Here is a 144,179-nt window from a genome sequence, read left to right as displayed (position 1 = left end):
TCAGATAATATAAGATAACATGAAAAAAAACCCAGACCCATCTATCGCAGTGCTAGCTTGTTAGCGGTCATAACACACCCGGAAGTGACACTGTTGCTCAGGTAATAGATATCGTATGTTACGAAAAAAAAAAAAAAAAAAGGTTCTACCTTATGCTAAAATCAAGACAATATTTCAACTTTAATAAACCATTGACACACTTTTGATAGCTTTTAATTTTATTATGAAAATGTTACACTTTTCGTCAGAGATAATTTATCCTACCCCTACTATTTAAAGCCACTAGACTTCCAACCAAGTCTTGTGACTTGCGGCTATATATTATCTTGGTGCCGCGTGGAGCTAGAATTATTGCTTTTATGTTAGATATTAGAAAATTGAGTAAAACAATTAAAAAACATAACGCGCTAAATAATTTATAGCAATTGACGCAATAATTTGACACTCTTTTAAAGTAGTTTGCAATTAAATTCCCTAGTCTCACTTTTTATGTCCAATACACAACACATTTAGTATAATTACAGTAAGTGTACATCACATTACAATACACTGCAAGTACGTATAATACTGCACACGTCGCCACTAAATTGGGGCCATAGGCTGATTTTTTTTTAATTTTGACCCACCCGTAAAATGTTCACACATTTCTTTTTAGGTAAAACAATGTGTATAGTTTTTAAAATAAACTTAAATTTAACGTGATGCATGTTTTGTACTGAAATTAATTCATGTAAAGGACATACTTTTTGCACTTATTTTTTTGTGCAAAATACAATCATTAAAACCTTCCTAACTCGTCTCCAACCGGAAGTAGCTGGGATTTTATTTGTATGTATTTGTTAAAATCATATTATTCATTAGTTGACATTTTACACACGCTTCGTCACACACAAATACAGTGTTCCCTTGATTATTGCACTTCCGCAAAGTAGAAACACTATTAATTAATAAATTATATGCATTTAACATACTCCACACAGCTTTTACACACACTCATAACCACTTCCCATGGTTTTGAAACACTCAACCTATAGGATTTTAACATGAAACTTCAATGAGTACTCAAATCTCAACGTAGTCATACTTTAAAATATGCAACTCACTGAGACAGTGAGCATTGAAGTCATTTGTATTTAACTTTCTATTCTATTAGTAATGCAAGATTTTATTTAGTTTTATTTATTTATAATTTATTTACTGTATATTATTTATTTTTTATTTTTTCTATTTATCTTTATATGTCTGACTTGTATTTTATTCTTTATCTCTACTCATGGTTATTTCTATTATACAAGTTTTATTATTTTTATTTTTCCAACGTCCCTCAGAGGAGCCATCTGCCTCAGGATAGGTTATCAGCCGTGCTTGTGGGGGCACTTTTGTGTCAGTGTCCTGGTGGCCATGGTCTGATGACCTCCTGATGCAGATGACTCCTGTGATAGTGTTTACTCACATGTCTCCTCTGTACTCAGCCATGCAATCATTTGTCCATGTAATTGCATATGTGTGTATGTTGTGTGTGTGTGTGTTTGTGTTTTATCTGTGTCCTTACGTACGTTTGTGATAATGGGGGATATGAATCACCGGGGTATTGTTTTTAAGTTTGTAAAGCACTTTGCATTGCATTTCTTTATAAATAAAGTTTGATTGATTGATTGATAAACTGTGAACCATACAGCAACTTCAACATTCTTTACAAAACATTGACTGTTGATCTAATCCTACACAATCACAATCTGTAAAAGTATTTACATTAATTTATTTTTAGGTAAAATATTAATTTTATGACTGGATTGGGCTAAAAAATGGCCAGTGTTACTTTTGTCAGTAACTTCTGTGCCGTGAAATATTAGTAACCGACTACATTTGCGTCTTAACAATGCATTGTCCTCCACAAAAAGCAAGGTGTAGCAACAAGAAGCTGATCTGATTGGAAAATAATGGAATTAAATTTCCACGCAGAGCAAGTAGAAAGAGCTTTTCCACTGCACACCTCCCTCCCCCTTGCACAACATAAATAATTATGCACGGGTGACTAATTTGAAGACAGTGCATGCAAAGTATACAAATCCCCCTTTCTTCTCCCTGCTCCAGGCTTGCTGGGAAACAACACATAACCACAAAACAAAGGCAACATCAAGCTCATAAAATTAACATAGCAAATGACCTGAAGAAGAGGCTCGATAAATATTCCGATCTTATCATCTCTAAATACTGCGAGCCGACTTGAGAGCAGCCAATGAAAACGGCCTCGTTAATCTTCCATACCCTCAGATAAACTTTTTACAGGAAACCATCTTTCCAGCAACCCCACAGGGGTCGGGACAAGGGCGCCTTCTCCTCAAGTTGATAGATATATTTTTTTTGGGGGGGGTGGGGGGCCGGAGATCTACGACTTTTGTTCAGAGAGCTCCACACTGACCTTGGACTGAAAAACTCAATTTAGCTGTCTCCTCTCGTTTTGCATATCCTCCCTATTTGTGAAGTAGAAAGTACTGTCTGAGAGGCACCGTTTTAAAGCTGCGTCTCCGTTTAGTCAGATCTACAAACGGGGGTGTGTGGTTTGTGTTCGTAGTTGGTGTCACGTCCCGAACACATTTTCTTCCCCACCCGATTTTCAAAGGCATTTACGCAAAAGAGGGGTTTGTACAAGGCTGAGTTGTCTTCCGACAGAGCAAAACAGTCATTGTCGAGAGGTGAGGACACACGATCAATCAGCCTTACTTTCAACTGCTTGCCACATGTGTCATGTCTCTTTTGGCCTGTCGTTCTTACAGTACGTGCTGCAGGTAGATAAGGCACATAATCCGCCTTGTTTGATTTAGCAGAAAAAGGGTGCTTCTCTTCATCCGGGAATACATATTTTACTGGAGTTCCTCCTTCAGCATCTCTCTTCAGGCATAAACCGTTTCTCCATCTAAGGGCCTGATTTACTAAGATCCAAGTACTTTGCGCAAAAAAAGTATGTGAAGTCTATAGTTTATATGAAAACAACCCCCCCCCCACCCCCCCCGTTGCAAGTCTTGTGTTTTCTGTGTCGTAACGTGTATACATGCTTATTGTGGCTACTGTTTTTTTTCCTGTCCCTAGACTGAGCCTCCTCCCATAGGAGCCTAGTTGTCACGACCAGAATTGGACTCTGAACCCAGGCGCAGGATATCAAAAGCAGTTCTTTATTTTGACAAGGGATCCAAAACACGGGAGAAACAAAACAGGCTATAAAAACAGATTTACCCTGACCACTACATTTACAAAATTATTAACAAACACAAAACGCTCCAGCTACGGAGGGAAAAAGGTTCTAAGAAATGAAACTACTAAATACAACAAAAGGCTCTTCAACGGAGGCGATACTAGGAAGCTAATCTTACCTGAAAACGTTACAAACCAAAAACTCTCTCGAGGATCTAAAAGGTAACACGAAAGCGTGGCTATGGCTGTGGGCAAAACTTTGACAAAGAAACACTGGAGGTATGCACATGGAGATACAAAACACTCTGGCACAGGACAGAAAGAAGACCAGACATTTAAGCATGGGGGAACAGGTGAAATCAATCAGGACAAACGATGACACACAAGGAAGGGCAAGTGATCTGAAATGAGAAGGATAGTTAGCTTTTCAAAATAAAACAGGAAGTGACGAGACAACATGAAACCAGACAAAACCCAGACAAGGCTTCACCCAGGTGTGACACTAGTCTGGGATCAAATTATTGTTTTACACATCACCCCCGCCCCCATGTCCACCTTTGCCCACCTTTTTAGGGGGCGCCGTAAGTGGCGACCCATCAGCGTTCCTGTTTGGTCACCCCGTACAATGCATGTCTGCTCTTGAACGGGTTTGTTGTACTTCTGCAATGACAATAAAGTATTTTTCTTTCCCTTCTATGAGTAGGCGTGTTGCGTGTGATCTACTAAGACTGCATGTACATATGAAAAGTGGTGCAATACCGCCTTATTTAAATTATGATTTTGCGTGTACCATATGGGGCGTCACGACGGAGACACTCATTTACTGCGTTTTGCTATGTTTTCAAACACGCAGCAGACACGTACCACTTTTTAAGGGCATTTTAGAAGCAGTCGTGCAGTGTGTCTACATGAGCTGCATTTTCATTGCAGTTTTTCACAAAATAAAATTTAGACAAAGTCAGGCATGTGATTTTTCCGTCTATGGTCGGAAATCTGTCTTTTTTATTTCTGTAAAAATATTTAAAAATATGTTTTCCGTTTTTCTTCGTTTTTTCCGACCTCCAATGTGTGTTAAAATCTTGATACGTCTCTTTGCCATACCTGCCAACAACTACGGTTTTCCTCTAATGAGTACGGTTATTGATAATCCAGTGGTAAAAACTACGGTTTTCCATTGAAAATGATGAACTTGAAAATCAAAGCTACGTAGCGAAACAACTCCACGGGCAGGGGACAACATATACGGGAAACATCAATGATGATTGGTTGGTTTACGTATAAGAACATCCATGATTGGTTGGCTGGTTTACTATGATGAGTCACGATTGGTTCAGATTAGGGCAAAACATTACGGACATGCCAATCAGAGGCAAGATAGGGCAAGTCATCGAACCAGAATGGGAAATCACAACAAACATCCCAAATGATGAAGAGAGAGTCAGAGAAGAGAAGAGGGAATATTCAAGCGGGAGATTTATATATTTAAAAAAGCGAGTGGTAGATGGCAGAGGGATTATCTTCTTTAGATTTTTCTTTTAGCGACGTAGACGACGTCCAGGCAAACCCCCAATGCGTCTACTTGGCCACAATTGGACAATTGTATGTGTCTGGATAAAACATTAATTTGAGTTGTTTACCATGCAAGCCCAAATCAAAACTGCTCTCGACATGGAAGACGTGAAATACACGTTTAAAAACACGCATGATTGTGGCAGACATGTGATGACTTTTGCTACAGTATAGCCTGTCTAAATACTACATTTCAGTTTCATTAGTGTTTTACAACAAGACAGTAGCTGACATTTTGTTCATTATTTCTACTCTTTATATTTTGACTTTGAAGAGTTGAATCATTTTGAAACATAAACAACATGACTGCAATATATTTGTTATTTCATGCTATAAATCACAAATGGCTATTCAGATAAAGGAAGTTAGCTTATAGAATAAATATTGTTTGAAGTCTTTATGGTTTTTGCATTTGGAGCAGTTAGAAGTGGAGAGGGAGTCGAAGAGACAAAAATTGGCTTGTCACCCCACCAGGGCCCCTAAACCCCCGGCTTATTTTCAGTCTTTTTCATTAAGTTCAAATCACATCCCTGCAAAGTACATTTGCGACTTGTAGGTGTTTCCATTAAAGGGTGTTTTGCGTTATGAGTCGTCAAATCTCGTCCCGTGAGACTAATGGACGTTTTGGGATTCCATGGTTTTTGGCGCAGTGATTACAATTGCAGCCACTGATGTTGCCGTGGTTGTCATTCGAAAACGAAGGCAGCGGGTGATCGCTCTAAGGCAACGTCCTTACGTATGGCAGTGGCTACGAATACAGGATTTTTGGAAGAGAATTGTGAACAAGGAATTTACAGACAAAATGTGGATTCAAGGGCCCCCTCGACATTGTTCGGGTCTCTCCGAGCCTGCGGGTTGGCCTCTATTGCCGGGAAGGGACCTGCAACCTGCTCCCCCCGGCCGACCGATTGGAAGCAAGAACAAGACAACCCGTCTGCTCTCATTGTCCTGCATCGACACCCCATTGGTGTCGGTGTTTAGGTGCCTTGTAAATGTGAAAAAAGTGTTTCCATCATGCTTTTTGCTACACACTTGAATATCAAAACGTGTTTCCAGTGCCTCAGACTAGAAGTCTTTGCAGAGAGTGGTGAGGACGGCGGAAAAGATCATCAGGACTCCTCTTCCTCCTATCCAGGAGATCGCAAAAAGCCGCTGCCTGACCAGTGCTCAGAAAATCTGCAGAGACTCCTTCCACCCTCACCAAGGACTGTTTTCACTGCTGGACTCTGGAAAGAGGTTCCGCAGCCTCCATAGCAGCTGTAACAGCTTCCTGAACTCAGGCCTTAAGACTCTTGAACGCACGTGGATGCATATGCAAAAGTGCAACATATTTATCTGTACAGTAATCTATTTATTTTTATCTGCACCTTATTGCTCTTTTATCCTGCACTACAACGAGCTAATGCAACAAAATGTCGTTCTTATCTGTACTGTAAAGTTCAAATTTTTTAATGAAAATAAAAGGAAGTCTAAGTCTAAGGTTTTCTGCATTTCTAGGGATAAGGGAAACGTAGCTGTTCACACCACTTTATATTTTTATATATATTTTATTTTTTTATTTTTTTACTGCTGAAGGTGCATTAAAAGGAGGCTGCATTATTGTGCTCAGGACGGAGGTAATGCTTACTTCAAGAAGTTTTTTACATGTAGGATGTATATTAGTAGTATATATTCTATGTAAAAAAAGGAACGTCAATGAAGAAATATTAAAAGACACCAAAACGCATCATTTTTTAAATTAGCCCCTTAAGTATTACAGCCGCTATAAAATTATAAAAGGACGTTGTTGAATAGACAACATGTCTATTATTTGTATTTTTGGACATTTAAATATGTTGAAATGTGTACTAAGGACGGAGGATTTTCTGTGAGCACTCCTCTCTCAAAGCCGTGTGTGGAACTGTGTCAGTTTGTATGTCCTTTTTAAACTTGCTCAATAAAACCCAAAATAGTGTTCCCAAAACGGTGATGAGTGTTGATAAATCGCGTGCCGAATCATATATTTGCAATTTCTCCTCCTTTTGATAATCGGAATATATTTAGCATTTTGATGAAGACAGAGAAGCAGAACGGATTGCACACCTCAATCTGCTCACTTAACAGACACATTCCACTTTGCACACATTTTTAGCAAATCAGCTTTGCGTGTGCTATCGAGTTTGCACATGTTGTAGTACACCAAACCTTTAGCAAATCAGGCCCTGAGAGGGTATATTTCCAATTTGTTGGCCTTGACAGAGATGTGCACTCTCTAAGTCAGTGTTTCCGAGACTTTTTCAATACTCATTATAAATTAAACTTCTACCCGGGACCTAACCTCACTAAAAAGTCTCATGCACTCTATTAGGAAGACATCAACCTGAAAAGTGTTTTGCCAAGAGTTTGGTGCCCTGCGTCATGATCAATAAAATAGCTAGTTTTTCTCTAAAAATCAGCAACCTAATTAAAATTGACCTGTTACCCATGTTGGGACTCGGCCCTAAGTTTGGTAAACAAGATGAACGTAAGTGTCTCGAGGCTTTGTCGCTTTAAAAAAACTAAAAAAAAGCATCCTTTATTCACTGGAGTCTCCAGCTCAGAGGTCCTCAATTACATTTGTCCAAAGGCCAGAATGTTTCTCAGCAGACAGCGTGAGGGCCCAATTGTGGCGGTGAATTGTTTCAAAGAAAAAGGCTAATTAAAATGTTATACTTATATTTAAAGTAGTGCTGTCATAAATAACAAGTTGTAGAAGGTAAGGTTGTATTTTTGCCACATTCCCGTGAGAATCCTGCATGTGACTGAAGCATTATGGAGTAGGACTATGCAGGACTAGATGCAGTGTGCTCAAACAACCAACAGGTAGCATCTGTGAGCAGATGATAATGTATGTATATATAATTTGTTTCGCTTTTGGATTTATCAGGTCGGTAATGCATTTTTCAAGCATACTTCACTCACGCTTTAAGTGAGGGATGAGGCAAAACCTAACCCAGACCCTCTCTAACTCTTGTGATTAGTCACAAAAAAAAATATTGCATTCATTTATTGCATTCCATCCATCCATTTTCTACCGCTTATTCCCTTTGGGGTCGCGGGGGGCGCTGGAGCCTATCTCAGCTACAATCGGGCGGAAGGCGGGGTACACCCTGGACAAGTCGCCACCTCATCGCAGGGCCTATATGCAGTTTAATCACACAATTTATTTTGACTGTTTATGCTCTGGTTACCTGAAAGGTGGCACCGGTTGATACACGGTCAGTGATCAGGTCATTGTATACGTAAATTCAAAGGTGAGTGAGGTACGGTGGCCTGGAAGAGCAAAACACAAATTACAATTCCAGAAAACACAGAAACGAAAGCCAAAACAACTTACAATTTCAGAAAACTAATTAACAAAAAAAAACTACCGGTAAACACTTCACAATTTCTAAAAACAAAAGACAAAGCAGTTTTTAATTTCAGAAAACGCAAAATATCAATCAATCAATCAATCTTTATTTATATAGCCCTAAATCACAAGTGTCTCAAAGGGCTGCACAAGCCACAACGACATCCTCGGTACAAAGCCCACATACGGGCAAGGAAAAACTCACCCCAGTGGGACGTCGATGTGAATGACTATGAGAAACCTTGGAGAGGACCGCATATGTGGGTAACCCCCCCCCTCTAGGGGAGACCGAAAGCAATGGATGTCGAGTGGGTCTGACATAATATTGTGAGAGTCCAGTCCATAGTGGATCCAACATAATAGTAAGAGTCCAGTCCATAGTGGGGCCAGCAGGACACCATCCCGAGCGGAGACGGGTCAGCAGCGTAGAGATGTTCCCAGCCGATGCACAGGCGAGCGGTCCACCCCGGGTCCCGACTCTGGACAGCCAGCACTTCATCCATGGCCACCGGACCTGTGGCCCCCCCCCCCTCAAGAAAAGGGGAGCAGAGGAGAAAAGAAAAGAAACGGCAGATCAACTGGTCTAACAGGGGGGCTATTTAAAGGCTAGAGTATACAAATGAGTTTTAGGATGGGACTTAAATGCTTCTACTGAGGTAGCATCTCTAATTGTTACCGGGAGGGCATTCCATAGTACTGGAGCCCCAATAGAAAACGCTCTATAGCCCGCAGACTTTTTTTGGGCTCTGGGAATCACTAATAAGCCGGAGTTCTTTGAACGCAGATTTCTTGCCGGGACATATGGTACAATGCAATCGACAAGATAGGACGGAGCTAGACCGTGTAGTATTTTATACGTAAGTAGTAAAACCTTAAAGTCACTTCTTAAGTGCACAGGAAGCCAGTGCAGGTGAGCCAGTATAGGCGTAATATGATCAAACTTTCTTGTTCTTGTCAAAAGTTTAGCAGCCGCATTTTGTACCAACTGTAATTTTTTTTTTAATGCTAGACATAGGGAGACCCGAAAATAATACGTTACAGTAGTCGAGACGAGACGTAACGAACGCATGAATAATGATCTCAGCGTCGCTAGTGGATAAAATAGAACGAATTTTAGCGATATTACGGAGATGAAAGAAGGCCGTTTTAGTAACACTCTTAATGTGTGATTCAAAGGAGAGAGTTGGGTCGAAGATAATACCCAGATTCTTTACTGATTCGCCTTGTGTAATTGTTTGGTTGTCAAATGTTAAGGTGGTATTTTTAAATAAATGTCGGTGTTTAGCAGGACCGATAATCAGCATTTCCGTTTTCTTGGCGTTGAGTTGCAAGAAGTTAGCAGACATCTATTGTTTAATTTCATTAAGACACGCCTCCAGCTGACTACAATCCGGCGTGTTGGTCAGCTTTAGGGGCATGTAGAGTTGGGTGTCATCAGCATAGCAATGAAAGCTAACACCGTATTTGCGTATGATGTCGCCTAGCGGCAGCATGTAAATACTAAAGAGTGCAGGGCCAAGAACCGAACCCTGAGGAACTCCGCACGTTACCTTAACATAGTCCGAGGTCACATTATTATGGGAGACGCATTGCATCCTGTCAGTAAGATAAGAGTTAAACCACGACAAAGCTAAGTCTGACATACCAATACGTGTTTTGATACGCTCTAATAAAATATTATGATCGACGGTATCGAAAGCAGCGCTAAGATCAAGAAGCAGCAACATAGATGACGCATCAGAATCCATCGTTAGCAGTAGATCATTAGTCATTTTTGCGAGGGCTGTCTCCGTAGAGTGATTTGCCCTGAAACCGGATTGAAAAGGTTCACAGAGATTGTTAGACACTAAGTGTTCATTTAGCTGCTGTGCGACAATTTTTTCGAGGATTTTCGAAATAAAGGGAAGGTGGGACACCGGTCGGTAGTTTACCATGATATATACAAAAATACAAAACACTTTTCAATTTCAGAAAATACAAAAACAAAATACAAAACACTTTTCAATTTCACAAAATACAAAAACAAAATACAAAACAACTTACAATTTCATAAACCGTAAAGGGAATGTCCCAAAATTACAGCATCCAAGTCAGTCGGTCCGTGTACCTTCCGTTCATTCTATTTCCAATTCCAAATCAAAAAACTAAATTAGCGCTGTTTTTTTATTTTTATTTATATACGGCAGATTTTAAAACAAACCAAAAAAGGGTTGATTTTCATTCAAATATTGCCATAAAATTGGATTTTTTGCTGTTTTCCTTTTATGGATTTACATTTTTCCAGATCAACACAAACATCGTTCATACAAATGCGTGGTTATCTGTGTGATGACAACATGAACCGGACGCAGTATTTTGGCTTTTCCTTTGCGTTTAGCATGTTTTTAGCATAACGGTTCAGCAGGAGTCCTATTGTCGTTTAAAAAAAAGGGTCATTAAATTGTTGTCCAACTTTTGTTTCAGAAATGAAAATAAAAAAATGACCAGAAATGTGTTTTATGATTTGCATTTAGAAATTGGAAATAGAATGAACGAAAGGTATACGGACCTCAGCCAGTCATTGTGTTCACATCCACAGAGCCCGAATAAGGAAGTGACTTAGCTGTCAATCTCTAATTTTGGGACATTCCCTTTCCGGTTGATGAAATTGTAAAATTGTTTTGTCTTTTGTTTTTGTGTTTTCTGAAATTGCAAAGTGTTTTGTCTTTTGTATTTGTGTTTTTTGAAATTGAGAAGTGTTTTTTTTTCGGTTTTTTTTCTGAAATTTTAAACTGTTTTGTATTTTGTTAATTTGTTTTCTGAAATTGAAATTTGTTTCATTTAATGTTTAAGTGTTTTGAACTTCCAGGTCACCATAGTGAGGAGATTCCGACTAGCGCACTCGCTAGTGAATTCCACCTCAAAGTAACCCCCAACGGTAGTTTAGATAAAACTGTCACCAAGTTTTGAGCAAATAAAGAACGTGCATATAAGTAAAACATTTAAAAAAAATGTTTCATTGTGACATTTTGACAATATAACTGCATTTTTGGCTAAATTTGGGATTTATTATGTTAATTTAAAATTTGAAAGCAAACAATAACCTGTGATTAAAGGGGCTGTTTGCAACATTTGCACAGATGCCTTGACGGCGCTAACTTTCCGAAGTTTTTTAAGCGGTATATCCCGCCTTCTAACGACTTTTATGACGTAACGACATAACGTAAGTTAGTAACACGTTCGGTCCGGGTGTTGTTTGTTAGCAATAGTGATTTGAATAGTTTGCTGTAATTGAAAGTATATACAACAACAACATGTCTGCAAATTGTTTGTTACTTCTCTTTGTGTATGTGTGAGCGCTAGCGATTATGGGAAAAATAATAATTACGATTATTTTGATTGATATTGTCATCATTATTTATTAATTTGAAATAATCCGCCCACCACCAAAACCTAATTTGAATTTTTTTTTTAAATACCTATATATATATATATTAGTAATTAATAAACCACAAATAATAATAATTATAGTAGCAATAACAATGACCTTAAAAACAATAGCAAAAAAAATTAAAACAATACAATTTAGTTTTTCTTTTTCATTTGTTTTTAATTCTTTTTTTTTTTTTTTAACCATTAACACTTATTTTTGTCAGGCTTGTGACTGACAGTTTGGTTATATTTTGGTTTTTCCTTTGTGTTTGTTTTATTTCCTGCACGTCTCCGTGAGCGCTTTTTCCCTCACCTGTCCCTGATTAGCAGTATGGCACACCTGGTGGCAATTGCCAATCAGGCTACTATATATACCTGCCTCGCCCTCCAGTCAGGGCTGGAGTATTGTATGCTGTATGCTGTGGACAGTTTGCTGTATCCTGTCTGCTGATTGCTGTTTGCAACTTGCGGTATCCTAGTTCCTCGTTTCCTGTTTGCTGGTTCCTGTTCACTGTTTCCAGTTTGCCTGTTCTTGGTTCCTGGTTTGTGTTTTTTCTGCATTTTTTGGACATTAAAAGTCATGTTTTCCTGCAACAAGACTGCCATCTCTGCATATTGGGGTTCGTCACCACCACTTCCTGACAGAATACTCCAGCGAATTACGAACACCGCGGCGATTTCTATGGCGGAGAGGCTTGACAGGATTCTGCCGCTGTTGGCGGAATCGAGAACTTCTGCCTTTTTTCAAGCTCCCTCCCACCCATCCCTGTCATCTGTGGGCCTATGTGGGGTCGTCTTGGATCCGTCCCTTGAGGGGGGGCTCCTCTGGCTCCGCCCAGATTGGCAGACGAGCCGCCCGCTCCTCTGACTCCGACAAGGTTGGCAGACGATCCGCCTGCTCCTCTGGCTCTGCCCACGCCGACGACCACATCTTCCTCGTCTCTGGCTCCGCCCAAGCCGACGGCATCGTCTTTCTCGTCTCTGGCTCCGCCCACGCTGACGACATCGTCTTCCTCGTCTCTGGCTCTGCCCACGCCGACGACATCGTCTTCCTCATCTATGGCTCCGCCAACGCCAACGACATCGTCTTCCTCGTCTCCGACGGGCCGTCCCACGGCTTTGCCAGCGTCTCCAGCGTCATCGCCTCCGCCACTACCAGCTGGCCTGACGCACGGGCAGCCATCAGGCGCCGGCATGCGGACCTCTCGACGGCCACGGAAGTGGTCGTTCCATGAGCGACCGCCTCGCCAATTGCGGCGGCATTCAACTCGCCGTCGCCACCTGACTCTTCCCCGCTGGTGACCCTCGGCCTGGTGGCCCACCGCCTTGTCCTCCCTCCGCCCTCCAGTGACTTTGGACTTTTTTGTTTTTTCTAGAACGTCTGGTATCCGTTATCGGAAGGGGGGCTACTGTTAGACTTGTCACTGACAGTTTGGTTATGTTTTAGTTTTTCCTCTGTGTTTTATTTCCTGCACGTTTCCCTAACCTGTACCTGATTGGCACACCTGGTGGCAATTGCCAATCAGGCCACTATTTATACCTTCCTCGCCTTCCAGTCAGTGCTGGAGTATTGTTTGCTGTGAGCTGTTCCTGTTTGCTGGTTCCTGATAGCTATTTGCAGTTTGCTGTCTCCTAGCTCCTTGTTTCTTGGTTTCCTGTTAGCCGTATCCTGTTAGCTGTTTCCAGTTTGCCTGTTTCCTGGTTCCTGATTCCTGTTTTCCTGCATTTTCTTTTGAACATTAAATAATGTTTTCCTGCATCCAGCCTGCCGTCTCTGCACCTTGGAGTTCGTCACCAAAACTTCCTGACAATTTTACCACTATAGGGTACATGCTTTTTGTGTAAAATAAAAAATAATGAATTAAATGCAAAAATATTCTGCAGAGTGAAAAGGTGCCGGACTTCTCTGGGTCAGTCTGCATTCTCAGTGAAGGCCTCACATCTGTGGAACTCTATGTCACTGGAGTTAAAGTCACAGTCGGACATTAAACTTTTCTCCAACAAAACTGAAAAAGTGGTTTAAGGAAAAACAGACATGTGAGCACTAGAACTGGGTGTAGTATGGACAAATTGGGCCAATTAATATTTTTAATGTATTTTTATGTTGTACTTGTCTTAATCCTTTTGTATGTGTTTTCACCTTACTTTACTTTTTTTTAAAAGCCTAACCAGGGAGCAGGGTTACGAATTAGCCTGTGGCTATAAGCTTTATGTACTTTGACATCGGTTACATATGGGTGGGAATGTTTAATTGTACTGTCCCCTGTAATATAAATAAATAAATACAATGCATTATTTAATTAAAATGTTTTGGTGCAATACATCTTTGGACAATTTTGACCAGTATTTTAGGTCAAAACATAATTATTGTGCAAATATTTCAATAATTGCGTTTATACATTATGCTTGTGTGAAGTACTTTCTTGAAACCTTAATTTTGTTAGCGCTGTCAAACTGGATGTGGCGCACCGCGCTATTATTCTGATGGGGGGGGGGGTGCTTTGCTGTTGTTCTCAGCATGACGAGGAGAGAGCGCCTCTCAAGTTGCGACCTTTGTACATTGATGTTACAGCGAAGATGTCGTTCACAACAACACAAGCAGATGAGGGTGTCTGGAATGTTCTTGTTAGCTTCCTAGTTTAGTCGCGGTTTCAAGTGGCCGTCTCCAAATTCACATTGTTTATCAGGATGAGTGTATCGGGGATAAATGAGCGCTGCCGGACACATTATTTTCCCAAACAAATGTTTCTTATTCTCACAATGACAACATTTCGCTTACATTTATGTCAATTTCCCTGATATTATTTTGCGTCAATCAAACGGGTCAATCCCGTTTGATTGGCCAATTATGTGACTCCGTCCGCGGTTACGTGAACGCGTCAATCATGCCTAACTTTTTGTTGAGTTGAGTGATTATTGATTAGGCATACTAGCGCTGTATCAAATAAAAAGTAGTAACCATGGTGACGTCCCAAACTTCTCGTAGACATGCTCTTTTCTCACTCAGTGTCTCCTCATCTGTTTCACCGTCACAAGCTCCGGCATTTGCCCATTAATCGTTTTTTATTTTTTCTTAATATATATATTTTTTCATAATTGTGAAAAGCCATAATCAAAATCGAAATAAAAATTTGATTAATTATCCAGCCCGAGTGTGCACACTCCCTGCGCGTACGTGTTGACGAGACAGTGTGAGCGACAGCCTTAAACATTTTTTTTTTTCCGAATATTTCATCACTTAAACTTATATATAGACAGTTTTAAAACAAATGTGTTCTGTTAAATGGCATCATGTTATAATTGGAAATAATTTATTTTTGAACATTTGCTAATCGACATTGGTGGTCACGTGTTGCATCTAAGAATCAATGTATCGGCACACCCTTAAGATTTGATGATAAATAATTTCCCAACATTATTTTCGTAATCGAGTAATCTTCGATTTTATGGCATCCCTTATCTTTCATAGCACTTTAGAGCATTCATGCTCATTTTAGAGAAGAGTCCAAATATATTTTTTTCTGCATTCCATAACTTGTGTTCTTGTTCTGTTTTTTTTCCAATTAATCAATCCAACACAATAATACATAATAATACCATAATAATACAATTCCAATTCCAAAACCAACATTCAGAATAGCAATCAACAGAACAATTGAGAGGACACACAAACATGACACTAAACAATCCAAATGTAGTCAAACCAAAATAAATAACATCGACAACAGTATCAATATTAATAAGAATTCCAACATAGCAGTGATTAGAAATCCATGTATTCTCTGGATGCTGTGGGGCTGTCTTGGTTGACAAGACTCTGCAGCATCGCGTGGACTTCGGGGGTAGTGCCTTTGGATTGGCAGACCGGGGTGGTGGTTCCTCTCTTTAAAAAGGGGAACCGGAGGGTGTGTTCTAACTATCGTGGGATCACACTCCTCAGCCTTCCCGGTAAGGTCTATTCAGGTGTACTGGAGAGGAGGCTACGCCGGATAGTCGAACCTCGGATTCAGGAGGAACAGTGTGGTTTTCGTCCTGGTCGTGGAACTGTGGACCAGCTCTATACTCTCGGCAGGGTCCTTGAGGGTGCATGGGAGTTTGCCCAACCAGTCTACATGTGCTTTGTAGACTTGGAGAAGGCATTCGACCGTGTCCCTTGGGAAGTCCTGTGGGGAGTGCTCAGAGAATATGGGGTTTCGGACTGTCTGATTGTGGCGGTCCGCTCCCTGTATGATCAGTGTCAGAGCTTGGTTCGCATTGCCGGCAGTAAGTCGGACACGTTTCCGGTGAAGGTTGGACTCCGCCAAGGCTGCCCTTTGTCACCGATTCTGTTCATAACTTTTATGGACAGAATTTCTAGGCGCAGTCAAGGCGTTGAGGGTATTCGGTTTGGTGGCTGCAGGATTAGGTCTCTGCTTTTTGCAGATGATGTGGTCCTGATGGCTTCATCTAGCCAGGATCTTCAGCTCTCACTGGATCGGTTCACAGCTGAGTGTGAAGCGACTGGGATGAGAATCAGCACCTCCAAGTCCGAGTCCATGGTTCTCGCCCTGGAAAAGGGTGGAGTGCCATCTCCGGGTTGGGGAGGAGATCTTGCCCCAAGTGGAGGAGTTCAAGTACCTCGGAGTCTTGTTCACGAGTGAGGGAAGAGTGGATCGTGAGATCGACAGGCGGATCGGTGCCGCGTCTTCAGTAATGCGGACGCTGTATCGATCCGTTGTGGTGAAGAAGGAGCTAAGCCGGAAGGCAAAGCTCTCAATTTACCGGTCGATCTACGTTCCCATCCTCACCTATGGTCATGAGCTTTGGGTTATGACCGAAAGGACAAGATCACGGGTACAAGCGGCCGAAATGAGTTTCCTCCGCCGGGTGGCGGGGCTCTCCCTTAGAGATAGGGTGAGAAGTTCTGTCATCCGGGGAGAGCTCAAAGTAAAGCCGCTGCTCCTCCACATCGAGAGGAGCCAGATGAGGTGGTTCGGGCATCTAGTCAGGATGCCACCCAAGCGCCTCCCTAGGGAGTTGTTTAGGGCACGTCCGACCGGTAGGAGGCCACGAGGAAGACCCAGGACACGTTGGGAAGACTATGTCTCCCGGCTGGCCTGGGAACGCCTCTGGATCCCCCGGGAGGAGCTGGACGAAGTGGCTGGGGAGAGGGAAGTCTGGGCTTCCCTGCTTAGGCTGCTTCCCCCGCGACCCGACCTCGGATAAGCGGAAGAAGATGGATGGATGGAAGATGGCATGTATTCTAAAGGTATTATTTTTTTCTAATAAATACACATAACAAACATTAAAATTACATTATTAAACATTGAAAAAAAACAAAAAAACAGAACTCTGCTGTTTGCCACCACACTGATCACCACCACTTTCATGTACGCTCTGCTGAAATATTTTACTCTACATTTTAATGGCAAACATTTTTGACAATTTTATCCAGTACATTATAAGCATGCAATGATTATTTGGTACAGTAGAAATGTAATAGAATATGTTAATACACGGGTCTTAAGCCAAAAGGATTCAGTGTAAATGTAATGAAATTAAACAATGGATGTCCGCTAACTTCTTGCAACTCAACGCCAAGAAAACGGAAATGCTGATTATCGGTCCTGCTAAACACCGACATTTATTTAATAATACCACCTTAACATTTGACAACCAAACAATTACACAAGGCGAATCAGTAAAGAATCTGGCTATTATCTTCGACCCAACTCTCTCCTTTGAATCACACATTAAGAGTGTTACTAAAACGGCCTTCTTCCATCTCCGTAATATCGCTAAAATCCGTTCTATTTTATCCACTAGCGACGCTGAGATCATTATTCATGCGTTCGTTACGTCTCGTCTCGACTACTGTAACGTATTATTTTCGTGTCTCCCTATGTCTAGCATTAAAAAATTACAGTTGGTACAAAATGCGGCTGCCTTACTTTTGACAAGAACAAGAAAGTTTGATCATATTACGCCTATACTGGCTCACCTGCACTGGCTTCCTGTGCACTTAAGATGTGACTTTAAGGTTTTACTACTTACATATAAAATACTACACGGTCTAGCTCCGTCCTATCTTGTCGATTGCATTGTACCATATGTCCCGGCAAGAAATCTGCGTTCAAAGAACTCCGGCTTATTAGTGATTCCCAGAGCCCAAAAAAAGTCTGCGGGCTATAGAGCGTTTTCTATTGGGGCTCCAGTACTATGGAATGCCCTCCCGGTAACAATTAGAGATGTTACCTCAGTAGAAGCATTTAAGTCCCATCTTAAAACTCATTTGTATACTCTAGCCTTTAAATAGCCCCCCTGTTAGACCAGTTGATCTGCCGTTTCTTTTCTTTTCTCCTCTGCTCCCCTTTTCCTTGAGGGGGGGGGGGGCACAGGTCCGGTGGCCATGGATGAAGTGCTGGCTGTCCAGAGTCGGAACCCGGGGTGGACCGCTCGCCTGTGCATCGGCTGGGAACATCTCTGCGCTGCTGACCCGTCTCCGCTCGGGATGGTGTCCTGCTGGCCCCACTATGGACTGGACTCTTACTATTATGCTGGATCCACTATGGACTGGACTCTCACAATATTATGTCAGACCCACTCGACATCCATTGCTTTCGGTCTCCCCTAGAGGGGGGGGGGTTACCCACATATGCGGTCCTCTCCAAGGTTTCTCATAGTCATTCACATCGACGTCCCACTGGGGTGAGTTTTTCCTTGCCCTTATGTGGGCTTTGTACCGAGGATGTCGTTGTGGCTTGTGCAGCCCTTTGAGACACTTGTGATTTAGGGCTATATAAATAAAGATTGATTGATTGATTGAAATGTGATATCATGCATAGTGTCTTTTAACGATAACCTGTTTTATGTTTCAAGAGCATGCAGACACTCACTTTCTACATGTTGTGGGCACACGCACATACAGATCGTGTCCTTCCTGTCCACATCCAGCAGATATGATTTAGACTGACATTGGCTCCAGACTTCCTCACACAACTCTGACGAGAGCAGGTTGACTTTGTCTCATTCTGACCCAGGGTGACCTTCTGGTCCTTTTAAAGACGGAGCCTCATTAGGAAAGAAACTGTCATGTTGCACTGTGCGGGTTTGTGCAGCCGGGAAATAGACCCCAAGTTAAAAACAACCTGCAGGGTCACAATCACGAATCATCTTTAGTTCAAGATTACAACTCGTTCATTGACTTGTTCATTTATCTCACTGGTACCAGATCTGGCTCGCGACATCATTTTATCTGGCCCGCGAACACCTGGAAATGACGTGTCAATAAAGTACTTATATTTTTTCACTAAATGTAATTGATTTTTTTTCATTTTGAAGGGAAAAAATATATGTACTGCTTGAAATTGCATACTTTTTAAACTTTAATAGTATCCAATATTGCAACAAATATTACAGTATATTATCATATGTTCCAAACATGTTTTTGTTGAAATAAAAATAAATAAAAAAATACTTAACTTTACAGCAAACTACCCATCAAATTAATAAAAATTACAATACATGTTACGTTGTTCTTTACAGCATATTACTGTAAATTGAAAAAAAACAACTACTTTTTTAAAATTGTGTTGACTGAGTTGCCAGTTTTTGACTGTTTTTAACGGTGTATTACTGTAAATGGAAAGACGGTCCATTTTTTTTAATGGTAGAAAAACTGGCAGCTAAGTTGCCAGAGTAAAAAAATAACTTTTACTGTTTTTCCATTAACAATATAATGTTGTAAAAAACAATGTAAATTTAACAGTAAAATTCTGGCAACTAAGCTGCCAGCTTTTTGTGTAAACCCTCCGCCCCCCCAAAAAAACAGTGGTACAGTTTTTCCTTTTACTGTAAATGTTATAAAAAACCTGTATTTTACAGTAACATTTTGTAAATGTAAAGTTTTTACTGTAAAATCGACAGTCTACTTAAAACAATTTATACAATTAATAATGAAATCGAAGACCTCTATGAAGAATACAGACGAAGGACCCAGATTTACGTCGCCCGGACGCGGGTCAACGGGGCCCCCCTCTGGAGCCAGGCCCGGAGGTGGGGCACGATGGCGAGCGCCTGGTGGCCGGGCCTGTCCCCATACGGCCCGGCCGGGCACAGCCCGAAGAGGCAATGTGGGTCCCCCCTCCAATGGGCTCACCACCCATGGCAGGGGCCATAGAGGTCGGGTGCAATGTGAGCTGGGCGGAAGCCGAAGGCAGGGCACTTGGCAGTCAGATCCTCGGCCACATAAGCCAGTGGAACCAGTTCTCTTAAGAGGGGCTGGACTCTCTTCCACTCTGGCGTTGCCAGCAGTGAGAGGCGACGGGCTGGGGTGGCAATTCTTGTTTCTCCCCCGGCTCAAAGCCTGCACGTTGGAGTTCAACCCAGTGGACGAGAGGGTAGCTTCCCTCCGCCTTCGGGTGGGGGACGGGTCCTGACTGTTGTTTGCGCTTACGCGCCAAACGGCAGCTCAGAGTATCCACCTTTTTTGGATTCACTCGAGGGAGTACTGGAGAGTGCTCCCCCGGGTGATTCCCTTGTTCTACTGGGGGACTTCAACGCTCATAGGCGTGATTGGGAAGAATGGCCACCTGGATCTGAACTCGAGTGGTGTTTTGTTATTGGACTTTTGTGCTCGTCACAGATTGTCCATAACAAACACCATGTTCAAACATAAGGGTGTCCATATGTGCACTTGGCACCAGGACACCCTAGACCGCAGTTCCATGATCGACTTATTAGTTGTGTCATGGGATTTGCGGTCTCATGTTTTGGACATTCGGGTGAAGAGAGGGGCGGAGCTTTCTACCGATCACCACCTGGTGGTGAGTTGACTGCGATGGTGGGGGAGGATGACGGACAGACTTGGCAGGCCCAAACGCATTGTGAGGGTTTGCTGGGAACGCCTGGCAGAGTCTCCTGTCAGAGAGAGTTTCAATTCCCGCCTCCGGAAGAACTTTGAACTTGTCATGAGGGAGGCGCTGGACATTGAGTCCGAGTGGACGATGTTCCGTACCTCTATTTTCGAGGCGGCCGATTGGAGCTGTGGTCGCAAGGTAGTTGGTGCCCGTCGTGGTGGTAATTCCTAGAACCTGCTGGTGGACACCAGCGGTGAGGAATGCCATCAAGCTGAAGAAAGAGTCCTATCGGGCTCTTTTGGCTCATAGGACTCCGAAGGCAGCAGACAGGTACCGACAGGCCAAACGGTGTGCGACTTCAGCGGTCACAGAGGCAAAAACTCGGACATGGGAGGAGTTCGGGGAAGCCATGGAAAACGACTTCCAGATGGCTTCGAAGCAATTCTGGACCACCATCCGCCGCCTCAGGAAGGGGAAGCAGTGCAATGTCAACACCGTGTATGGTGGTGATGGTGTTCTGCTGACCTCGACTGCGGATGTTGTGGATCGGTGGAGGGAATACTTCGAAGACCTCCTCAATCCCACCAACACGTCTTCCTATGAGGAAGCAGTGCCTGGGGAATCTGTGGTGGGCTCTCCTATTTATGGACTGAGGTTGCTGAGGTAGTTAAAAAGCTCCTCGGTGGCAAGGCCCCGGGGGTGGATGAGTTCCGCCCGAAGTTCCTTAAGGCTCTGGATGCTGTGGGGCTGTCTTGGTTGACAAGACTTTGCAACATCGCATGGCCATCAAGGGCGGTACCTCTGGATTGGCAGACCGGGGTGGTGGTTCCTCTCTTTAAGAAGGGGAACCGGAGGGTGTGTTCCAACTATCGTGGGATCACACTCCTCGGCCTTCCTGGTAAGGTATATTCAGGTGTACTGGAGAGGAGGCTATGCCGGATAGTCGAATCTCGGATTCAGGAGGAACTGTGTGGTTTTCGTCCTGGTCGTGGAACTGTGGACCAACTCTATACTCTCGGCATGGGAGTTTGCCCAACCAGTCTACATGTGCTTTGTGGACTTGGAGAAGGCATTCGACCGTGTACCCCGGGAAGTCCTGTGGGGATTGCTCAGACAGTATCGGGTAACGGACTGTCTGATTGTGGCGGTCCGCCCCCTGTATGATCAGTGTCAGAGCTTGGTCGGCAGTAAGTCAGACTCCACCAAGGCTGCCCTTTGTCACCGATTCTGTCCATAACTTTTATGGACAGAATTTCTAGGCAAAGTCAGGGCGTTGAGGGTATCTGGTTTGGTGGCTGCAGGATTAGGTATCTGCTTTTTGCAGATGATGCGGTCCTGATGGTTTCATCTGGCCAAGATCTTCAGCTCTCACTGGATTGGTTTGCAGCCGAGTGTGAAGCGACTGGGATGGGAATCAGCACCTCCAAGTCCGAGTCCATGGTTCTCGCCCGGAAAAAGGGTGGAGTGCCATCTCCGGGTTGGGGAGGAGATCTTGCCCCAAGTGGAGGAGTTCAAGTACCTCGGAGTCTTGTTCACGAGTGAGGGAAGAGTGGATTGTGAGATGACAGGCGGATCGGTGCGGCGTCTTCAGTAATGCGGACGCTGTATCGATCCGTTGTGGTGAAGAAGGAGCTGAGCCGGAAGGCAAAGCTCTCAATATACCGGTCGATCTACGTTTCCATCCTCACCTATGGTCATGAGCTTTGGCTTATGACCGAAAGGACAAGATCACGGGTACAAGCGGCCGAAATGAGCTTCCTCCGCCGGGCGGCGAGGCTCTCCCTTAGAGATAGGGTGAGAAGCTCTGTCATCCGGGAGGAGCTCAAAGTAAAGCCGCTGCTCTTCCACATCGAGAGGAGCCAGATGAGGTGGTTCGGGCATCTGGTCAGGATGCCACCCGAACGCCTCTCGAGGGAGGTGTTTCGGGCATGTCCGACCGGTAGGAGGCCACGGGGAAGAACCAGGACACGTTGGGAAGACTATCTCTCCTGGCTGGCCTGGGAACGCCTCAGGATCCCCCGGGAGGAGCTGGACAAAGTGGCTGGGGAGAGGGAAGTCTGGGCTTCACTGCTTAGGCTGCTGCTCCCACGACCCGACCTCGGATAAGCGGAAGAAGGTGGATGGATGGATGGAATAATGAAATCCGGAGGCAGATTCATACATTATTCACTGTCACAAGTGGCCCTCTGATGGCAGCCATAATTGCTATGTGGCCCTCAATGAAAACCAGTTTGACATCCATGATGTATATTTATTTTCAGGTATTATTTATTCCTATTTTTTCCACAAAATAGCCCGAATTTGCATAAGGGTTTGATAATATCATCTTGATGAAGAATAGATGTTCACTTTTTGACGCTGAATACAACAACACTGAAGTCACCTTACATGTCTAGGTCTTTCCAGAAGTGTATGTAATTATTACATACATGTCGGGCTGCATTGCTTTTCGATGAAATTTTCGTAAGTTGTACGTCATAATCATCAAAATTATATCTCAAGAACGCTTGAAATATTTTGAGTTGCACGTTATGAGCCTATTTCATAAATCAGTTTCACTGTGTAAATCTAATTGCTGGGATAAACGAACCCTTGTTTCCAATGTTTTGAGTTTCGTTTGTATATAAATAGTTTCTGCAAGAAAGATAGATTTTTTTTTTGTAAAAAAAAAGCATGTTAAAAGTGTGATTTTAATGTTGATGATAAAAAAAAAAGACTGAAAGGTTATGGCAAGCAGAATTTGTTTTATTTATTTAAGCAATTTCCCCCAAAATACGCATTTAGGCAATAATTTGTTTTTATCCGATCGAATAATCGAACAAACTAATATATGGATTACTAAAACAATTGCTAACTGTTGCCATACTTGGCAGGTATTTGAGTGTATTTGTCACAGTAGTAATCCGCATTCCATTATCCTACCGTACAGGCCCGGCCCTAACCAATCTGGCGCCCTAGGCAAGATTTTAGGTGCCCCCCCCTTCCCTGGGCACCTGACAGTTTTGGCCGTTTTGACATCTTGTGTTGATTTTTTGATGTGGTGACGTCCAAAAAGAGTCATGATACGGGAAGGGAGGGGGCGCACCGTGCGGGGGGTGGAGGGGGGGGCGTAATGTTGTAACAAATAATATTTCTATTAAATAGGCTTTACTTTGCATTTTAATGAACGTGGGATTATTTTTTGTATTTAGAAATAATAGTAACAACTTTTTATTATTATTATTTTTTTCTCCAACATTTGTGGCACTGGCGTGGCGCCCCCTGATGGACGGCGCCCTTAGCATTTGCCTATACGGCCTATGCCACGGGCCGGCCCTGCTACCGTATATTGGATTTATGTGTTGAAGCAGGGGTGTCCACATTTTTTCCACTGAAGGCCGCACACTGAAAAGGTTCATTTTCAAAACCATTTACAATTATAGATGTTTTTTTTTTTTCACTTTCAAGGCTTCCCTCAAATTTGGTCCCGGGAACTCGGAAGGGTCTCAGTCATAAAAATGTTATATATTATTATTTTTAAATATTATTCAATCTTTAGATTAAACGTAATTTTTTTGAGCATGACAAAAATCCCACCAAAATTATTGGCGATACAAAAGGGTCCCACTTAAAAAGGTGTTAAAAATAAGTCACACATACTTTCAACACTTACATCTCGAGCTCAACTTCAGATCTATTCGTCGATTGTAAGTTTTTGTTAATTTTGTATGGTTTTTTTCTGCATATTTTGTGCCCTTTCTGTTAAAGACAACTATTTTTTCTATATGGCAAACACACAAAATATGCAATATTTTGACCGAAAAATATCTCAAAAAAGAAACATTTGATATGAAGTAATTGGAGCCTTAAATATGTCAATATTTTACAACAACATTCATTTTGATTCATTATTATTTTTTGAGCAATGACAGCCTGCTTAGCAGTTTTGTTCAATTCAGTTCAGTTCAGTTCAGTTTCAGTTTATTTGGAACATGCATATGATACAATGTAATTCATCACACATTTCCAGTTGTTTCATTACAGCATGTCCAAAAAGGAGTAGGAAGGAGAAGAGCTTATTTAATCCTACCCCTTTTTATACCATAGCAATTGTATCCAATGTCCTTGTTCTCTGTAACGGAACAGTTAACAAATAAATAATAAATAAATACAATTGTAATATACAATAGTAAGCAAACACATATTTAATAAATAAATAATCTTTCTCTAAATAATAAAAAAAAAAAAAGGTTCAAGATGTTCATCATAATTATTGTTCTGTGTACTTTGTGAACACTTGTAGTTTGAACAGTCTCTTAAACTGAATCATATTGGTGCTTTCTTTAATTTTTGTGGTTAATCCATTCCCTAATTTAATTCCACATACAGATATGCAAGGTTTTAAGTGTTGTACGAGCATACACATGTTTTGAATTCGATTTTTCTGTAAGGTTGTATTTCTCCTCTTTTGTTAAGAAGAATTGTTGTACTTTCTTGGCTAGAAGTTTATAGTTTGCTTTATACATAATTGTAGTTGTTTGCAAATGCACCAATTTGTTGCGTTTCAATATTTGTGATTTAATAAATTAAGGGTTTGTATGTTCTCTATATTCAACATTATGTATTATTCTAATTGATATTTTTTGTAACACAGTTAGTTAATGAAGTGCACATTTGTAGTTGCTTCCCATATTTTGACACAATAACTCAGATATGGTAACACGAGCGAGCAGTGAAGAATATGAAGTGATTTTTGGTCCAGAACATGTTTTGCCTTATTCATTATTGATGTGTTTTTTGCTACTTTATGTTGTATATATTTTTTATATGCGATTTCAGATTCATTTTATCATCTATTATTACTACAATGCAATAATGCCCACTGGAGAAAAACCCTTTTCCTGTTCAATCTGTGTAATAAAATGTGTTATTAGAGCAGTGGTTCTCAAACTTTTTTTGTCATCCCCCACTTTGGACAAGGGGGAGTTTTCAAGCCCCACCTGCCCCCATCGCCCCAACAGAGCGCTAATGCCAAGCTTTAACATTTTCAAATTTATTGAACATCAAGTTGTATACATTCGAACTCAATAACATAAAATAACATTAAGTTCAATAATAAATAAAATAACTGTGCAGCTGTGGTATAACTTGCATCAAGTTCAATAATAAATAAAATAACTTCCATCAAGTTCAATAATAAATAAAACAAAAGTGTTATAACTTGCATCAAGTTCAATAATAAATCAAAAAAAGTGTTATAACTTGCATCACGTTCAATAATAAATAAAAAAAACTGTTATAACTTGCATCAAGTTCAATAATAAATCAAAAAAAGTGTTATAACTTGCATCACATTCAATAATAAATCAAAAAAGTGTTATAACTTGCATCAAGTTCAATAATAAATCAAAAAAAGTGTTATAACTTGCATCAAGTTCAATAATAAATCAAAAAGTGTTATAACTTGCATCACGTTCAATAATAAATCAAAAAAAGTGTTATAACTTGCATCAAGTTCAATAATAAATCAAATAAAAGTGTTATAACTTGCATCAAGTTCAATAATAAATAAAAAAAAGTGTTATAACTTGCATCACGTTCAATAATAAATCAAAAAAAGTGTTATAACTTGCATCAAGTTCAATAATAAATCAAATAACTTGCATCAAGTTCAAAAATAAATCAAAAAAAGTGTTATAACTTGCATCAAGTTCAATAATAAATAAAACAAAAGTGTTATAACTTGCATCAAGTTCAATAATAAAAAAAAAGTGTTATAACTTGCATCAAGTTCAATAATAAATCAAATAAAAGTGTTATAACTTGCATCAAGTTCAATAATAAATCCAATAACTTGCATCAAGTTCAATGATAAATCAAAAAAAGTGTTATAACTTGCATCAAGTTCAATAATAAATCAAAAAAAGTGTTATAACTTGCATCAAGTTCAATAATAAATAAAACAAAAGTGTTGTAACTTGCATCAAGTTCAATAATAAATCAAAAAAAGGGTTATAACTTGCATCAAGTTCAATAACAAATCAAATAACTTGCATCAAGTTCAATAATAAATACAATAAAAGTGCCACTTTGCAATCCTTGCAAAAAAAAAAAAGGAGGAGCTATGCATTTGGCAAGACAGGGCAAGTGACAGCACTTTTCCCCGGGAGAGCCACCTTGCTTCACTGTGAAACAGCACGGCTGTATGATCAGCTCCCATTTCCTCACACAGTGCAGAGAACAGTCGCGCTTTCAGCGGTCGTGTTTTGATCAAATTTACCGCGCTCACAACATCTGTTAAAACCTCATTGAGTTCGGGGCTGAGCTGCCTTGACGCGAGTGCTTCCCGGTGAATGACACAGTGCGTGCCCGTCAGATTTTTGTTTCTCTGCAGGCGCTGGCTCTGGCTCGACGACCTTTGAGGTGTGAGTCACAAATGTATATATTTGTGTAATTGTGATCCACACATTAGCCTGCTACCCATCCGCTCGGAAGTTTGTTCCGCTTAGCCCCGCCCCCATTTGTTACTGTTGCTATGTCTGTCAAACTTTCGCTCCTACCGAGAAATATAAAGCCTACAGTAAAAATAAGTACCGGTAATTTCCATTTATTTATATAGCGGATTTCACAGACAGAATCACAAAGTGATTTACAGTGTGTATAGAAAATGAAAGCATAGTAAAAAAAATAATCTAAGAATATAATAATTTAAAACATTTTTTAAAGTCAATTTCCTCCCGTTCCTCGCGCCCCACCTGTCATGTCTCTATTCCCCACCAGTGGGGCGCGCCCCACACTTTGAGAAACGCTGTATTAGAGTCAACATTCCAACTTGTTCTTGTTACATTTCACACGTTTAATCCACTTTTTTTATGTGTTTTTTTAATTCATTAAAGCATTACAGCGCACATAGAACACAGTGCAATAAGCCAGTTGTCATTCATGCACTGTAATTTATTCATTCAGCTTGTTTAAGTCTTTATTTGTGTTGTGTGCTAATTAGGGCGAAATGACCAAATCCTCCCATACATTTCCTAGCGGCACTAAATATACATTATTAATTATCCATCATTTGTCTCTCGCTGTATTGTGCATGAGCCACTATCAGTAACAACTGAAGAATGCCCCATGCTACATCGTGGTTACGATGTGCAGTATTTAAAGTTACCTGTTAATAGTCGTACCCATAGGCGGCGATCTACATTTCTGCCAGTGAGTGCTCGGTATGTGGGTGTAGTAGTGTTGTGCCAATACCAATATGGTGGTACCTTTACCGGTACCAAAACTATTTCGGTACGTTTTGGTACTTTTCTAAATAAAGGGCACCACAAAAAAATGCATTATTGGCTTTATTTTAACAAAAAAATCTTAGGGTACATTAAACATATGTTTCTTATTACAAGTTTGTCCTTAAATAAAATAGTGAACATACGGGACAACTTGTCTTGTAGTATTAAGTAAACAAACAAATACCCCTAATTAGTCTGCTGACGTATGCAAGTATCATTTTCCATTCTATTATTTTGTCAACATTATGAGGGACAAACTGTAAAAATGGATTATTAATCTACTTGTTCATTTACTGTTAATATCTGCTTATTTTCTGTTTCAACATGTTCTATCTACACTTCTGTTAAAATGTAATAATCACTTATTATTCTGTTGTTTGATACTTTACATTAGTTTTGGATGATACCACACATTTGGGTATCAATCCGATACCAAGTAGTTACAGGATCATACATTGGTCATATTCAAAGTCCTCATGTGTCCAGGGACGTATATACTGACTGCCCGAATGCAGCTGAGATAGGCTCCAGCAACCCCCGCGACCCCAAAAAAGGGACGAGCGGTAGGAAATGGATGTATGGATAAACATAATATACATTTTTTTTAAATGAAAGAAGATTTTGTGATGTTAAAAAATATTGATGTAATCATAGTAGCATCGACTAGATACGCTATTGTACTTGGTATCATCACAGTGGTTGTTAGGTGTAGATCCACCAATGGCGTTTGTTCATATTGTAGCGTCCTGGAAGAGTTGGTGCTGCAGGGAATTCAAATATTCTTCCAAAATGTGTTTGTCGTTGTTATTTAGTATGGTTTCACTATATGGCACATGTTTATGACAGTGTTAGCATTGTTCATACTGCCACCCTTAGTGTGACATGTATGGCTTGTTGAGTAATTATGCACTTCATTCACTCATGTGCAGTTTGTTCAAAGTTAAGATGATTATGTCCCTATGTCTAGCATTAAAAAATTACAGTTGGTACAAAATGCGGCTGCTAGACTTTTGACAAGAACAAGAAAGTTTGATCATATTACGCCTATACTGGCTCACCTGCACTGGCTTCCTGTGCACTTAAGATGTGACTTTAAGGTTTTACTACTTACGTATAAAATACTACACGGTCTAGCTCCGTCCTATCTTGTCGATTGCATTGTACCATATGTCCCGGCAAGAAATCTGCGTTCAAAGAACTCCGGCTTATTAGTGATTCCCAGAGCCCAAAAAAAGTCTGCGGGCTATAGAGCGTTTTCTATTCGGGCTCCAGTACTATGGAATGCCCTCCCGGTAACAATTAGAGATGCTACCTCAGTAGAAGCATTTAAGTCCCATCTTAAAACTCATTTGTATACTCTAGCCTTTAAATAGCCCCCCTGTTAGACCAGTTGATCTGCCGTTTCTTTTCTTTTCTCCTCTGCTCCCCTTTTCCTTGAGGGGGGGGGGCACAGGTCCGGTGGCCATGGATGAAGTGCTGGCTGTCCAGAGTCGGGACCCGGGGTGGACCGCTCGCCTGTGCATCGGCAGGGAACATCTCTGCGCTGCTGACCCGTCTCCGCTCGGGATGGTGTCCTGCTGGCCCCACTATGGACTGGACTCTTACTATTATGTTGGATCCACTATGGACTGGACTCTCTCAATATTATGTCAGACCCACTCGACACCCATTGCTTTCGGTCTCCCCTAGAGGGGGGGGGGTTACCCACATATGCGGTCCTCTCCAAGGTTTCTCATAGTCATTCACATCGACGTCCCACTGGGGTGAGTTTTTCCTTGCCCGTATGTGGGCTTTGTACCGAGGATGTCGTTGTGGCTTGTGCAGCCCTTTGAGACACTTGTGATTTAGGGCTATATAAATAAAGATTGATTGATTGATTGATTGATGTCATTGGTTTATTTCAGGGCACAATTAAATTTTGGTTAGGCTTCGTTAATTATAGTCTTTATGATTTGTGACTTTTTTATTATGTAAAACGAGAGAAAGATTGATGCATCAAAAAGTATTTTAAAGATTGAATGTTGCTATCAATGCCACGTGGATGCTCGGCATTGTCCGTGTTCGGCGCCTATGGTCGTACCACAAGCATTAGTAGTGAGTTTATATCATTCAGCCATGCTGACCTTCGAGGCTCACACGCAAATCGAGGCAGTTCCCTGCTGAGTCGAGGGAACAACAATGAGTTTTGTATTCTTTCACTGTAAAAGTCACATATTTGTCAACAGTTCAACTCTCAGCAATGCATGCAGTGTGTCAATTGTTTCGCCTTTATGTCACACATAACAGTGCAGCACTGAATTCCTGTCAATAATGATCGCGTCTCTTTCTGCCTCCCACATCAATGGCAGACCAGCCGACAGGTAGACAGCATGCGGAATACCGTTAGTTCTCTCAGTATAATAGGTTCCCAAGGGGTACAGCCCGGGACTGTAGTACTGCTCTCCCCTCAGCAGCAAACTTTGAGGAGACAATGAAAGACAAGAAGAATTGAACACAGGACTCGATATAGATCAGTACGAACTTGGCAATTTGGTTAATTTTTAAATACATTAATTGTGTTATTGTTTTATTGCTGATACCTTGCTTCTTTCAGTACAGGGCAGTTGTAGAAGTCTTGGAGGACACATTCCAAACGATAACATAACTCTTCTCTTGCTGAAAGTTAACTTCAGCCTTTGTTCATTACAATGTTTATCCTCCTTTTCTGCCAGACAGATAAATAGCTACCGAAACGTACATTCCGAGGTCATGAACTGACTTTGGGAGGTGCATTCGAGGCTGTAACAACACCTTTCATCTTGTGGTCTCTGCTCCCTCCTGAATGTCCACTAAAAATGTGATCACATGACTGAGTTAGGAGCTGTAAAAAAATGTGTTTGCATAATTTGAACTGATAAGGTAGAACACAGGCTGGTTGGGTTCCAAATTCCAAACAATAACTCAATGAATGAATATTTCATGGTGGCGCTTTTCGGATGTTGGCGTGACCTCAGGATGCAGAGACGGTAGGCGAAGTGGAGGCATGGGGTCATTTAATTAGGTACTAGGCAGTAGTGGCATACAGGATACATTGAACCAATGTCGAAAGGTAGGCAACACTGGTAGATAAACCCTTTTGATTGGCATTTAGGGCCAGGTGAACCTCCTAACTGCCAATCAGAAACAGAGGAGCAGAATAACTCTCAGAAGCAGAGAGAAAGTGAACAAAGCAAAACCGGAAGCAGGACAGAAATGAGAGTGCTTGAGAAGAAGAAACACTAAACAAAGGACAACAAACAACAACAACAAAACTGGACCGCAGATCGTGACAAATTCAGTGTCAAAGCTGTTTGTATATCATAGATCTTGTAATAACTGTACATAACTCTAAATTGAAAAGTAAACTATTTTCTTATCACATTGAAGCAGACAATGGTGCTAACTCCTGTCACAGTTTAATAACACCGTAGTTGTTACGTGTGTACAGGGGAAGAAGACGGCACAGACAGGGGGGGACGTCGTATAAACTGTATTTATTAATATATATATATATACACCATATATATAAATAATCAGTGTTGGGACTAACGCGTTACAAAGTAACGCGTTACTGTAACGCCGTTTGTTTCGGCGGTAACTAGTAATCTAACGCGTTATTTTTTATATTCAGTAACTCAGTTACCGTTACTACATAATGCGTTACTGCGTTATTTTACGTTACTTTTTATGTAGTATAAAGTGTGTTTTATCGGAGCGCTGCTGTGTCATCGTTCTGATTCTTCTTGTGTCACAAGCCGGAGAAGAGAGACATGCGCTCTGTGTCTGTCTGGGTGTGAGTGTGGGTGTGAGTGTGAGGAGAGAGGAGAGGGGGGGGGGGGGGGGGGGGGGGGGGGGCATGTCTGATCATGGCGGAGCCAGAAGTCGAGTTTGCTAACATGGAGATATTTTCACTACTTTTCTTTTGTCGAGCACAAAGAAAATAACATTTTAGTTAAATGTAAATTGTGCTTTGGATCAAAGATCCCATGTACTGCCCAAAACAGCAATTCAAATCTGCTCAAACAAGCTACATAAGCAACATGCTTCGACGAAGCTAGTAAAGAGAGATAGAGACTCCAATGACACTTCACCTCCACCACCACCGTTTAAGGATTAACTCTGCCTCTGCTCATCATTCAGCACTGAAGGTACACGCTCTCTGTCAATCAATGTTCCCTCTAATTGTTCATGTGTGTGAGCAAACGCAAAAAGTCCCTGAGCATTGAGTGGAGCCCATGTGAGCAACTTTAGACGTGCACACTGTGGCTACACCAGCAGCACACCTGTCCCAAACCTGACCATTTTCTACCGCTTGTCCCTTTCGGGGTCGCTGGAGCCTATCTCAGCTGCATTTGGGCGGAAGGCTGGGTACACCCTGGACAAGTCCCCACCCATCACAGGGCCAACACAGATAGACAGACAACATTCTCTTATTATTATAATCAAATGACAGCAGTCATTTCCATTTCTAATATAAGTGTTTAGGCCCACTTACAATGACAATAACAACAAATATTGTTTTTCATGAACTGTGTACTTGTATTGTTTGTCTGGGTGGAGGTCCTGCTTTCGAAATAGTTTGTACCCCTTTCAGACATTGCATTTAGTTCCCATTAAAACATTCACATGTTGCACAATGAGATGTAAGCAGGGGATCATGTGTACATTCCTGCAACTTCCTGTTTGTAAAAAATATATTTTTATTAGTATGTATTTAATATACTAACAGCATTTAATGATTCATATTTATAAATTAAGATTCCTAATAAATGACACTAGAATAAGGACACATTTGATTGGTAAATCATAGAGTAACGACTTGGAATTATACTTTATGTGTGGTGTTGGAGTTGTCTGACTTTTTGTGTGGCTGTAAACGCATCACTGGCTAAGTGCCATATGTGCATGTGTTGGCGCAAGTGAGAAAGAGCGAGCGGCTGCTGTTGATATAACAGCAGAGGTGGGACCAAGTCATTGTTTTGCAAGTCACAAGTAAGTCTCAAGTCTTTCCCTCAAGTCCGAGTGAAGTCCCGAGTCAAGACAGGCAAGCCCCGAGTCAAGTCCAAAGTCAAGACTGGAAAGTCTCAAGTCAAGTCCTAAGTCCTGCATTTTGAGTTCCGAGTCCTTTCAAGTCCTTTTAACCACAGACTAATATATTAACACAGATTGTGTATGCTTTTCAAACGCTGTATTTATTTATTAAAACAAGTGCATTTTAAATTGCAGGAAAGAAAATTGTGCTGACATTGCACTTTATAATAGCACTATTAACCAGTCATTTTAAACATTAACTCATTCCTTTACAGAACAAACACATTGAAAAATAAAGTGCAAATGTACTTATTTGTACAAAAGTGTTAACATTGAAAAAACATGACATATACGTGAACATAACAAAAAAGTTGTACTTTTTATATGTCAGGGCCCTATGCTGCATTGCATTTGCAAAAGACCAAATTAGCCAAGAGTCTGTCAGTCATTTGTGCACGATGGGGGCGTAGTATGATGCCACCATGGCTGAAAACTCGCTCCACTGGAGCACTGGAGGCAGGCACTGCCAAGACTCTCATGGCCACTCGGAACAGTAAAGGAAGAGTCTTCATGTTCAATGCCCAGAACAAAAGGGGGGAGAGAGTTGTTTTGGGTTGGTGCACTACTTGTAAGTGTATCTTGTGTTTTTTATGTTGATTTAATTAAAAAAAGAAAAAAAAAATATTTCTTGTGCGGCCCGATACCAATCGATCCACGGACCAGTACCGGGCCGCGGCCTGGTGGTTGGGGACCACTGAGGTAAACAACCAACAGTATGTCAGAAAGCTAGCTAAAACGGTACACATTCATAATATAGTATACATTTTAACTGACCTTTATTTTACTATTTTTGTCTTTTTTTAGGTGGCTAAAATACGCTGTGCTGCTGACCGCCGTCTAACGTTACGTGTGATATATTGACTAACGTAACCCTGCTTAAAAAAAATCACTGAACAAAAAGTATGAATAAGGTAGTGAACTGCAACAGATTCCCGTGTTTGCAATAACGTTATAACGTTAGCAGTGAGTTTACAGCCTCACTGATTTAACTACACAGCAAATAAAAGTCACGTTACTTAGCCAATAAACGTTATCTTACATTCAAAACTTACCGTTCTTTGTGCAACTTCAAATGCCGGACGAAGTTGGAAGTTGTTGCCTCTCCATCAGTAATTTTCGAACCGCATGTGTTGCACACTGCAAACCGTTTTGTGTTGACCACCTCGTAATTTTTATACCCAAACAAAGTTATTTTAGGTATCATTTTTTCTTCACTGGCGTGTGGTTTGGACATGTCTTCTTCGTTGGTTGTCCTGCAATTTGATTGGATGAATGCTGTGTGATGAAAACAAAGTAGATCTAATTTGATTGGCTGTTGTACTGAGACCACACCAGCTGACACATGCAACGCTGATAGACAAGTACACAATGAAAAATACGGAGCGCTTCCGAATAACTTTTTCATCTTTGGGTTTTGGGGAAAGTAGCAAGTCATGTCAAGTCATGTCAATTCAAAAGGCTCAAGTCCAAGTGAAGTCACAAGTCATTGATGTTAAAGTCTAAGTCGAGTTGCAAGTCTTTTTACATTTTGTCAAGTCGAGTCTAAAGTCATCAAATTCATGACTCGAGTCTGACTCGAGTCCAAGTCATGTGACTCGAGTCCACACCTCTGTATAACAGTGATGTGTCTATGGCCGACAATAAAGAGTTTTGCTCAGTAAAGTCATGGATGGAATTCATGTCCTCAAAGCGTCTCGACAGACGTTACAATATTTGAACAATGATGACGAAAACGGTTTTCTCTGTCGTGTCCATGTCGTATCAAATATTGTTATGCGCTTATTTTTTTATTTGATTTTGTGCGTGGCATAGATTTGCCGTGCGCAGATGACGCTTGAGCAGTGCACAATTGCACAGGCGCGCACCTTAAAGGGAACGTTGCTGTCAATTCTCTTATATACTCTTTCATTCTAGACTTCTAGAGTGTTTGATTACCACATCACTCAAATGTATAGACTATAAAGTTCACAAACATAAAGAGGGATCCTAGTGAGCCAGGCCAATCTTTCCTTATCTCTAAACTAAAACTGGGGAAATGTGTAGAGTGTTCTGGGCTTCAGACATTATTTTGTGTCAGAATTTCTTGAGGAAAAAATGCCTGGTTAGGCTTTGTGTATGTAGTGTGTGTCTTTCTTGCTTTACAGCTATGCTGTTATTATGCTGTTTGTTACTTATGTATGTTATGTTGCAGCTATTTAAAATAGTTTTGTCAATTTGTTCAAATTGGCCTTTGTAACATATCTTTGTCTTTGTGTGTTGTATGTAGACCACATTGCTTAGCAGAGTTCAGTGATACAAATGTATGTCAAGTTGATCAACAGATTGTATTATTCTCCAGTGCAATAACAGTACTGAAATGAAGGCTAAAAGGGCATTAATGGGAGCTTTAAAAAAAAAAGAAGAAAAAAAGAAGTAACTAAATAGTTACTTTTCACAGTAACACATTACTTTTTGGTGTAAGTAACTGAGTTACTTTTGAAATTAAGTAACTAGTAACTGTAACTAGTTACTGGTTTTCAGTAACTAAGCCAACACTGTAAATAATGCACAAGAGAAATGGAGTGTGACTAAATCCAAGAGTGTGTATGGTGTGCGACTATGTGTGGGAATTAACTGAGTGTTCTCGGGAGTGTTGAGCACAAGGCGGTAGTCTAAGAGGGGAAAGCTGGCTTGGATGTCCGTGAGCCGGCAGGAAGTCGGGGGCTATAGCGAGGAGTCGAAGGTCCGAGATCCAAGAGAGACACAGTTTGTGACGCGGAAACGGAGGTCTGTGTACTGAACAGGTAGCTACGTTCTGGCGCGGGATAGCAGGTTGTGCAGGCTTATAAAGACAGGAGAGCTCATCAACGACAGGTGTGTAGGATGCTGATTGATTGCAGCCGCCGGCTGCAGCAGGAGATGAGCGCCCGTGAGCGTGTCCCGAGGCACGCTCAGCAAAGCTCATTGAGGAATGTGCAGCGGCATGCGCTTGCGCCGTGACAGTGTCACTGTTTTGAATGATTATTTAATGTTGTATCTCTTTCTTGTTCTCCTAACCCTCATCATCGAGGCCGATCCTTTTCATACAATAAATGTGGCAAAAAAGCCACACAAAGAAAATGCGAAATACAGTGGTATTGGTACCCTAATTTAGTATTTTGAGATACGAGCTGTCGCTTGGCATGTTGTCTTTCTTTAAGTTACGAGCATGAATTTAAGTTACCCGCATCCCCACCGCCGATACTAATTGTCCACAGCCCGAGATCAACACAAACCTCTCCTCGAACCACAGGAACTGAGAATGTGATTGCGAAGGAGAGGGCCGAGAAGACAAAGCGAATGACGCCCACCAAATCAGATAAGCAAACCTTTAAAAATGTGTCCTACTGTGCAGCAAACTCGGCAAAGCAGCCTGACTGCAGCACCGTCAATCTGCACCACCTCAAGCACAATTTAGCCTCGGTACCAAAGGAAGATCCACATTAACCATGAACATATATGAACAAGCTGCGGAATGCTGTTCGTTTTTTTCTCCTGACTCTAAAGTTAAAGTTAAAGTACCAATGATTGTCACACACACACTAGGTGTGGTGAAATGTGTCCTCTGCATTTGACCCATCCCCTTAATCACCTCCTGGGAGGTGAGGGGAGCAGTGGGCAGCAGCGGTGCCGTGCCTGGGAATCATTTTTGTTGATTTAACCCCCAACTCCAACCCTTGATGCTGACTCGACAAGGGTTTGAACTCACAACCTACCGATCTCAGGGCGGACACTCTAACCACTAGGCCACTGACACAAATTGGTCTATCAAGCGTTAGCCTTGCTGTCAACTTTCACCTTTCCGGTCTGTCGCTCAAAGACAGCCGTGTGCAAAATAATTGTTATACAATGGAAAGTGCCACCTGGTAGTGGCTAGTGGTATGTGGGCTCCATCTGGTGGCTCGCTAAATCACTTGATTAAAGTACAGTGTTTTATTTTCCTATATTCAAACACAATGTAACTTTTTAAACTGCGTGTAATGTTACAGTGGCCAAACATATTAAATGTACTTGTTAAATAAAACCACTGCCTTGATCTTTTATGAATACTTGGGCCTACTACACTACTGTATTTTAACGTTGGTCATTGTGGTGGTATTTGCCGAAAAAGGTTTGAGAACCACTGTTCTACAATATTATAACATATCATAAAACTACTGTAGTTGTTAGTAATACATTCTATTGTAGTTTTACAAACAATATTTCTTGTTCAAAAGTAGTTGTTTTTTTTTAATTCTTAAAACACCATTTTTTGGGGTGTTTTGGGTGGGTAGAGCATGGAGTAAACAGGTTTTTCTTCATTAAAAGGGTGGCACTGATAGTTACGGGCTCGGTTATAGAACCAGGTTGAGGTACTATTGTTAATGTACATTTTTTGATCAACTGATGGTGGAAGATGTCAAAATTGTACAACTTTTTGCCCTTCAAATATAGGGGTGTTACTGTTTTCTGTGCTATGTGAGTAACTTATCAGCTGCACAGTGGAGCTTTTTGTTCCAGTATGAAAAGTAAAAAGGGAATTATTTTTGTTCCTCTTTTCGTAACAGTTAGGAAAGCAAACATTCAGCAAGATATCAATTGTTTGTTTTATCGGTGTAACTACATTGACATTTTACTGCACGTCCCACACTCATAGAACCTGACATTGGTTGTTGTTGTTTTCCATGATGTGCATCTACACTTGTACATGCGGTACAGACCCAGCAGGCACAAGACATTGATACAACGTTGATTATACATATGTTTTTTTTAAACTGACTTCTAAAACAATATTGCAAAATGGTTGTATTTGTAAATTTAGACAACGTTGATGTTTAACTGTGGATCCACCTTGTTGGTTGGAGAAATGACCAACGTCACAACCTGACATTGAATAAATGTCGTCAAAAAGCATGCTGTTTCAACGTTGTATTTGTGTTGTAGAATATTGGTTGAAAGGCCCCAAGGGTGGATGAAATCCAGGCTCTGGATGCTGTGGGGCTGTCTTGGAGGACAAGACTCTGCAATATTGGGCGGGTGGTACCTCTGGATTGGCAGACCGGTGGTTCCTCTCTTTAAGAAGGGGAACCGGAGGGTGTGTTCTAACTATCGCGGGATCACACTCTTCAGCCTTTCTGGTAAGGTCTATTCAGGTGTACTGGAGAGGAGGCTACACCGGATAGTCGAACCTCGGATTCAGGAGGAACAGTGTGGTTTCCGTCCTGGTCGTGGATCTGTGGACCAGCTCAATACTCTTGGCAGGGTCCTTGAGGGTGCATGGGAATTTGCCCAACCAGCTTTGTGGACTTGGAGAAGGCATTCGACCATGTTCCCCGGGACGTATGAGGTATCGGACTGTCTGATTGTGGCGGTCCGCTCCCTGTACGATCAGTGTCAGAGCTTGGTCCGCATTGCCGGCAGTACGTTGGACATGTTTCCAGTGAGGGTTGGACTCCGCCAAGGCTGTCCTTTGTCACCAATTTTGTTCATAACTTTTTTGGACAGCATTTCTATGCACAGTCAGGGCGTTGAGGGGATCCAGTTTGGTGGATGCAGGATTAGGTTTCTGCTTTTTGCAGATGATGTGGTCCTGATGGCTTCATCTGCCCAGGATCTTCAGCTCTCACTGGATCGGTTCGCAGCCGAGTGTGAAGCCACTGGAATGACAATCAGCACCTCCAAGTCCAAGCCCATGGTTCTCGCCCGGAAAAGGGTGGAGTGCCATCTGCGGGTTGAGGAAGAGATCTTGCCCCATGTGGATGAGTTATAGTACCTCGCGAGTGAGGGAAGAGTGATCGACAGGTGGATCGGTGAAGAAGGAGCTGAGCCGAAAGGCAAAGCTCTCAATTTACCGGTCAATCTACGTTCCCATCCTCACCTATGGTCCTGAGTTTTGGGTTATGACTGAAAGGACAAGATGACGGGTACAGGCGGCCGAAATGAGTTTCCTCTGCTGGGTGGCAGGGCTCTCCCTTAGAGATAGGGAGAGAAGCTCTGTCATCCGGGGTGAGCTCAAAGTTAAGCCGCTGCTCCTCTACATCGAGATGAGCCAGATGAGGTGGTTCGGGCATCTGGCAGGATGCAAGTCCTGCTGAGCGGACGCAGGAGAGAAAGACAGTTTGCTGGAAAGCAAAATACTTTGCACTATTATATGAAAACAAAACAGTGTTATACCCGGAATTTCTGGCTCTCCTGGCAGTGTGTGGTGGTCTGAAGAACCCACTAGAGGGCAACCTCTAAAGGCACATACAACCGGTAGGAAACCACGGGACATGTGGGAAGACTATGTCTCCTGGCTGGCCTGGGAACCCCTCGGGATCCCCCGGGAGAAGCCGGACAAAGTGGCTGTGGAGAGGGAAGTCTGGGCTTTTCTGCTTAGGCTGCTACCCCCACGACCCAACCTCGGATAAGCGGAAGAAGATGAATGGATGGATGGAATATTGGTTGGGAAAATTACCAAAATTCAATGGTCAAATCAACGTCAGAACCCAACATTGATTAAACGTCGTCAAAAAGCATGTTGTTTTAACGTTATGTTTGAGTTGCTCAACGTCAGGACCTAATTCAACACGTTCTCAACGTTGTTTTAATATCTTAATATCTGGGCACCCTTTTATTTAACTCTTCCACAATATTGCTATTAGTCACCACTGAGCGGAGGGTGTACTTGAGGAGAGAAGCAATGATATTTGGAGTAATGGGACTCACCACAGGTGTAACCTACCTCCGGCTTGTAATAAATGATGTCCAGCTCCTTAAAGACAATTCTATTACTTCCCCAGTCGTGTCCAATATGTCTCTGTCAGGGAAATGGATATGCACACATGTTAGCAAATCAGTAACCGAGGCCCTATCAATAGTGGTTGATCTGGAGATTTATGCCACTGCTTTGTGCACACGGACACGTTTGCAGGATCTATGTGTAACATGCACCTCCGTTAAAAAGCCTTGAAAGGTTTCTAAGGATGGATCAAGTTGCTGACCATTTAAAAACAAGAACAATGTTTTTTTTATGCTATTTTTAGCATGGTTGGCCTGTGATGGACCACTGGGATTAGAGCGTGATTTCTATAGGACTCAGCATATGTTGTGAATGTCTCCAATTTCTCACAGAAGTAGCAACGTAGACATATTTCCCCTCCATTTTTCCCCTGCTTGTTGTTTACTCGCAAGAGAAACACATGGTTTTAATTTTTCTCGTATTATCCCAAGTTCTATGTTTATTTTCTTTTGCTCTCTTCTTTTTTTTGTTGTCATTTTCGACTTCCCTGTGAGCATGAAACTAAAGTCATTCCAAACCAAGGCGGGTGTCGGTCCCAGCAGGGGTGAGGGGATCAGAACCTCCCTTGGTGTCACATGTGGGGCTGGTTAAATCAGGAGCAGACGATCCTAAACGTGTACATCCGACTCATACTTTTATATATAAATGAAGGGCCTCTGAGTAATGGCGTCATTTTGTAACTTCATATGAACAATTGCATACTTAGAATATTGGAGCGGGTTGTATATATGAAGAAAAAAACAAAATACACCAGGGAAATAACCCAGCGATGTGCTAATGATGTCATGATGTTATCAGCCACTTCATTAGGTCCACTTGTACAATCTAATAACGATCCCATACGACGGCCCTGCCATTAAATGTGGCCTTTCAAGTGATGATAATGTTCACTGTTGATGGATGATGCTGTGTAGGAGGTGTGGATTTAACTGCAAATATGATTATTGATGTTGTGGTTTGCAGGGCCGTTGCTGTGGACTGTTCTAAATGTTGTTTATTTACATACTGTAAAGGAGCACAATAATACAAATTACCACCAACCATTACCATGTTGTTCACTCAGAGATCAATCAGTGTCCTCAAACGGAAAACGAATCTACTTTGTAAAAACTTGGAAGGTTGATCCTAATGCAATGGGAACTGTACTATTTTTGGAATGTTGCATATCGTTCACAATCATGAAGAGAGACAAGTTTTATTTTTGCATTCTAACATTTAAAAATCAACTCGTTCTAGGTGGCTAGCAATGCAGCATGTACGCTACATGCCACATACAGAAGTATTCTGATGATAGGGCTGTTGTGGCATGTGTGAAAGGAGGGGGTGAAACCGAGTACAGGGTCCTGGTGGTTGCTTTCTCAGACTGGAGCGGGAGAAATGGTCTAATCCTTAACTTGTCCAAGACCAAGGAGATGATCATTGACTTTCGAAGAAGTTCCTCCCAGCAGCCGGTCAAAACGGGTCATTGAAGTGGTTCAGTCGTACAAGTACCTGGGCGTCTACCTGAACCACAAACTGCACTGATCAACACAGACAAATGCTGTGAAGAAAACCCAAAACCAGTGAAGTTGGCACGTTGTATAAATCGTAAATAAAAAAAGAATCTGGATAAATCACTGCACGTAAGCGGCAATGGCCATGACCTTCAATCCCTCAGGCGGTACTGCATCAAAGAGCGACATCAGTGTGTAAAGGATATCACCACATGGGCTCAGGAACACTTCAGAAAACCACTGTCAGTAACTACAGTTGGTCGCTACATCTGTAAGTGCAAGTTAAAACTCTATGCAAAGCCAAAGCCATTTATCAACAACACCCAGACACGTTGCCGCCTTCGCTGGGCCCGAGCTCATCTAAGATGGACTGATGCAAAATTGGTTTCCTCAGTTCCCAAACGTTTACTGAGTGTTGTTAAAAGGAAAGGCCATGTAACACAGTGGTAAAAATGCACCTGTGCCAACTTTTTTGCAATGTGTTGCTGCCATTAAATTCTAAGTTAATGATTATTTGCAAAAAATATATATATATATACGTTTCTCAGTTCGAACATTAAATATCTTGTCTTTTCAGTGTATTTAATTGAATATAAGTTAAAAAGGATTTGCAAATCATTGTATTCTGTTTTTTTTTAACGATTTACCTAACGTGCCAACTTCACTGGTTTTGGGTTTTGTACGAGAAAAGTCAGAGCAGACTCTTCTTCTTGAGATAGTTGAGGTCTTTTGATGTGAGCAGTCTGATGTTATGCATATTTTATCAGTCTGTTGTAGCAAGTGCCAGTTTCTATGGAGTCGTGTGTTTGGGGTGGGAGAGAGACCGTAACCGTTTGGACAGGCTGATCAGGAAATGTGTCTCTGTGGGAGCTGTGCTTGAGAGAAGGATTAGGGCTCTCATGCAGGGCATCCTGAGTAACCCCAGACATCCTTTGCATGACACTATAGGAGTAACCGTAGCAACAGGCTCCTCTCATTACACTGCAGAAAGGAACAGTTTAGGGATTATTTGTTCCTTCGGCCATAAGACTGTACAACAGTTATATCTGAACTATACATGTACATTTGATTACTGTTGTCAGAAGTAAGTATTTATTATTGTTATTGGAATAAGTGAATATGTTTTTATGCTACTCGACACCTGAATTTCCCTTATGGGGTATCAATACAGTATTTATATATATATATATATATATATATATATATATATCTAGCAATCAATACTATTTCTCAATCATTTTAAAAATCCATTCACAAACCGTCAACTATACTTCATTTACGTTCCGTCACCTGCATAATAACCAAGCTTTAGCGACATTGTTTTTGTAAGAGCGAACACTGAGGAACTATTTTTCTAGCGTTGTAACACATTGGCGTGCTACGGTATTAGCTGTAAAAGCTAACTACGGCAATACATAACCCAGCTTCTACGTCAACAAGACACGTTTGAGCTTGTAATGCACAACACAATGCAATAAGAGACCAATCTATACTGACTGAAAAACATGAACAATCATATTACAGTATTTGTATTAGCCCATAAGTCATGTTTTGTTTGTACACATCTAGCCAGAGAGCATATAAACAATTGTGCGTTTGGTCCAGCTGGCCTAGGACATTTTTGTTTCTGATTTATTTGGGTAAGCACTCCATTGTGGCTTTGCTATTAAAAATAAAGTTCATCCATCACCCCTTTGTTATGTTTGTTTGATATACAGTATTGTATAGTGCTTTATATTGTGTTCAAAGTGTACAAACATTTACTAAAATATGGACTTTTGTCAAGGCTTAAACACATTATTTATATATACATTGTTTATTTTTGTGAACATTGCCTCAATATACAAACTTTTCCATTAACAAACCAAACAAGTTTGTCATTCAAGGTTCCACTGTAATCAAACTATTAGTATGCATGTTTTCTATTTTGTAAATCCCGTCTTCTGTACTGTTTAAGCAGCACTAGGTTTTTTAAAGTACTGATTTAGTACTGGTATCAGTTCAAATGTAAACAATGTTGTTTTCCAATACTTTTATTTTAACTTATGCCATAGTGTTTTGCAGTGATTTTAATTTGTTTACACTTGTGTGATGTGAAGCATTATGACTTGTTTTTGCATCTTACTTTTACCAGTGAATAAGAACGTTAAAATGTTGCTTCAAACATTTCTTACATTAAGACGATGGTTCTACCCAGGAACAGAATATTAAAAAAAAATACTGTGTATATATTTTTATTCCTAAATACACAGAACTACACAAAATGGAATATATACTTAAAAAAATAAAGCTATAATAACATATCCTCTACTCAACATTTAATTTTGTACCTACTACAGTCTATCTTTCTTGTGCTGGTGTTTGAATGTGTGATGCAATCGACATTTCAAAGACTCCTCATTAACAGTCCACTTATGTCTTGACACAGGAACATTTGCTTTGTGACAAAACACCTCAACCTATCACGATTAGAACCACACGTCGTCGTCTTGAGCCGTGACAAAGTGACACTTCAAACGGTCAGCCTGGACTAACACCCTTGTTAGAATAATACAATCCATGTTTCTATTAGATAAGGTCAGTCCAGATATGAGTCCGGTTCAACTGAGGCTGTGATGTGTGTTTATCCTGCCAGTTAACACGCCACCTCCAGAACTAAGTCTTTTCTCTTCCCCTCTCTATTTCCCCTAATTTGTTTGTGGACTTTTACAATTCTCGTCATTTCCACCTTCAACCATCCTCTTGAACCTTGACCTCCCCAGTTTATCGTCCGGTCCTGCCGGCCGGCCCGTACAGGCTGGGTGGCCGAGCCGGTGACGCATGGAGGGAGGGAAAGCTTTGCAGACTCTTTGGGATTTGTTTACAATATAGTGGAAGCTTTTAGACGGGAGATTAAAGTTGGTAACGGTGCTGAAGTGCTTTTTCCCATCGTCTCTGGAATCCTTCATGTGACCCTTCTCCTGTCACTCTAACAGATGTTTGGCTTTGGGGAAATGTAAACGGTGTCTACATTTAGATTTGCTTTATTAAATGATTTAGTACAATTAGAAATTGCTGAGGTCAGCCATCTGGTTACATTGTAAACACAACACATGAGTTGACCAACATGCGGTACAGCAGGGCTATTCTACCGGCGGCCCAGGGGCCCAATGTGGCCCGGGAATGACACCATACTAGGGCTGTACGGTATACTGGTACTAAAAAAGTACTGCGGTACTACTGAATTGAAAACGATACTTAGAAAAATGTATTTATTCTACACTAAAGTTAACCAGGGTAAGTCCCACCTAACCTTATCCTTGTTCACACACACATAATGGTCGTTTAAGACCCCCTCACACCCCTCCATCCGCCGGCGTACCTCGACCTAGTACGCAAGTGCGGAAAATGAGCATAGTCACCTCCAGTGTTGCTTTGTGTGCATGTTCTTAAATTAAATTCAACTTAAATTTAACTGGAATCCAGTGTGCTTTGGGGCCCTATTGTAGTGAATCACACCTGAGACATCATAATATAACATCTTTAATGGACATGTGAAAGTAAACAATGTAAAAAATAACATTTTACATCAATCAATCAATGGATCTAGATATCTGGTCAGGACACTCCTCACTTTTTGGCCTTAACCTTCATTTTCCATTCCTTTTTGGTGACTTTATGTACCCTGGACCTAGACGTTGAGTCCGCGACATACAAGGTTGACAATAACTGATACAGTCTGCTTTGCCAGTCCAAATGCATTCAATATTTTCCGTAGTCTTCCCTCGACGGCGCTGCCTTTTTTTAATCACATCCACCGGAGCCCGTATTCTCGTTGTCTCTCCTTTGACAAATGGACAAAGTTTTTCGGTATGTAGAATCATAGCTGACCTCGACATTGGAAAGTTTTCTTGCCGTCTGAGAAGTGTTGTATCCCAAATAGCTGCAATCGCTTTCTCTTAAGGTATTCATGTGTGATTTCCACAAGCGTCTGTACAGATGGAAAGAGAAACACGGGCATGTCTGGATGACTCGCCTCCATATTTCCAGTGGTTAGCTCCGAATTACAAAACCGCTTTATTATGAAGCTGGCTATGGCGCGTTCTTTCTGACATCACTTCCTGTGTGGGACGCAGTCTTTCTAGCGTCACTTCCTCTCCGAACTCGGTTTGTAAACAACAGATGAGTCCATACAAAGCTGAGAGCCGGAGATTCAAGAAATACACGGCGCACTTACCCGTGTAAAAAATTATCCAAGGAGGGGAACCTTAAACGATGCTGTAGTGTGGCTGATACGGTGCTTAGGCTAAATAATTATTTGTTTATGGAGTTATCCGGCTTAATGGAGACAGGGTCTAAGAGTGCTCCTGTTGTATAGAGGAAACTTTAGCAGTGTAGACACATTGCTAGCAAACATAGAAAACTGGGGTCCAAACTTGTGATTTACAAACCCCGTTTCCATATGAGTTGGGAAATTGTGTTACATGTAAATACAAACGGAATACAATGATTTGAAAATCATTGTCAACCCATATTCAGTTGAATATGCCTCAAAGACCACATATTTGATGTTCAAACTGATAAACATTTTTTTTTTTGCAAATAATCATTAACTTTAGAATTTGATGACAGCAACACGTGACAAAGAAGTTGGGAAAGGTGGCAATAAATACTGATAAAGTTGAGGAATGCTCATCAAACACTTATTTGGAACATCCCACAGGTGAACAGGCAAATTGGGAACAGGTGGGTGCCATGATTGGGTATAAAAGTAGATTCCATGAAATACTCAGTCATTCACAAACAAGGATGGGGTGAGGGTCACCACTTTGTCAACAAATGCGTGAGCAAATTGTTGAACAGTTTAAGAAAAACCTTTCTCAAGCAGCTATTGCAAGGAATTTAGGGATTTCACCATCTACGGTCCGCAATATCATCAAAGGGTTCAGAGAATCTGGAGAAATCACTGCACGTAAGCAGCTAAGCCCGTGACCTTCGATCCCTCAGGCTGTACTGCATCAACAAGCGACATCAGTGTGTAAAGGATATCACCACATGGGCTCAGGAACACTTCAGAAACCCGCTGTCAGTAACTACAGTTGGTCGCTACATCTGTAAGTGCAAGTTAAAACTCTCCTATGCAAGGCAAAAAACGTTTATCAACAACACCCAGAAACGCTGTCGGCTTCGCTGGGCCTGAGCTCATTTAAGATGGACTGATACAAAGTGGAAAAGTGTTCTGTGGTCTGACGAGTCCACATTTCAAATTGTTTGTGGAAACTGTGGACGCCGTGTCCTCCGGACCAAAGAGGAAAAGAAGTATCCGGATTGTTATAGGTGCAAAGTTGAAAAGTCAGCATGTGTGATGGTATGGGGGTGTATTAGTGCCCAAGGCATGGGTAACTTACACATCTGTGAAGGCACCATTAATACTGAAAGGTACATACAGGTTTTGGAGCAACATATGTTGCCATCCAAGCAACGTTACCATGGACGCCCCTGCTTATTTCAGCAAGACAATGCCAAGCCACGTGTTACATCAACGTGGCTTCATAGTAAAAGAGTGCGGGTACTAGACTGGCCTGCCTGTAGTCCAGACCTGTCTCCCATTGAAAATGTGTGGCACATTATGAAACCTAAAATACCACAACGGAGACCCCCGGACTGTTGAACACAGCTGTACATCAAGCAAGAATGGGAAAATGTGTCTCCTCAGTTCCCAAACGTTTACTGAGTGTTAAAAGGAAAGGCCATGTAACACAGTGTTGAACATGCCCTTTCCCAACTACTTTGGCACGTATTGCAGCCATGAAATTCTAAGTTAATTATTATTTGCAAAAAAAAAATACAGTTTATGAGTTTGAACATCAAATATCTTGTCTTTGTAGTGCATTCAATTGAATATGGGTTGAAAAGGATTTGCAAATCATTGTATTCCGTTTATATTTACATCTAACACAATTTCCCAACTCATATGGAAACAGGGTTTGTACATAAATGAGGCGTTGCTCAAGGGACTCCTATAAGTACTCTCCTTTTTGAGATTTTGTTTTTTCCTTTGGTCATGTGATTTGTGTAACTAAGGTGTTGCTGTAGATTCTTAACTTCAGATGCAGCCAGTAATCATTTGTCCAATGTCTTTAGTTGTACTAGTCGTGTTCCTCAGGCCCTCTATTTCGCATTAATTGGGCTATTCAACTGGTAGCTTGTGGTTTCCGTTAAAAAAAAAGTTGTGATACAAACATTTTTGCAGCAAATTCTTAGAAACACTAGAGTTCTGTCATAAAGATGATCTTTGACTAGTTTTTTGCAGAAGGTCCTTAAAAACAGAGCGCTTTGGATGGCTACCTAATCCGGTACTTTTTTGGCACCGACCGTATTCAATCAATCAATCAATCAATGTTTATTTATATAGCCCTAAATCACAAGTGTCTCAAAGGGCTGCACAAGTCACAACGACATCCTCGGTACAAAGCCCACATAAGGGCAAGGAAAAACTCACCCCAGTGGGACGTCGATGTGAATGACTATGAGAAACCTTGGAGAGGACCGCATATGTGGGTAACCCCCCCCTCTAGGGGAGACCGAAAGCAATGGATGTCGAGTGGGTCTGACATAATATTGTGAGAGTCCAGTCCATAGTGGATCCAACATAATAGTAAGAGTCCAGTCCATAGTGGGGCCAGGTATTCCCCTGGTCCTACCGGGCGCTGATTCACGTACAATCAAACAGTGCCATGTTTTGAAACCTGGGCTGCCTGTGACGTCACACAAGGAATGTACGGTATATCGGTACTAACAAAGTAATGTGGTTCTAATTAATTATAAACAATACTATCCCAGCAGGCACAAGACATTAAAACAACGTTGAGAACTTGATGAATTAGGTCCTGGCGTCGAGCAACTCAAACATAGCGTTGAAACAACATCCTTTTTGATGACATTTAATCAATGTTGACGTTGATTTGACCATTGAAATTTGGTCATTTCCCAACCAATATTTTACAACACAAATACAACTTTGAAACCACATGCTTTTTGACAACGTTTATTCAATGTCAGGTTGTGACGCTGATTGGACCATTGAAATTTGGTCATTTCCCAACCAACATAATGGATCCAACGTTGGACATCAACATTATGTTATCTCATTTTACAAATATCAAATCAAATCAAATCAACTTTATTTATAGAGCACATTTAAAATTTACCACAGGGGTAGCCAAAGTGCTGTACAATGAACAGGTTAAAAGATAAAACGAGTACCGAGCAAACACAACACAACACAAACAGAACACGATAAAAAAATAAATAATTAAAATAGAATTAATAAAAACATAAAAACAGGATCACAGCAGGTGTATTATGGGGCGCCATTGCAGGATGGATATCACTCAGTGTTAAAAGCCATGGAATAAAAGTATGTTTTTAAGAGAGATTTAAAAATGGGGAAGAGAGGAGGCTTGTCTAACACTCAGGGGTAGGTCGTTCCAGAGCTTGGGAGCAGCAACGGCGAAAGCTCTGTCACCTCTAAGCTTCAGCCTTGTGTCAGGGACCGTCAACAGCAGCTGATCGGCTGATCTTAAGGATCGGGTGGGGCAGTAAGGCTGAAGGAGGTCGGAGAGATAGGTTGGCGCGAGGTTGTTTAGACATTTAAAAACAAATAAAAGGAGTTTAAAATGTATTCGGTAACGCACAGGGAGCCAGTGAAGGGACGCTAAAATAGGGGTGATGTGCTCACGTCTGCGGGTCTGTGTTAGCAGACGAGCAGCAGAGTTCTGCACGAGCTGCAGGCGGGCGAGGGAGGCCTGGCTAATGCCAACATACAAGGCATTGCAGTAGTCAAGACGAGTCGAGATAAAAGCGTGGATTAATTTCTCAAGATCATGTCTTGATAGAAGCGGTTTCACTTTCGCTATTTGGCGTAATTGATAAAAGCTTTTTTGAACGACGCTGCTGATTTGTTTTTCGAATTTAAAATCTGAGTCAAACTTTACCCCCAGGTTTGTGACACAGTCGCTGAGATACGGGGTCAGAGTGCCGAGGTCAACGTTGGGGGAGGGAGAGCGACTTGGACCGAACAACATAACTTCTGTTTTATCTTCATTTAGGCTCAGGAAGTTAGCTGAAAGCCAGACTTTGATGTCGTGCAGGCAGTCAATAAGACGTTGAACCGTGTTATTTTGTGCCATGGGAAAATAAATCTGGCAATCATCGGCATAAAAATGAAATGCAATACTGTACTTCCTAAAAATAGAACCAAGGGGGAGAAGGTAAAGCGCAAATAAAATTGGGGCAAGGATTGAGCCCTGGGGGACCCCATGTGGTAAAGGAGCTGTGGACGACATAAAACTGTCTACTTTTACACAAAAACTCCTGTCGGTTAGGTACGACCGGAACCAGTTGAGGGCGGCGCCCTTAATGCCCACACAGTTCTCAAGACGAGTGATTAAGGTGGCGTGGTCGACGGTGTGGAACGCAGCAGACAGATCTAAAAGCACCAGGACAACATATTTACCAGAATCAGTGGACAGGAGGATATCGTTCAAAACTTTTAGAAGCGCTGACTCTGTGCTGTGGAGGGCTTTAAAACCGGACTGGAACAGCTCAGTGATACCATTATCCTCTAAGAAGGGCAACAACTGACTGTAGACAACCTTCTCTAATATTTTGGAAATGTATGGAAGATTAGAGATAGGTCTGAAGTTAGAGAGGAGAGAGGGGTCGAGGCTGGGTTTTTTAAGTAGAGGTCGTACCACTGCATGTTTAAACTCTACTGGAACTATTCCAGAAGAGAGGCTACTATTGATAATGTTAAGGACACTTGATCCAATAGTAGCAAGTACCTCCTTAAACAGGCGAGGTGGGAGGGCATCTGCAGGAGAACCAGAGGGCTTCATATGACTAACTGTGTCACTTAAAAAAGAAAAGGACACCGGCTCAAACTGATGGAAAACAGAAGAGAAATGCAGAGGAACAGAAGGGTCATATGAAGGCTGAGATAGACTGGCTCTAGTTGACACAATTTTGTCAGTGAAAAAATGGAGACAATTTTCACAGAATTCAAAAGAAGCATCAAAACCAGCAGATTTGGGAGCATCAATGACAGTGTTAATAGTTTTAAACAGAACTCTGGGGTTGTTACAGTTAGAAGATATAATCTGAGATAGATATATATTCATTTCTGCTTTTACAGTCATCTGAAAGGAAAACAGGCTTTCTTTAAAAATGGCAAAGGACACATGCAGCCTGTCTTTTTTCCAAATACAACTATTTTGCCAAGTTGTTTCAAAGTCAGTTTTAAAGGAAATGTATGTATAATCAACGTTGTATCAATGTCTTGTGCCTGCTGGGATACTGCTATTTGAAAAATACCGGTACTTTTTTTTCTTTTCTCATTTGCATGCTGACGAACGGCGGTGAAGTTCCTGGGCCGAGGGGCATGTAAAGTGTGTCAACACGCACACACAGAGCGCATACAAGCAGAAACAGTGTGTAGAGGTAAAATGTCAAGAAAGCGGCAAATCTACTAGATAATAAAGATGGTGCGTAAAGCGTAATATGGAGGTATTATGGCTTCAAAACTCACGAGAAAGGTGACACTGCAAGCGCTGCTTTAAAACATGCCTCGCCAAAAGTGGCAATTAGTCTTATCACCTGTGCTTAAAATTTAGGGAAGCATTTAAATAACAAACATTCAGACCTGTACAAGAGGTTTAAACAGCGATACACAGCTAATTGGCTTGTTGCCAAATTATAGCGGAGTCAAGACCGCCCACGCAGCGCAAACTAATGCAAGTGAAATGACTGAATTTGTAACAAATTTGTGTGTTTCATCTTTAACAAATATTTTACCTGCTACATGTCTTATCTGTGTAGTTTCAGCCACAGTATTTTTTTTAGTATTTACTAATGATTGTATTATTCTTAAATCCAGACCAAAATAAGCAACCATAAATCATGAAGGATTTAATACAACATCAATAAAGCTTTCTATTATTTTCTAACCCAATCCAAAATAATGGTAGACCACGGTATATGTAATATGGAAACTTGTAAATTGTTCTTTGAGTGCAAAAATAAAAAAAAACAATGTGTTTAATGCATTTTAATCTAAATTCCAATCTTTTAAAATTGTTCATTAAGTGCAATAAGAAACATATGTTTAATGTATCATAAGATTTTCTGTTCCTTTAAGCCAATATGAATTTGTTTGTGATCTCCTTTATTTTGAAAAGTGTCAAAGTGTCTATACACATTTTGATACCTGTTCCAAAATATTGGTATCCGGACAACCTTACGTCATACCCGGTTGTCAACTTCGCACTTCAGCACTTGCCGATCACTCCAGCAGCACTGAGAGCACACTCAGCCAAACTACCTCTAGGTAACGTGGCAATTTTCAATAACAACAAAGAAATTGACTCAAAAAACACTAAGTTAAGTGAGGCTGCACTTTTCCAAAAATGCGCTAGCTTGATGCTATTTAATAATGTCTTTGCTGTTGATATGCGACTGATTAGCATTAGTGATTTTACATGGTGATTTCAACACCTTCTAATTTGGTAATGGAAACTAGAACTAAGATGCCATTTCAATTAAACAGCCAGTGTGTAATAAAAACACTTTTTAGGGCGCAACAAAACAAACAAAAAAATATACTATATACTATATACAGGTAAAAGCCAGTAAATTAGAATATTTTGAAAAACTTGATTTATTTCAGTAATTGCATTCAAAAGGTGTAACTTGTACATTATATTTAGTCATTGCACACAGACTGATGCATTCAAATGTTTATTTCATTCAATTTTGATGATTTGAAGTGGCAACAAATGAAAATCCAAAATTCCGTGTGTCACAAAATTAGAATATTACTTAAGGCTAATACAAAAAAGGGATTTTTAGAAATGTTGGCCAACTGAAAAGTATGAAAATGAAAAATATGAGCATGTACAATACTCAATACTTGGTTGGAGCTCCTTTTGCCTCAATTACTGCGTTAATGCGGCGTGGCATGGAGTCGATGAGTTTCTGGCACTGCTCAGGTGTTATGAGAGCCCAGGTTGCTCTGATAGTGGCCTTCAACTCTTCTGCGTTTTTGGGTCTGGCATTCTGCATCTTCCTTTTCACAATACCCCACAGATTTTCTATGGGGCTAAGGTCAGGGGAGTTGGCGGGCCAATTTAGAACAGAAATACCATGGTCCGTAAACCAGGCACGGGTAGATTTTGCGCTGTGTGCAGGCGCCAAGTCCTGTTGGAACTTGAAATCTCCATCTCCATAGAGCAGGTCAGCAGCAGGAAGCATGAAGTGCTCTAAAACTTGCTGGTAGACGGCTGCGTTGACCCTGGATCTCAGGAAACAGACTGGACCGACACCAGCAGATGACATGGCACCCCAAATCATCACCCAACCATGCAAATTTTGCATTTCCTTTGGAAATCGAGGTCCCAGAGTCTGGAGGAAGACAGGAGAGGCACAGGATCCACGTTGCCTGAAGTCTAGTGTAAAGTTTCCACCATCAGTGATGGTTTGGGGTGCCATGTCATCTGCTGGTGTCGTTCCACTCTGTTTCCTGAGATCCAGGGTCAACGCAGCCGTCTACCAGCAAGTTTTAGAGCACTTCATGCTTCCTGCTGCTGACCTGCTCTATGGAGATGGAGATTTCAAGTTCCAACAGGACTTGGCGCCTGCACACAGCGCAAAATCTACCCGTGCCTGGTTTACGGACCATGGTATTTCTGTTCTAAATTGGCCCGCCAACTCCCCTGACCTTAGCCCCATAGAAAATCTGTGGGGTATTGTGAAAAGGAAGATGCAGAATGCCAGACCCAAAAACGCAGAAGAGTTGAAGGCCACTATCAGAGCAACCTGGGCTCTCATAACACCTGAGCAGTGCCAGAAACTCATCGACTCCATGCCACGCCGCATTAACGCAGTAATTGAGGCAAAAGGAGCTCCAACCAAGTATTGAGTATTGTACATGCTCATATTTTTCATTTTCATACTTTTCAGTTGGCCAACATTTCTAAAAATCCCTTTTTTGTATTAGCCTTAAGTAATATTCTAATTTTGTGACACACGGAATTTTGGATTTTCATTTGTTGCCACTTCAAATCATCAAAATTAAATGAAATAAACATTTGAATGCATCAGTCTGTGTGCAATGAATAAATATAATGTACAAGTTACACCTTTTGAATGCAATTACTCAAATAAATCAAGTTTTTCAAAATATTCTAATTTACTGGCTTTTACTTGTATATACTATATATACTATTACTAAATAATCAGCTAAATAATCACCTCATGTTTAAATGTTGCAATAAAATCAGATTTTACTATCAAAAACAAGTGATTTATAAGCACACACAAAAGTACTGAACATTGATACCGTTGAGTACCGGTATTGAATCGGTACTGTATCAGTTCAAATGTAAATAATACCCATCCCTACAGAGCGCTCCTGCAACTGACAAAATAAATAGATGCTGGTTTTCCGAAAAATACGAAAAAAGACCAATAGTGTAGGGAGACGTCCGGCCCCTCGGTCCTAAGCTTTCTGAAAAAGTGGCCACCAAAACAATTTAGTTGAATATTCCTGGTGGACAGCAACTAAGGAGCTATTTCACGTACAAATCAAGTCCTCTACCTATGACCCTGTGTTTATCTGTGTAAACTGCTCCACTTTAATCCCTTTAGTGTTGAATTAATCCACTGTTGGTTATACTCTGATTGGTATAACCTCTCATATAAACTGCCTATATCTGTGTTAGCTCAGCCCATGTTTTTTTTTTTTTTTAAACCTGCGGCCCTGCCACCCAAAGAGGCCGGCATGGAGGGAGGAAGGGGTCGACATCAAATGTGATGGATGCCTTTCCGCAGAAAAGCAGTACGGAATGTCCTTGAGTTTAATCAAAACTATTTGTTTTTTTGGGCGGCTCGACTGTCTTGTCTCGTACGCATGTCCGACGAGGGCTTGACATTAATAACATCATAAATCAGGCCAAGTGATGTTAGTTTTTTTAGTCATGCTCAGGGCTGCTGCAAATATGGTCATACCTTTAGGTTTTGTATGACTAAAACCATATTTGAATACATAATTATTGTGTATACAGTTAGACGTTTTTGAACACTTCATTCATGGCAATGAGGAATAATGTCCAAACTGATACTTCAAATTACAACCACAAACTTAAAACTTTTAAATGGTAAATGGGTTATACTTGTAAAGCGTTTTTCTACCTTTAAGGTACTAAAAGCGCTTTGACCATTTTTCCATATTCACCCATTCACACACACATTCACACACTGATGGCGGGAGCTGCCATGCAAGGCCCTCACCACGACCCATCAGGAGCAGGGGTGACACACCGGACGTGACGAGGTTGGTAGAAGGTGGGGATCAAACCAGAAACCTTTAGGTTGCCGGCACGGCCACTCTCTTAACAGCGCCGCGCCGTCCCCGTTTACTGTCAATCTTGCTGTCAGGTCCACAAATAGTTGGACAGTGACATTTTTGTAATTCTTATCCCTTAATAATGGATTAGAAATACATAAATCATTTGATGATTTTAATCTACATATGCAGGAGGTAAGGCTGTATTTTGGCCTCATTCCTGTGAGAATCCTGCATATGACTGAGGCATTAAGAAGTGGGACTATCCAGAAGTAGCTGCAGTGTTTTCAAGCAACCATTAAGTAGCATCTGTGAGCAGATAATACTGTATCATCTCTTTCTCTTTCAGACTTATCAGGTCTTATCAGGCCGGTAGTGCATTCTTCACTCACGCTTTAAGTAAGGGATGAGGCAAAAATACAACCTTACCTTCTGTGACACACTTCCTTGTGGTCTAGATAATATGTACTGGATATTATTTTGTATACATTTTGTGTAAATGTTGCACCACAGTCACATTTATAACCTACACACTGAGTATGTCTGGCAGATGTTCGTTTGTGCAGGTGTACCAAGATTGCAAATGAAACCACGCCTCACTCTCCCCAAAAGTGTCATAATTTATCATTTGAAAATGTACACTCCATCCATCCATCCATCTTCTTCCGCTTATCCGAGGTCGGGTCGCGGGGGCAGCAGCCTAAGCAGGGAAGCCCAGACTTCCCTCTCCCCAGCCAGGTCGTCCAGCTCCTCCCGGGGGATCCCGAGGCGTTCCCAGGCCAGCCGGGAGACATAGTCTTCCCAACGTGTCCTGGGTCTTCCTCGTGGCCTCCTACCGGTCGGACATGCCCTAAACACCTCCTTAGGGAGGCGCTCGGGTGGCATCCTGACCAGATGCCCGAACCACCTCATCTGGCTCCTCTCGATGTGGAGGAGCAGCGGCTTTACTTTGAGCTCCCCCCGGATGACAGAGCTTCTCACCCTATCTCTAAGGGAGAGCCCCGCCACCCGGCGGAGGAAACTCATTTCGGCCGCTTGTACCCGTGATCTTGTCCTTTCGGTCATAACCCAAAGCTCATGACCATAGGTGAGGATGGGAACGTAGATCGACCGGTAAATTGAGAGCTTTGCCTTCCGGCTCAGCTCCTTCTTCACCACAACGGATCGATACAGCGTCCGCATTACTGAAGACGCCGCACCGATCCGCCTGTCGATCTCACGATCCACTCTTCCCTCACTCGTGAACAAGACTCCAAGGTACTTGAACTCCTCCACTTGGGGCAAGATCTCCTCCCCAACCCGGAGATGGCACTCCACCCTTTTCCGGGCGAGAACCATGGACTCGGACTTGGAGGTGCTGATTCTCATCCCAGTCGCTTCACACTCAGCTGCGAACCGATCCAGTGAGAGCTGAAGATCCTGGCCAGATGAAGCCATCAGGACCAAATCATCTGCAAAAAGCAGAGACCTAATCCTGCAGCCACCAAACCGGATCCCCTCAACGCCTTGACTGCGCCTAGAAATTCTGTCCATAAAAGTTATGAACAGAATCGGTGACAAAGGGCAGCCTTGGCGGAGTCCAACCCTCACCGGAAACGTGTCCAACTTACTGCCGGCAATGCGAACCAAGCTCTGACACTGATCATACAGGGAGCGGACCGCCACAATCAGACAGTCCGAAACCCCATACTCTCTGAGCACTCCCCACAGGACTTCCCGAGGGACACGGTCGAATGCCTTCTCCAAGTCCACAAAGCACATGTAGACTGGTTGGGCAAACTCCCATGCACCCTCAAGGACCCTGCCGAGAGTATAGAGCTGGTCCACAGTTCCACGACCAGGACGAAAACCACACTGTTCCTCCTGAATCCGAGGTTCGACTATCCGGCGTAGCCTCCTCTCCAGTACACCTGAATAGACCTTACCGGGAAGGCTGAGGAGTGTGATCCCACGATAGTTAGAACACACCCTCCGGTTCCCCGGAGGGTGTGTTAAAAATGTACACTCTTAGATCTATATTATTATATATATGATAACTGGGCCCTGCGATGAGGTGGCGACTTGTCCAGGGTGTACCCCGCCTTCCGCCCGATTGTAGCTGAGATAGGCTCCAGCGCCCCCCGCGACCCCAAAGGGAATAAGCGGTAGAAAATGGATGGATGGATATCATAACTGAAATTGTTAATTGTACAGGCAGAGCACAACATAATCATAATTGTATTATAATGGGGACTTTTTTGTCCCCAATATACTACACTGCTATAACGTTTGTAAGGCTTAAAATCTAAAAGAAAACATGGCTGTTATGTTTATTTAGGACGAAAGTTAAGTGAGAGATTAAAAAAAAAAAAAAGTGGCACTATTTCCTTTTTTTTTTTATTAAAGTCATGTGTACCTGCGCTACGCCTGCCATCTCGACATCTTGGGGTTCAACACAAACAGAACCTGACAGTTTCCATGCACTAAATTAGTCTGATTTCTCAAATAGTTAGTTTTTTTGTATTTTCACACCTCCATGTGAAGTCAAAGTGTCCATGCACTTTCTCTAATGCGACTATTGGTCATAAGCCATGTGCCTCCCGTACACTAAGGGGGCGCTCTTTCCTTTTAGCACGGTTAAATCGATTCCTTTTCCGGTTGACCTAAGACGTAACCCGAGCCATTTCCGGATGCTTATAACTTGTTATAACTGATGCCCGCTGTAATATTGGCAACGATTACAAACATTATGTCTCTAATGCAGTGGTTCTTCTTCTTCAAGAAAGTTTGATCATATTACGCCTATACTGGCTCACCTGCACTGGCTTCCTGTGCACTTAAGAAGTGACTTTAAGGTTTTACTACTTACGTATAAAATACTACACGGTCTAGCTCCGTCCTATCTTGCCGATTGCATTGTACCATATGTCCCGGCAAGAAATCTGCGTTCAAAGAACTCCGGCTTATTAGTGATTCCCAGAGCCCAAAAAAAGTCTGCGGGCTATAGAGCGTTTTCTATTGGGGCTCCAGTACTATGGAATGCCCTCCCGGTAACAATTAGAGATGCTACCTCAGTAGAAGCATTTAAGTCCCATCTTAAAACTCATTTGTATACTCTAGCCTTTAAATAGCCCCCCTGTTAGACCAGTTGATCTGCCGTTTCTTTTCTTTTCTCCTCTGCTCCCCTTTTCCTTGAGGGGGGGGGGCACAGTTCCGGTGGCCATGGATGAAGTGCTGGCTGTCCAGAGTCGGGACCCGGGGTGGACCGCTCGCCTGTGCATCGGCTGGGAACATCTCTACGCTGCTGACCCGTCTCCGCTCGGGATGGTGTCCTGCTGGCCCCACTATGGACTGGACTCTTACTCTTATGTTGGATCCACTATGGACTGGACTCTCACAATATTATGTCAGACCCACTCGACATCCATTGCTTTCGGTCTCCCCTAGAGGGGGGGGGTTATCCACATATGCGGTCCTCTCCAAGGTTTCTTATAGTCATTCACATCGACGTCCCACTGGGGTGAGTTTTTCCTTGCCCGTATGTGGGCTTTGTACCGAGGATGTCGTTGTGGCTTGTGCAGCCCTTTGAGACACTTGTGATTTAGGGCTATATAAATAAAGATTGATTGATTGATTGATTCTTAACCTGGGTTTGATCTAACCCAAGAGGTTCAGTGAGTTGGCCTCAGGGGTTCGGCGGAGTCTCCGCCACGGAGGTAAAGACACATCTGACTTATCATGTAAATAAAAACTTCTCCCTATTGGCGTATTATGGATACCCCCAAACAATGTTCCCTCTAATTTTCCATCTGATTTGCAGGTTGTTTGATTGATCGATTGAAACTTTTACGAGAAGATTGCAAAGGAAGAGGATACATTATATGAAACAGTACAGTTTACACAGTACAGTACATATTCCGTACAATTGACCACTAAATGGTAACACCCAAATAAGTTTTCCAACTTGTTTAAGTCGGAGTCCACGTCAAACAATTCATGGTCATGTGTGTAAGGTGTGTAACTTGTTGTGAGTTCATGCACTGTGTTGGTTTTGTTCTTTGAACAAGGTGATGTTCATGCACGGTTCATTTTGTGCACCAGTAAAAAAACATACCCGTATGACTTTTTCTTGAATTTGAAAAAAAAACCATTTTATTTTTCACTAAAGAAGGGTTCGGTGAATGTGCATATGAAACTGGTGGGGTTCGGTACCTCCAACAAGGTTAAGAACCACTGCTCTAATGGCTATGTTGATGTTAGATAGCCGACAGTATGAAGAAATGATCTTAGATTGCACTACAAACATGACGCTATTACCAAGAATGTATCGAGCAGATGCAGGTCCGATGCAATGAAAGACCGGTGGAAATTTTTTTCCGAAGGAATTTTCAAAAGAAAATCATTGAAACTAAACTTGTGAATGTCTTAAAATTCATCCAAAAGACTCTTTAATATACCTGCTTCATTATCTTTCATCTCATTCGTATTTTGTTCGAATGTCCGAATTAAGATGGCATTTAACATTTTCTTATTCACCTTCTTAAATAAATCTTTGTTTCTTCATCGATGCACTTCAAAAAGTTTTGTTTGTTTATTTTGTGAAACAAATGAACAGTCTCCTCTTCATGATAATTGTTGCTATGCTTTTTATTGATTGGTATCTGCTTCCGGGTTGTATCCCCCTTGAGAGATCGGGTTTCCAATCGTCTAATCCAGGTGCGTTAGTCCGACTCTTCAAAAACCGAACATGATCAGATTAAGGTATTTCCAAATAGAGTTCAACTATTTGAAAAATCAGACTAATTTAGTGTATGGACTAGGATTGTACGGTATACGGGTACTAGTATAGTACCGCGATACTAATGAATCATACCGCCTCTAAAAAGTACCGGTGCCCCACCCCCATCACACCCCCCCCACATGGACACATGAGGACCTAAATTATGATCCATATGTGATCCTGTAACTACTTGGTATCGGTTTGATACCCAAATTTGTGTTATCATCCAAAACTAATGTAAAGTATCAAACACCAGAAGAATAAGTGATTATTACATTTTAACAGAAGTGTAGATAGAACATGTTAAAAGAGAATGTAAACAGATATTAACAGTAAATGAACAAGTAGATTAATAATTAGTGTTCTACCACTTGTCCTTAATAATATTGACAAAATAATAGAATGATAAATGACACAATACGTTACTGCATGTCAGCAGACTAATTAGGAGCCCTTGTTGGTTTACTTACTACAAAAAAAAAAGTTGTCTCGTATGTTCACTATTTTATTTAAGGACAAAATTGCAATAAGAAACATATGTTTTAATGTACCGTAAGATTTTTTGTTAAAATAAAGCCAATAATGCCATTTTTTGTGGTACCCTTTATTTAGAAAAGTATCAAAATACATTTTAGTACCTACGACTGACCCATTTTTGTCCCAAAGTTTGGTAAACCCTGTCTGAGGATGATGACTTATTACTTTGCCACAGCCAAGAAAACCAAAGCAAGGCCGCTTTTAATGCAGATAGAAGTCGAGACAGGAGTTACATGGCCATTTGTTTCCCCCCTGCATCTTTCGCTAAGAGAATGACAGACAAATCCGCCTTACGTTGCCTTGCTGTTGAAATGCTCTTTCTTCAACAGCCATGTTGGTAACATTTGTACATCTTCAGCATCAAAGACTTGAGCCAAATACAACTGATAAGCAGCTCTCTGCGGATGTGCGAACGCCGCGAGTCTTTGCCGCACATCCCTCACGACGATAGTGCGCTCCCACAAACTGTCTCCTCTGAGCCCGCCATCTAAACAAATTGGACGTGAGTGATTTGACACAGGCTGGGAGATAACAGTGCATCGGCGTATATACGCTATGAATAGAAAGACCTTGAATCCAAGGCCAAGACAACACTGCTTGCCCAGCCGCATGTTTGGATAGCAAGGAAAACGGGGCTGACAGATGTGACGTGTTTGAAAGGGTCAGTTTGTGTAATTCCATCTCAAATAGCTCGGATTTTGGAGAAGGTTCTTCTTTGGCCTTAGTATACGCAAATATCCCAAAGTTGATACTCTTGTGAAATCGAATACGGCTGAAAATGTTTTGCTTCTGTCAACTGACTTTGATAAGATGGGAACTGCAAAAACATGCATTAGCATTTGTGTATTTTAGAACGTCATGTGTTTTTCCACTTCAATTTTAAGTCAATTTTACCATTGATATAATAAAAATACTGTAGTCGCCATCTTTTGTCAATGGCCAAAGTCGTTACTTTTTCCCTACACGTTGTACCCTTCGGCTTACAAACTGGTGTGGCTAATTTGTGGATTTTTCTTATCTAACGGCCATAATTGTTATGTTTACAGACGGAGTTGACGGCACAGAACCACAAGGGTGAAATATTGCTCTATGTATTTATTATATATATATATATATATATATATACATAAATATGAGACTTCGCCTCAGACTACGACTCAATCACAGGCAACGAAAGAAACATCATCATCCACGCAAAAAACTCCATTCTCATCCACAACAGTACACCATGGCAAAAAAAGAACAATGCAACATTTGACGTCACTATGGGAAGTTTTGACGGAGCAGAAACGTGTGAACTCGTTGGGAGTTTCCTCCTCTCCCAGCTCGCTAGCCTCAATCTGAACCTTGGTATTTACCGTGATGACGGACTGGCAGTGTGTCGCGCCTCGCCAAGGAGCAGCGAGAATACCAAGAAGCGCATATGCCAAATTTTCAAAGAGAACGGCCTACGGATCACGATTGAAGCTAACAAGCAAACCGTCAACTTCCTTGACGTCACTTTCAACCTGAGAAATAACAGCTACCAACCATTCACGAAACCCAACACAACACTCCAATACGTGCACCATGACAGCAACCACCCACCCACCACCACGAAAAGAATACCTACCGGAATCAATAAAAGGCTATCGATGCTGTCATCTAGCAAAGCTGAATTTGACCAAGCAACCCCCCCGTACCAAAAAGCCCTTGATGAAAGCGGATACAATTTCACCCTCACCTATGAACCCACGCCAGGAAACCAGCCAAAAAAGAACAGAAAACGGAACGACATCATCTGGTACAACCCCCCATACAGCAAAAACGTCTCAACGAACATTGGACACAAATTCCTCAATCTGATTGACAAACACTTTCCCAAAGACAACATCCTAAGAAAAGTATTCAACAAGAACAGCATTAAATTGAGCTACAGCTGCATGAACAATATACGACAAATCATCTCAAACCACAACAAAACAATTGCAAATGAGCCGTCGGCCCTCAGACAGAGCGACTCCAAAACCAACAAAGGATGTAATTGTCGAAAGAAACCTGATTGCCCCCTCAACGGGGGGTGCTTACAAACATCAGTTGTCTACCAATCTAAGGTAATACGCAAGGACATTAACACATCCGACACATATGTAGGATTAACCGAGGGAGAATTCAAAACCAGATGGAACAATCACAAGGCTTCTTTCAGGAACAAAAACCTGCGAAATACCACAGAACTCAGCAAACACATTTGGGACCTCAAAGACAATAATGTTGAATATTCAATAACATGGCAAATTCTTGCATCCAGTACACCTTACAATAGTGGTAATAAAAGATGCAACCTATGCTTGAAAGAGAAACTGTTTATTATTTACCGTCCAGACCTGTCATCCCTCAACAAGCGCAGCGAAATTGTAACAACATGCCGCCATAGACGGAAACACCTCCTAGGTAACACATGAGCCAATCACCACGCCCCTAGGCCAGCCTGTACCCACCCACTCTGTGCCCTATATAAACCATGGTATGCGAATGCTCCCATTAAAATCTCCTGACGATTGAGGGTACCCCCCCTCATGAAACAGGCCTGTAGAGATGAAATAGTCTTGTGATTTTTTTCCCACACATACATATATATATATATATATATATATATATATATATATATTTATATATATATATAAGTAACTATATATAATAACAAACAATACTAAGAATATAAACTAAACAAGAGAATGGAGTGTGACTAAATTCAAGAGTGTGTATGGTGTGAGACTATGTGTAGAATTAACTGTTGTGTTTTACCATGAGTGTTGAGTGAGGAAGCGAACTAGACCAAAGGGGCTAGGCAGAAGAAGGTCCGTGAGACAGGCAGGTAGTTCGGGGGGTATAGCGAGGCGTATACAGGCCTGTGTCCAGAGCGGGGGTCGAGGATCGAGGGAGGCAGTCGGAATCCAGAGGAAGTCCAGGGAAAGTGAGGCGCACAGCTCACTTCCAAGGCGACGGAGGATACTGCGGGAACGACACAGGAAAAACGCACAATGAAACTCGGACGGGAAAAACACAGAGGGAGAGCAAGGTTGCATAGAGCATGACGTGGCTTGCGGTACTCCAACAGCTGATTTCGTTCTGGCCCCCGATAGCAGGTTGAGCAGACTTTTGAAGGCAGTCCTCTGATGATAAGCTTCAGGTGCGCTGATTGCCGGTGAATGATTGCAGCTGCCGGCTGCAGAAGGGCGAACACGCGCCAAGCGTTCCTGGAAGTGTGCGTTTGTGGGCGTGTGACGAGGTGCGCTCTTGGAGACGCAACGAGCAGACCGCACAGATGAGGACGCATTGGAATGCGCCTTGGTCGTGACAATAATGTTTTGTATTCTATAAATAGTTTTCATAAAACACAGATAGAGACACTCAAAAGGTGTAATATTGTTTGTGCTATGGCACCGTCTTATGGACAAAGTAACTCCTACAGGTGCTGCAGGTTAAACGTCTACACCAGAGGTGTCAAAGTCGTTTTCACTGAGGGCCAAATCGCAGTTGGCCCCAGAGGGCCGCTTCTAACAGTGAATACTATTATTACACAATTGTTTTATGCATTTTATTAGTAGATTTTTTTTAAACTAAAATGTTAAAAAAATATGGTAAATTGCAATAATTTCATCTCAAAATGTAGTGTATATTACTGTAAATGGAAACATAGTACTGCTGTTTTTATGGTAAAAAAAAAAAGGCAGCTCAGTTGCCAGAATTTTACTGTAAAATTTACAATTGTTTTTTTTTACTGTAAATAAAAAAAAAACTGCTATTTTACAGTAAACTTTTGGCACCTGAGCTGGCAGTTTGTTTGTTTTTTACCGCAAATCAACAACTGTAGATTTTTATTACTGTAAATGCCAAAACGGCACCACCGTTAATTACAGTAAAAAAGTAATTTTTTTTTCATTTAGAGAAAAATGCTGTAAAAACCACAGTAAATTTCACCATGAAATCTATTGCTACTTTTACATTGCACAATTTGATGGATAACTTGCTTTGAAATCATTATTATTAGTATTTATTTCTATTTAGAAAATGGTTTAAATGTTTTGATAATATATTTTTGCATAATTTGACAATATTTACGTTAACATAATTTGCGATTGTGTGATGCCTTCACAATGTGGAATATATATGTTTTTTTTGTCAATCACTTTTTATTTATAGCCGTTTTCCATCCATGTTAGTGGAAAGACAGAAATGAAGAGCGTAACTAATGTGTAGTGAAGTAGTTGCCCGTAGGTCCCTTTTTAGGTGTGGGTATTTCCTCCCCCTCCCCTCAGAGGAAACTTGGGAAGCTTCAAGGATTGTTCGTGTCTTCACTCTTCTTAAACATTGCCTGTGTTTTCCAGGGGCTAGACTATGAAAACAACCTTTTGTCTACTGAACTCACATGCCTGTGAGACCTGTAGCAATTACATGGAGTACATATATTTTTTTTCTCCCAAAATAGAAATAAATAATACATTTACTAAGAAAAGTTACAGTACATTATTGATCCATATTATTTCCAGGCTTTCGAGGGCCAAATAAAATGAAGTTGCGGGCCACATCTGGCCCCTGGGCCTTGAGTTTGATACCTGTGGTCAACACTCTACAGTATATTCTTCTATTTAGCGCCTTGAACCGGAAGTAAAAGTGCCGTTCCGTCTACTAGTCGTCCATAGCGTTACTACTCAAATGCTTTCTTTATTCATCGCTCTAAGCAAAGTTTGTAAGTTTTACAATGTAACTAAAACAATTCATACCTACTAAACCCTTACAGGTTTGATAGTAGTGTTAGTATGCATATTTGTACGTGCTATCTTAATACTGTTAAGCTACCGTCGTCAGCTTTAGGTAATAGGCTAACACGTGTACAGGTGTCTGTGTTAGTGTTATTAACTTAGAATGGCTTTCTTTTTCGTATTGTTTCAATTTCACAAATTTATCAGTAAATTCACCAAAACATTACCATAGAATTATTATTATTATCTGTTTAACTGATTGGAGAGCTAGCTTCTACTGCTAGTGGGTCCATGACAATGACTTCTGTTTTGTTTTGATCCACCGTTTTACTGCCATATTACAGAAACAATTAAGGTTTGCATATATTAATTTACAAAATCTGTCTGTGTAAATAACTAATTTCACAACGCATACCTCTGCGGCTTATACTCCAGTGCAGCTACTATATGGAACAATATGTTTTACTTAAACAATTTAGTGGGTGTGACTCTAAAGGTCCGGAAAATACAGTCGTTTTTCAGAATAATTCCCAATAAGTGTGTTTATATAGTAGGGTTATTCAACAAAAAATTTTGAGGGACCACAATTCCAGAAAGCTAAGGATTGGGGGGCTGGACATCTCTCTTTACTTGTATTCTTATTTTAAAAACCAGCATCTTCTGCAGTTGAACTGTGTTCTAGTCTACTTATTTTGTCAGATTTGCACATTTTAGAAAAAATGCAAAAATACAGTACAAGCATCTATTGCTGTGGATGATGGTCTATATGAGGTTAAAATGTCAATGCAAGATCTACCATTGTCTTTACACTGATCTATGCTCCTCCAAAAATGTTAGATTTGTAAGATTTGAAATAGGGTTGTACGGTATACTGGTACTAGTATAGTATTGCGGTACCAATTAATCAAAAACGGTACTATACTCTGTTTAAAAAGTACCGGTTCGCCATATTTTTTTTTACGTCTTGACATTGCTGGTTTTACGAGCAGAGGAGCATGTTCGGCAGCGCGCACACATGGAGTACTTACAAGCAGACACAGTGTGTAGACAGAAAAGGAAGAATGGACAATAAAGGTAAAGCTATAACACTGAAACGCCCACAGGAAGAGGTGCTTTAAGACATGTCTAGCTAGTTAGTAGCTAGCGTCCATCCGCAGTCCGCAGTGTTTTAGCTACTTCTAAATCACTAATCCTCGCCTCCATGACGACAAATAAAGTGAGTTTCTCACAGCAGGACGAGGAATAGCTAAACATGTTTCACTACACACCGTAGGAGGATACAATAGCTCACCTGACATCTACTGTAATGATACCAAGTACAAGAGTGTTTCTAGTCGATACTGCTATGATTACATCTATATTTTTTATTGTCACATAATCGTTTCTCTTTTCTTTTTTTTTTTAATTCATATTATATTCATAAACTCAATAAATCCGTCCCTGGACACTTGAGAACTTAAATGATGAGCATGTATGACCCTGTAACTACCTGGTATCAAATTGATACCAAATTGTGTGGTATAATCCAAAGCTAATGTAAAGTATCAAACAACAGAATAATAAGTGATTATTACATTTTAGATAGAACATGTTAAAAGAGAAAATAAGCAGATATTAACAGTAAATGAACACGTAGATTAATAATCAATGTTTACAGCTTGTCCTTTATAATGTTGACAAAATAGTAGAATGATAAATGACACAATATGGTACTGCATATGTCAGCAGACCAATTAGGAGCCTTTGTTTCAATCTTTATCAATCAATCTTTATTTATATAGCCCTAAATCACAAGTGTCTCAAAGGGCTGCACAAGCCACAACGACATCCTCGGTACAAAGCCCACATACGGGCAAGGAAAAACTCACCCCAGTGGGACGTCGATGTGAATGACTATGAGAAACCTTGGAGAGGACCGCATATGTGGGTAACCCCCCCCCCTCTAGGGGAGACCGAAAGCAATGGATGTCGAGTGGGTCTGACATAATATTGTGAGAGTCCAGTCCATAGTGGATCCAACATAATAGTAAGAGTCCAGTCCATAGTGGGGCCAGCAGGACACCATCCCGAGCGGAGACGGGTCAGCAGCGCAGAGATGTTCCCTGCCGATGCACAGGCGAGCGGTCCACCCCGGGTCCCGACTCTGGACAGCCAGCACTTCATCCATGGCCACCGGACCTGTGCACCCCCACCCCTCAAGGAAAAGGGGAGCAGAGGAGAAAAGAAAAGAAACGGCAGATCAACTGGTCTAACAGGGGGGCTATTTAAAGGCTAGAGTATACAAATGAGTTTTAAGATGGGACTTAAATGCTTCTACTGAGGTAGCATCTCTAATTGTTACCGGGAGGGCATTCCATAGTACTGGAGCCCGAATAGAAAACGCTCTATAGCCCGCAGACTTTTTTTGGGCTCTGGGAATCACTAATAAGCCGGAGTTCTTTGAACGCAGATTTCTTGCCGGGACATATGGTACAATGCAATCGACGTTTGCTTACTTACTATTAAAAGACAAGTTGTCTTGTATGTTCACTATTTTATTTAAGGCCAAAACTGTTCTTCGATTGCAATAAGAAACACACGGTTTATTTAATGTACCCTAAGAGTTTTTGTTCAAATAAAGCCAATAATGGCATTTTTTTGTGATATTGGTATAGAGACAACCCTAATTTGAAGTGAACTTTGGGGGCTAGCACTGATATGTAGGTTTGAAATATACTGATTAAAAATGTTATCATTGCTACTTGTGATCGTTTCTTTGATAAAAACAAGTTACATGTGTAAACTGAATAATGTAACAACAGTCCAGTCTTTAAAACAACTCTTTAAAAGTATTGTTTCCTCAAGATCCACAAGAGCCGTCTCTCGTGTTGACTTCTCCACCTGAAAACGCCGACAAAGAGAGGAGATAATTGGAAAGATGTACACTTTTCTTGTTGCATGTTAAAGTGATGCCTGTCACAGTCCATGCAAGACCAAGGCTGCACATAGATCACAATCACACGCGCTGTTTGCTCGCATCTCACATTGCCCACAGAAAGCTATCTAGACAGAGGCTGCCAAAAAAGGAGTGTGTATTTCTAATCCCTGGATGGCTCATGGGCGCAACAAATCTTATCTATCTACATGCTGTCAAAAAAATGTCACTGCCATATCAAATGGAGGAGACGATACCCAAAGACGAGGTGCTGCAGGCTGGAGTAAGGGTGCACTACGTTTTGCGCGCGCACACAAGAAGGCGCCTAGACGAATGCACTGGAGAGACACGGAGCTGTTGTCAGTTGATAAACAAATGACAGACGAATGACGTGTTGGAACACCTCCACCGGGGATGATCGCCTTGCAAGATTGTTGCTAGCGGCGTCCCTCATGGGGCGGGGTGGGGGGTGAGAGAGTTGAGGGAGAGCAAGGCCTCTGTGTCATTTTACACAAACACACCTCAGCCAAATACACCATCTGATTGCTTTCGCCGGCAACTATATCCGATCTAATCGCTCTGTCAATCTCCATTGCAGGGTGTGAAACCGCGGTGGATATAAGATGGCGGAGAGGTAGAATGGGAAAGAGGTGGAGAAAAACAAAACAACTACCCCAGTATGCCTATGGCACAGGTCATTTATTGGGGGGACAACATTAAGAACTGAATTGTGTTCAATGTTTGTTTTTTCCAATAACATAAAATTCACTTTCAAAAATACAAATACAATAAAAAATAAGTCCTTTCCCAGAAGACTCTGTGGTTTTTGGATATGCTGAGTTTATCTCGAAAATCCTCGAAAAAATTGTCGCACAGCAGCTAAATGAACACTTGGTGTCTAACAATCTCTGTGAACCTTTTCAATCCGGTTTCAGGGCAAATCACTCTACGGAGACAGCCCTCGCAAAAATGACTAATGATCTACTGCTAACGATGGATTCTGATGCGTCATCTATGTTGCTGCTTCTTGATCTTAGCGCTGTTTTCGATACCGTCGATCATAATATTTTATTAGAGCGTATCAAAACACGTATTGGTATGTCAGACTTAGCCTTGTCGTGGTTTAACTCTTATCTTACTGACAGGATGCAGTGCGTCTCCCATAACAATGTGACCTCGGACTATGTTAAGGTAACGTGCGGAGTCCCCCAAGGTTCGGTTCTTGGCCCTGCACTCTTTAGTATTTACATGCTGCCGCTAGGCGACATCATACGCAAATACGGTGTTAGCTTTCATTGCTATGCTGATGACACCCAACTCTACATGCCCCTAAAGCTGACCAACACGCCGGATTGTAGTGAGCTGGAGGCGTGTCTTAATGAAATTAAACAATGGATGTCCGCTAACTTCTTGCAACTCAACACTAAGAAAACGGAAATGCTGATTATCGGTCCTGCTAAACACCGACATTTATTTGATAATACCACCTTAACATTTGACAACCAAACAATTACACAAAGCGACTCAGTAAAGAATCTGGGTATTATCTTCGACCCAACTCTCTCCTTTGAGTCACACATTAAGAGTGTTACTAAAACGGCCTTCTTTCATCTCCGTAATATCGCTAAAATTCGTTCCATTTTGTCCACTAGCGACGCTGAGATCATTATTCATGCGTTCGTTACGTCTCGTCTCGATTACTGTAACGTATTATTTCCGGGTCTCCCTATGTCTAGCATTAAAAGATTACAGTTGGTACAAAATGCGGCTGCTAGACTTTTGACAAGAACAAGAAAGTTTGATCATATTACGCCTATACTGGCTCACCTGCACTGGCTTCCTGTGCACTTAAGAAGTGACTTTAAGGTTTTACTACTTACGTATAAAATACTACACGGTCTAGCTCCGTCCTATCTTGTCGATTGCATTGTACCATATGTCCCGGCAAGAAATCTGCGTTCAAAGAACTCCGGCTTATTAGTGATTCCCAGAGCCCAAAAAAAGTCTGCGGGCTGTAGAGCGTTTTCTATTCGGGCTCCAGCACTATGGAATGCCCTCCCGGTAACAATTAGAGATGCTACCCCAGTAGAAACATTTAAGTCCCATCTCAAAACTCATTTGTATACTCTAGCCTTTGAATAGCCCCCCTTTTTTTAGACCAGTTGATCTGCCGTTTCTTTTCTTTTCTCCTCTGCTCCCCCCTATCCCTTGTGGAGGGGAAGACACACAGATCCGGTGGCCATGGATGGGGTGCTGGCTGTCCGGGGTCGGGACCCGGGGTGGACCGCTCGCCTGTATATTGGTTGGGAACATCTCTGCGCTGCTGACCCGTCTCCGCTCGGGATGGTTTCCTGCTGACCCCACTGTGGACTGGACTCTTACTGTTATGCTGGATCCACTATGGACTGGACTCTCACAATATTATGTTAGACCCACTCGACATCCATTGCATTCGGTCTCCCTAGAGGGGGGGGGTTACCCACATATGCGGTCCTCTCCAAGGTTTCTCATAGTCATTCACATCGACGTCCCACTGGGGTGAGTTTTTCCTTGCCCTTATGTGGGCTATACCGAGGATGTCGTTGTGGCTTGTGCAGCCCTTTGAGACACTTGTGATTTAGGGCTATATAAATAAACATTGATTGATTGATTGATTGATTGAAAGTTAAGTTAAAGTCCCAACAATAGTCACACACATACCAGGTGTGGTGGAATTACCCTCTGCATTTGACACATCACCCTTGTTCCACCCCCTGGGAGGTGATGGGAGCAGTGAGCAGCAGCGGTGGCCGCGCCCGGGCATCATTTTGGTTATTTAACCCCCAATTCCAACCCTTGATGCTGAGTGCCAAGCAGGGAGGCAATGGGTCCCATTGTTATAGTCTTTTTTTTTTTTTTTTTAATTATTAAATCAACATAAAAAACACAAGATACACTTACAGTCAGTGCACCAACCCCAAAACCCTCCCTCCACCCACATTTACACTCATTCTTACTCATTCACACTCATTCACACAAAAGGGTTGTTTCCTTCTGTTATTAATATTCTGGTTCCTACAATATACAGTACATCAATGCAGTCTGCAAAGGATACAGTCCGTGAAGTTAACTTTAACTTTAACTTAAACACATATGATTGTGTGTGCTGCGGGTCCACTAATAGTACTAACCTTTAACAGTTCATTTTACTAATTATCATTAATTACAATTTTATGTGTAACTGTTTTTATTTTATTTTAGTTTTTTTTTGTTCAAGAGAATGTGTTTTTTTGTTTTTTACAAATAAAGGACATTATCTTCACCAGACCAGGTTGTCAATGAAATTAGATTTTTTTAAAGAGTTCTTAAAACCTGGTCCAGTCCAGATTATGTCCAGGTCGGGCTCAGCAACACACACCTTCAATAATGTACACTCAAATTAGGGAACACAATAACAGATTGCATATAATCTATAAACAAATACAATTTGAGAACGTCCCATCTATTTTTATTAGAGATGTCCGATAATATCGGCCTGCCGATAAATGCGTTAAAATGTAATATCGGAAATTATCGGTATCATTTTTTTAATTATCTGTATCGTTTTTTTTTATTTTTTATTTTTTATTTTTTTATTAAATCAACATAAAAAACACAAGATACACTTACAATTAGTGCACCAACCCAAAAAAAACTCCCTCCCCCATTTACACCCATTCACACTCATTCACACAAAAGGGTTGTTTCTTTCTGTTGTTAATATTCTGGTTCCTACATTATATATCAATATAGATCAATACAGTCTGCAAGGGATACAGTCCGTAAGCACACACGATTGTGCGTGCTGCTGGTCCACTAATAGTACTAACCTTTAACAGTTATTTTTACTAATTTTCATTAATTACTAGTTTCAATGTAACTGTTTTTATATTGTTTTACTTTCTTTTTTAGTCAAGAAAATGTTTTTAATTTATTATCTTATTTTTATTTTTTTTTATTTTTTTAAAAGTACCTTATCTTCACTATACCTGGTTGTTCAAATTAGGCATGATAATGTGTTAATTCCACGACTGTATATATCGGTTGATATCGGTATCGGTTGATATCGGTATCGGTAATTAAAGAGTTGGACAATATCGGAATATCGGATATCGGCAAAAAGCCATTGTCGGACATCCCTAATTTGTATGTTTTTTGGCATCATTTTCGGTTTCAAACATATAACTTTCTAAAGTTAAAAAGTGCTGAATACATGTTTTAAAGAAAGTAATAATAAGTGAATGTCTACTTTTGGCCTTAAAAATAAACCTTTTACCGAGTACTTTAATTAAATTGACTGAATCATGACTGTCAATGAACTCTCCTAAATTAACAGAAACCACATCAAGCTTCATAAACAAACCAATCCTTAAACACATTTTTTCAACTTCCACCCAAAAGGAATACACAATACCAAAACAAATGCAGGGGGGATTCAGACTCCTGACAACAAAACCGACAATCATCTGATTCTGTCATATTCCATAGTTTTAACATTTTTCCCGTGGGTAAGAAGTTATAAATGATTTTAATTTGAAAATAATGATTTTGCACTTTGACAGTAGTTTTGTAGATTAATTTTTATAGTCTTTGGTATAACTCGGCCAGGGTTTGAACTCACGACCTTCTAGTCTCAGGGCGGACTCGCTAACCACAAGGCCACTGAGCATGTCTAAGCAAGAAATGCTATGATTAGTCACAAAAATGCCTCACAATCCCTTTTAATTTTTAAATAACTTTATTTTAACTATCCATTAATTTACGAATAAATATGATTTGAGTAACTATTTATAGGAGCAATAGTTTTATGTTGAATGTAATGGAAAACTGTGCTTTTTTGGAATTTTACCCAACATCCACAACACGTGTATGCCCTTTTTTTGGGCATACTATCCTTGCATCCATTTTCTAAATGGTAAAAAACTGCTGCACCCAAGAGTTGATACTCATATGTGGATTGTTTGCTTTTGTGTTTTAACGTTTTTAACGTTATTGAGAGATTTTTGGAGAGACAACCCCGAACACTATATTTTGTCCAGATGTTTGTTTTTGTTTTCCATCAACATGAAATTAAATTACAAAAATGAAATACAAAATATGTAATTTCCCAGAAGACTCAGTGGTTTGTGGATATGCTAAGCAAGAATGGCTATGGTTGGTCAAAACAATGCTCCATTTTGCCTCACAATTACATTTAATATATAAATAACTTTATTTGAACTATCCATTAGTTTAAAAATAGATATGACTAGTAGTAATAGTTTTGTGTTCAATGTACCGTATTTTCCGCACTATAAGGCGCACCGGATTATTAGCCGCACCTTCTATGAATTACATATTTCATAATTTTGTCCACCAATAAGCCGCCCCGGACTATAAGCCGCGCCTACGCTGCGCTAAAGTGAATGTCAAAAAAACGCTGCGCTAAAGTGAATGTCAAAAAAACAGTCAGATAGTTCAGTCAAACTTTAATAATATATTGAAAACCAGCGTTCTAACAACTCTGTCCCAAAATGTACGCAAATGTGCAATCACAAACATAGTAAAATTCAAAATGGTGTAGAGCAATAAATAGCAACATAATGTTGCTCGAACGTTAATGTCACAACACACAAAATAAACATAGCGCTCACCTTCTGAAGTTATTCTTCATTCGTAAATCCTTCGAATTCTTCGTCTTCGGTGTCCGAATTGAAAAGTTGCGCAAGCGTGGGATCCAAAAATGGCCGGCTCCGCCTCGTCGAAGTCATCGGATTCAGTGTCGCTGTTGTTGTGCAGCAGTTCTGTGAATCCTGCCTTCCGGAAAGCTCGGACCACAGTTGTGACCGAAACTATCTGCCCAGGCATTTACGATCCACTGGCAGATGTTGGCGTATGTCGACCGGCGCTATCTGCCCGTCTTAGTGAGGGTGTGTTCGCCTTCGGAGCTGTGTGAAAAAAGCCACCCGGCCTCTTTGCGTAAACTTCCCTTAACCACTCGCTCATCTTTTCTTCATCCATCCATCCCTTCGAGTTAGCTTTTATGATGACGCCGGCTGGAAAGGTCTCTTTTGGCAAGGTCTTCCTTTTGAATATCACCATGGGTGGAAGTTAGCATGGCAAGCTAGAACCACAGTGAAGGATGACTTCTCATTCCCTGTGGTGCGAATATTCACCGTACGTGCTCCCGTTCCACAGTGCGGTTCACAGGAATATCAGTTGCTGTGAAATACGGTAGTAATCCGTGTGCGGATGGAGAGATTGCGTCTTTTTATGAACCGGATCCTTGTCGCGTAGTAGGAGCCATTTTGTGGTCTTTACAGATGTAAACAGGAAATGAAACGTACGGTGATATCCGCGCGTTTTTTCTTCTTCTTCCGGGGGCGGGTGAAGCGCTTCCTGTTCTATGGGGGCGGGTGCTTTCCTTGGCGGTTGCTTGCGTAGAAGAAGAAGCGCTTCCTGTTCTACCGGGAAAAAAGATGGCGGCTGTTTACCGAAGTTGCGAGACCGAAACTTTATGAAAATGAATCGTAATAAAGCGCACCGGGTTATAAGGCGCACTGTCAGCTTTTGAGAAAAATTGTGGTTTTTAGGTGCGCCTTATAGTGCGGAAAATACGGTATATAAGGAAAACTGTTCCATTTTGAAATGTTACCCATCTTTCACAATCCTTATGTGAGACAACAACACATGATTTTCCCTTTTCGGTGCATTTTAAATAGTAAAAAAACTGCCCGTAAGAGGCGGTTATTAATACAGGTAATTGGGATATGATTTATTTCGCCAATAAAGCCCTCTGAAAAACATCTAAAAACCTCCAACACGTATAATATACATGCTGTTAGTATGTATGTAATGTAGAAACAAATATTTATGATAACAGGTATTATTTACATTATTTTGTTTATTTCTAACAATACCATTACTTCCGTCAACAACAGCAAAGACAGCATTTCCTGTGTTTGTTACCACTAATGGCAGACTTTGTGAGAACCTTAACGCTTGAAGCTTTATTGCTAAACATTTCAAATAATCAATCAATCAATCAATCAATCTTTATTTATATAGCCCTAAATCACAAGTGTCTCAAAGGGCTGCACAAGCCACAACGACATCCTCGGTACAAAGCCCACATACGGGCAAGGAAAAACTCACCCCAGTGGGACGTCGATGTGAATGACTATGAGAAACCTTGGAGAGGACCGCATATGTGGGTAACCCCCCCCCTCTAGGGTAGACCGAAAGCAATGGATGTCGAGTGGGTCTGACATAATATTGTGAGAGTCCAGTCCATAGTGGATCCAACATAATAGTAAGAGTCCAGTCCATAGTGGGGCCAGCAGGACACCATCCCGAGCGGAGACGGGTCAGCAGCGTAGATATGTTCCCAGCCGATGCACAGGCGAGCGGTCCACCCCGGGTCCCGACTCTGGACAGCCAGCACTTCATCCATGGCCACCGGACCTGTGCCCCCCCCCCCCCTTCAAGGAAAAGGGGAGCAGAGGAGAAAAGAAAAGAAACGGCAGATCAACTGGTCTAACAGGGGGGCTATTTAAAGGCTAGAGTATACAAATGAGTTTTAAGATGGGACTTAAATGCTTCTACTGAGGTAGACAATAAGAACATAAAACAGTGACATTCTATGTCCACTCTCACTGGGATGCCAACTGAAGGGATGGTTGTATCTTTCAGCACTTGTGCTTTTTTTTTTTTTGATCTACTAAATTCAGAATATTTCCTTACGCCTCAGATAAAAAAAAAATAGAAAAAATGCTTCTTAACAATGTTGTCGGGACGTTTTTATAATTTGCAGAGTTGTCAAATGTCTTTAAAAAGTTATGACGGTGTGTTTTATATTAACAGTGTTTTACTTATGTTTACATATGTATGGCAGTTAAAAACGTAAAAAAAAGTGTGCTCAAAATCTGTGCAACAATGTACAGAAACACCCTGGATGAAAACCAACGCTTTCCATCCAACCTGATGGAGCATAAGTGCAGCTGCAAACAGGAATGGGCAAAGATAGGTGTGCCAGTATAGAGCAAAAGCTGTGAAAAATGTTGTACATGTGATTGTTTTAGTTGTTTAATTTTAATACATTTGCAAAATTATTACAAATACAATTATTATTATGGGGTATTGTGTGTAGAATTTTGAGGACACAAACTAATGTATTCCATTGTGCAATAAGGCTGTAACATGGCAACATGTGGGGAAATTAAGCTTTCCGGATGCACTGTAAGCTAGCTAGCCCTCTGAGAACACGACGCAACTAAAATAAGTTCATCTGTGTTAACGCTTTATAACAATATCACTAATACTTGGATAACGTTCAGGTCACGAGATGTAAATGGAGTATTGTCTGTTATGATCCGCTGCCCGGATCATATTTTTGTTTTTGTTTTCAAGTCACTTGTGTTTTTCAGCACCTCTTGAGTTTGTTTCTGTTGCCATGACGGCAAATTATAGTCACCTGCCTCTGGTTAGTGTCCCGGACGCGCACCTGTTGCCCGGGCACTAATCAGAGGGCTATTTAGTTTACGCGCTGGCCTCATTCGGTCTGTTGGTTTTGTTTGCTCCTACGCAACAAGTTACGCTCCTAGTTTCGCTCATAGTTTACATTTTTGATATTAGCATCTTTGCTACCCTCTTGTTTTCCGTGCCGTGGTGCATCGCGCAGCATTTTGTTCTGCAATCAGAATAAATCATTTATTCTCACCTGCAAGCCGCTTCCTGACATCCCTCTGCATCTTGAAAAGACGACCTCCGGCATCACAATGCCTCGTAAGCGTAACATTGTCGGCGGTTTTTGGATGTTTTTAGAGGGCTTTATGGGCAGAACAGAGTACTGCCTATAGCTGCAATGTTAGCCACCCCTTACTTGCCATATTTTACAACTAAGAATGCATTAAAAAGGAAAAACATATGTTCTCTTCTTACATAGGGATTGTGAATGATAGGCAAAATTAAAAAACAAAAGTGCAGTTCTCCTCAAAGTACAACACACGGGTCAAATTAAATTAAAGTTTAAATGGTTTCACGTTAATAAAAAATATTGTTTTTTTTTTTTACAGGGAAATAAAATTCTGCTCAGGGCTTCATTTTTGCCTGATTACACTTCTCACTTGACCTCAAAGCTGCAGCAAAACAAGTGACACTAAACCGTGAAATACACACAATATGTTGATTATTTATTAATGCATAAGTGTATTATTGGATACATGAATATGGTGATGTGTGCGTTGTGTAGGTTTTCAAGTATAATTTAGTAGAATACACATTTGTGTGTTCCCTTTGCGTACCGGGTAGTTGTTTCGTATCAGAAGAAAAAACAGTAGTTGTTGTATATATTGTGTATAGTAAATGTACAAATTATTACAATCCAAAATCCAAAGTGGTTTATGTCGTGTCATTCCTTTCCTGTGTGTTTGTGGGCAAACTAAGGACCCTGCTGGTGGACACATTGAAATGTGTGCTTTCGCCTCTATTTTAATTCAATCAAGCCCCTCCCACTGCCGTAGCCTCTTTATTCCAATTCGATTAGCGGACTCAAGCCATCAAGATTTCCTCGACAAAATGAATGCGTGTATTAATCCCAGCAATTTCCATTTAAAATGTAAGGGCATCGACTTGATTAATAAGGGCTGATGCTGAATAATTACCCGGCAAACACAAGGAGGGTTATAGGAAAACCACAGCTGGGCCTGCCCCCAAATGGCCTCTGGGAAACCAAAGAAGAAGGAGGGGGGGGGCTGAGTCAAAGTAAAGCAATGGCAATGACTGAGGTGATGAATCTCTTAGCTGGCCCCTCATGCAATTAACAAGCGGCGCTTCTATTAATTTGGTTCCCCCAGAGTGTTGACTGGTCAGATGTCTCAGGGTCATGGGTCAGGGGTCGAGAGCAGAGGTCAAGCCAACAAGAATGAGAGCAGAGGGAAGAAAAATATTCTGGTTAAATGGATTTACGATCTACATTTGTTACTTACTTTTATAACATTATTTGTTTTCATTGACATGAGAAGACGTGTCTGCACAGATGTGTAGTAGGAAGGGGATTCATTTGGCGCTATTTGGCGTGGTTTACCTGATACACGAAACGTGACACATTAGGGTTTTGCACTATCAATCAATCAATCAATCAATTCCTTTATTGTCATTGTCATAATAACACTTAAGTCATACATGAACAACGAGATTTTGTTTGAGCTTTGTCCAGCGGCATAGAAACCCATTCATTCTCATTGAGAATATGGAACATCACACACGGCGCTCAAAAATCTGCCAACATGTTTTAGTGCGACTTTGGTCAGCTACGAAGCCGCACCGCTTGATGGATTGTCGGCACATTATGGCTACCATAGTCAGACGCACTCTGCTTCAACATACGGGTATTATTATGGTGTATGTATTAGGACCCCAAAAGAGCACACATTTGTAGACATATTATCTTCCGCTGTGTTTCGCAATATTATGGAAACCCAACTTTTCCTACCTACTGATGCCTGCTGATGTGTATTTGGGATCTGCATAAATCCCGAAAATGTGCACGCGTCCGCCATTAGAGTCCACGTCAATAAGCTCCTTCTTTTCCTCTATCCTTTTGTTGTGGGGCAATCATCCTTGGCCATTGCTATTTGTAATACAAGGTAGCGTACAGTTCATCCTTATATCTGTCGGTAGACTCGCTATGGAAGGACAAAAAACTACCGATACAACAAAGATGGTTGGGAGAAGACGCTGTCTAAGTAGAGCCACGTAAATAAGACGGCGCATCCCGAAGAGACGGTCAGAAAGTGGCTTGAAGATGGTCTGTAAAACATAATCTACGCAACATTTTGACCAAAGAACCACTATTACATGTTATGTACACCACAAGTCAGTGTTTTACATGTAGAAAAAAAAAATCATAATATGACTCCTTTAATGTGCCTTATGGTCTGAAAAATACAGTAATCACCCACCTTCCTCTCACACGAGTTTTACCCAGGAATAGGGCAATACGAATCCCTTCCTTACTGTATCGGCATGATGTTGAATATGTAATTGTGAAGGATAAGTTGTTGCTTGCAGTATTGGAGCACTCAATAATGATCAATTGTCTATAGGTACCGTATTTTCCGCACTATAAGGCGCACCGGATTATTAGCCGCACCTTCAATGAATGGCATATTTCATAACTTTGTCCACCAATAAGCCGCCCCGGACTATAAGCCGCGCCTACGCTGCGCTAAAGGGAATGTCAAAAAAACAGTCAGATAGGTCAGTCAAACTTTAATAATATATTAAAAACCAGCGTTCTAACAACTCTGTTCACTCCCAAAATGTACGCAAATGTGCAATCACAAACATAGTAAAATTCAAAATAGTGCAGAGCAATAGCAACATAATGTTGCTCGAACGTTAATGTCACAACACACAAAATAAACATAGCGCTCACTTTCTGAAGTTATTCTTCATTCGTAAATCCTTCGTCTTCGGTGTCCGAAGTGAAAAGTTGGGCAAATTTACGATCCACTGGCAGATGTTGGCGTCGTCTGGCGCTGCCTCCTCGTCTTAGTGAAGGTGTGTTCGCCTTCTGTCATCCATTGTTCCCACGCAGTTAGCAGTCTAGCTTCGAATGCCCTGTTGACACCAATATCTAGCGGCTGGAGGTCTTTTGTCAATCCACCCGGAATGACGGCGAGTATTGAATTAAGCGCGTAAGCGTGTCTCTCAATGTGCTGTTATGAGCTAGCAAATATAACAACTACACTACCCAGCATGCAACGATAGTTACGAGCATGCGCGGTAGCCCTGAGAAGCGTTGTTGTATGCTGGGAGTTAGAATGTGGTTATGAGCACGCTGTGAGTAAACGTTGAGAACTCAGTTAACACGCCTCGTCTGCATTATTTATAATTAGACAGACAACACACTTAATAGGAGCCATTTTGGGGTCTTTACATAAACACACAAATGGAAATGAAACGTCACATATCCCAGCATGCACCGCGCGCTTCTTCGTCATCCACTGTTCCCACGCAGTTAGCAGTCTAGCTTCGAATGCCCTGTTAACACCAATATCTAGCGGCTGGAGGTCTTTTGTCAATCCACCCGGAATGACGGCGAGTATTGAATTAAGCGCGTAAGCGTGTCTCTCAATGTGATGTTATGAGCTAGCAAATATAACAACTACACTACCCAGCATGCAACGATAGTTACGAGCATGCGCGGTAGCCCTGAGAAGCGTTGTATGCTGGCAGTTAGCACGCTGTGAGTAAACGTTGAGAACTCAGTTAACACGCCTCGTCTGCATTATTTATAATTAGACAGACAACACACTTAATAGGAGCCATTTTGGGGTCTTTACATAAACACACAAATGGAAATGAAACGTCACATATCCCAGCATGCACCGCGCGCTTCTTCTACGGGGAAAAAAGATGGCGGCTGTTTACCGTAGTTGCGAGACCTAAACTTTATGAAAATGAATCTTAATATTTATCCATATATAAAGCGCACCGGGTTATAAGGCGCACTGTCAGCTTTTGAGAAAATTTGTGGTTTTTAGGTGTGCCTTATAGTGCGGAAAATACGGTAGGTTGGGCGTCACATCAATTTCACACACACTGCTGTTTTCCCCTGCAGTTCTGGGTGGTGTGGAATATTTTATTCTTCCCGATTGATCAGGGTTCATGTATTCTCGCAGAACACGCATGTATACCTCTCTGTGTTACTTTGTCGTTATTTACGAGCATTCAATGTCAAAAATGACCATAACAGATTTGGACTTTTACCACTTTACAGTGCCCCAAGGCCTATGTGGGTTTTTCCCCCCTTGTCTGTCCAAGTTTTAAGCAGGATTAATCAAAAGGTGATTACATTTTTACAGTTCTGGCATCTGGAATGTGGTCTTTTTGTGTCTTTTACGTGGTAAAATGATACATTCCCTCACACTTATGTTTAAAAATGCTCATAACTCAAAGCCACTATTCATTAATAACTCTTAATGACAGACTGACTGACCTCACTCTGGATACTCTCAAGCTAGGCAAAGAGCACTTCAAAAGAGGTCTGGCGGCCTCAAGGTTAATGCTGTTTCAAATAAAGAAGAGAGAAGCTGTTAAAATTAACACTGTGCCAAAGCAGCTCTGTTTCCCTTTAGACCAGTAGAACACACTTTATCCTTTTATGTATTTGAGAGAAAGCATTCCCATATGTTTTCAAACATGGTGGAAACGCTCCAGGGACACACTGTCATCGTGGCCTCCTGTACACCTTCAAAATGCCCCTTTGTTTAAGTGGCAGCGGAGGCGGAAATTAAGCCTGACACTATTTTGATTTTAAAAAACACCATCCGGACTCGCCCTGCCTGAACGATTATCATATTTTTTTTAACGTTTTGCATGCATGGAAACTGAAAACCGCGAGACTTAGCGGCTAGTTTTACTCCGTTGCCTTCCTCCTGTTACACTATACGCTCAATTTTGTTGTCACTTCCTTTAATTCACCATGAGTGTGTCTTTCTTATGCTCCGGCTCTCACTTAATGACACCATAGAGCTGTGGTCCCCAAACTACGGCCCGCAGGCTGGATACAGCCCACCAGTGTCCAAAATCCGGCCCGCGGGAAGTCCCAAGTTAAAAAAAAAAAAAAAAAGTTGTATTATTTTGTATTATTATTTTTTCAAATCTGTCCTTTTTAATGCATTTTCTACCGCTTGTTACTATCGGTGTCTACTAGCCGCTCAGGCAAATCATATTGTCTAAAAATGAATATTCCAATATTCTTTACAAGTGTATGTCAACTTTTGATCGCGATTGTATATATATATATATATATATATATATATATATATATATATATGTATATATATGTATGTGTGGGAAAAAATCACAAGACTATTTCATCTCTACAGGCCTGTTTCATGAGGGGGGGTACCCTCAATCGTCAGGAGATTTTAATGGGAGCATTCGCATACCATGGTTTATATAGGGCACTGAGTGGGTGGGTACAGGCTGGCCTAGGGGCGTGGTGATTGGTTCATGTGTTACCTAGGAGGTGTTTCCGTCTATGGCGGCATGTTGTTACAATTTCGCTGCGCTTGTTGAGGGATGACAGGTCTGGACGGTAGATAATAAACAGTTTCTCTTTCAAGCATAGGTTGCATCTTTTATTACCACTATTGTAAGGTGTGCTGGATGCAAGAATTTGCCATGTTATTGAATATTCAACATTATTGTCTTTGAGGTCCCAAATGTGTTTGCTGAGTTCTGTGGTATTTCGCAGGTTTTTGTTCCTGAAAGAAGCCTTGTGGTTGTTCCATCTGGTTTTGAATTCACCCTCGGTTAATCCTACATATGTGTCGGATGTGTTAATGTCCTTGCGTATTACCTTAGATTGGTAGACAACTGATGTTTGTAAGCATCCCCCGTTGAGGGGGCAATCAGGTTTCTTTCGACAGTTACATGCTTTGTTGGTTTGAAACACCTCCTAGGTAACACATGAACCAATCACCACGCCCCTAGGCCAGCCTGTACCCACCCACTCTGTGCCCTATATAAACCATGGTATGCGAATGCTCCCATTAAAATCTCCTGACGATTGAGGGTACCCCCCTCATGAAACAGGCCTGTAGAGATGAAATAGTCTTGTGATTTTTTTCCCCACACATACATATATTGCGCTCTACTACGGTATCGAGCACTATTTTTTGGATAACCTTATTAAGACATATATATATATATATATATATATATATATATATATATATATATATATATATATATATATATATATATATATAAAAGGAAAATTTGCAATTTTTTGTAAACAAAAGAAACATCCCATTTATGTTGGATGTTTATAATTTTATGACATGAACAGATGAGCACAGTGAAACCTCAATATACAAACTTATTTTGGTTCTTTAACAGGGTTCATAAAGAGAAAAAGTTTATACAATGAAGCACACTTCTCCATAAGAAACAACATAAATATGAATGATGGATTCCAGCCTCGTAAAAAGTCCATATTTCAGTAAAAATGTGTACACTTTGAACACGATATAAAGCGCTATATAGTACTGTTGTGAGTTTGCGCACTATGTTGGTTTTGTTCTTTGAACAAGGTGATGTTCATGCACGGTTTATTTTGTGCACCAGTAAGAAAACATGGTAACACTTTAGTATGGGGAACATATTCACCATTAATTAGTTGCTTATTAACATGCAAATTAGTAACATATTGGCTCTTAACTAGTCATTATTAAGTACTTATTAATGCCTTATTCGGCATGGCCTTAGTATAACCCTAACCCTCTAACCCTGGCCCTAACCCTCTAACCCTAATCCTAACCAAATAACTCTAAATTAAGTCTTTGTTACTTAGAATATGTTCCCCTAGTGTCCACAAAACTCTAAATTAAGTATTTGTTTCTTAGAATATGTTCCCCATACAAAAGTGTTACCAAAAACATATAACTTTGTCTTGAATTTGAAAAAAAAAACATTTTATTTTTCACTAAAGAAGGGTTCGGTGAATGCGTATATGAAACTGGTGGGGTTCAGTACCTCCAACAAGGTTAAGAACCACTGTATTACTGTATATCAAACAAACATAACAAGAAGATGATCTATCAACTTTCTGTTTAATAAAAAAGTCAAAACAACACTAGCTGGATTGTCCACCTCGTATACAGCCACCCTGCAGACACACACACACGCACACTCACAAGCCCTGTGAGGTGCCCATTGTTTTTAATCACAAAGCTCCTTAACTTTAACAGCCTGACAGTAGGATGGCTCGTTTGCATCTCAAAAGTTGTTTTTCTCACTACGATAGGGCGGAACCATCCTTGCCTGGGCACACCTTCTTGTTGTTGGAGTATATATATTTGGGGTTTTGTTACCAGCCGTGAGACCAGGTCTGACCATTCTAGGTCTAAGACTAGAGCTAGAGCATCAACTGATGAAGCCCACTTGGATGAGAGGCGAAACGTCTTCTAAGACAAACCAAACAGTCCAGTTGCGATCAATTGAATGCCCTGAGATGACAATGACCAAGGATGAACGATAATGCCCATGGACAAATTAAATTATTATTACCGTAGCCATACCAGGTTGCTACAATTATTACAAAAAATATATACAATCCCTTTCACCTCGTGGAACGTGGACCCTGACTTAAACAAGTTGAAAAACTTATTCGGGTGTTACCATTTAGTGGTCAATTGTACGGAATATATACTGTACTGTGCAATCTACTTATAAAAGTTTCAATCAATCAATCAATCGTTGGTTAATCTTTTTAGCGTGTTGCGGAAGGGAGTGGCAGGGGGACAGAGGCAGTGTCCACAACGCTGTGGATTTTATATTTCAAACCGCACATTGCTTGTCCATTGGTTTCTTTGGACTCATATTGAACTAGCAAAACTACAAAAATGCTGTGAAAAGGCTAAAAACACTTCAAAGCACACAAAGTAGCAACTCGAGCAATAGCTAACTGAATGAATATTTATGGTCCCTATTTTAAATAAATAAACTCTGAAATCTGAACTCTAAATGAGCATTGGAGATTGAGCAGCCCGCCCACAATGGATGTGCTGCCTTGCATAGAATGGCTGCGCTGTGAGACACAATGGGTGGATAAAACGTTCCTACACTGAGACAAGATTCGTACAGTTAAGTATATTCGTATTTGGTCGGTGGTTTGCAAATCGAAAAGTTTGTATAATGAGGGGTTCGAAAATTGAGATTCCACTGTAATTTAAAGATTCAAGATTCAAGATGCTTTATTATTGTCCATTCTTTAACATGTACAAGACACATAAGAACTGAAATTACATTTCCGGCACAGTCCCACGAAGAGCAGACATACATTACAAGGGGGACAAGACGGGACCGCCAACGGATCAGCCACTTATGGCGCTCCTTAAAAAAGGTGGGAAAAAGGTGACATTGGGAAAGGGGGAAGAGTAAAAAAGCAGCACTATGTAACTTTTCAACCTTAATAAATATTTTCATAACTTGATACATGGTCTAACACTAGTTGAATGACACCTCTGTCATGGCCCTATTGGGTCTGTATTGCTCTCACTGGCACTTGCCGACTTTCAGGAGGGTGGCAGGAACCCTGACACACAAAAAGCTACAAATGTGCTGACTTGCTTCACGGCATACGTCACTCCCCCTTTACTCCATGCGTTAATAAGACAGAAGTCGATGCGAATGCCTGCGTGCCGCCAGAAAACTAAATAAAGAAGAAGAAGAATGCCTATGTGCAGTTAGCTGCAAAACAACCAAGGAAACAAAAAGTTGTGTCTGAGGAGACAAAAATAGGGAAAAAATGAGGCTACCCGGATAAAAGGACAGTCAAGGATCAACAATGACCTGGCTTCTACTTACTGGTGTGAACTTGATGAGGAGGGATGTTGGGTCAATGCTGCCTTGGCTCTGCTAAACTAGTAAGTGACTTTCGATGCCTAAATCAAAAAAATGTATGTTAATTTTGGCTATCAGAAATTTGCATGGTAGCAATAAATAGCCACCAGCTTGAAAGTTCACAGTTCCACACTACTTCCTTCAAAAAAAAACTGTGCCGCCGGTCTTTCTTTGCTTCTGACCTGCATCCGTTGCGATACATTCTTAGTAGTAGCGTCATGTTTGTACATACTTGCCAACCTTGAGACCTCCGAATTCGGGAGATTGGGGGCCGTGGGGGATTGAGGTGGGCGGGGTTGGGGGGGGTGGGGTTTGGTGGTAGCGGGGGTGTATATTGTAGCCCGGAAGAGTTAGGGCTGCAAGGTATTCTGGGTATTTGTTCTGTTGTGTTTATGTTGTGTTACGGTGCGGATGTTCTCCCAAAATGTGTTTGTCATTCTTGTTAGGTGTGGGTTCACAGTGTGGCGCATATTTGTAGCGGTGTTAAAGTTGTTTATATGGCCACTCTCAGTGTGACCTGTATGGTTGTTGATCAAGTATGTCTTGCAGTCACTTACGGGTGTCTGCATAAGCCGCATACAACATGTGACTGGGCCGGCGCGCTGTTTGTATGGTGGAAAACCGGACGCATCGGCAGGTTGTAGAGGACGCTAAAGGCAGTGCCATCACGGCACGCCCTTAATATTGTTGTCCGGGTGAAAATCGGGAGAAATTCGGGAAAATGGTTGCCCCGGGAGATTTTTGGGAGGGGCACTGAAATTCGGGAGTCTCCCGGAAAAATCGGGAGGGTTAATTGGCAAGTATGTGTTTGTAGCACAATCCAAGATAATTTTTGAAAGTGTCTGCTATTCAACATCAGCACAGCCATTAGTGATGCAATATTTGTGCCAATATTACAGTCAGTTTGACGCTATATGTGCTAGTCCTCATGGGAAATGTCAATCAATCAATCAATCAATCTTTATTTATATAGCCCTAAATCACAAGTGTCTCAAAGGGCTGCACAAGCCACAACGACATCCTCGGTACAAAGCCCACATACGGGCAAGGAAAAACTCACCCCAGTGGGACGTCGATGTGAATGACTATGAGAAACCTTGGAGAGGACCGCATATGTGGGTAACCCCCCCCCCTCTAGGGGAGACCGAAAGCAATGGATGTCGAGTGGGTCTGACATAATATTGTGAGAGTCCAGTCCATAGTGGATCCAACATAATAGTAAGAGTCCAGTCCATAGTGGGGCCAGCAGGACACCATCCCGAGCGGAGACGGGTCAGCAGCGTAGAGATGTTCCCAGCCGATGCACAGGCGAGCGGTCCACCCAGGGGCCCGAATCTGGACAGCCAGCACTTCATCCATGGCCACCGGATCTGTGTGTCTCCCCTTCCACAAGGAAAAGGGGAGCAGAGGAGAAAAGAAAAGAAACGGCAGATCAACTGGTCTAACAGGGGGGTCTATTTAAAGGCTAGAGTATACAAATGAGTTTTAAGATGGGACTTAAATGCTTCTACTGAGGTAGCATCTCTAATTGTTACCGGGAGGGCATTCCATAGTACTGGAGCCCCAATAGAAAACGCTCTATAGCCCGCAGACTTTTTTTGGGCTCTGGGAATCACTAATAAGCCGGAGTTCTTTGAACGCAGATTTCTTGCCGGGACATATGGTACAATGCAATCGACAAGATAGGACGGAGCTAGACCGTGTAGTATTTTATACGTAAGTAGTAAAACCTTAAAGTCACATCTTAAGTGCACAGGAAGCCAGTGCAGGTGAGCCAGTATAGGCGTAATATGATCAAACTTTCTTGTTCTTGTCAAAAGTCTAGCAGCCGCATTTTGTACCAACTGTAATTTTTTAATGCTAGACATAGGGAGACCCGAAAATAATACGTTACAGTAGTCGAGACGAGACGTAACGAACGCATGAATAATGATCTCAGCGTCGCTAGTGGATAAAATAGAACAAATTTTAGCGATATTACGGAGATGAAAGAAGGCCGTTTTAGTAACACTCTTAATGTGTGATTCAAAGGAGAGAGTTGGGTGGAAGATAATACCCAGATTCTTTACTGATTCGCCTTGTGTAATTGTTTGGTTGTCAAATGTTAAGGTGGTATTATTAAATAAATGTCGGTGTTTAGCAGGACCGATAATCAGCATTTCCGTTTTCTTGGCGTTGAGTTGCAAGAAGTTAGCGGACATCCATTGTTTAATTTCATTAAGACACGCCTCCAGCTGACTACAATCCGGCACAAATGTGTGCTTCTTCTGGCAAAACGCTACCGCTTTGGTCCACTGGCGCCGCCGAAATCAACCCAAACTGAAAGTTTCTAAGTGGGGCTTTAACCATTTTATAAATCAAATCATAACTAATACCTTCAAAAATCAGAAATTCAATCTACAAAATACTGTCATAATTATTGCAGCAATACAGAACACAAGGAATGTACAAAACACGGCTATGTTTGATCCTTATATACCCTCCCTGAAAATTGCATCAGAATTGGTTACATTTGTGCAAATTTAGGGAGTCCCTTGACTGGAAGTCTCACTGTATTTATCTGAGCATAAATGAACAACACTGCAGTCTTGGCAATTCTAAGTCATGACTTTATTTTCCACCCATCCATTTACTATACTCCTTGGGTTGCATGTGGACATGGGACAGATGTATCCCTCCCTTAATTATTACCACAACAAGATGATTCAATGAGTTTGTTTTTCTTTGTATTTTTGGGGAGTGAGAACCACACTTTGACTTAATTAATAGTTCTCTACCTAGCTCACTGAAAAGTGTCCCCTCAGAGAGTAGCAGCGCAGTGAAGACTGATGAACACTAATGTAGGGGAAGGGGGGGCAAAAACATATGCTCATGCTTCCTACAATATAGGCAAACGTTTCTGTTTGTGTGCTTCCACAGATGAACGATTTGTACAGTTTGTATTTTGTTCCAGCTGTACTTGTCCCCATCTGCCAGCCAACAGGATGGAATCATAGCATGAGGATGAATTGTTATATGTACACAACCCAAAACCAGTGAAGTTGGCACGTTGTGTAAATGGTAAATAAAAACAGAATACAATGATTTGCAAATAATTTTCAACCTATATTCAATTGAATAGACTGCAAAGACCAGATACTTAACGTTCGAAATGGTAAACTTTGTTATTTTTTGAAGATATTTGCTCATTTGTAATTTGATGCCTGCAACATGTTTAAAAAAAGCTGGCAAAAGTAGCCAAAAAAGACTGAGAAAGTTACAAAAATGCTCATCAAACTCTTATTTGGAACATCCCACAGGTGAACAGGCTAATTGGGAACAGGTGGGTGACGTGATTAGGTATAAAAGCAGCTTCCATGAAATGCTCAGTCATTCACAAACAAGGATGGGGCGAGGGTCACCACTTTGTCAACAAATGCATGAGCAAATTGTCCAACAGTTTAAGAACAACATTTCTCAACCAGCTAATGCAAGGAATTTAGGAATTTCACCATCTACGGTCCGTAATATCATCAACAGGTTCAGAGAACAACATTGAATGCCCGTGACCTTTGATCCCTCAGGCGGTACTGCATCAACAACCGACATTAGTGTGTAAAGGATATCACCACATGGGCTCAAGAACACTAAACACTGTCAGTAACTACAGTTTGTCGCTACATCTGTAAGTGCAACTTAAAACTCTACTATGCAAAGCCAAAGCCATTTATCAACAACACCCAGAAACGCTTTGCTGGGCCCGAGCTCTTCTAAGATTGACTGATGCAAAGAGGAAAAGTGTTCTGTGGTCAGACGAGTACACATTTCAAAATGTTTTTGGAAACTGTGGTCGTCGTGTCCTCCCGACCAAAGCGGAAAATTACCATCTGGACTGTTATAGGCACAAAGTTCAAAAGCCAGCATCTGTGATGGTATGGGGGTGTTTTAGTGCCCACGGCATGGGTAACTTACACATCTGTGAAGGCACCATTAATGCTGAAAGGTACATACAGGTTTTAAAACAACATATGTTGCCATCCAAGCAACGTCTTTTTCATGGACACCCCTGCTTATTTCAGTAAGACAATGCCAAGCCACATTCTGCACGTGTTACAACAGCGTGGCTTCATAGTAAAAGAGTGAAAATCTGTGCCGCATTATATAGCGTAAAATACGACAACGGAGTCGGTTGAACAAATTAAGCAAGAATGGGAAAGAATTCCACCTGAAAAGCTTCAAAAATTGGTCTCCTCAGTTCCCAAATGTTTACCGAGTGTTGTTAAAAGGAAAGGCCATGTAACACAGTGGTAAAAATGTCCCTGGGCCAACTATTTTGCAATGTGTTGCTGCCATTAAATTTTAAGTTAATGATAAATTGCAAAAATAAAAAGTTTCTCAGATTGAACATTAAATATATTGTCTTTGAATATAGGTTGAAAAAGATTTGCAAATCATTGTATTCTGTTTTTATGTACCATTTACACAACATGCCAACTTCACTGGTTTTAGGTTTTGTATGAATGTAGCATTTGATACACTTGCACCATCTAGTGATATGAACTGCCATGCAAAAGTTGTATAACAAATAGCAAAGAAAGAATCATTTGAATAAGTAAGATAATACAGAAGAGTCATTACAGCGCATACCTCCGGTGCATACTAAGGCTAAACACTTGGTCCCAATGCAAGTTGACTGGTACCTCAAACTGCCAACAAACAGCAATCAATCAATCAATCAATCAATCAATGTTTATTTATATAGCCCTAAATCACAAGTGTCACAAAGGGCTGCACAAGCCACAACGACATCCTCGGTACAGAGCCCACATAAGGGCAAGGAAAAACTCACCCCAGTGGGACGTCGATGTGACCTATCTCTAATCTTCCATACATTTCCAAAATATTAGAGAAGGTTGTCTACAGTCAGTTGCTGCCCTTCTTAGAGGATAATGGTATCACTGAGCTGTTCCAGTCCGGTTTTAAAGCCCTCCACAGCACAGAGTCAGCGCTTCTAAAAGTTTTGAACGATATCCTCCTGTCCACTGATTCTGGTAAATATGTTGTCCTGGTGCTTTTAGATCTGTCTGCTGCGTTCGACACCGTCGACCACGCCACCTTAATCGCTCGTCTTGAGAACTGTGTGGGCATTAAGGGCGCCGCCCTCAACTGGTTCCGGTCGTACCTAACCGACAGGAGTTTTTGTGTAAAAGTAGACAGTTTTATGTCGTCCACAGCTCCTTTACCACATGGGGTCCCCCAGGGCTCAATCCTTGCCCCAATTTTATTTGCGCTTTACCTTCTCCCCCTTGGTTCTATTTTTAGGAAGTACAGTATTGCATTTCATTTTTATGCCGATGATTGCCAGATTTATTTTCCCATGGCACAAAATAACACGGTTCAACGTCTTATTGACTGCCTGCACGACATCAAAGTCTGGCTTTCAGCTAACTTCCTGAGCCTAAATTAAGATAAAACAGAAGTTATGTTGTTCGGTCCAAGTCGCTCTCCCTCCCCCAACGTTGACCTCGGCACTCTGACCCCGTATCTCAGCGACTCTGTCACAAACCTGGGGGTAAAGTTTGACTCAGATTTTAAATTCGAAAAACAAATCAGCAGCGTCGTTCAAAAAAGCTTTTATCAATTACGCCAAATAGCGAAAGTGAAACCGCTTCTATCAAGACATGATCTTGAGAAATTAATCCACGCTTTTATCTCGACTCGTCTTGATTATTGTAACGCCCTGTATGTTGGCATTAGCCAGGCCTCCCTCGCCCGCCTGCAGCTCGTGCAGAACTCTGCTGCTCGTCTGCTAACACAGACACGCAGACGTGAGCACATCACCCCTATTTTAGCGTCCCTTCACTGGCTCCCTGTGCGTTACCGAATACATTTTAAACTCCTTTTATTTGTTTTTAAATGTCTAAACAACCTCGCGCCAACCTATCTCTCCGACCTCCTTCAGCCTTACTGCCCCACCCGATCCTTAAGATCAGCCGATCAGCTGCTGTTGACGGTCCCTGACACAAGGCTGAAGCTTAGAGGTGACAGAGCTTTCGCCGTTGCTGCTCCCAAGCTCTGGAACGACCTACCCCTGAGTGTTAGACAAGCCTCCTCTCTTCCTGTTTTTAAATCTCTCTTAAAAACATACTTTTATTCCATGGCTTTTAACACTGAGTGATATCCATCCTGCAATGGCGCCCCATAATACACCTGCTGTGATCCTGTTTTTATGTTTTTATGTTTTTATTAATTCTATTTTAATTATTTATTTTTTATCATGTTCTGTTTGTGTTGTGTTGTGTTTGCTCGGTACTCGTTTTATCTTTTAACCTGCTCATTGTACAGCACTTTGGCTACCCCTGTGGTAAATTTTAAATGTGCTCTATAAATAAAGTTGATTTGATTTGATTTGATTTGAATGACTATGAGAAACCTTGGAGAGGACCGCATTTGTGCCCCGCCCCCCTCTAGGGGAAATAATCAAAACAATCCCCATAGCTGGACTTTTCTGCAAGAACATAAACACGATACATATCACATAAACTAACTATAGTGTGCCGTAATAACCAGTGTTATGCATCTTACTTAGTAATACATACAATATGCTGGTGAAGCTAATCGACCAAAGCATTTATGGTGACATCATGGAAGTGGACTGTGTACTGATCATCTCGTTACAGGATATAAATGTCAGTGGAGGAAATACAAACTATTTAGCCCCATTTACATTGCATCCTTATGTATGTATTATTTAGTAGCTCAAAGATCAGATCAAGGGCCAAGTGGCGCTAAAGAGCCTAGGGACTTGCGTGTAAAGGGGCTGCAAATGGAATTGGGGTGGAGGCAGGGATGAGAGCAATAAGAGGAATTAGGATAGACTAGCAAGTCTCAATTTGCCTCCGTCTTTTTGAAGGCCAACAGAGTCCTAAGCCTGGCTCAAGGGGCTTATGCAGATTCAGTGACCTTTTTCCCTGGGACCAGATTTTACACCTAAATCACTGTTAAAGCGATGCTCACCCTTGAGGTGGGTGCAACCAAAAAGTCAATAGTAGCACCGAGCCTGGGCTGCATGCAAAACGATGTGTAATGGACACGTACTACAAAGAGTCTTTGTGCCCAGCGATGACATTGGAACAAAAAGGTGGGTGCGCCAGGGTAGGGGGTGCAACGATTCCTCGGAAAAAAATCGACAATGAAAATTGTCGCTGATAAATTCATTTGGTGACGTCGTCACTTGCGTTTTTCATGTTTGAGTTAATCCTGAAGGGAAATAAAGATGTCTACTGCCAATAGGGCCAGTGTATGTTTTAGTAATTGAACTTTATTTTCACAAATGGAAATTGAAAAACAAAAAAAAACCGACTGGTTTATTTAAAATGTGTTAAAAATGCAGAAAAGAAAATGAAAGAAGAAGGCATTCTTCTTTTTTTGGTGTTGAAAATGCGTTACAAAATATAAAAATTGGTTTGATTTTCATTTTATATTTAATACAACAAAAATGAAAATCCCCAGTTATCAGAAAAACAGACCAAAACAGATGTTTTTTTTTTTCATTTGCACACACTGCACATTTTATTTTCAAAGTAAAAGCAGGGATAATTACTACTGTACCCGTGTGCCTGTTAGTTTCAGACATGGCACAATGAGGACTGACATCTACAGAAATCTCCACACACATGTAATACGAAGTGAAAAACAAAACAAAACGGATGTGTTTTCATATTCCAACACCGGAACCGGAAGTAGCGCTTTTAAAGACGGAACTGCGGACTGTAAGAGAATCTGTACTATGGTACATGATCAGATCTCTTTTAGCCTCCACTTTCTATGGTAATTTTGGTAATTTAACTTTATTTTCATAAATGGAAATTGTAAAACAAAACAAAAAAATGACTGGTTTATTTGAATGTTGTTTAAAAATGCAGAAAATAAAATGAAACAAAAAATCATTCATCTTTTTTGGTGTAACTAAATACAAAAAATGGTTTGATTTTCATTTTATATTTAATATAAGAAAAATGAAAATCCCCAGTTAACAGAAAAACAGACCAAAACAGATGTTGTTTTTTTTTCATTTGCAGACACTTCAAGTTTTATTTTCATAGTAAAAGCGGGGATAACTACTATGTTACCCGTGTGCCTGTGGCTTTGGCTAAAATGTATTTGGAGGCTTACACATAAATTAGTTTCAGACATGGTAGAATGGGGACTGCCATCTACAGAAATCTCCATGCACAGGTTAATAGAAAGTGATAAACAGATCAAAACTAATGGGTTTTCATATTCCAACATTTGAACCGGAAGTAGCACATTTAAAGACGGAACCGCAGACTGTAAGAGAATCTGTACTATGGTATGTGATCAGATCCTTTTTAGCCTCCACTTTTGTATGTGTGTATTGATGTAGACGCCTGTACATGTCAGTCCATGCTGTGCCATGTCTAAAATAATTTCTGTGTAGGACTCCAAATACATTTCAGCCAGACTAAAGCTACAGCTACAGCTACTGTAGTGTCCGATTTATTTTGAAAATAAAAACTTTCGGACTGTGAAAACGTTTCCTTTTTGGTCGTTTTTTCTGTTTCTGTCGCTTCATTTTTCTTTTAGAATCAAATATGGAATTGTTTTTTAATATTTAGTTATTGCTTTTCATCACCAAAAAAGGAAACGTTTTGTTTTTAAATTTTCTTTTTTGTATTTTGGAATTAAATTCAAACAAACCAGTTGTCTTGTTTTCTTAATTTCCATTTTTGAAAAGAACATTCAATGACCAAAACATACACTGACCATAAGCACGTCAAAGCGGACCTTGCTTTTCATGAGAGTACAGTTGGTTTGTGATGCGAGAGTATTTGTCTGATATCTGGAGGATGTGTCCTGCAACTCTCCTCATAAAGACAGTTAGCGTTTTAGATCGCTAGTTAACAACAGAGAGAAATAGTTTTTGTAAAAAATAGATTTAACTACTATTTTTGCCAAAGTCCGCCAGCTAAACGTTCTCTCTCTCTCTCTCTCTCTCTCTCTCTCTCTCTCTCTCTCTCTCTCTCTCTCTCTCTCTCTCTCTCTCGCTCTCTCTCTCTATACATATATATATATATATATAAATATATATATATATATATATATATATATCACATATATACATATGTATATATATATACATATACTGTGTATATATATATATATATATGTACATAAATATATATATATATATATATATATATATATATATATATATATATATATATATATATATATATATATGTATATGTATATACATATATTGTGTATATATGTATATATATATATATATATATATGTGTGTGTATATATATATATATATATATATATATATATATATATATATGTATGTGTGGGGAAAAAAATCACAAGACTATTTCATCTCTACAGGCCTGTTTCATGAGGGGGGTACCCTCAATCGTCAGGAGATTTTAATGGGAGCATTCGCATACCATGGTTTATATAGGGCACAGAGTGGGTGGGTACAGGCTGGCCTAGGGGCGTGGTGATTGGTTCATGTGTTACCTAGGAGGTGTTTACGTCTATGGCGGCATGTTGTTACAATTTCGCTGCGCTTGTTGAGGGATGACAGGTCTGGACGGTAGATAATAAACAGTTTCTCTTTCAAGCATAGGTTGCATCTTTTATTACCACTATTGTAAGGTGTGCTGGATGCAAGAATTTGCCATGTTATTGAATATTCAACATTATTGTCTTTGAGGTCCCAAATGTGTTTGCTGAGTTCTGTGGTATTTCGCATGTTTTTGTTTATATTGCGCTCTACAACGGTATCGAGCACTATTTTTTGGATAACCTTATTAAGACATATATATATATATATATATATATATATATATATACATTACTTTGTCTAACACCATCATTATCACAAAGTGCATTTTCTTTATGATGATGCTCTGGTGTTGTTTTGTTTGTTTTATTGCTGCTATTTCAACTGTCCATGTTTTATAAATTCATACTTTGTGTTTATTGGCACCTTGCCTGTCTCTGCTTTAAGAGTTTTTACTTTTGTAACAGCCTAATGAGCGGCAAAGTTACAGTATAAATACATATTTTTGAATTGAGTAGTTATCTTTATTGTTGGCATATTCCTAAAAATCTATTAAGCTGAATTTAAAAGACTCAAAGTTGAGAGCTCAAGCTTTTAGCTAGATACATAGCTAGCACGCTCGTCTCCCGTGCCGAACGACCCAAGTTCAAATCCCGGGCATTTAGAAAAGCAAGGACTGAATCAATCCATTGTGGTGAAGAAGGAGCTGAGCCGGAAGGCAAAGATCTCAATTTACCGGTCAAGCTACGTTCCCAACCTCACCTATGGTCATGAGCTTTGGGTTATGACCGAAAGGACACAATCACGGGTACAAGCGGCCAAAATTAGTTTTCTCTGCCGGGTGGCGGGGCTCTCCCTTAGAGATAGGGTGAGAAGCTCTGTCATCCGGGAGGAGCTCAAAGTAAAGCTGCTGCTCCTCCACATCGAGAAGAGCCAGATGAAGTGGTTCGGGCATATGGTCAGGATGCCACCCGAACGCCTTCCTTGGGAGGTGTTTAGGTTACGTCCGACCGGTAGGAAGCATCAGGGAAGACCCAGGATACGTTGGGAAGACTATGTCTCCCGGCTGGCCTGAGAAAGCCTCGGGATCCCCTGGGAAAAGCTGGATGAAGTGGCTGAGGAGAGGGAAGTCTGGGCTTCTCTGCTTAGGCTGCTGCCCCAGCGACCCAACCTCGGATACGCGGAAGAAGATGGATGGATGAATCATAGGCATAAATGAAATGTTGAATTGTTCTCATGAAATTGTTCACGTGATTCCAGCATTGATTCCATCCATGGAATGCTTGCTTGTCTAACTCTTGACATGATGTAGAACTTTTGTTCGAAAACACACTAGGTTGCAGCTATTGCCATTTGCCAACACAATTTCTTCCAATTCCTACAAGGCACCATTTCTTTACCACTGTGTCCGTGTTAGCTCGATCAGAACACGGCAGGAAATGGGAAAACTGCAGAGTTCTGCCCTTATTACTCCCTTCAAACACCAGAGAACGATGGTCCTTACACCGTGGCTCCATAGCAGCGGCACAAGGACACACAAACACAATTCCACCTCCTCTTTCATTGGCCTCAAGTTTGTTTGTCTTTAATTCCCTGCTGTTAGGAGCGAGTAATGGGGACTCTGGGACAGCTGTCATTCCATCGTGACCTCAGCAAAGAACAGATCAGTAGTGGCACGGTGATTGTCAGGATCAGGTGTGTGTGTGTCGTGACAATGTGAGAGTATATGTGGGAGGAAGGGGGCTTTGGCATTTGATGTGAAAATAGTGGTTAAATACTGAAAGGGACTTCCTCCACTCTACAACCCCCTCCGGGCACAACAATATGCCACGGCGAATATGTTTATTCAAAGTGAGACGCATTCTGACAGCAGGCCAAAACAAGACTCGCGCACTCAAAGTCTGATGTGACACAGGGCATTAGGAAGTGGAGAGGCCAAATTGAAGGAGAGAGGATGGAGTGTGAATCACTTCCTTCACATATTGCAAGTGTTGATGCATTGAAGTACTTTATTGTAGACATATTGCACAGTTGGACACTTATCGTACCCTGATTTGTATCTCCTTATTTTCTCTTTGTCTCCTTTACTGAATCGGCATTCTCATGGTCTTCAGTCGTATGAAAAACGATTAATACCGTTTTTCTTTTATTTAAAACGATTATTTAAGTTTTTGAAATGCTTATTAAATCATTAATGTTTTCAACAGTTCCTCTCTCACTTGTCACACAATAAACTATTCCAGTGTTTCTTAACCAGAGGGTCACGGCCCATTGTTGGGCCACATGCGCCCCCTACTTAGTTGTTATACACGTTTCCACCACTTGTGGCAGTAATGACAACGTTAAACAAACAGAAGAAGTAAGGAGCCAAGCCAAAGTTTCTAAAGCGCAAAAATTATGACTAAAGAACAGTGAATAAAAAAAATTATACATAAATAATATACCATAGTAAGTAAACAAATATTAACTACATAAATACTCTTTATCTAAAAAAAAAATACAAAAAATGAATTAAAAAAACAGCAAAAAATAAAAATAAAAAAAGCTTCAAGAGGTATTCCCCTGAAATGGTTTTCACCTCACAGGTGTGCTTGAAGCTCATTGAGAGAATGCCGAGAGTGTGCAAAGCAGTAATCAGAGCAAAGGGTGGCTATTTTGAAGAAACTAGAATATGAAACATGTTTTCAGTTATTTCACCTATTTTTGTAATGTACATAAGTCCACATGTGTTCATTCATAGTGTTGATGCCTTCAGTGACAATCTACAATGTAAATAGTCATGAAAATAAAGAAAACACATTGAACGAGAAGGTGTGTCCAAACTTTTGGCCTGTACTCTATGTGATAATGGAGGCAAACTGATACAGCTCTTAGGGTGTGTGGGATAACAGTGATTTCAAATGGGGTGATTTTGCTTACCAACATGCAACTCGGCTGACTTCATTTGGCGGTCCCACGAGGACTGACAGTCTGCGGTCAAAACAGTGTTGTTAGACCACCGAAAGAGCTGAAATAAAGGTGGTAAAATGTGGGTGGTGGTGGGGAAGCATGAAGCGCAACATCTTCCATCACTAGGGTCCTCTCTCCAAGTCATCCTATAGCTATGCCTTAGCTCTTAAAGGACAAGTATACTATAATGTTGAAGGTTTCTTCAATTGCAGCATTTAGAAATGTAAAGGTTCTTGAAATGAATAATACAATAATTACTTTAATTGGTACCTAATTACATAATGAATGAGTTGTTATGTTACAAATTCAATTACTTTTTGGGGGAAATACCTAAAAATATAACGAAGGCTGCAACTAACGATTATTTTAATAATCAATGACTCTGAGCCAGCGATTATTTGTTCAATTTATATACAGCAGTACACGTTTGAAATTAATGTTGAGTCCACTACTTGATTTTAATTTATTTTTCTAACCTATTACGGCAAATTAGATCGCAACAAAATATCATAAATTATTGGGAAACAAATGGTTTCACTTTATTACAGAAAGTATACAACTACAGTGAAAAATAAAAGGGCAAGGTGTCCAGTAAACATGACTTTCAGTGCAAAAACGATGTGTACCCATTACCCTTAAGGTTATTTAGCTGCAATTATTGGAAAGGGAAAAAAAGTGTAAACATGAACATTTCTGGCAGTCTTTTAATTAAATGTTTACTAAACAACTAGTCGACAATAACAAAGGTTTGTCAATGAATTGTTATAATCGATGTTGATTGTGTCGACTAATTGTTGCAGACCATAACCCATTACTTTAAAGGGGCCCTATTATGCAAAACTAACGTCTGTTACTTATTGGTACTTCTTTTTGTGTATTTGGGATGTGCATAGGTCCCGAAAATTTGAAATCAAACCATGAAAGAATGGCGGAGATATTTATAAAACAATTTTGCCTCCCTTCATACTTCCTCTAAATGAGCCGTTTGTAATTTGCACAACTTATGAAATGTGTTTTCCTATTTGAGATGGATATCTCCATATATGGTAAAGTTTTTACCCGGAGAGCTTTGCGCAAGTCCGCCATGGTAGTCATTAAGTTTTGTTGTTTTCCCTCTATCCTCTTGTTGTGGGGCAGACTGGCTCGTACATGCACATGCATCCTCTACTTTTGCCATTTCTAACAGAAAGTAGGGTATAGTTTGTATTTATATTTGTTGGTGGACTTCATATCGAAGCGCTAAAACTACAACATAGATGGTGGCTAGAAGATTGCAGTCGAAGTGGAGGCACATAAATAAGACCGCCCACAAAATGAATAGACGCACAGAAATCGGCTGGAAGATGGTCTGTAGAACATAATCTATGGAAAATTTGGACCAAAGAACCAACATTACATGTTATGTAGACCACAAGGAAGTGTTTTAAATATAGAAGAAAATCATAATATGACCCTTTTAAAGTACTTTCCCCAACACTCCATTCGAAACAATTCGGTGGACTTAAAACATCTCATTTCAATGTAGCTTTCAGAGGTGCTTCCAAAAGCAATGCCAGTATAAACAGTGTTGAATCCTTCGAAGAATACACCCCCCCCCCGAATAGGAAATATGGCTCCTGACTCAGATATTCCCTCCTTATTATTACACTGGAGGCTGTCTGGGCCAGGCGGGACTGTCTCTCAAAGTGAGAGCCAATGCGTGCATGTGTGCATGGCCCTGCCATTGCACTGTACATGACTCATCCTAATTGGAGAGGTCCCTGCCCGGCAGCCGAGGCTTCTCCTGCTGTTTCAGCCTGTTTAAAGTGATGAACCTGAGAAGAGCTGAGCAGTCGGACATCCCAGCAGTTATTGCCACTGTGTTTGACCTCATTCTGTCTTCGTCACCTTTGTGTGTCCCCAAGTGTAAATGTGTGCTCCTGACCCTATTTCTATGCAGCATGTGAATGAAAATTTGCTCAGTCTTTCCAAGTGCAAGTGGAACGCACTTCGAGGCTTCATCGGCACTTTCCAAATCGTAGGTGCATACGTCCACTTAAACACACACTCCGCCCCCTAAAACGATTACATGTCAGCGATCCCTGCAATTTACTTCCTGCTATAGCTGCTGTGAACTCATCACACCCATCTGGGGAATTATGCAAGCTGCAATGCAGTTCTCACCTGTCAATGCACTGTCCAGGACCCACTGGGAGGTTGGCTGTCATGTGGTAAGTCTGCCTTGACCGATCCAAAGCTGATTGCTGGCAGCTCATCACTTTGGCAATTTAGCAATGAGGATGTTGAGGAATAGTGAACGGCAGTGTTCATATAGGAAAAAGGATCAGGCGGGAAATAGGGTTGCCTTCCTTCAGTTTTGCCGTCTGCTCCTGTTCATTGTTTTACAGTTAGGGTTCAAGGGTCCATAAGTCTTCTGCGGAAACTGGAGGATGTGCATCATCATCAATGTGCGACCGTAGCCGAGAGACCTTGCACAACCCTACGCCAGGAGTCGGGATCACCCATGGCAGAGCCTAGCTCTGAAACAAGGATCCCAGTGTCTCGTGCGATTACTTCGGAGTAGGTTAGGTGACCCCTGGTAGATTGTTTCCAAAGGAGGAGCTGTGATATCAGCTCCATCTTGACACGGAAGCAGTGACCAGCAAACTGTGCGTGACGTTGGCTCAGGCGGGTGCTTGCTTGAGGTAGGTTGCCGTATATTTCGTCCAAGGTGGGATGGGACTGCCACGACAAGCCTCGAACCCTTCAAAGCAGGTTGGTATAGCAACCATCAAGGTGTTTGTGAAGGCGCGCATTGAGGGTCCAGCCGTACAGGAGGATGGGTTCAATGGTAAACTTGAAGAGGTCTAGCTTGAGTGAATTGGGCAGGTTGGAGTGCCATATGCTGTCCATTTTATTACATGCTTTCCAGGCTTTGGCTTTCCTGCTACGGAAGTCATTATCAGAATCCATGATCCAGGAACCTAGGTACCTAAAATCGTCAACTTGCTTAAGTGGGGTTCCATATTTGGAGGACAGTTGTACAGCAGTTTCAGTTGAGACACATTCTGTTTTCAAGGAGTTGCAGTGGAGGCCAACGCAGTTAGCAGCATCCTCTAGAGCATGGAGAAGGGCCTCTGCATCTGCCGACGAGTTGGATGGTATTGCAGGATCTGCAGAAGGCTTAGTCTAGCTGGTGGTTGTGTTAGACAGTTTCCTCTCCCCCAACTTCCGCTTGAGGATTGCTCAGTTGGGTTCAGGTCTGGGGAAAAACGTCATCTTTCTCAGCAAAGCACTTGTCATCTCAGAGGTGTGTTTGTGACCCAGGTCCAAAAGGAAGGGGCTCGTGCTCTGTCTCAGACTTTTATGGTACATGTTGGAATTAATGTTATTCTTAGTAAACCGCAGCTTTCTAATGCTGGTAGCACTCAGGCAGCCGAGACCATGACCCCTACCACCACCATGCTTGATTGCGGGAAAGACACACCATTCTTGATACTCGCTTGTGTTGCCAGCTATTCCGGCAATGTGATGAATTGTGTTGTTTGCTACAAAAGCTGAACTCTGACTTATTGCAGGGTGTAAAAAAAAATATTGATTTTCGAATGAATCACGATTAATTCGTAACGAATCTTAATCGATTAAAAAAAAAATCTAAATAATTTTTTTTTTATATATATATTTTTTAACCTGTCTCAGACAAATCATATTGTTGATGTAGATGCCCATATCTGCTGTACAGATTTACTGTGTGGTACTTATCTTGTTGACTTATTTGTATTTGACTTTATTAAATATTTGGGTTTAACTTACTTAAACAAAACCATCCATCCATCCATCCATATCCGGCTCAGCTCCTTCTTCACCACAACGGATCAATACAGCGTCTGCATTACTGAAGACGCTGCACCGATCCGCCTGTCGATCTCATGATCCACTCTTCCCTCACTCGTGAACAAGACTCCAAGGTACTTGAACTCCTCCACTTGAGGCAGGGTCTCCTCCCCAACCCGCAGATGGCACTCCACCCTTTTCCGGGCAAGAACCATGGACTCGGACTTGGAGGTGCTGATTCTCATCCCAGTCGCTTCACACTTGGCTGTGAACAGATCCAGTGAGAGCTGAAGATCCTGGCCAGATGAAGCCATCAGGACCACATCATCTGCAAAAAGCAGAGACCTAATCCTGCAGCCACCAAACCGGATCCCCTCAATGCCCTGACTGCGCCAAGAAATTCTGTCCATAAAAGTTATGAACAGAATCGGTGACAAAGGGCAACCCTGGCGGAGTCTAACCCTCACTGATAACGTGTCCGACTTACTGCCGGCAATACGGACCAAGCTCTGACACTGATCGTACAGAGAGCGGAACGCTACAATCAGAGAGTCCAATACCCCATACTCTCTGAGCACTCCCCACAGGACTTCTCGAGGTATAAAACCCTATTACAGTTGTTTTTCTATTTTATAGAGGAATGTAATTAATCATAGGACCGAAACGCAAGTATGGATTTTGAATCGAGAATCGTTTTGAATCGAGAATCGATTTTGAATCAAATCGTTACCCCCAAAACTCGAATCCTGCGGTGCCCAAAGATTCACAGCCCCACTAAATTGTGTCCATTTGAATAGTATCGTCCCTCCAGAAGATATACAGTATTAAAGGCCTACTGAAACCCACTACTACCGACCACGCAGTCTGATAGTTTATACATCAATGATGAAATCTTAACATTGCAACACATGCCAATACGGCCGGGTTAGCTTACTAAAGTGCAATTTTAAATTTCGCGCAAAATATCCTGCTGAAAACGTCTCGGTATGATGACGCCTGCGCGTGACGTCAGGATTGTAGAGGACATTTTGGGACAGCATGGTGGCCAGCTATTAAGTTGTCTGTTTTCATCACACAATTCCACAGTATTCTGGATATCTGTGTTGGTGAATCATTTGTAATTTGTTCAATGAACAATGGAGACAGCAAAGAAGAAAGCTGAAGGTGGGAAGCGGTGTATTGTGGCAGGTGTTGTGCCGGATAACGCACCCCCACCGTAGAATGCACCCCCTGACGGTTGTGCCGGATAACACAGCCGGTGTTTCATTGTTTACATTCCTGAAAGATGACAGTCAAGCTTTACCATTGGCCTGTGGAGAACTGGGACAACAGAGACTCTTACCAGGAGGACTTTGAGTTGGATACGCAGACGCGGTACCGTGAGTACGCATGCAGCTGCGGCTTCCAAACATTTGATCGCTTGCCCGTACGTGCGTGCCGCTATGTGCATGTCACGTACGTAACTTTGGGGACTTTGGGGAAATATATTTGCTGTATGAACTTTGGGGAGGTGAACGGTACTTTGGGCTGTGGGATTGAGTGTGTTGTGCAGGTGTTTGAGTTGTATTGGCGGGTTGTATGGACGGGGGTTGGGGGGTTGGGGGGATTTGTTATGCGGGATTAATTTGTGGCATATTAAATATAAGCCTGGTTGTGTTGTGGCTAATAGAGTATATATATATGTCTTGTGTTTATTTACTGTTTTAGTTATTCCCAGCTGAATATCAGGTCCCACCAGCCTCTCACAGCATATTTCCTATCTGAGTCGCTCCCACTGCCCTCTAGTCCTACAGTCTCACTTTCCTCATCCATGAATCTTTCATCCTCGCTCAAATTAATGGGGAAATCGTCGCTTTCTCGGTCTGAATCGCTCTTGCTGCTGGTGGCCATGATTGTAAACAATGTGCAGATGTGAGGAGCTCCACAACCTGTGACGTCACGCTACTCGTCTGCTACTTCCGGTACAGGCAAGGCTTTTTTATCAGCAACCAAAAGTTGCGAACTTTATCGTCGATGTTCTCTACTAAATCCTTTCAGCAAAAATATGGCAATATCGCGAAATGATCAAGTATGACACATAGAATGGACCTGCTATTCCCGCTTAAATAAGAACATCGCATTTCAGTAGGCCTTTAAGAATGGTTGCTAAAATGTGAACTGTTTAATCACTTGACCAGAACTCGTTCACCAAGCTGTAGAACTGAACTTCTTACTTTCGAGTCGCAATGTTTTTTACCGCTATCAACAACGTTCCAAGCTTTTCCATTAGCAATTGTGATGCTTGTATTCCTGAAATGAAATGTGGTTTCCATTGGAAAAGCCCACCTGTGTGACTTAATACATGTTCTCCAGTCGATCATCGGTGTTTGCATGCATTTCAAAAGTCTGTTTTCTGCGTGTCTGCATAAAAACTGTTAGGTCAGGATCCTTTCCATCTTTTTTACCCCGGCATGACAACTCAACCTGAGAGAGAATGGCGGGTAAAAATATCACTTCCGTGTGGTCTGCTTGTGTTTGCCTCGTTGTTGCCTCAGGAGAAAAAACAAGGGATTTAGTCCATTCTGGGCTTCTTTTGTGCTAATATATTGACTACAAAAGACCACCTCTTGTCAGTACTTATTTCTGGATCCCTCTTATATGATATAGATCCATGATGATTTTTTTTTTTTTTCCTCCAAGTTGACAGGAATGCTCAGTATGTCACAGCGGGCTATGCTCAGAACGCCCCCTCAGTGCTTATCTCTACAAAATGTGAATGTGTTATTCTACTGTAATGGAAACCATGTTGGTAACATCTTAACATATTACATTCACTCCAACACACTGTGAAACTCTATCTTACCGCTGTGTCAAAGCTCTTTTATACTGCAGGGATGTGGTGTGTGTGTGTGTGGGGGGTAACACAGCGTTTTGCCCAAAGCATAAACTCTATGTGAATGCACACTACAAGGTTTATTTTTTTTCTTGTTTCAAGCGGACATTTTTTTTTTTTAAAGGCTGAAAACCTTGGAGTATTGTGCCTTTTAATGTTCATGTCTGTGTCTTTACATTTGCAGACTAGCGGCAGTTCAGATTTCTTGAGGCAATTTGTTTCAGGTAACTGGAGCTTTCAACTGCAGTTGAGTGTATCCTGGGAACTATTAGAGGGGAAAAAAGCGAGTGTTCAAGCTTTTCACAATGTTGATGGATCCAACATAATGAGCATGTAACTGATCACAAAGATAGACAGATAAGGTTTTCTTATGTGTGTGTGTGTGTGCGACACAGGAGAGTTGGGGAGCCAGACACAATGCTAGCCAGTAGAATATTGTTAAGCACTTTCTGCTCCTTTTGGGATTGCTATAGGCTGTTTGAGACTTTCAGAAATCTTTAAGTAGAAAGCACACTCAGCATACTTTGTGAAAACACCCAATTGAAACAGTTTCCAATGATGGAATGTAGGCGTACATTTGACTACACCATATTGGTGTTTTTTCGCACCTCTATATACTGTATATATATATATATATATATATATATATATATATATATATATATACATATATATACCGTATTTTCCGCACCATTAGCCGCACCTAAAAACCACAAATTTACTCAAAAGCTGACAGTGCGGCTTTTAACCCGGTGCGCTTTATATATGGATAAATATTAAGATTCATTTTCATAAAGTTTCGTTCTCGCAACTTCGGTAAACAGCCGCCATCTTTTTTCCCGGTAGAGCAGGAAGCGCTTCTTCTTCTACGCAAGCAACCGCCAAGGTAAGCACCCGCCCCCATAGAACAGGAAGCGCTTCTTCTTCTACTGTAAGCAACCACCCGCCCCCGGAAGAAGAAGAAGCGCGCGGTGCATGCTGGGATATGTGACGTTTCATTTCCATTTGTGTGTTTATGTAAAGACCCCAAAATGGCTCCTATTAAGTGTGTTGTCTGTCTAATTATAAATAATGCAGACGAGGCGTGTTAACTGAGTTCTCAACGTTTACTCACAGCGTGCTCATAACCACATTCTAACTCCCAGCATACAACGCTTCTCAGGGCTACCGCGCATGCTCGTAACTATCGTTGCATGCTGGGTAGTGTAGTTGTTATATTTGCTAGCTCATAACATCACATTAAGAGACACGCTTACGCGCTTAATTCAATACTCGCCGTCATTCCGGGTGGATTGACAAAAGACCTCCAGCCGCTAGATATTGGTGTCAACAGGGCATTCGAAGCTAGACTGCTAACTGCGTGGGAACAATGGATGACAGAAGGCGAACACACCTTCACTAAGACAGGGAGGCAGCGCCAGACGACGCCAACATCTGCCAGTGGATCGTAAATGCCTGGGCAGATATTTCGGTCACAACTGTGGTCCGAGCTTTCCGGAAGGCAGGATTCACAGAACTGCTGGATAACAGTGACACTGACTCCGATGACTTCGACGAGACGGAACCGGCCATTTTGGATCTCACATTTGCCCAACTTTTCACTTCGGACACCGAAGACGAAGGATTTACGAATGAAGAATAACTTCAGAAAGTGAGCGCTATGTTTATTTTGTGTGTTGTGACATTAACGTTCGAGCAACATTATGTTGCTATTGCTCTGCACTATTTTGAATTTTACTATGTTTGTGATTGCACATTTGCGTACATTTTGGGAGTGAACAGAGTTGTTAGAACGCTGGTTTTTAATATATTATTAAAGTTTGACTGACCTATCTGACTGTTTTTTTGACATACCCTTTAGCGCAGCGTAGGCGCGGCTTATAGTCCGGGGCGGCTTATTGGTGGACAAAGTTATGAAATATGCCATTCATTGAAGGTGCGGCTAATAATCCGGTGCGCCTTATAGTGCGGAAAATACGGTATACATATATATATATATATATATATATATATATATATAAGCGTTTTCATTATCCTGTAGTGGAACAATGAATAAGATGCCTCAGGTAAAGCATGACTATTTAGAGCACGGATTCCATGGAGGGTGTCAGAGAGCCAAGAGGTTGGAACAGGTGTTTCTCATGCAGACAACGCTCATGTAGCCTCCAGTCTTGTCGTCGACTGAGACTCAGCTTTAGAGGACATATGCTAATGAGTTGAGGCTGACTGATATGTGACTAAAACCATTCAAGGGTGGACGTGAGGTAAAGAGAGGTCTGCAACTCGGACGTGAGGGCATGTTTTAAGCGGACCATGTCAACGGTCAATGGAAGGAATGAACCAGGATTGTTGTCCCAAGCTCACTTCTGAGGCTCGGTCTGTCATTGAGGTAATTATAGTATTGTTATTGGGAAAGTTGATCTTAGACCCGTGGCTCCAATAACCTGGCCAATGTTTCTTTAAAAAGTTTATTTCAGTTCTTGAACTTTTAGTGCATGAGAAATGAAGAAATAAACACACATGATAATGTAAGCTTACCCAGTTGCTGTGCCTTAGCTCCAGATCAGAGGTATCCAAACATTTCCATGGAAAATTAAAGCATGCGGGGACCATTTTGATATTATTTATTTTTAAAACTAATCCAATATATAGATTTTTTTAACCTCCACGGCTCCCTTCAAGTTTGGTGCCGGGGACCCAGAAGGGTCTCAGTCATAAATATGTTAAAAATAAGTCATACAGTATATTCATTTGTTTTTTTTAAAAATTTTATTCAATGCTTAAATCTCTCGGTCAACATCAGGTCTGTAGATATAATCTTTTTTTAAATGTATTTATGTTTTATTCCTTCATTGTGAAAACCCTGTTTTGGGTTGTAAAAACATGAAATATGCACTATTTCCCCCCAAAAATGTCATGGAATATTTGATGTGAAGTAATTGGGCCTGAAATAAGTCAATAATTGGTAACACCATTGATTGTGATTCAATGTTATTTTTGAGCAATGACAGTTTAGTGTGTGAATGTGAGTGTGAATGTTGTCGGTCTATCTGTGTTGGCCCTGTGATGAGGTAGCGACTTGTCCAGGGTGTACCCCGCCTTCCGACCATGTGCAGCTGAGATAGGCTCCAGCACCCCCTGCGACCCCGAAAGGGACACGCGGTAGAAAATGGATGGATGACAGTTTAAAAAAAAAAAACAATAAAATTCTTAGGGATACAAAAGTTCCCCACTCATAAAACTGTAAAAAATACATCATAACTTTTTTCTTTTTACTTTTAACGCTTACATCTCCAGATCAACTTCAGATTTATCCGTCGATTATAAATTGTATTTATTTTTCTTTTGTTTGATGCCCTTTTTGTCAAAAAAAAACTTAGTTCTTTTAAATGGCAAACACACAAAGTATGCAATATTTTCCCCAAAACATATTTCAAAGAGAAACATTCGTTGTGAAGTAATTGGAGCTCTGATTAGGTCAATATTTCGTAACAACATTGACTTTGATTCATAATTTTTGGGGAGAAATGACAGTTTTCAAGAAAAAACTGCCTGCATTGCAGTTTTGTATTATTAGAGTAAACATTGCAACATACTCTCGTTACATTTCACCTGTTTGCTCTTTTGTTACACTTTTTCATTTGTTCAGAGTTGTCATTTGACTGGTTGCCAATCAATCATTGTGCAGATACACGCTCATATTCACTCTGTCATAGATTGGGGACTGAACCCTTGCTGTCTGCAACTGAAGTTGGGCAAGCCAACCACTAGACTACCGTATTTTCCGCACCATTAGCCGCACCTAAAAACCACAAATTTACTCAAAAGCTGACAGTGCGGCTTTTAACCCGGTGCGCTTTATATATGGATAAATATTAAGATTAATTTTCATAAAGTTTCGGTCTCGTAACTACGGTAAACAGCCGCCATCTTTTTTCCCGGTAGAACAGGAAGCGCTTCTTCTTCTACACAAGCAACCGCCAAGGTAAGCACCCGCCCCCATAGAACAGGAAGCGCTTCTTCTTCTACTGTAAGCAACCACCCGCCCCCGGAAGAAGAAGAAGCGCGCGGATTTTCGTTTCATTTCCTTTGTGTGTTTACATCTGTAAAGACCAGACCACAAAATGGCTCCTACTAAGCGACACGCGTATAACGCAGAATTTAAACTTAAGGCAATAAGTCATGCCGAAGAACACGGAAATAGAGCAGCAGCAAGAGAATATAACATAAATGAATCAATGGTGCGTAGGTGGAGGAAGCAAGAAGATGACCTGCGCCAGGTAAAGAAGACAAAACAGAGTTTCCGAGGGAACAAAGCAAGATGACAACTGTTGGAGGACAAACTCGAACAGTGGGTTGTTGAGCAGAGAGCAGCAAGCAGAAGTGTCAGCACCATCACTATTCGAATGAAGGCAACAACGCTAGCAAGCGAACTTCACCTGGATGATTTTAAAGGTGGTGCTTCTTGGTGTTTCCGGTTCATGAAAAGACGCTTATAGACTACGGTGTCGTCACGGACTACAAAGGCGGACTCGCACAATTTTTCAGGATTTATAGAGATCCCAAATATAGATCAGCAGGTACCAGAAGGTAAGAAAAGTTGTGTTTGCATAATATTGCGAAACAAAGTGCCAGATAATATGTCTTACCTTATACACACACTTTTCAATTCGGACACCGAAGACGAAGAATTCGAAGGATTTACGAATGAAGAATAACTTCAGAAAGTGAGCGCTATGTTTATTTTGTGTGTTGTGACATTAACGTTCGAGCAACATTATGTTGCTATTGCTCTGCACTATTTTGAATTTTACTATGTTTGTGATTGCACATTTGCGTACATTTTGGGACAGAGTTGTTAGAACGCTGGTTTTTAATATATTATTAAAGTTTGACTGACCTATCTGACTGTTTTTTTGACATTCCCTTTAGCGCAGCGTAGGCGCGGCTTATAGTCCGGGGCGGCTTATAGGTGGACAAAGTTTTGAAATATGCCATTCATTGAAGGTGCGGCTAATAACCCGGGGCGGCTTATAGTGCGGAAAATACGGTACACGACGAGTGGCCCTAAATCAGCACGTCAAATTTGGCCAAGTCATTTTGTTTGGCTTCCCAAATTCAACCCATGCTCCTACTGACCTCTCCTAAGCTCACAATCATTGATGGCGTGACTGCAAGGCTAACTAGTTTCCATCTATTGAACGTGACCATCTCTCTTCTACTTTCGGCTTATCCCTGTCATGGGTCACCACAGCGATTCAATCGCATGAATGGTTTTGGCTTATTTTTTTTACATCGGATGCCCTTCCTGAAGCAACCCTGGCTGGGAATCAAACCCATGCCCTATTCCATGAAAGGCAGGAGTGTGTACCATTACACCACCAGGGATCAAATGTGATGACATCAACGACCTTATATTTGGGACTAAACTTTAGCCTGCAGCCCATTGGCACATTTTTAATTTGGCCCTTGGAGGCAAAAAGTTTGGTCACCCCTGCTCAAAGTACAGTGGTACCTTTAAACTTAGGAGTATTTTGTCATACGATCTCATTGCTCTGCTTTTTGTTATGTTTTAAGTTGCTTGCACAACATTGAGTTATGAGTTTTGTTTTATTTTCAACCCTGACCTCCAACCCCTGGAACAGAGAACGTAAGCACAAAGGAGAGCACCAAGAAGAAGAAACGGACGACATCCATTGAATCAGAAAAACGAGCCATTAAAAACAAGTCCTACCGTGGACCCGACCGGTCGAGGCAGCCAGACAACAGCCTGGTCAGTCCGTGTCACACGAAACAGACACACCATGCAGTTAATATGTTAAATATCCGACATTTATCAATTAAAATATGGAGAAGCTGCCGATGGTGTGTAATGTACAGTGGCACCTCAATGTATGAGTACCTAAACTTCAAGGTATTTAAGATACGAGCTGACTCTCGGCCCTTTGTTATGCTTTAAATTGCTAGCATGATTTGAGTTACGAGCATTTTTGTTTTCGGTTGAAGTCAATTTTGTAACGGTTTGTGCCGTCTGAAAATTAGAGAGTTATGTATTGTTACGCTATTGTGTGCCTTCTTCATTTACACAAGAAACAAATGTAAGTTTTAAAATGAATGTGTGCGTTTTAGATAACAATATTTGTTATCTAAAAGTTTGTTTTTCTTTTTAAAAATGCATGTTACATGTTGAACTGGTGGTGTTTTGGGGGGTCAAGTGGAGGTAACAGTAAATTGATTTAATGTAATTTAATGAGCAACATTGATTTGAGATACACTTTATTGCCAAAAGTATTTGGCCACCTGCCGTGACTCACATAAACTTGACGTACCATCCCATTCCTAACCCATAGGGTTCAATATGATGTTGGTCCACCTTATGCAGCTATTACAGCTTTAACTCTTCTGGGAAGGCTGTCCACAAGGTTGTGCAGTGTGTTTATAGGAATTTCCACCATTCTTCCAAAAGCGCATTGGTGAGGTCACACATTGATGTTGGTCGAGAAGACCTGGCTCTCAGTCTCTGTTCTAATTCATCCCAAAGGTGCTCTATCGGGTTCAGGTCAGGACTCTGCAGGCCATTGAAGTTCATCCACACCAGACTCTGTCATATATGTCTTTATGGACCTTTCTTTTTGCACTGGTGCACAGTCATGTTGGAAGAGGAAGGGGCTCGCTCCAAACTGTTCCCACAAGGTTGGGAGCATGGAATTGTCCAAAATGTTTTGGTATTCTGGAACATTCAAAGTTAATTTCACTGGAACTAAGGGGCCAAGCCCAACTCCTGAAAAACAACCCCACACCATAATTCCTCCTCCACCAAATTTCACACTCGGCACAATGCAGTCCGAAATGTATCGTTCTCTTGGCAACCTGCAAACCCAGACTCGTCCATCAGATTGCCAGATGGAAAACTGCTCTAGAGTCCAGTGGCGACGTGCTTTACACTACTGCACCCCACGCTTTGCATTGGACTTGGTGATGGCTTAGATGCAGCTGTACGGCCATGGAAACCCATTCCATGAAGCTTTCTGCAAACTGTGCGTGGGCTAATTGGAAGGTTTTTTTGATTGATTGATTGAGACTTTTATTAGTAGGTTGCACAGTTAAGTACCGTATTTTCCGCACTATAAGGCGCACCTAAAAACCACAAATTTTCTCAAAAGCTGACAGTGCGCCTTATAACCCGGTGCGCTTTATATATGGATAAATATTAAGATTCATTTTCATAAAGTTTAGGTCTCGCAACTACGGTAAACAGCCGCCATCTTTTTTCCCCGTAGAAGAAGCGCGCGGTGCATGCTGGGATATGTGACGTTTCATTTCCATTTGTGTGTTTATGTAATTACCCCAAAATGGCTCCTATTAAGTGTGTTGTCTGTCTAATTATAAATAATGCAGACGAGGCGTGTTAACTGAGTTCTCAACGTTTACTCACAGCGTGCTCATAACCACATTCTAACTGCCAGCACATACAACAACGCTTCTCAGGGCTACCGCGCATGCTCGTCACTATCGTTGCATGCTGGGTAGTGTAGTTGTTATATTCGCTAGCTCATAACATCACATTAAGAGACACGCTTACGCGCTTAATTCAATACTCGCCGTCATTCCGGGTGGATTGACAAAAGACCTCCAGCCGCTGGATATTGGTGTCAACAGGGCATTCAAATCACGACTGCGAACGGCGTGGGAACAATGGATGACCGAAGGCGAACACACCTTCACTAAGACAGGGAGACAGCGCCGGACGACATACGCCAACATCTGCCAGTGGATCGTAAATGCCTGGGCAGATATTTCGGTCACAACTGTGGTCCGAGCTTTCCGGAAGGCAGGATTCACAGAACTGCTGGACAACAGCGACACTGACTCCGATGACTTCGACGAGACGGAACTGGCCATTTTGGATCCCACATTTGCCCAACTTTTCAATTCGGACACCGAAGACGAAGAATTCGAAGGATTTACGAATGAAGAATAACTTCAGAAAGTGAGCGCTATGTTTATTTTGTGTGTTGTGACATTAACGTTCGAGCAACATTATGTTGCTATTGCTCTGCACTATTTTGAATTTTACTATGTTTGTGATTGCACATTTGCGTACATTTTGGGAGTGAACAGAGTTGTTAGAACGCTGGTTTTTAATATATTATTAAAGTTTGACTGACCTATCTGACTGTTTTTTTGACATTCCCTTTAGCGCAGCGTAGGCGCGGCTTATAGTCCGGGGCGGCTTATTGGTGGACAAAGTTATGAAATATGCCATTCATTGAAGGTGCGGCTAATAATCCGGTGCGCCTTATAGTGCGGAAAATACGGTACATATTCCGTACAATTGACCACTAAATGGTAACACCCGAATACGTTTTTCAACTTGTTTAAGTCGGGGTCCACTTAAATTGATTCATGATACAGATATATACTATCAGATGTATACCGTATTTTTCGAAGTATAAGTCGCACCGGAGTATAAGTCGCACCTGCCGAAAATGCATAATAAAGAAGGAAAAAAACATATATAAATCACACTGGAGCCCGGCCAAACTATGAAAAAAAACTGCGACTTATAGTCCGAAAAATACGGTACTACCATCTTAATACAGTCATCACACAAGATAATCATCAGGGTATATACATTGAAATATTTACATTATTTACAATCACACATGAAGTTTGGAGCTTCTGTAGCAACTGACCCCTCTGTCAGTTCATGTGGCCTACCACTTGGTGGCTGAGTTGCTGTTGTTCCCAAACTCTTCCATTTTCTTATAATAAAGACGACAGTTGACTTTGAAATATTTAGGAGCGAGTAAATTTCACGACTGGATTTGCTGCACAGGTGGCATCCTATGACAGTTCCACTCTGGAAATCACTGAGCTCCTGAGAGCGGCCCATTCTTTCACAAATGTTTGTAGAAACAGTCTCCATGCCTAAGTGCTTGATTGTATACACCTGTGGCCGGGCCAAATGATTAGGACACCTGATTCTCATCATTTGGATGATTGGCCAAATACTTTTGGCAATATAGTATATGAGTGCTTTGAGTTCGGTCGTGGAACCAATTGAGCTCGTCAGTTAAAGTGAGAAAATAATATTACTATTATCATTAACGGTCAAGGAAATGCAGCCATACTGACAACGACAAGTTATTGTGCCTCTTACTTTGTGATCCCTTGTGTACTATACCCTAACACTATGGTTGCTGACATGGTCACATGTATATTGAGAATGTGGTCTGTGGATGCACTGACAGCATATATATTGTATAAAGAATAAAAAAAAATAGGACGTCCGGACATGGAGGAGATGGGAATGACACAATTGCTTCATGAGGGCTGAAATTGAAATAGTGTGAGTGAGTGGCACATTTTAAGGATGGCATCACTCTCACGTACACGCTGCATCCCAAATCAGCCTACCTGACTCCCCTGTGATTGATTCTCTGCCCCGGGGTTGTAATCCCTGAACCCGTCCCCTCTGCTGGACCTGGTGTCTCGTCTTCTTTTTTGTCTCTGCCGGTGTCTGCCTCTGAATAGCATCATCAGCTATGACAGGAGAATAAATCCGAGAGCCGTCATTGAGCGTTAGCAGACCCTCATGACAGCTCTCAATATACCCCTTGAGATTGTTTTTTTTTTTTTCCTTCCTTTTTTTTAATCCCTCATCCTCAGGCACTGAATTTTTTTGCTGTCAGCATAACAGGAGCATATTAGCAAGGCGGGCCTACCTGGACCCGACCTGTCCCCTCCCTGTAATTATCCCCTTGCCCCTTTCCTATTAACCTGTTCCCTTTGATCCCCACACATGCTGATGTTATGCAAAAGTGCTGAATGGAGAGACGAGGATAGCGCAAAACAGCAAGCAGTTAGCCTGTGGTTCTGATTTTCCTTTTCACCGTATCTCTCCCTATTTATCTTCTTCTTTGTCATGGATTAAATTAATTTCAAACGAGCCTGGGAGAAGAGAAAAGGGACAGAGGAGACAAGAAGGTATGGGGGGGAAAGTGGAGAAAAAAAGAAAGTATTTGACACTTTTACGAGCCATGCAGGATGAATATGGGGACTTAAAAAAAGAAGGTGCCACGGAAGAACTATTTCTTTCAGTCCCCCTTGCATGTATCAAGTAAAACGTCTTCATTAGGTCGGGGGGCCTAAAAGCAAATATCATGGCCTGCACAATGCTGAGGGTCTGGGACTGACCTTTCTTTGGTTTTAATCATTCCAACTCTTGACAGCTTAATAAGTTGAAGGTGCTGGGTTGCAGCCTAACTTAATAAGACCCACACCAGAGTCTTGGCCACCTATGATTGCTCCCATAAGTCTTTGCACATCTGGCGCTGTGTCCTTGGGTGAAAGTTATTTTCCATAACTTTTATTTTTATTTTTTTTATGTCAAGTCACTATCACCTTTTATTAAGAATGATACGGTGCGGTGTCCCCCTGTGCAAATCTTTTAAAGGGGCTGTTTGCAACCTTACGTCGCAAACTTTCAAAAGTGTTGTAAGCATTATATCCCGCCCTCTTTCATGTCAACTATTCCCCACGTAACACACTTGAACATGCATTATGTAATGTAACTACCGTTAAAATTAGTGACTAACCAGCATTTTTTATTTAATATAATTAGTAATTGCGGAAAAAAATCATACCGTATTTTCTGGACCATAGGGCGCACCGGATGAGCGGGTCTATTCAGGGTTTTTTTTTTCATACAAAAGGCACATAATGCGCATTAAGGAGGTCACATTATGATTTTTTTTTAAATGGAAAACACTTCCTGTGGTCTACATAACATGGGATGGTGGTTCTTTGGTCAGAATGTTGCATAGATTATGTTTTACAGATCATCTTCAAGTCGCTTTCTGACAGTCGCTTCAGGATGCCCCGTTTTGTAGGCGGTCTTATTTACGTACTCAACTTCGACAGCGTCTTCTCCCCGTCATCTTTGTTGTAGCGGTGTAGCGTGCAAGGACGGGAGTGGAAGAAGTGTCATAAGATGGAGCTAACTGTTTTAATGACATTAAGACTTTACCTAAATCAATAACGAAGCAGCATCTCCTCATCCGTGGCTCACTAGTGCAACAACGCCGAAAATGTGTCTCTTGAAAAACCGTCCAACCGGAACTCTCTAATAACTAAAGTTCCGTGGGTGAATTATGTAAATTCACGACACTCATAGTTTTTAGCGCTTCCATAGTGAGACATAAGTTAGAACTTTACACTACTTTATATTAGAAATGGCAACAGCAGAAGATGAGTGTCCCATAACAAGAAGATAGTGAAAAAGAAGAACCTTATCGACTACGAAATCGGCACGGATTACAGTGGCAGACGTGCGCAAATTTTCAGGATTTATGCAGATCCCAAATACACATCAGCAGGTACCAAAATGTAAGAAAAGTTGGTTTTGCATAATATTTCGAAACAAAACCCCAGATAATACGTCTGCTAATGGGTGCCATTTTGCGGTCCTTGTACACACACCATAGTAATACTTGTGTCTCTGATTACGGTAGCCATAATGGGCCGACCATCCATCAAGCAGCTTCAAAGTCATACTAAAACGTTTTGACAGATTTTTGAGTGCCGTGTGTAATGTTCTTTATTTTCAATGGAACATTTTAAAGTTTTGGTGTTGTTTACTGGCGTCATATTGCAGTCTGCATGTATCTCTTATGTATGACTGCCATCTACTGGTCGCACTTATCATTTCACCATGTACCAAATAAAATTTGATTCAAGGTCGATAAGCACAACCAGAGTTATTCCGTACATTAGGTTCACTGGGTTATAAGGCGCATTGTCAATTTTTGAGAAAATGAAATTATTTTGAGTGCGCCATATAGTCCGAAAAATATGGTATTTAAAAAGATATGTTCTATTAAACAACAAATGGTAACATAAGCTACCCGGTGTCTTTGTTATATGTTTTGGTTAGAACATTTTCACTTTGAGCAACACCCCATTTATGTGTTGCAATGGATTAAATATTTTACGTACTATATTAGAATAAAAACACTTGATATCTTGTTTGGCACATATTTGTGTTGATGCATACATTATGATTGATGATATATTTGTGCATATATATGATGGACTATGATATAATTGTACCTAAATCGTTACTCCAGCGTATGGCTGCTGCTATCGATTATTTTGGTAATCTATTAATTAATTTGTATATATGTATTCGCACAAAACACACTAAAGCTTTGATGCGTCTTTTCATAAATATAGTTTAAATAAACATTATTCTTTTTACTTATAAATGCACATAATATTAAAAATGTAATTTTACCATGGGAACATTTTAAATATATATATATATATATATATATATATATATATATATATATATATATATATATATATATATATATATATTTATATATATGTATATGTATATATATATGTATATATATATATATATATATATATATTTATATATATACATATATATATATATATATATATATATATATATATATATTTATATATATATATACATATATATATATATATATATATATATATATATACATACAGTATATATATATATATATATATATATATATATATATATATATATATATATATATATATATACATATATACCTGTATACACAGTATATATATATATATATATATATATATATATATATATATATATATATATATATACATATTTTTTTTTTTTTATATATATATATATATATATATATAAAGAACTATACTGAACACAAATACACTATAAAGTATGCTACATTGAACGGCAGTGTATTTAACAGGTTAACACATTTTAAAAGGTATTAATTGGAGGAGTAGTGTTTGATTTTTGGACAAACAATTAACATTCAAAATGTACATGCTAACATCTGTGATGCAAGCCAAACATATACGATGGTGTTAGCTACCAAAATAGACTCTTACCTTGTTTCTTCTTTTTTGCTGCTCTTAAATATGCAGGGTGCCTTCTCATGACGTGCTTTACAATTGATCTAGTACGATTGTGAAATGCCAGCTTTGTTTAACAGTGCATGCAAAATAGTTTTTACAGTTTTGAATGATTGCAAGACGATTGACCGCTTATCTCGTCTTCTTTGGGCTCATTGCTTTCTTTCTCCTCTTTGAGCCAAGTCCACTGTACCCGCCACACACACACACACAGAGCAGCGGGACCTCCATCCCCAATAGGTGCACCTCTGTCATTTGTGTTCTATTCGAGCAGTCTTGCGGAAACAATATCGGTGTATTTTACTCAATAATCAATCATCAAACTAACAAAATGTCATGTCTGTGTAATCATGTTTTTGTTTTAAGTCATGTTTTTGTTTAGTTTCTGTCTTTTCACTCCCTTGTCTGGTCACCATAGCAACCATTAGTTTTCACCTGTCACGTCACGCACCTGTTTCACGTTTTGAGTCACGCACCTGCTTTCACTAATCATGTCCATAGTATTTAAGTTCAGTGTTTTTCAGTTTGTCTTTCTGACGACCTGACAACACATTTATGCTCTGTTCATGCCTCTAACTCCTTTTCATGTCCATCGTTCACGCTGCTCCTTTTTTGTCCAAGCCAAGTAAGTTTTTGTTCCATGTTTATAATCTTTTTGTTTTTCATAGTTTATTCTCCGCCACTGTGCGTGCTTTTCATTTGTACTTTTTGCTATAGTCTTTTGGTTTCATAGTTTATTATCCGCCACTGTGCGCGCTTTCATTTATCCCTTTTTTTGATATATTAAATTGATATATTAAAACCCGCCATGTACCTTAATTCCCGTCTCGCCCGTGCCAACTTTCCGTTGCATCCCGGAAAAGCAAACTCCCCAGACCAAGTCCTGACAGTAGGTCGTCAGCAGACCCGCTTTTCCGCACGTAAGTTGGCTGATTTGGACAATTTGGATGAGGCTTCTTGGGAGGTGCTGCGCGCCATGGAGGCAGAGACACTGCGCTTTTCCCCCAGGGAGCGCAGGGGGATGATGTGGGGGAATGGAGTCAAGTTGGTGCCGATCGGTACGTCACCTCAGCCACGGAAGCGCCGCCAAAGGCGAGGGACGCCAGGAAAGACTTCCGCGAGCCAGCAGGACACGCTGCTCCCACAAGCCCCGCCCCCTCCGGGCGGAAGCAAGCAGCAGTCTGCCCGGCTTCCCCAGGATGACATCACAGCCCTCTTTTTCTTTTGAACACCCGCCTCCAACAAAAGACACTAATGGCATGACTTTGATAAATCATTATCAAAACATGTTTTTAGAGATCAGGTCTAATCAGTCCAAGCCACGTCCCATATTTCATGCCCCGCCCCCCAAGACTCATGCCCCGCCCCCCAAGACTCAAGTCCCGCCCCCGTCACAATTTTTTTCTTTTTTTCCGCCCACACAACCCCAGGTGGGTGATAAAAAACAACAACATTGTGGACAACTTAAAGGGGAAATTTCAGCCCTCCTCCAGACTTCCCTCCGCCCACCCCTAGAGAGAGTTCCAGACCGCAGGGAGTGCGTCTGGTATCCGCCCCTTGAGGGGGGGGCTGGGGTCGGGAGCTGTGTTGGTGGGGTGGCTCGGCATCACCATGCCAAACCACAGCCTCCAGCACGGCCGCCACCACCAGTCTTCCGACCTGTCAAGCCACAGCCTCCAGCACGACCGCCCTCACCAGTCTTCCGACCCGTCAAGCCACAGCCTCCAGCACGACCGCCCTCACCAGTCTTCCGACCCATCAAGCCACAGCCTCCAGCACGACCGCCCTCACCAGTCTTCCGACCTGCCAAGCCGCAACCCCCAGCTAGGCCACCTCCACCTGCTCCAAGGCTAGCTCCATGGCTAGCACCAGTCGCAGCTCCACGGCTAGCACCACGGCTAGCACCTGTCGCTGCACCTGTTGCCGCACCAAGGCTAGCACCAGCTCCACCACGCCAAGTTCCACGGCAGACTCCAGTACCCGCACCACGCCTAGCAGCATCATGCCAAGCTCCGGTACCAGCTCCACGCCGCCAAGCACTGCCAAGCCAAGACCAAGCACTGCCAAGCCAAGACCAAGACCCTCCACGCCAAGTCCAAGACCCTCCACGCCAAGTCCAAGACCCTCCACGCCAAGACCAAGACCAAGACCCGCCATGCCAAGACCAAGACCCGCCATGCCAAGACCAAGACCCGCCATGCCAAGACCTAGACCAAGACCCGCCATGCCAAGACCAAGACCAAGACCAAGACCCGCCATGCCAAGACCAAGACCCGCCATGCCAAGACCAAGACCAAGACCCGCCATGCCAAGACCAAGACCCGCCATGCCAAGACCAAGACCAAGACCCGCCATGCCAAGACCAAGACCCGCCATGCCAAGACCTAGACCAAGACCAAGACCCGCCATGCCAAGACCAAGACCCGCCATGCCAAGACCAAGACACGCCATGCCAAGACCAAGACTCGCCATGCCAAGACCAAGACCCGCCATGCCAAGACCAAGACCCACACCAAGACCAAGACCAAGACCCACACCAAGACCAAGACCAAGACCCACACCAAGACCAAGACCAAGACCAAGACCCACACCAAGACCAAGACCCGCCATGCCAAGACCCACACCAAGACCAAGAGCCGCGCCGAGCTTCGCCGCTGGACGCGTCACGCCGAGCTTCGCCGCTGGACGCGTCACGCCGAGCTTCGCCGCCTGACTTGCCACGCCGAGCTGCCACGCCTGCCAAGTTGACGACGCGCCTGCCTCCTCGTCGGCTACGGATATGGCCGCTACCTGGTCGCCCGCCACGCCAAGTGCACCCACCTCCCAGTCGGCCACGAATGTGGCCAATCCCTGGGCGCCCGCCTCGCCTGCTGCAGCGGCGTTCCACTCGCCGCCGCCACTTGACTTTGCCTCGGTGGATTCGGGGCCATTTGGGCTGGCGACCCACCGCCATGTCCCCCTCCCGCCCTCCCATGACTCTTGTTAATTTTTATGGACATCTGGTATCTGTCCTTAAGGGAGGGGCTCTGTCATGTCTGTGTAATCATGTTTTTGTTTTAAGTCATGTTTTTGTTTAGTTTCTGTCTTTTCACTCCCTTGTCTGGTCACCATAGCAACCATTAGTTTTCACCTGTCACGTCACGCACCTGTTTCACGTTTTGAGTCACGCACCTGCTTTCACTAATCATGTCCATAGTATTTAAGTTCAGTGTTTTTCAGTTTGTCTTTCTGACGACCTCACAACACATTTATGCTCTGTTCATGCCTCTAACTCCTTTTCATGTCCATCGTTCACGCTGCTCCTTTTTTGTCCAAGCCAAGTAAGTTTTTGTTCCATGTTTATAATCTTTTTGTTTTTCATAGTTTATTCTCCGCCACTGTGCGTGCTTTTCATTTGTACTTTTTGCTATAGTCTTTTGGTTTCATAGTTTATTATCCGCCACTGTGCGCGCTTTCATTTATCCCTTTTTTTGATATATTAAATTGATATATTAAAACCCGCCATGTACCTTAATTCCCGTCTCGCCCGTGCCAACTTTCCGTTGCATCCCGGAAAAGCAAACTCCCCAGACCAAGTCCTGACACAAAATACAAGTGAACATATTTCAAATTGAAATAATCAATCTTTGCAGCCCTACCCCGGAGCAAAAATTTAAATAGTTGCATTTATTCGACCATCAAACACTGAAGCTTATTTGACTAATACTGTAATATGTTAATACTAAACCGTATTTTGCATAAAACAGTCATAATCATTTAATCACCATCAATGAGTATTACTATCGGTTATCAGACAGTCTATATCAGGGGTTCTTCACCTTTTTGACTTTGTGGACCAGATTTGTCACTACAAAAGAGCCTGAGGCCCACTCAAATATTAAGACTGAATTCCTAATCTTACTCTTGATTTAAATTGTATTCAATAACCTTTAGGCTTATGTCAGGCTGTTTAAAAAAGTTAAATACTAACTAATTATACTGCATAAGAAGGAGGAACTATAAATAAGGGAGGAACTAATAACAATGCAATATTATTAATAAGCCCTGCGATGAGGTGGCGACTTGTCCAGGGTGTACCCCGCCTTCCGCCCGATTGTAGCTGGAGATAGGCTCCAGCGCCCCCCGCGACCCCAAAGGGAATAAGCGGTAGAAAATGGATGGATGGATATTATTAATAATACTAATACAATTATGTTATGCTAAAAGAAATTAACAAAAAAAAAAAAAATCAATTTGTTTCTTAACTAAAGCTCCTCCACATTGAGAGGAGCCAGATGAGGTGGTTCGGGCATCTGGTCAGGATGCCACCCGAGCGCCTCCCTAAGGAGGTGTTTAGGGCATGTCCGACCGGTAGGAGGCCACGAGGAAGACCCAGGACACGTTGGGAAGACTATGTCTCCCGGCTGGCCTGGGAACGCTTCGGGATCCCCCGGGAGGAGCTGGACGAAGTGGCTGGGGAGAGGGAAGTCTGGGCTTCCCTGCTTAGGCTGCTGCCCCCGCGACCCGACCTCGGATAAGCGGAAGAAGATGGATGGATGGATGAACTAAACTCTATGTCACAAACTCACATGGCTGCAGTTGTTGTGACCCCAAGATGCAGGAACCAGGAAGACAAAAATCAGGTAAGAGGATTTTAATTGGATAAACAGAGAGGAAGCAGTCTTGCATGTAACAGTTCAAACAGGAAACAATCCTCCAGCACTGAGGAGCACGCGAGACCGGCATAAATAGGAACATGCTGATTGGCAGCAGGTGTGGACCGGCTGCCAATCAACAGCAGGTGAGGGATAAAACACAGCGCTCAGCGGGACAAGCAGGAAATGGAAACAAAATAAGAGCATTAATAGGAAGTAAATACAAAGCAAAGAAGCACAAACAGAAATTAAGGGACCGATCGTCACACTCTAAATAAAATTAAAGAGCAAATAAATAAAACAGCTTTACCACTTCAGTCATAACAAACTTCTCTATGACTTTAACTCCAGACTTATTCTGTTTGTTTGAAATAGTCATTACTGTCACAAGTGGTGGAAAAGTGTATTACAACCAATTTCCACTGTGTACCAAACGGCCTAATTAGAAACAGATATCTTTTGGCGGCCCTCTTGGGGGGCTATGGGCCGAATAAGAAAGTCTGGTCTATATCGCCATGCTGCTATTCTAGATATTGTCTCTTTACCATTAAACTGTATGCTCACGAAAGCTTGAAACTATATTTTTGTCCCTTCAGCATCAGGATTGAGAGTTTTCATTTTTAAGTACCTTTAACGACAAAAGACGACTTAATGCAGACGGTATGGGTGCTTCAACGGTCTCTATTGTTGGAGGTGAGGACCATACCACCCGGTGTTGCATACCGAGGGTTTGATCTCTGCTGTGCTGGCAGAGAGGGGGTGCAGGGGGCGTCATAGTTTGAACCTGAGCCCTTATACTGTTGGATACATTTTAATGAATAGCCTTTGTTTGGCTTCAGGTTGACTTTTGTGCACATAGGGGCTACAGAGAACCAACGGCCAACTGGGTACTCTTAAAGGTGGGGATAAAAGGCCTTGCGGGAGATACAGGGGGTTGGAAATGGTGTTGTAGAAGAGGAGAAGATAAGGAGGTGGTATGGAGACGGCATGAAGGCATTAAAAGCAGGCCCTTGCTCTTTTAAATCCACCCGTAACTGAGACAGTGAAAATTTAAATGTAAATTGCCTATTAGATTTTCATGTAAAGCATCTCTGTCCTCCTTTGTGGCTTTCTGTTGGATGACGACTTGCTTCTCATGAATATCACAACGAGTCAATTATGTGCAATGGAGACACTGTGCTAATTCTCAAAAATGAGTTGTTCATTTTAGATATACTGAGCAAGTGTTGATTTAAATTCCAGAGGTATTTGAAGAGGAACAGAGCTATTGTAGATGCACGGTATAATCGTGCCTTTATACACCACTATTTGAGATTCAAAATAAAATAAAGTGATTGAAGTATTGGCACTACAGTAGGTTTAATTTAAGATGTTTTACAAAAAATACTTTCTATTTTGGAACAAGACAATGACTTCCCTAAAGATCTGTATATAACATAAAGGATTTCTGGTGTAGAACAGTTTAAAACAATTGTATTCACATTGTTACACGTATACAAGTAAAGTCAAGAAGCTTTTGTTGACCGGCCTTCGGGAGTACTAGGATTTTTCATAATGGGTCAATCAATAACAGGCCAATAGGTACCTCTTTTATAAATTGATTTATTCATTTTTTTGCTGATCTTTGCCTTGGTGACTATGGTCACTACAAGGGGGATGCTGCTGCAGACACAACAAAGATGTTATGACTGAGTAATAAATAAACAGAATTGCAACTCCTTACTCCAGTATCATCCTTAAGACCAAATAAGTCTGTGGGCCTGATCTACTAAAGGTTTGTGTGTACTAAAACACGTGAAAACATGATAGCACACGCAAAGCTGATCTATAAACCCCTGCGCACACAATTGCGTCTTTTGAAAGCAAAATAGAGAGCGTCATCGATTTAGCGTGTCCCTCTGCATGATTATGCAGAATATATGCAGATTATCAGAATGCCCACAATACTGTTAGAATAATATGTGAATATAATTATATAGCACGGGCAATGTGATTCATCAATGATGTAACTGTTCTGCAGGAGGTATTTTGCGTCTTTCTTGAGCATGTTTGAAAGTTTTGTGCAAACACGGCTGTGAGAAAGGAGACGATCATGCTGCAGGGTCTGCTGCACAGAGAATCCTCTGTCCTATATGTGTGTGTCAACATAACAAAACCATCATAAATACAAAATATTAGACATCGTTTATTCAGCAATATCATTTTATAATGTTATAGCTTAACTGATTTAAGGGGCTGAATAAAGCTAATCCAGTTGATACATGTTTTATTTAATGTCGTTTGTTTGTTCATATAGGATATACATGATTATATTTCTAATACGACAAAAATGTCTCGCAATATGCATTTTCTTGGGATCGGATAATGCCAGTCGTGCACACAACATATGTCTTTAAATAGGGCAATCTGCGCCACTTTTGCACGTGTTTCAATTGCACACGCATTGTTAGAAGATCACATGCAACATGCTCACTGATAGTACTCGCAGTGATGAACAAGCTACTTGGAAAATGTAGTCAGCTAAGCTACAGGGGAAGCTATCTCCGGAGAATTGTAGCAAGCTACACGGCAAAAGTAGCTTGCTACATCAAAGCTAAATGTAAAGGCATTTTCATCTATGGGTCCACATGTATAATATCAATGTTAATTTAACTGAGGGTGTACAAATTGTATACTATTAACTATCTTGTATACTATTAACTATCTGTCATTTAGCTGGGGACGTGTAGGGGTTCCCACACTCCACTGTATGTATTTATTTAGTTTGCCTTTTCTTTGGCCCACTCCTATAATTGTTGTAATTGTTTCGACCTACAGTAAAAAAAAAAAACAGCATTTATCTATATCAGGAGTGTCAAACTCATTTTGGCTAAAGGGCCGCATGGAGGAAAATCTATTCCCAAATGGGCCAGACGGATATAATCATGGTATAATAACCTAAAAATACAACAACAACAATTTGAGATTGTTTTATTTGTTTCACTTTGTCCCAAAATAGAACAAGCACATATTGAAAATGTACATATCACAAATTATCCATTTGACAAAACACTTCAAGTTAGTTGAACATTCTGTGGAAAAAATTGGTGCCGTTTCAAAAACACCATGAAGAACACAATGAATTTAGACTCAATCTCAGTGTATCTACAAAGCAATTAATCTTAAATCACAGCCCTTCTAAGATTGAACAAAAAACAAAGTGAAGCATAAATAAAAACTCGTCTATGTATCAATTACCTCATTTGTCATTTTCGCATATAAATCCTGTACTAATTCAAGAATTTTAGATACAACTCTTATCAAATTTTGTACAAATAAATAACATGCATGCAGGGAAATAAAAACAATGTTCCTGGATAACATTCTGACAATGTAATTACATTTGTGTACAATTTTTTTTTTTTTTTCCTTAAGCAAATTTTGATTATGCAAGCACGTAATCACCTGTTATAAATCAGGATTGATCCAATTTCTAATCTGATTTGAAAAAAACAAACATTTGACAGCCCTAGTAGTAATTAATTCTACTGTAGCTCCAAAATATTACCACCATTAATATTACTTTTAACATTTGAAAATATGTGACTTTTAAGAACAATAATTATGATGAACATCTTGAACCTTTTTTTTCTTTTGAGATAAAGATTATTTATTTATTTATTTAATATGTGTTTACTTACTATGGTATATTATTTATTTATTATTTTGTACCCACCGTTCTGTTACAGAGAACAAGGAAATGGGATACAATTGCTACGGTATGAAAAGGGGTAGGATTAAATAAGCTCTGCTTCTTCCTACTCCTTTTCGGACGTGCTGTAATGAAACAACTGGAAATATGTGATGCATTACATTGTATCGTATGCATGTTCCAAATAAACTGAAACTGAACTGAACAGTAGTTCCTACACAATTATTTGCACTTACAAATACTTGTTTGTAGTAATATATATGATTGGAACATTGTAACATTATGTTTGTGTTCAATTACAGTACCGTATTTTCCGCACTATAAGGCGCACCGGATTATTAGCCGCACCTTCAATGAATGGCATATTTCATAACTTTGTCCACCAATAAGCCGCCCCGGACTATAAGCCGCGCCTACGCTGCGCTAAAGGGAATGTCAAAAAAACAGTCAGATAGGTCAGTCAAACTTTAATAATATATTAAAAACCAGCGTTCTAACAACTCTGTTCACTCCCAAAATGTACGCAAATGTGCAATCACAAACATAGTAAAATTCAAAATAGTGCAGAGCAATAGCAACATAATGTTGCTCGAACGTTAATGTCACAACACACAAAATAAACATAGCGCTCACTTTCTGAAGTTATTCTTCATTCGTAAATCCTTCGTCTTCGGTGTCCGAAGTGAAAAGTTGGGCAAATGTGAGATCCAAAATGGCTGGTTCCGTCTCGTCGAAGTCATCGGAGTCAGTGTCACTGTTGTCCAGCAGTTCTGTGAATCCTGCCTTCCGGAAAGCTCGGACCACAGTTGTGACCGAAATATCTGCCCAGGCATTTACGATCCACTGGCAGATGTTGGCGTCGTCTGGCGCTGCCTCCCTGTCTTAGTGAAGGTGTGTTCGCCTTCTGTCATCCATTGTTCCCACGCAGTTAGCAGTCTAGCTTCGAATGCCCTGTTGACACCAATATCTAGCGGCTGGAGGTCTTTTGTCAACCCACCCGGAATGACGGCGAGTATTGAATTAAGCGCGTAAGCGTGTCTCTTAATGTGATGTTATGAGCTAGCAAATATAACAACTACACTACCCAGCATGCAACGATAGTTACGAGCATGCGCGGTAGCCCTGAGAAGCGTTGTATGCTGGCAGTTAGAATGTGGTTATGAGCACGCTGTGAGTAAACGTTGAGAACTCAGTTAACACGCCTCCTCTGCATTATTTATAATTAGACAGACAACACACTTAATAGGAGCCATTTTGGGGTCTTTACATAAACACACAAATGGAAATGAAACGTCACATATCCCAGCATGCACCGCGCGCTTCTTCGTCATCCACTGTTCCCACGCAGTTAGCAGTCTAGCTTCGAATGCCCTGTTGACACCAATATCTAGCGGCTGGAGGTCTTTTGTCAATCCACCCGGAATGACGGCGAGTATTGAATTAAGCGCGTAAGCGTGTCTCTTAATGTGATGTTATGAGCTGGCAAATATAACAACTACACTACCCAGCATGCAACGATAGTGACGAGCATGCGCGGTAGCCCTGAGAAGCGTTGTTGTATGCTGGGAGTTAGAATGTGGTTATGAGCACACTGTGAGTAAACGTTGAGAACTCAGTTAACATGCCTCGTCTGCATTATTTATAATTAGACAGACAACACACTTAATAGGAGCCATTTTGGGGTCTTTACATAAACACACAAATGGAAATGTAACGTCACATATCCCAGCATGCACCGCGCGTTTCTTCTTCTTCCGGGGGCGGGTGGTTGCTTACAGTACAAGAAGAAGCGCTTCCTGTTCTATGGGGGCGGGTGCTTACCTTGGCGGTTGCTTGCGTAGAAGAAGAAGCGCTTCCTGCTCTACCGGGAAAAAAGATGGCGGCTGTTTACCGAAGTTGCGAGAACGAAACTTTATGAAAATGAATCTTAATATTTATCCATATATAAAGCGCACCGGGTTAAAAGCCGCACTGTCAGCTTTTGAGTAAATTTGTGGTTTTTAGGTGCGGCTAATGGTGCGGAAAATACGGTAAGTGTGTTTATCGTAAACATTGTGTTTTACACACTATGGCATTTTTTTTTTTACATATACCGCAACAATATTGTACCATGGCTTTAATAACATGATAATATTGTATCGTGAGATTTGATACCGTTTCATCCCGAACATTTACACATGTGATTAATCACAAACACAATCACAATAATAATGCATAAAATCAGATTTATCTCACAATTATTTTGAGAACATGCTCCTTTACCTTAACCTGAAAGGTGACGGGGGTGTAGGTTAGGTGATCAGGTCAATGCATATGCCAGTGACGAGTGAGGAGAATATTCGCTGGTAAATTTAGTTTTAAATACAATTTTAGATAATACTGTTAGCATTAGGTGAGCAAATAAATTACGTGCATTCAAGGAAAATATTTTAAAAAAAATTGTGTATTACATTTTGACAATAAAATTGCATTGGTGTCAAAATTCTAATCCAAATTCACAAAAGCACTAATTAAAACTTTATTTACTAATTTATCATTGATTTTTATGTAATTTCCAGGTGGAGGGAATGGGGGGATCAAGTCATATTAATTTACCCTGACAACATAATTGAGCAACACGTTGTTGTATTTGTATTGCCCGCACCCACCCCACACGTGTTTCATTTGTTTAAGGGTTTAATTGAAAGAGTGAGTGAGCTCCGGTTTAAAGGGCAGACCTAGGTCTCTGCCTGCAGGCCTTTTACATCAGCGCTGACAGAAAAGCGTGTGAACCACTGGGAGATGTTTCATCAGTCACAACACATTATGCAGCCAGGGTGAAAGCCACATAAACCTTTCACAAAGTCCTCCATCGCTTCACTTTTAGCGTTCTGCTCACCAAGCGTCCACTGCAGTGTTCAACAACTCGGAATGTTTCCTTCAATTAAGGAGAGTCCCTGGGTCTTTAATGTATGGAAATAAATGGAGAAGCTATTTTATGTTCAGGGCAGAACATGACTCATTTATGCACCTTATGGGACTTTAACCTTTTTACGGTGCTAAAAAACAAAAACAAATAGCTCAAGATCTATTTGGACTTGACAGGATTTAGGATTTTTAGAATTTTGCCTCTGTACACTATGACAATTGATTTGCGAAAAACACAAAAAAACAAACACTTTAAGATGAGATAAAAATGCACCTTGATTTAGATATTACAATTATTTAATGCATATTTCTCAATTTTCAGGGTTTCAAATATACTGTATATAGTCATTGGACACTTCATTAGGTACACATTGTCATTGACTTCCATTGTTGCGGTTATACGGTGTATTACATCATTTTATATGGTGCTCGACAAGGGCTGCAACTATCGAATATTTTAGTAATCTATTAGTTTGTTCCATTAATTAAGTACCGTATTTGCCGGACCATACAGTAAGCTGCTACTTGTTTCCAACGGTGCGGCTAATTTAGATTAGAATATTTTTCTTTGCTGATGGATATAATTTTTTTGTATTCAAAAAATTATTTTCATATTACACCGACAGAGCCACTGAAAATATGTGTTATTGTTTGTGCCATGGCGCCATATTTTCGCTCGCTGCAGGCGCTTCACGTTTAAAATGTACTTCCTATTTTAGGCCTTGAACCTGAAGTAAAACCGTCAATAGCGTTTCTGCTCGAAAGGATTCTTCATCCATCACTCCAAAAATGCATACTTACTAAACTGTCGCATGAGTGATGTCTGTAGGAGTGTTTTCATCCATATTTGTACGTGCTATCATTATGTAATTAAGCTAGCGTCGCTCGTATTAGTGAATATGATAACATGTTTACAAGTGTCTGTGTTAGCATTATTAACACACAATCAGGCCCGGCCCTAATCAATCTGGCGCCCTAGGCAGGATTTTAGGTGGCGCCCCCCCCCCCCCCCCCCCCCCCCACATCGGCAGTGAAGTGTATATACTCACAAGAACCCGAATAGCTTTGTCTTTGACCTTTTTTTTTTACTTACAACTATACCTAATATATAAAGGGGTGGAAAAGTGACTATTACCTGCAGGGAAAACATTAGCTAACCAGAAGGCAATAATGTAAACAAAAAACACCTGCTTAAAAGATCTAATACAAATGTCCCTGAGGAATGTAAGGTGGGAGTACTGTAATTACCTAACGTTACATTATTATTTTCCATAACAATTTAGCCCCCTCCACAATATTAACCCGACGTTAAAACAGAACTAGCTATTTATTGATTAGCAATTGCCGAGTCATGTAACATTAGCTTAATGCTAAAAAGCCAGGTTACTATCACATTCTGTAACAGACAAATAATTTCATGTAGGCTAACGTTACCTACCTGCTACCTCTGTCTTTTCTCTTTTCTCCTCTTCTTTTCTCTTTTTTCTTCCCTGGGCACCTGACAGTTTTGGCCGTTTTGACATCTTGTGTTGATTTTTTGATGTGGTGACGTCCAAAAAGAGTCATGATACGGGAAGGGAGGGGGCGCACCGTGCGGGGGGAGGAGGGGGGGCGTAATGTTGTAGCAAACAATATTTCTATTAAATAGGCTTTACTTTGCCTTTTAATTAACGTGAGATTATTTTTTGTATTTAGAAATAATAGTAACAACTTTTTTTTTTTTTTTTTTCTCCAACATTTGTGGCACTGGCATGGCGCCCCCTGATGGACGGCGCCCTTAGCATTTGCCTATACGGCCTATGCCACGGGCCGGCCCTGCACACAATGGCATTATTTTTGTATCGTGTCAGTTACGGAAATTCACTAAACTGTCACCGTGCAGTTATTGAGTCTGTTTAACTGATTGGAGAGCTAGCTTTCGCAGCTAGTGATTCCATAACAATGACTTCTCTTTTGGTTGATCAGCCGTTTTACTGCCTTGTTACAGACACTGTTTTGAAACAATTAAGGTATGTAATTAAAGTTAAAGTTAAGTTAAAGTACCAATGATTGTCACACACACTAGGTGTGGCAAAATTATTCTCTGCATTTGACCCATCACCCTTGATCACTCCCTGGGAGGTGAGGGGAGAAGTGAGCAGCAGCGGTGGCCACGCCCGGGAATCATTTTTGGTGACTTAACCCCCAATTCCAACCCTTGATGCTGAGTGCCAAGCAGGGAGGTAATGGGTCCCATTTTTATAGTCTTTGGTATGACTCGGCCAGGGTTTGAACTCACAACCTACCGATCTCAGGGCAGACTCTAACCACTAGGCCACTGAGAAGCCTAGTAACATTTACAAAATAATTTGTGCTGGTAAATATCTGCGGCTTATAGTCTAGCGCAGCTAATATATGTACAAATATTGTTTTCTTCAAAAATTTGGTGGGTGTGGTTTAAACACCAGTGCGCTCTATTGCCCGGAAATCATGGTAATTTGAAAAAACACAATTTATAGCCTTAAAGCGTATTTCAGTGAAAATAGTTGAAGAAAATATGATAATTAACAACATTGGAATTGCTCCTTCAACATGTGTGTATTAATACAAATGAACAAAAACTCCAGTTCGAGTAACTTTCCCCATTTCTTGCTAGATACCATTGGTCTTTAGCAACAAAAAAAGCTAACGAGCTAAATCAAGAGTTCATGGTTTCTCACCAGTTGACCCACCGGAAAACACTACCCCTAACCCTAACCCCGGCACTAGTGGAAATTACAGAGAAAATGACCAATGCTATGGATTGTAAACATTGTGCTGCTGGAGTATTTGTGAACTAAACAAAAGCATTTGACACAATTAATCACAGTAATTAACCAACATGTTAGAACGGTATGGCGTCGAGGGTTGGTTTTAAATTGGGTCAAAAGCTGACAAACAAATAGGACACAACTTGTGAAGCTAGGTGAGTACACGTTGGCAAGTTTAAACATAACTTGCGGTCCACCCCACTAAGACCAAAATGTATTCAATCTTTCTATAAACGATATCTGTAAGGTCACTTGGAATTTAGTGTTATTTGCAGATGACAGTCTTGCATTTTGTTCAGGAGAGAACACGCAAGAGCTAACGGAAATGAATAAAGGAGAAATGAACAACTTAAAGTAATGGTTTGATTAAAATGTGCTAAATGTATTTAATTCTCATCATTATGTATGCATATATATATATATGTTACAGATTAGATACAAGAAGTGAACGTAAGTAATGTAGAAGGGGTATAATTAAATACGCTCTGCTTCTTCCCACTCCTTTTTTGGACATGTTGAACTTTGTTTGACGCAAAATATGTGCTATATTATTGTGTAATCTTCTTTACATGTTCCGATTAAACATAACCATACCAAAGTTTGAAGGGTTCGAAACAAGAGTACCGTTTACATTTGAATCGATACAAAACCCAAAACCAGTGAAGTTGGCACGTTGTCCATCCATCCATCCATCCATCCATTTTCTACCGTTTATCCCTTGTGTAAATGGTAAATAAAAAACAAAATACAATGATTTGCTAATCCTTTTCAATTTATATTCAATTGAATAGACTGCAAAGACAGGAAATTCAATGTTCGAACTGGGGAACTTGATTTTGTTTGCAAATAATCATTAACTTAGATTTTTTTTTTTCCTTTTAACAACACTCAGTAAATGTTTGGGAACTGAGGAGACCAATTTTTGAAGCTTTTCAAATGAAATTATTTCCCATTCTTGCTTGATGTACAGCTTAAGTTGTTCAACAGTCCGGGGTCTCCATTGTCGTATTTGACGCTTTATAATGCGCCACAAATGTTCAATGGGAGACAGGTCTGGATTACAGGCAGGCCAGTCTAGTACCCGCACTCTTTTACTATGAAGCCACGCTGATGTAACACGTGCAGAATGTGGCTTGGCATTGTGTTGCTGAAATAAGTCCATGAAAAAGACGTTGCTTGGATGGCAACATACCGTATTTTCCGCACCATTAGCCGCACCTAAAAACCACAAATTTACTCAAAAGCTGACAGTGCGGCTTTTAACCCGGTGCGCTTTATATATGGATAAATATTAAGATTCATTTTCATAAAGTTTCGTTCTCGCAACTTCGGTAAACAGCCGCCATCTTTTTTCCCGGTAGAGCAGGAAGCGCTTCTTCTTCTACGCAAGCAACCGCCAAGGTAAGCACCCGCCCCCATAGAACAGGAAGCGCTTCTTCTTGTACTGTAAGCAACCACCCGCCCGCGTAGAAGAAGAAAAAGCGCGCGGTGCATGCTGGGATATGTGACGTTTCATTTCCATTTGTGTGTTTATGTAAAGACCCCAAAATGGCTCCTATTAAGTGTGTTGTCTGTCTAATTATAAATAATGCAGACGAGGCGTGTTAACTGAGTTCTCAACGTTTACTCACAGCGTGCTCATAACCACATTCTAACTGCCAGCATACAACAACGCTTCTCAGGGCTACCGCGCATGCTCGTAACTATCGTTGCATGCTGGGTAGTGTAGTTGTTATATTTGCTAGCTCATAACATCACATTAAGAGACACGCTTACTCGCTTAATTCAATACTCGCCGTCATTCCGGGTGGATTGACAAAAGACCTCCAGCCGCTAGATATTGGTGTCAACAGGGCATTCGAATCTAGACTGCTAACTGCGTGGGAACAATGGATGACAGAAGGCGAACACACCTTCACTAAGACAGGGAGGCAGCGCCAGACGACGCCAACATCTGCCAGTGGATCGTAAATGCCTGGGCAGATATTTCGGTCACAACTGTGGTCCGAGCTTTCCGGAAGGCAGGATTCACAGAACTGCTGGATAACAGTGACACTGACTCCGATGACTTCGACGAGACGGAACCGGCCATTTTGGATCTCACATTTGCCCAACTTTTCACTTCGGACACCGAAGACGAAGGATTTACGAATGAAGAATAACTTCAGAAAGTGAGCGCTATGTTTATTTTGTATGTTGTGACATTAACGTTCGAGCAACATTATGTTGCTATTGCTCTGCACTATTTTGAATTTTACTATGTTTGTGATTGCACATTTGCGTACATTTTGGGAGTGAACAGAGTTGTTAGAACGCTGGTTTTTAATATATTATTAAAGTTTGACTGACCTATCTGACTGTTTTTTTGACATTCCCTTTAGCGCAGCGTAGGCGCGGCTTATAGTCCGGGGCGGCTTATTGGTGGACAAAGTTATGAAATATGCCATTCATTGCGGAAAATACGGTATGTTGCTCCAAAACCTGTATGTACCTTTCAGCATTAATGGTGCCTTCACAGATGTGTAAGTTACCCATGTCTTGGGCACTAATACACCCCCATACCATCACAGATGCTGGCTTTCAAACTTTGCGCCTATAACAATCCGGATGGTTCTTTTCCTCTTTGGTACGAAGGACACAACGTCCACAGTTTCCAAAAAAAACAAATTGGTGACCCTCGCCCCATCCTTGCTTGTGAATGACTGAGCATTTCATGGAAGCTGCTTTTATACCCGATCATGGTTCACCTGTGGGATGAGTTTGATGAGCATTCCTGAACTTTCTCAGTCTTTGTTGCCACGTGTGCCAGCTTTTTTGAAACATGTTGCAGGCATCAAATTCCAAATGAGCTAATATTTGCACGAAATAACAACATTTACCAGTTCAAACATTAAATATCTTGTCTTTGCAGTCTATTCAATTGAATATAGGTTGAAAAGGATTTGCAAATCATTGTATTCTGTTTTTATTTACAATTTACACAACGTGCCAACTTCACTGGTTTTGGGTTTTGTACATTCCCGGTGTCTATGAGTTGATACCAGTTTTCAGTACTTTAGCATGTGTCAATAAATATAAAAATGTTTTGTTAATATAATCCAATTTTTTATTGCAACATTTAAACATAAACTAAGTATGATAACGGCTGTTCAGTTGTTTTATCGTGTCAATTATCACATTGCTGAGCTGTCATTTTCAAGGATGACATTAAGTTGCAAGCCCAAGACGTTAGATAACAGTAGTGTATAGTTCATGGTGTGTTGGCTGGTCAATTCAGTCTTTGCTGAATCTAGTGTTTTGTTGCGCCCTAAAATGTGTTAATACTGTAAGTATTCAACTCATTAAGCATCAGCTGTTTGATTGTAACGTGCATTTTAGTTGTTGTTTTTTTTAACAAATGTGGAGGTGTTGAAATCGCCATGTAAAACTGCTAACTAATGCTAATCAGTAGCATGTCAATTTATATTAGCATTATGGTAGTGCATTTTTTGGAAATGTGGAGCCTTACTTTACTTATATTGGAGCATTTTTGAGTCAATTTCTTTGCTGGCTTGGAAAACTACAACATTACCTAGAGCAGGGGTGTCAAACGTACGGCCCGCAAGCCGGATCCGGCCCGCGGGATGAGTTTGCTAAGTGTAAAAATGAACCTGAAATTGTTGAATGAAAGAAACAGCTGTTGTAAATGTGTCCACTGTATGTCGCAATAGCAATTATTTGTATCTTTGTAGATGATGCTACATATGTACAAAATAAAACACATGATGTTAGTAGAACAGTCAAGGAAAATGATCAAGCTACCTAATTAACATACTGTAATTTGATTTTGATTTTTTTTTTTTATCTTGATAGTTTGAAAATTTACACCAATGAGTTTACTGATGAACATTATCACATAATTTATTCAGAAAATATAAATAACGACAAATAAATATATAATAATATTAACCGCAACATGTAAGTGTAAAAAACAACAACAACATTATAATTTGTACATTTTCAGAATGTGCCTGTTCTATTTTTAAACAAAGAAAACAATCTCAAGTTGTCATGTCTGTGATCATGTTTTGTTTAGTTATGTTTTGCTGAGTTTTTGGACACTTTTTAGTTCCTGTTTTGTTAAGTTTTTGTTTATTGTTCATAGTTTCTGCCTTTGTGCAAGTTTTGTTTCATTAGTCAAGTTTTTTCTCCGCCATTGTGCGCACCTTTTGTTTACCGTATTTTCTGCACTATAAGGCACACCTAAAAACCACAAATTTTCTCAAAAGCTGACAGTGCGCCTTATAACCCGGTGCGCTTTATATATGGATAAATATTAAGATTCATTTTCATAAAGTTTAGGTCTCGCAACTACGGTAAACAGCCGCCATCTTTTTTCCCCGTAGAAGAAGCGCGCGGTGCATGCTGGGATATGTGACGTTTCATTTCCATTTGTGTGTTTATGTAAAGACCCCAAAATGGCTCCTATTAAGTGTGTTGTCTGTCTAATTATAAATAATGCAGACGAGGCGTGTTAACTGAGTTCTCAACGTTTACTCACAGCGTGCTAACTGCCAGCATACAACGCTTCTCAGGGCTACCGCGCATGCTCGTAACTATCGTTGCATGCTGGGTAGTGTAGTTGTTATATTTGCTAGCTCATAACAGCACATTGAGAGACACGCTTACGCGCTTAATTCAATACTCGCCGTCATTCCGGGTGGATTGACAAAAGACCTCCAGCCGCTAGATATTGGTGTCAACAGGGCATTCGAAGCTAGACTGCTAACTGCGTGGGAACAATGGATGACAGAAGGCGAACACACCTTCACTAAGACGAGGAGGCAGCGCCAGACGACGCCAACATCTGCCAGTGGATCGTAAATTTGCCCAACTTTTCACTTCGGACACCGAAGACGAAGGATTTACGAATGAAGAATAACTTCAGAAAGTGAGCGCTATGTTTATTTTGTGTGTTGTGACATTAACGTTCGAGCAACATTATGTTGCTATTGCTCTGCACTATTTTGAATTTTACTATGTTTGTGATTGCACATTTGCGTACATTTTGGGAGTGAACAGAGTTGTTAGAACGCTGGTTTTTAATATATTATTAAAGTTTGACTGACCTATCTGACTGTTTTTTTGACATTCCCTTTAGCGCAGCGTAGGCGCGGCTTATAGTCCGGGGCGGCTTATTGGTGGACAAAGTTATGAAATATGCCATTCATTGAAGGTGCGGCTAATAATCCGGTGCGCCTTATAGTGCGGAAAATACGGTAAGTGTAAAAAACAACAACAACATTATAATTTGTACATTTTCAGAATGTGCCTGTTCTATTTTTAAACAAAGAAAACAATCTCAAGTTGTCATGTCTGTGATCATGTTTTGTTTAGTTATGTTTTGCTGAGTTTTTGGACACTTTTTAGTTCCTGTTTTGTTAAGTTTTTGTTTATTGTTCATAGTTTCTGCCTTTGTGCAAGTTTTGTTTCATTAGTCAAGTTTGTTCTCCGCCATTGTGCGCACCTTTTGTTTATACTTTTTTGTAGTCTGTTAGTGTTTAAAATAAAAGATGTCTTTACCTTCACGCCATGTCCAGTCCAAGTTCACTTGCATCTCGGGAAAACAACCACTCCATAGTCCACGTCCTGACAGAAGTTGTCTTTATTTTTAAGTTATCGGGCCGTGATTTTACCAGTCCAGCCCACTTGGGAGTAGATTTTTCTCCATGTGGCCCCCGATCTAAAATGAGTTTGACACCCCTGACTAGAGGTAGTTTGGCTGAGTCTGCTCTCAGTGCCGCTGGAGTGTTTTCCAAGTGCCGAAGTGCAACCACGCGTGACGTCACGCGCAACCCACGTACTGTAATATGGCACCGTTGGCTTTCACAGAAATCGGCGCCTGGTAAGATCTAGTAGGATTCTGTCGGTGTCAAAAAAGTACCGAATACCCACTCATGCTTGTGTCTGAAGGGACAGCGTCGTGACAACAGTACACGGAAGTACAAACCAGCTGGAGCCACAACAGAAGGACGAACACGTCGCATCCAGAGCCGCAGGTTGCAGACCCCTGCTCTACCAGTAAAAATGGTATGTTAGATATGTGTTTTAGTATCAATCTGTGGTTCTTGCAGGCGTAGAGAGGAGAAATCTTCACAGGGGGTCAGTCAAGGGACATAAAGAGAGATATTGAGTGTGAGAGAGAAAGAGAAAAGTGAGAAGAACAAGTAGGCGGTAAAGAGATAAGGGGGAAATAAATGTAACACAGACCAGAGAACATTATTAAGAGGATTACAGGGTTTTCAATATATATTTGCTTCAAAAAAAGTACAAAATGTCAGCGTGTACAGAACTAACAGGACGACGAGTCCATGTTTTACTTAGATGTCATTATCACAGTACTGTACTTGATTTTTATTTATATATATATATATATATATATATATATATATATATATATATGCCCTGTGATAAGGTGGCGACTTGTCCAGGGTCCACCCTGCCTTTCGCCCGATTGTAGCTGAGATAGGCTCCAGCGCCCCCCGCCACCCCAAAGGGAATAAGCGGTAGAAAATGGATGGATGGATGGATATATATATATATATATATATATATATATATATATATATATATATATGGATATATATATATATATATATATATATATATATATATATATATATATATATATATATATATATATATATAATTATATAGAGTACAGGCCAAAAGTTTGGCTACACCTTCTCCTCATTCAATGTGTTTTCTTTATTTTCGTGACTATTGACATTGTAGATTGTCACTGAAGGCATCAAAACTATAAATGATCACATGTGGAGTTATGTACTTAACAAATAAAGGTGAAGTAACTGAAAACATGTTTTATATTCTAATTTCTTCAAAATAGCCACACTTTGCCTCTGATTACTGCTTTGCACACTCTTGGCATTCTCTCGATGAGCTTCAAGCTTCTTGAAGCTCATCATTGGGGCGGTGTGGCGCGGTTGGGAGAGTGGCCGTGCCAGCAACCTGAGGGTTCCTGGTTCGATCCCCAGCTTCTACCAACCTAGTCACGTCCGTTGTGTCCTTGAGCAAGACACTTCACCCTTGCTCCTGATGAGTCGTGGTTAGCGCCTTGCATGGCAGCTCCCGCCATCAGTGTGTGAATGTGTGTGTGAATGGGTGAATGGGGAAATAGTGTCAAAGCGCTTTGAGTACCTTGAAGGTAGAAAAGCGCTATACAAGTATAACCCAATTACCATTTATTGAGAGAATGCCAAGAGTGTGCAAAGCAGTAATCAGAGCAAAGCGTGGTTATTTTGAAGAAACTAGAATATAAAACATGTTTTCAGTCATTTCCTCTTTTTCTTGTTAAGTACATAACTTCACATGTGTTCATTCATAGTCTTGATGCCTTCAGTGACAATCTACAATGTAAATAGTCATGAAAATAAAGAAAATGCATTGAATGAGAAGGTGTGTAAAAACTTTTGGCCTGTACTGCAGAGGTGTGGACTCGAGTCACATGACTTGGACTCGAGTCAGACTCGAGTCATGAATTTGATGACTTTAGACTCGACTTGACAAAATGTAAAAAGACTTGCAACTCGACTTAGACTTTAACATCAATGACTTGTGACTTCACTTGGACTTGAGCCTTTTGAATTGACATGACTTGACATGACTTGCTACTTTCCCCAAAACCCAAAGATGAAAAAGTTATTCGGGAGCGCTCCGTATTTTTCATTGTGTACTTGTCTATCAGCATTGCGTGTGTCAGCTGGTGTGGTCTCAGTACAACAGCCAATCAAATTAGATCTAATTTGTTTTCATCACACAGCATTCATCCAATCAAATTGCAGGACAACCAACGAAGAAGACATGTCCAAACCACACGCCAGTGAACAAAAAATGATACCTAAAATAATTTCGTTTGGGTATAAAAATTACGAGGTGGTCAACACAAAACGGTTTGCAGTATGCAACACATGCGGTTCCAAAATTACTGATGGAGAGGCAACAACTTCCAACTTCGTCCGGCATTTGAAGTTGCACAAAGAACGGTAAGTTTTGAATGTAAGATAACGTTTATTGGCTAAGTAACGTGACTTTTATTTGCTGTGTAGTTAAATCAGTGAGGCTGTAAACTCACTGCTAACGTTATAACGTTATTGCAAACACGGGAAGCTCTTGCAGTTCACTACCTTATTCATACTTTTTGTTCAGTGATTTTTTTAAGCAGGGTTACGTTAGTCAATATATCACACGTAACGTTAGACGGCGGTCAGCAGCACCGCGTATTTTAGCCACCTAAAAAAAGACAAAAATAGTAAAATGAAGGTCAGTTAAAATGTATACTATATTATGAATATGTGTACCGTTTTAGCTAGCTTTCTGACATACTGTTGGTTGTTTACCTCAGTGGTCCCCAACCACCGGGCCGCGGCCCGCTACTGGTCCGTGGATCGATTGGTATCGGGCCGCACAAGAAATATATATATATATATTTTTTCTTTTTTTAATTAAATCAACATAAAAAACACAAGATACACTTACAAGTAGTGCACCAACCCAAAAACACTCTCTCCCCCCCTTTTGTTCTGGGCATTGAACATGAAGACTCTTCCTTCACTGTTCCGAGTGGCCATGAGAGTCTTGGCAGTGCCTGCCTCCAGTGCTCCAGTGGAGCGAGTTTTCAGCCATGGTGGCATCATACTACGCCCCCATCGTGCACAAATGACTGACAGACTCTTGGCTAATTTGGTCTTTTGCAAATGCAATGCAGCATAGGGCCCTGACATATAAAAAGTACAACTTTTTTGTTATGTTCACGTATATGTCATGTTTTTTCAATGTTAACACTTTTGTACAAATAAGTACATTTGCACTTTATTTCTCAATGTGTTTGTTCTGTAAAGGAATGAGTTAATGTTTAAAATGACTGGTTAATAGTGCTATTATGAAGTGCAATGTCAGCACAATTTTCTTTCCTGCAATTTAAAATGCACTTGTTTTAATAAATAAATACAGCGTTTGAAAAGCATACACAATCTGTGTTAATATATTAGTCTGTGGTTAAAAGGACTTGAAAGGACTCGAAACTCAAAATGCAGGACTTAGGACTTGACTTGAGACTTTCCAGTCTTGACTTTGGACTTGACTCGGGGCTTGCCTGTCTTGACTCGGGACTTGACTCGGACTTGAGGGCAAAGACTTGAGACTTACTTGTGACTTGCAAAACAATGACTTGGTCCCACCTCTGCTGTACTGTACATTTTCTTGGACATCATTTAGATTCATTGTACATCATTCAGTATTCTTATTCACAAAGCAAAATTAATGTTGCAATCGACGCATGCAAAGTATTTACTTTTGGGGGATATCGATGGATGAACCAAACAATGTGCACATAAACATGACATTGGTTATATGTAGCTTCATAAACGAGTGTTTATGGGCTCTATATAGCCACTGCCAGGCTGTGACAATTCACTAAAGCTAGACAATAAACCAAGGCACCATCTTTAACGGGAGGAGTAGCGTTTGCTTATTACTATACACAGCAGTTAACCTCTTTAGCAGGACAGAGTGTTAAATCTTTATTCTATGGCTTCCTCACTCACTTAATGGTAGCCATAACACTTTCAGAAATTATATCGCCATTTTGCAATTACCCTTTTTTTTCCCCCCTTGGTTCATTAAGCACAAGTCGTGTTTGAAGATTTACCCTGTCTGTAACAATTGGCTGTGAAGGTAACACCGTGTCGTGTGTGTGTAGTTTGGTGTTGGCTTTGACACAATTCCACTGCAACCTCCTACAAATTATACACACAATACTACTACGACTGAATGGCTGTTGGAATATATTAAAGTTAAAGTACCAATGGTTGTCACACACACACTAGGTGTGGCGAAATTATTCTCTGCATTTAACCCATCACCCTTGATCACCCCCTGGGAGGTGAGGGGAGCAGTGAGCAGCAGCGGTGGTGATTTAACCCCCAATTCCAACCCTTGATGCTGAGTGCCAAGCAGGGAGGTAATGGGTCCCATTTTTATAGTCTTTGGTATGACTGGTTTGAACTCACAACCTACCGATCTCAGGGCGGGCACTCTAACCACTAGGCCACTGAGTAGGCATGTGAACTCAGAGCAACTGGACAATTAAGATTTTTTTTAAATAAACCGTTCCATCCCTAGTTAGGCTGGAAATGACACTTTTTTTTTTTTTTTTTTACATCAACAGAGCTTTTAATATGATTGTTGTATTGTTATAATTCATGTTGATGACACATTCAAGCTATGTCTCGTTAATTTCACCGCAATAAGAGAATGGCCGTGTCCTCCCTAGCAAACTAGAGGCTAACGCCCCTCCACAGTGCAAATTTGCTTCTTAGGCCCCGTTTACACTAAGCCGGATAAGGTTATCCAGGGTAAATCACACCTAACCTTACCCTGCCCTCCTCCGTCCGCCGGCGCGACGCTACCGAGTACGCGTGCACGGGAAAAAAAAATAAATACAAAAATCCACCTGAGCGTCCATCTGCTCCAAACTCTCCAGTAGATGACTTTAGTAAGCAGATATTAACAGTCAATAAACAAGTAGATTACTAATTAATTGTTTACCATTCGTCCTTAATAATGTTGACAAAATAATAGAATGATAAATGACACAATATGTTACTGCATACGTCAGCAGACTAATTAGGAGCCTTTGTTTGTTTACTTACTACTAAAAGACAAGTTGTCTAGTATGTTCACTATTTTATTTTACTATAGAGCGTTTTCTATTCGGGCTCCAGTACTATGGAATGCCCTCCCGGTAACAATTAGAGATGCTACCTCAGTAGAAGCATTTAAGTCCCATCTTAAAACTCATTTGTATACTCTAGCCTTTAAATAGCCCCCCTGTTAGACCAGTTGATCTGCCGTTTCTTTTCTTTTCTCCTCTGCTCCCCTTTTCCTTGAGGGGGGGGGGGCACAGGTCCGGTGGCCATGGATGAAGTGCTGGCTGTCCAGAGTCGGGACCCGGGGTGGACCGCTCGCCTGTGCATCGGCTGGGAACATCTCTGCGCTGCTGACCCGTCTCCGCTCGGGATGGTGTCCTGCTGGCCCCACTATGGACTGGACTCTTACTATTATGTTGGATCCACTATGGACTGGACTCTCACAATATTATGTCAGACCCACTCGACATCCATTGCTTTCGGTCTCCCCTAGAGGGGGGGGGGGGTTACCCACATATGCGGTCCTCTCCAAGGTTTCTCATAGTCATTCACATCGACGTCCCACTGGGGTGAGTTTTTCCTTGCCCGTATGTGGGCTTTGTACCGAGGATGTCGTTGTGGCTTGTGCAGCCCTTTGAGACACTTGTGATTTAGGGCTATATAAATAAAGATTGATTGATTGATTGATTGATTTAAAGACTTAACTGCAATAAGAAACATATGTTTAATGTACCCTAAGATTTTTTGTTAAAATAAAGCCAATAATGCAATTTTTTTGAGGTCCCCTTTATTTAGAAAAGTAACGAAAAGTACCGAATTAATTTTAGTACCGGTACCAAAATATTGGTATTGTTACAACACTATAACAATCTTTAAAATAATAAGCCGTATAAAAATGCAGTAGCAACACCCTTAATGTACTTTCTTAGACTTCTTTACTTCAGCTACTTTGGAGCCTTTATGTTCTCTCATCTAAGAGTTCCGTTACAGTTGTCTGCCACAACTTATTATCTCGGTGTCATATTATATTTCCCCACAGAAGAGATGTGTTCACCAGCTTCCTTACACGCTTTTGTGTGATTTGGAGTAATTCCAAAGACCCCGAACATATTAAAGCACCACTTTCAGAGTCTGTTGTTAAGACGGATTGCTTTCCAATTCATTTCAAACATAAGGAGTCGCTCCAAAAATTTCCGCCCAATCCCCGTCGAGTCCTGATAGCCTGGCGACGTCTACTTCAAGTACGGAGACGGAAACCCCGCCACCGTTTAGTGAACTTCTCTGTTCAGTGGGCGGGGAGGTGGGGAGAAAGGTTGTTTTTTTTTCGATTTTGAATGGCTAATTTTGATGAGCTTTGACAGTAATGCAGCCACATTGGCAAACGTGGCAGATTTGTGTGACACGGGGCTGCGGTTCTGCTTCTGCTCGAACATTAGAGACGACTTCAGAGAGAGACGGGCGAGAATGACTAATGGTGCTCAAGCTAGCTTGTATAAACACGTCAAAGAGCAGAAAAGTTCTTGTGTCGTCTGGTGTCTTATTCTCCGAGAGTGACAAACCAAATAGCTCCAATCCCCCGGGGCTAAAATTTCTTGCCAGTATTGGCTCCTAATACCTTTTGAAAATGTTATATTTTACATACCCGTTCCTCGATAGCAAACAATGTTTTCCTTTCTTCCCCCCGCCATGTTTTGTAGCAGGCAGAGCTTTGGAAGTGGTGATGAATGAGTAGAAGTTGACTCATTATTAAAGGGGGGAGATGATTTATAAGGACCATGTGTGTTTTCCTCTCTAGTGTAAATAAAATATATCATTCACGCAATGCAAGGCTGGGCGAGGAGAGTGATTTATGGTGTGTTAGGATACCCAGAGAGCAAAAGGCTGAAGCCCTCTAAGACATACAGCCATGACAGTGGCCTACCCCGACGCTCCGGCGTCACTTTCGAGAGCTCACACTCCTGTTCTTGCTATCTCTCTCCATATCCTTATCTCCATTTCTGCCTCGCGGGATTTATTTGTCTCGGGATATTTTGGAGCGTTCCCAGGATTATGCGGAGGTCATTCCGAGCACATATTAATCGTCTGTACATGAGACACTTGATACTTTACCATATTTGTGTCATTTTGAAATAGTGAACAAAGCCCTTGTGTGGTTTGAGGGTAGATTAGAGTTTTTCACATTATATCGGAGGGGTCCAAAGTGCGGCCCAGGGGCCATTTGTGACCCGCAGCTATTTTTTTAACTCTAAACATATTATTAAAAAAATTTGAAAAGTGGAATATAAGAGCAAACTGGTGAAATATAATGAGAAAAAGTTGCAATGTTGACTTTAATAACACAAAGCCGACATGCAGGCTGCTTTTTTTCATTAAAACTGTTATTGCTCTAAAAATAATAATGAATCAAAATCACTTTTGTTATGCAATAGTGACATATTCAAGGCTCAAAAATTCCACTTTGAAAATATTTAGTATGAAAATATTGCATATTTTTTGTGTTTGCCGTAAACAACGT

Source organism: Nerophis lumbriciformis, linkage group LG12 (assembly GCF_033978685.3).
Source record: "Nerophis lumbriciformis linkage group LG12, RoL_Nlum_v2.1, whole genome shotgun sequence".
In the NCBI taxonomy this organism is placed as follows: Eukaryota; Metazoa; Chordata; class Actinopteri; order Syngnathiformes; family Syngnathidae; genus Nerophis; species Nerophis lumbriciformis.
The sequence above is the reverse complement of the archived record's forward strand: the minus strand, read 5'-3'. Positions refer to the sequence as shown.